Raw genomic sequence first — 103,424 nt, forward strand, 5'->3', positions numbered from 1 at the left:
TCAGCTGTAAAAAAAAATAAAGTAATATACATACCTCTTTATTCAAATAACTATTTTCTCGTTCTTTGTAAAAACCAAAAATCGACTGACGTTTTATTATAAACTCATATTTCGCATCACGTATTTTAACTTCCAGTGTATGATTTCGGATTTTATATATACACTATATACTTCAACTATCAAACTCTATTATACTACACTTTTTATCTGTCAATCTTGTATTCAAAAATAATGCTAAACATTTTATATTTAAATAACAGAAAATATACACATAAAAATGCTACAATATTAATATTATTTACTAAATATATAATAAGTATACAAATTATACGAATTATTATTTCTTATTATCATTTTTTTAAATTACTTTTAATATTATTATAATAGAAATAAAGTTGAAAATAAAGCTCAATAAATCCAGAAAATAAAAATCATATAATTTTCATTTTTACAAGTCATGCAAACAAGGGCCGATTGATAATAAAAAATTTATAATATTAATTATTTATTATTTAATGTTACTTTTTCAAATAATAATTTTATAAATTTTTTATAGTTTTTAATTAGTTAGTTAGGTATTTTTAATGAGGTTTAATTCATTTCACGAGAAATATCATTTAAAAAAAAAATACATATTAAAAGGTGCTTTAGTATTTCTTGGTAATTAAAATTCCACGAATACTGAAAATTGATAATTAAGAAATGGTAATGCGTAAACCACTTTACATCAATGAATCATTTATCAAATAATACTACTTGAGTCAAGCCTCTAATTATCAATCAATAAATCATAAAATATCTTGGAGTAATCATTGAAAATATTAAATATGCTCGCATTAATAATGAAATCTTTTTAAAAACACAGAAATCACAGTCGTTGAAAATTTAATTATACATTAAAATTCATGATGTGAAATTATATATGACAAGAATAAAATTCAATCAAAAGCCACCTGATATTCTTGGAATTGAATTCATATAAATAATGCAATATAACAAGAAAAATTTCCAATTATTATGTTTTTAGATAAAAAGAGGGCTTCAAAATATAATTAAATAAAAAAATATATCAATGATTTATTAATTTTATTTTTTTTTTTTTTTTGGTAAAGTTGATAACAACAAGTGCTATTGTATAACCTGTCAAGGGACAAAAATACATTACGATAGAATAAGTTTAATGATACTTTGTATACTCAAGTTTTCTCACTACATATTTATACATAAGAGGGTAGATATAATTTTCATGCCACTGGGACTACAAGTACTAAAGTTAAAAAATAAAATAAATATTAAAAGATGTTTTTCTCTATACAATTACATTATTGATAAACATAAAAAACCATATTATTACCACAATATAAAAATAGTAAATATTTAAAATAGTAATAAACTAATATATAATAATAATTTTTCTTTTTATAAATAAAGTCGATATTTTGATTTTGTTGTTATTTTTGGCATACATTAATTTAGGATATATTAATTTTAGAGATAAAATATATATATCAATTTAATATCAGAGTTAAAACCAATCGGTATAAAACAAAAGGTATATACGTGATGAAAGATTACTATTTCAATTTGATATGAATAATTAATATGTACTGTTCTATACATGTATGTATTTGATTAAATTATTCAAGTATTTCAATTTCCTCACTGTTATAGTATTATTTTTTTTTTTTTTATCTAATTTTCATTACAATCATAGTAAAAAATCTTTTTTTTTCATAGTATTTTTATTTTTTTCATTATAATTTATGATACAGGTTAAAAAACAAAAAAATAAAGCTTCTTTTATATTGGGAAATTTTTTTTTTTAAAACCATATAACAAAGATTGTACAATAATGTTTTTTAATTGCGTTGTTCAAGGCCGTGAATATATAAATTTTACCGCAAAGTCATAAGTCTGTACGTGTGTACAAAAATATATATTTTTATTGCAAGTTTTCATAATGTATTGTAATAAAAACCTACACAACTTAAAAATTTTAAATTTGTTGGCATTAAAGCTCAGCCTCGTAGCACGCGAGATATCAAAAGTGTTAAATAAAATATATATATTTTTTTTTGGTTATGGTTTTTATGTAACATTGATGTAACTTATTAAATCGATAACAATCAATTTATCGTTGAATAAATATTTAGGTTAGTATATATCAACAAATTCTTGTACTCTATACTCACAGGTATGAAACAAAAAAAAAATAATAATATTCAATCTTTTTTTATGTATGTCAAAATGATAATAACGTTTCAATAGTAAAAAGTGAATAATATCAAAAGTGTTTGTGTCATGATAATATTTATCATGTGTCAAAAATAAAAATATTTAAAAATGAATATACTTGAAACTGATAGCTGAAAAGAAGAGTGTTGAAACTATAAAAATAGTTTTAAAAAAAATAATAGAATAGTCTGGATGACGATGAGAAGGGTTGTATAACAAAAAATAATAGTAGTTGATGATGATAATGATGATGATGATGATGATGATGATGATGATGATGATGATGATGATGATGATGATGGTGGTGGTGGTAGAGTAGTCAGTATACAAAGGGGGTTGTATAGTAACGTTGTTGGTCGTGCGACCTAGCGGCACGTCAACTCTGCAGTAGGAGGGTCAGGTACAACTCAGCCAAACGAGCGAACGCCAGTCTAGCGTGGGCTGCGCGTCGCGACGCTACGACTTATGAAAATATCTATCCTTCCTTAAATACAATATAAAATTTTGAAATATAATAACGCGCACGCGCCAAATACATTTAAATAAAATATAAAATTAAATAAATTTGTGTTATTACACATTAGTTACAAAAAAATTTTAAAAAAACTTGAATCTTGATAGAAATTAACATATTGATATTTATAATTTTTTTTTTTTTAATATATTTGAAAATTTTGTGAATTTAAAATTACAACAACTGTGGTTATTCTAATATTGCATCAAAGTATATTAAAAGTTTTATAAACTTTGGATTTTGAAATTTTACTGTAAGCTTTTTTTATTTAATCTTTTTTTTTTTTTTCTACAAAGTTTTACTACTGAGCTTTATTTAGTTTATTTTTTTTCGGTTTGTTTGTAGATATATCATTAGTGCTAATTTAATTTGGATTTTTTTTTTTTCAAAATTTTATTTGACGTATGAAGAATATGTTTGTTCAGTGATGTGATTTTAAATGAGTTATTGATAATATGCACGTGAGGTGAATGAGAAAAAATACTACAGGATCTATCCAAGGTACAGCTTAATATTTTTTTTTATTATCAAATATATTTATTATATTTTTTTTGGATCGATAGAGTGGTGCGCTCGTTTCATATAAATTCAAAAAGAATATAAAGTTAAGAAAATTATTATCTTGTTTGCGCCCGATGATATTGACACTCAAAAATAGTATTCATTTGTTTTTTTTTTTTTTTAATTCTTTTATTCAATTCTTGTCAGATTGCTTGAGCTAGCGGTCTTTTGAAAATCTACTTGGCATGATATATATTTGAGCTTTAAAAGTAGCCCTCATGATCAGAATATCAAATAAGATTGAAAAGCCACTCTGGCACTTTTATTTTATTTTTTTTATTTTACAAATGTTTTTTACTTTTTTTTTTTATTTTTCATATATATTTTTGAGCAATGGAAAGCTCATTTTTCTTTCATTAAATTTACTGTTTTAAAAATTCATCATACAGTACAATCAAATAAAAATCTTATCTCCATGTTTGATTTTATTTCCGTTTGATAACATTGAAATATACGTACAAAACTTGAGTACAAAATTATATAAACACGATATCATAAAAATGATTTTCATATTAAAAATTTTAAATTATAATTTTACACGCAAATAACAAATAATATTATTAAAATACAATATCCGATATTTTGATAATAAAATATAATTCAATGATAATATTTTTTTTCATTTTTAAGTTAAACATAATCGGGGTCTGACTAAACGACGAGTTGTATCACTGATAAAAATCATTCATCACTAAAAAAATTGTGTAAAAGTATACTAAAAATTTTATTTAATTGTACTTGAAAAATCAATTTCAATTACATGTCATTGACTTACTTTCAATGCATGCATTAATTAATGCATTAATTCTAATTAAAATGAGAAAATAAAAAGATCAATAACAAATTAACAAATAAAAATTTCAGTAACAACGAATGTCTGTATTTTATGGAATAATTTAATTACATGCTTTTGATAATTTATGAGAAACTTGGACTATAGAATTTTCGTTATAAATTATACAAAATTTCATTTCTCATGATAGCTCAGTTGACATATGAAATACTCTCATAAATTTAAACCAAAAATTATACTAACAACTGGATTAATTGATGACGGTGACCATGTCTTATACTCATTTGTCATTATATTTTTTTAAATTTTTCATCCATTCAGTATATAAATTTGAATGCTTTTTAAACATTATCGATAATTAAAATTAAAATTTAAAATATTTTATTGCTAAAAGCTGTGTAATCTTTGTTTTTTTTTTTTAATTATTTTTTATTTCTTTTCATATAAGTATACTATATTTACGTATATACTTTATGAAAAAGCAAAGTATATATCAGATAAATTGTGACAAGAGTTTGCTTACATTCATGCTTTTATATTGACTCATTAATTAACTTTTTTATTATATATACGATACATATGTACTAATGCATATATAAATTTTTTTTATTTTTTAAAATACTGCATGAAAAAGCTTTTAAAAAAAAATATTAATAAATAAATTGAAGTATTATTTATTCCATGAGTGATATGACTTTTCAAAAATTCTCATTTAGAAACATATCAGTTACACTGGAGAATCATATTTTCATTTATTCTATTATTTTTCAATGCATAAATAAAAATAGAAAAATAATAAAAAAGTTTATCTATAATCTTGAAATTTTTATCATAGATGAAAAAACATTTTGACTATCATATCAATCATTTATACTGACTAAAATTTAAACATATGCATCACGTATCGACAACTTGAAAGCAATATTGGTTTCAAGTTTCTTCAGGATAATAACAATAATCTAAAATAGAAATATAGGTCAATCTAAAATTTTATTTTCATTAATAAAAAAACAAGAAGAAAAAAAAAAATTACTGAAGCGTTCATACTTTTTATTTTTTCCTTTTTTAGATTTCCATTTTTTTATTTCTTTTATTTCATTGATATAATAAACATAATAGTTATTGAAAAATCAATAATATTGAATGTGCCTCGATAAAATAAAATTTATATTAAAGGCACTATTTAATTGGCATATTGTTAATTGTGCTTGAAGAAAATAACTCGTCGTTAGCAATAATAATAATAAAAATAAAAATATACGTAATTGTAAAAGTGTCAGATCCTGAGAATTGTTAGTAAACGTGAATCGAGATAAATTTAAAAATATCTGAAATAAACGAGTGTAATTAAACTTTTCGTTTTTTTTTTTTTTTTGTTATTTTATTTTTGAAAATGAATTATTTAATTCTTGGAAAATGAAAAAAAAAAAAATTCAGCATTTGAAATATCATTGTTAATTAGTTAATTAGTATATTTATTTTATTTTGATAATTTATTTAATTATTTTTAATTAAATGGGTTGAATTTAAAATAAATTGAAAAACTTTCTAGTTAAAAAAAATTTCGTTGTCATGCTCATCTTCTGGTTCATATGATCTCACTGAAGTGTAAAAATTTCTTGCTGATAAAATTGGAACAAATCCGGAAATCAAATGTGCCCGGAGGATAGGTTGCTTGCCTTTTGGGGTCTACCAAAATGGTTATTTGAGAGCCGGTTTGAAATTGGTATCAATACAAACACAGACTGATTGAGCGACACATCACATCAACCTTTTTCATTTCATCATCATTTCATTGTATATATATACTCCAATTTATATTTCATTTTTTATTTATTTATATTTTTATTTATTTATTTATTATCATTCTTTTTTATTGTCGTTATTTTGATTCAATAAACTCGCAACACTATGTACATTATTATTTCACCATTCTTTCTTTAATTTAATATTTTCTTTTTACATTTTCTTTTTTTTTTTTTTAACAATAACTTCTATTATTTTTTTCTGTGATAAAAAAAAAAAAAAGAAAACAGTTTCATTTTTTATCGTGAAAATAATAAACAAAAATAAATAAATATTTATTTAATAACAACAAGATTGACATGGAAAAAAAATGCAGAAATAAAATATATTTAAAATATAAGAACATTCCAGAGAGAAAAATATCAAAATAGAGAAAATTTAATGTTAAAAAATCAGACTGAGGTAAAAAAATGAAAAAAAAACATTTTTTCATGTCTTCAGGTTTGTTGTTTGTTTCGTATGTATATATTGTATAATAAAATATAAAACTTGTAAGGTTTTTTTTAGAATTGAAAATTCAAGTTGGCAAAAAAAAATATCTGTATATGAAATTATTATTTTATATTTCATATATGCACTGACTTCAGTGTCAGACAGATATAACCAGTAAAAATATACTCCACTGAGAAAAATCTATTTAGGAAAGAGTATATACTAGCATCAATATAAATGTCTATCGTTATTGATGTTGAATTTATTATTAAAATATTTTTTCTACATTTATTTTTTTATATATAATTTGTAAATTGACATGGTATGTCATATATTTAACATTCATGTGACTGTTGTAAATTTTATATGAAAATCACAATTTAAAAACAATGTACACATAAAATGTCATTGGATTATTGAATAATGGGGTGATTCTTTGACGTGATAGATGACATTATTTCTGACAGGGTTGATGAGGGATTAGAGTAGAGAAAGGTGTATATGACGGGTGAACTCAGTCTCATGCATCAACTCTTTTTTTTTTTTTTTTATACCTAGTTTACTTTGTGTATACGTATGTCATACTTATACTCATATACACTGTACATTTAATAGTGTTGCAGGGCAATGTGACCAAGCTGCCTCATATATCTTTCATGCTACTTTTGCGACGGAAATATAACCTTCCTTCTTACTATTATTTTTATTTTTATATGACGATGGCAGTGTACATTAAATACATTTCATTTTTTTTGTCTTTTTTTTACTTAACAAAAAAATTAATAATATAAAGTTTAAAGAAAAATAAAAAGAATTATTGTCATTCAATATTTAAATGACTGAAAATTACATATTTATATTTTTGTAATAAATAGTTGAATATTTTTTTTTAAACTAAAATAAAAATTGTATATATTTAATTATAATAATAATATTTTAAATTAATATTTTTATTATGCAGGTTTATATGTGCTTTCATTTTTATTTAATACGAAAACATCATTAATAACAATCTACCATATACATCACTATATTACTCCAGTAAAACTCGAGGTAAATCTATTTACGTTCATCGTAAACAAGATAGATCAACTTTATGCTGGAAAACCATCTTTTCGTTGTTAAAACCTCACATATCTATAATTTCTTTTTTTTTTTTTTCATTTCTTTATGGTAAAAATTTATATGAATTTCGTTGGTAAATGATATATATATATACTTTTTTTTTTATTTACGTAAAAGAAATATGAAAATTTAATAAAAAAAATTCTTTTTTTTTTTTCTATATACTTTTCTTGAAACTCAATTGAATATCCCCATGAGAAACTCGTGTCAATTATTCAAAACAAAATTCTCTCAACTTTCCACATATATATATTCTCGTTTCTATATTACAAATTCTTCTTGAAGCATTTTTATCTGTGGGGAAAATGTATATAATTATATATAAAAATAAAAAAACAAGCAACAGTAGCAGCCAGTACAGCAAAAAAATAAAAAATGAAATTATAATAAAAAAAATGAAAAAAAAAAAGAAAAATCATGTACCAATTCAGTTAGACGTGATGAGATTATAAACAATTTATCTTCAACTTTTATCATTATTATAATTATTATACAACAGGCTTGTTTACGAAAATAAGTTTAAAATATATACGAGTCTAGTGAGTCACAAGTTAGGGGACATGAGAATACACGAGAATACCAACTGGGAATAACATGGCTATTCAGTGTCAAATATTCAAAGCAATCTAAAGTACGTTGCCTGAACAGTTTAATCTGAAACTAATCTAGCAAGTTGCGTGGTTTAGCTATGGAGTTTTGAAATGAAAAATAAATAAAATAATAAAAAAAAAAAATAGAGAAAAGAGAGAGAGAGAGAGGGTTGAATAGAAGTGGGTTTCGGATAATAAAGTAACAGGCCTAGAAACATGATATGAGTGGAGAGCTTTGCGCTTGCGTTATGATCACATATATAAAGTGGCATTCTAAAGTCCTTGTTTTCCATATGCATGTATAATTATATACACATATAGAGATGTGAAAGGAAAAGCTCTAAATATACATGTATATATTTTGGCATTAGAAGAGAGAAAGAGAGGGAGAGAAAGAAAATTAAGATGTATAATGATAATAAGTCTGGCAAACATCGAGATTGCTTCACTTTCTATATTAAATCACACTGGTTTGAGAAAGAGCTGGTTTTGATGGTGCTAGACAAGGGGAAAAACAAGGAAAAAATTATAATTCTAGATAGTTTCTGGATACGAAATTCTCAACGCTAACTTGGCATTACCGGTTTTGGGGAAACAGAGTGTGCTCGATTAACTTCAGACCCATGAGTTTGATGCATCTTCACACCCAATCCTTCATACCCTTATTTCCGGATAAAGCTGACGACCATCTCACACCATCCGTTTCTACAAATTTTACTTCGTTATGCTTCGTACTAACCACACTATACTTAACTATAAATTTTACTCATCACAAGTGTTTTCATTTTATTATATTATTTTATTTTTACAATCTTTTTTAGAATTTTTTTTTTTATTTTATAAATCAAATATTTTGAAAAACTATTTTAGAATTTAAAATAATTTATATGAATATTTTTGATCGTTTAAATTTATAGAATTTTAGAGAACAATGTTTTATAAAATTTTATATGAAAAATATATTTTTTTTGTGTTTAGAATTTTAATTTTTTTTTACATTCCTTTTCATTTATTTAAAATGTTTATAATGATTTCTTTAATTGGAGCGTGCTTTTGTGATTTCAAAAGAATTGAAAAAATAATATCATTAGAAAAAATAAATACTAAAAGTATTGTTGTTAGTTTTTTTTTGTTTATTATTTTATTATTTTTGTTTAAAATTCATAAAAAGGTTTCTATAATAGAAATCACAAATAAATATTCATTAATTAAGTATAAAATGAAAAATCGAATAATGTTATTAAAATTATTTTATTTTTCATGTGTTTTTTTTTTTCAATTATACAAATGGAAATGTATGAATATTTTTTTTCCACATCCATTTTTATCTATTTTTTAAAACTTTGTTTAATAAATAATAGATTTTTACATTTCTCTGAGTTATTTGCATTATAAAACGAATTTGTTTTTCAACAAAAAATTCAATTGGCAAAATATTTACTAAAAGTTCACAAAAAAAAAAAAAAAACTATATAGATAAGCAAATACTATTTTATTAATCAAATTCAAAAGAATTTGTTACGTTATTTATTAATAAAAACTTTGTTTACTTTATATTTTGTTGCCAAACGTAATTGGTATAGCACAATATACAGAAAAAAAAAAGGAAAGAAATAGCCAATGAATCTTCATTTAAGTAGGAGTCAAGTGGATAGAGAGGGAGAGAGAAAAGGCGAAAATAGAAACTTGATTGAACAAAGTGCACCAATTGTCGATATCGTGACACAAGTGGATAAATTGATAAATTTGATGAATTGATAAAAGAACAATGCCATTTGGCTTTTATAAAAATGAAGATAAAAAATACAAAACTCTTGAACCACACATGAAGATTGAAAATCAATTTAAAAAAAAACCTTTTTTAATTTTTTTTCATTACCTAAAAAATAGCTGACCTGAAAAACACAAAAAATGCAAATTAATTATACATTGCACGCTTTCAAAATACTTTTTAAATATAAAATTTTTTGTGTTTATTTTTGTTGAAATTTTACAATATTAGATTTAAATTAATTGATAAATTATATAGCTATTTTCCTTTTGAGCCTTATAAAAATAAAAATAACTTATATTTACATAATTTATTGAATTCTTGAGCGGTTATAAATTGTAAATTGACATCGGCTCGATAAATTATTTATAATCTCGTCTTCTATGAAGGTGTCAAGCTGTAGCATTGCAAAAATAAACCCCCTACTTTTAGTATCTCATTTTCTAGAAAATATCGACGATGCTATAAGTGTATGAACTCTCTCGTGAACCGAATAATCAACAGGCCATACTATATAAACCACTTCCCTCTAACGATGAGCTTTTGCATATTCATATTAAGGCGCAAAATAATTTCAGTTTATATATACTGATGCCGATGCTTTCAATGCCCCAGGATATCACCAAAACTTACTAAATAAATTTTAGCATCATCAAGTTAACTGACAATAACCCAAACAAAAAAATAATACAAAAAAAATTCATAAATAAACTCATAAATGTATTTATAAAGAAGAGCTTACGACAAAAAATCGTTTAGTGTCCTCATTTACCAAGCTTCATTTTTTATTATTATCATTTTTTTATAGCTAATGTATATATGTATAAATAAATTCAACCTGTCTGTCTTTAATTTTATTTATTAGCTTATAATATTAAAAAATTTGAATAAACTTTTATCGAATATACGCTATTTTAGCATCACAATAAAAAAAAAAAAAAAGTTGAATTTTCATTTATTTCGTTATATTGCTAAAAACCACTTTGATGATATGCGAATAAAGATTAAAATGAATGAGTGCAAAAATAAAAAAGTAAAATATATATATATAAAAAAAGGTAAAAGGAAAAAAAAAAAAAAAAAGGGTGTTGGAGGAGAAAAGTAAAATGGAAAACGACGAGTTGAGACAAAAGACGATAAAAGCTGGATTCCATAGCCATGGGGTTTGGTGTTCATCGACGTCACGATTACCATTTTATCGGTGCCTGATTTGCGAGAGCACTCTACTCTACCTCGTTTCGTGGTGGTGGTGGGTGCCAAGGGGGTGGAGGCAGGGGTGGATGATCTCTACATTTGTGTGAACATATAGCTATGTATTGATATCATATTTATATATAGTATTAGTTGGGCTTGCACTTCTAGTGTCATCGGTCGTTTATTTATTTTTTTTTTTTTCTATTTTTTTCTTTATTTATTTTTTGTTTTTTAAATGCAAACACCACATCTCCATCCATATCGAAGTTTACGCCCCTTCATAGCAATACATTATTGACATAGCATATAGTACGTATTTTTTAAATTGACTTTATACATACTGTTAAAAAAAATAAATCATAGAGAAAAAAAATATACACAGGTTAAATAAGTGAGGAAAAAAATACCAATATTCCCAGATAGTTGATAATATTGATGATTCAATATTTTTTTTATGAATAAAATTCGTTTAATCAGATATTCATTTAAATGTTTGTATAAAATAAATGAGTTTTTATACAATATATATATTAAATTATTTTCAAATAAATTGATAATAAACATCGATTAAAAAAACAAGGTATCAATTTAATTTTTATATTGGTAAAAATGTAAAAAATTTGTAAAAAAAAAAAGTAAAATATAAACATAGCCCGTATCAAGTTTTTATATTGCTTTTATATGCACACACATTTAGAGCAAATTTTTAATAATATTGTTTGTCATATATTTGCCGTGCACATGATGTGTTCACACAGTGTCACATGTATACTAATTTTAAGGTGGAATTGAATTTTAATCATAAACAATTACTATTGTACAAACAAACTATATCTGGCTGTTGGTTAATCCTGACTCGATAGCATTTTATCAGTATAAAAATTCAATTTATATTTTATTATTCCACAATGACAATATTATTGTTTGTAAAAATAATTTCATTAACAAAAAAAAACAAAATGTTAGCATTTTTTTTTGTCATTTTTAAATAACTCTTTTTTTTTTCTTTCATATTGCATGAATAAAATTTAATTATTTATATTTAAATATTTATATACATATTTATTATCATAATAATGTATAAAGACAGTTGTTGGTGATTATCATACAATAATAATATTAAGAAAATAATAAATAATAATGATCATAATAATAATAATAATAATAATAATAATAATAATAATAATAATATAAAATGATAAATGATTTCTTGTCATGAATAACCTGAATACTATAACTATACAAATGAGATTGTTCCAATTTGTTTACCGAATCACGTGAATGGAATACAAGTAAAATCAGAGATGGAAATAAACCACTGAGTGAATAATATACCCAGTTAACATCAATTACTTTGAATCAATTGACATACCTGATTGCAATTCATATATATGAAACAATTTAGAGAAGACCAAAATGTTATTTTGTTTAAAATTGAAAGACCCCCAATATTGTTTGCATTCAAGAATTATATGATTCTGTGCATGGTCATTATTTTATATAATTACATATATGTCAATACAACAGACATCATTTATTAGTGTTTAGTAATTTGAGCAATTATTTCAACTCTTAGCATGACAAAATAAATCAGATTATTAATTATATTTAAATACAATTTACTGTTCAATATTTTTGAATAATATAAATAACATATTTTCTCAATGCCAATGAAAATTTTAAGATAGTAAAATTTATTAAAAGTATTCGTGATGAATATTATTAAGTGATGATAATGTCTACTTGTGCGTTTTTTTTTTTTCTTATTTTAGCTTCCAATGAAGTTTTTTTTTTGTGAGATGAGACGAGCGACAAATTATGTCGATGAAAAAGTTTTTCATAAAATGTTCAACCCTCTTGTACAAAAAAAAAAAATGGAATGCAGAAAGCAATTTTTTCCATTTGAATTATCCCTTTCCCTTTCGTACTTTCACATTTTACTTGAAGAAAAAGAAAAAAAAACAGACGAAAAAGATGTTGAAAAAAAAAAACAATAGAAAAAATTAAATGAAATGTCTTGTGACGTTGAGTATAAAAAGTTAGTGGATAAATAGTAGCTAATACTTAATAGTATACGAAAAGTTTCAAAAGCATCTAACCATCAATTTCCGACCGCAAGAATTTGCTCTTTCTTGGACTGAAATAAAACAAAAGTATTCTTCTTTTTGAAGACAACCGATGACTTGAAAGAAAAAAGTAAAAAATTAAATTAAAAGAAATAATGAAATAAGCATCAACTTTTTCTTAATCTATTAGGATATAAATTAAAAAAGACAATGATATTAGTTAAATATAATTGTTCAATCGTATAATTATATAATCTACCTTTGTACAATTAAAATTCTTTAATCTGCTTATTATTCATGCTTGGATTTGTTTAATTATCCAGTACAAAAATAAATGATAAATTTTAATGTTTGACAGTGTTGTTAAACTATCACACGTTATAGCCATCATTTTGGCTCTCCTGAGACCTCTTTGCCATTCTTCTTTCGTACGTTGCAAAGCACCCGAGTGTACGATCGACGAAAATTTATATCTGACACGAATGCGCCAAACGCTCACCTGAATTTAGAGCGTGGACGCACGCGAGCTTGTATTTCGATCGAAAATATAAATTAAAAACAAAATAACAACAATATATAAAAATCATAATATTAAAAAAACATTATTATAAATAAATATGAAATATAAAAATTTGCCAAAAGAAAGTGTGAAAAAGAGTATCGTGTGAAATGAAATACTTGCAAAATGAAAAAATTAAAAGAAATAAAAATAATCAAAAAAAAAAACATGCATTTGAAACGTGAGATTTTAATATAAACGTAATAAAAAAATAAAAATAAATAGACATGAGTATCTAATGGTAAAGTAGTGTATTTATAAAGAATATTTTTTTATTTTCCTCACGAGTAGTAATTAAACAATGAAATATAAATACAGTTGAATTCATAATCGTTTTAATAATCATATAACGCTTATTCATATGAGCACCATTTTGATATGATTAAAAAAAAATTCAGTTTAATAAAGTAACTAAGCTTCATCAAGAATTATCTGAAAAATAAAAAAAAAGAAATTTTAAATTTTTAAACATGTAATTCGTTATCGACTTAATTCAACTCACATCATATTCATTTATATTTTTTTAATTAATTTTTATTAATTCACAAAAGTCTTTGTTGAATTACTAAATTTTTTATAAATCTAAAAACATTCATGCATAAAACTATATTTAAAAAATCGAAAAAAATATAAACCAATAATTATCGATTAATTTTTTAAATAAAGTAATTTAATTTTATATGAAAAATAATTCATTTGCTTCGTCAACTGAACGAAATAATTGATTCATTAAAATTTTAAAAACATTTCACTTGAATAAAGCAAACAATTTCATACTAAAGTATATTTTTAATTTAATAAATGGTGAATTAAATTTAAAAAAAAACAATAACTAATATTTCCGTATAAATTATTATTCGTTGGTATCATTTTTTTTTTTTCTTTCATCAGTTTTTCTTTTAATTAAACTCAATAACAATTTATCGGTTATTTGAATAATTATTAACAACATACATTTAACTGTATGTCGATGATCCAAAAATACAAGTGATGAATTTTTACAAGGGTCAAATACTATTTAGCATGGTTCATCCAATTTTATCCACGTGCAACATCGACGTATCGTCGATTTTCAATATATAAATTATTCGTTGTTAATTGGATTCAGTGGATGCATAAAATCTACAACTGGCCAATATCATATATTCGAAAAGGGCGGAGAATTGAAACAGTGGTGAACGGCTGGAAGGTTGGATGAAATTGAGAGGGGTAAATTAAAATTGAGGGGAATAAAGTTATAGGTGTGATGAGAGAAATGGAAATTGTATTTTCTCATTCGCACCAGTCGAGAATAGTGTAAATCGTTGCTTGCAGTTATATCAGAGAGAGAGAGAGAGAGATACAGAGTGCACAATTAGGTAGCACAATATTTACTATTTGCCAATATTGCGATAGCTTAACGATCCGTGCCATCTGGCACGTTCCAACTATGATTCGCGTCCAACGAGTCTTTAAAAAAAAATATATATATTATTATTTATTATCATATTTTTAAACAAAAGTTTTTGTTCGAATTATATATAAACATGAGAGAATTGTCAATCTTAACATCTGTTGTATAAATAAAAATAAAAAAAGAAATAAAAATTTGGTATTTGGTAGTCTCAATTACTAACGAATTTCGAATTTGCCAAGTTCGAAATGAAAGCAGAGAATCCTCGAGAATCTCAACAATTTTGCTTTGAAGTAGTTGAAGGGGTGATGAGAAAGAGCTTTGCAAAAAAAAAAAGGGTGACGTGATAGAGAAAAAAGAGGTGGATGGGGTGGATAACAAGTTGGTAAAAAAAAATAAAAAAAAAAGAAGAATCTTAAAAATAGAAAGAACGAGATGGTTTAGTGAAGAAGCAAAAGAGAAAGAGCAAGGTGAGGTCTCGTACAAACCTTGAAAGCAATTTCAAGAGTCACTGATTTTGTCCCGCAAGCACACTGCCAACGCTTCCTTTGACGCTGCTTTTGCTCTACTTGTTCGTCTCTGACCTCGCATTGCTGTTACTAGCTACTGCAAGTTTGTTTTCTTATGTACTTTCTATAGTAGCTTTCAACATTTCTTTCTCCTACTTTGATTTCTCGGGAGACGCCCAACTCTACAAACCATGAACTTGTTTATTTTTTACTGATTTTTCGCTTATCTTTTTTTCATTTTTTTTATATTTATATATAAGTGTTCTTCAAGTTTACCAAACTCAAAGAAAAGCAAATACAGTTGACCAAAAAAAAATTAAACTTGTTGACTTATACAATTATTTTTGTATACACACAAATATAAATTAACATTATAAGGGAGTGTAGCTCACAGTGGATAGTATTTTTTCTCATCTAAATTCATACAAAAAAAAAAGGTGTCTGTTTTATTTAGCAACTTATCTTGATGAATTTTTTTTTAAATTTATAATATTAATGTACAAATTATATAGTGCTTAATTTAATTGACTAATGTAATTATTCAATGCTCAGTAAATTTACAAAATATTTATAAATTTATGACATTTAATATTTTGTATTTATAGCGGCAGTAGATAGTGTGTAGTCGTGTTGGATTGTGTTAGATGAGAGTAAGAAAGATAAATTCCATGAAAAGAACAAGTAGGTTTAAAGTTAATTCGCCGACGAGGCAATAAACTTACACTTACGATAAGCACGTGTGTAGCCCAGCGGGTTAACCCTTCGAGCCAATGAAGAAATTTCCTTGACAATCGTTGAAATTTAACCGCGGATTTCTATAAATTATTACTACCGAATATAAACTTATATCTATAAATATATTAACCAATTTATCTACACAATTATATCAACGAAATTATGTCAATGAGTTTTTTGCTTTGTGGTTTATTAAAAAAAGATAAAGCAATACTTACAAATTAATGTCTGTTAATTAAGACGTTGAAAAGTTATCTTGAATTTTTATTACTTTAGATAGAAGCCATGCACTTGTTTTAACAAACGAGTTGTCAAGTATAGTTGAAAAAACAAATATAAAAAGTCAAATAAAACAATTGAGTGTACAACGGCGATTCAACGTGTCAGAAGACTTGAAGGAAAAAAAATAAATAAAAAGTGAATAAAAATAAAAAAAGATTCATGTACATAAAGCTATGTATATTGTAACATTATGTGTATATCTTAGTCTTCTTTACTCAGCCTATTTTGTCTCTTTACTTTCGTGTCTGCAAAGTACTATATATATATATTATACCAAGTGAGAACTACTGAAGTATGTGCACTCAGCGTGATTGGTGCGCGCTAAAGCGTAGTGCGGTACCTGCCATGAGAACGAGTGAATTTGTTTTCTTCTTATACTCATGTATATACATACAGAGTCATCTCTTTCCATATGTTCTGACTAGAATTTTATATATCTTTTTTGTTTTTTTTTTTTCTTCTTTTATACAGTTTTATCTACATTTGAGTCAATTGAATTTTTAATAGACATCGTGGAAATGTAATAAGTCTTTCTATTATAAATAACTTTGTGATAAATGTGAGGTCAAAAAGTCAAGTTATTGCGCTGATTAAAATATAAATAGTTTACTTGTGTAATTTGAAAAATAATCTAGTATCTAATGACATTGATTGACTCGCTAATAACTTGGAAAATAGTGGTTAAATAAAAAATTTTAAAAGCTGTCAATATTTACATACTTGTATCTTCAACAAGGTGTTACTGATAAATATCATAATCAGTTAATTTACACCTAAATATTATTGATTAAATATAGATAATCAAATTTTCAAGTGTTTAACATCATCTTAAGTAACTTGATATTTATAATCTACAACAACTTGTTAGCAGCTCTACAAACTTTTCATATCTCTATGTATACAATAGAAATTACTATTAAAAAAATATTGACTCATTAAAATCAAAGTGACTTTATTTAATTTATATTTTTTTTTCTTATTATAAATAAACTATGTAATGAATATTAATCTTTTATTTTGTTTTCATAATATTAATTTTTATTGATGTAGAAAATATTAAAATGATTTTTCTTTGAATGAAAGTCTAATTAATACATCAATGAGATGTTTACTGCAGTCATGTAAATATAACTAATTTCAACATGAAACACAAGTCATGACTTATGTGCTAATGAGTACAAAGTGTCGAGTTACAAGTTGTTTTCAGCCCTTGAAAGAAGCCTTTACTCTCGGCATTGGTTTTAATGCTTCGTTAATGGTGTTGGAAATTGACACAAATATCAACTTACCCTATAGAAATGAATGGAGCTTGTATAGTTGTATCAATGCAGATAAGAAATAAAAATACCCTAAATATACTAGATAATATACGTAAATAAGAAAAGGGTCTTTCTCAGCAGGGGTGTGTGTCATTACGAAAATTCAAGTGTTGGTCAGTGAGATCTAGGAAAACAAACTCCAAAAAAAAAAATAGAAAAAAACATTGAAGACCACACGAACCACTGAAAGGAAGAAAAAAAAAATTAATTCAAAGTCTAACCTATGTGAACAATTTATTTACCTCTTAGACGAAAGATGATTGCCATAGATTGAAATAAAAAAGCAAAAAAAAAAATTGATATCCATTCGATAAGTTAGGACTTGGTTAATTAAATTTTATAGAGTACAAGTTTGCCATGAAGATATTTTTCCAACTTGAAAAAATATCAACGATAAAAGAAATAAAAAAATATATTGCTGAAATAATATTCGAATGATTATTTTGTATCCTATGAATAAATATTGACGATGAAAAACATTTAAAATTCAATTCAAACTAATTTATGTATTTTAATTTACAAATTAACATTGTAGTTATATATATTTATATTTTCTATGTAACAATTTAGTTATTTCGTTTTAAACCAAGATAACTGAAGCTGCAGCTGGTAGTATAATACGATTGGTATTGACTGTTGCTCCAATTTGAATATTTGAACCAATACTAGAAACATAAACTTTCATTTGATCTGGTACATTCATCCAAGAGGCAGCATCAGCAAGTGTTGATACATCATTGAAATTGATAAGTAAAACAACAGGTGACTGTCCTGCTTGTCTTCGTACAACACCAAATACATTGTATCCAACGAGAATTATTTGTGTTGTTCCCTTACTGATGACTGGCAATTTTTTCAGTGTAACTAATTTCTTAAAAATCGAGTAATGTGATACTGATGCAAGTTTTTCAGCTGCAAGATTTAATGTTTTGTAGTTAGGATTAATTGGAAGCCAAGTTTTTGTGTTTGTTGAAAATCCGGCACTCGTTGTGCTATCCCATTGAAATGGTGTTCTTTGTGGGTCCCGAGATGTCGTATTGTATCTTGATGGACCAGCATTACAGCCAGCAGGATCAAGTGTTTCTTTATAAGACATTGGACGATTTACCATACCAATTTCATCTCCGTTATAAATTATTCCAACACCAGGTAAAACTGCTGCCATCATTGACAATTGATCTGCTCGTTTAAGTCCAAATCTTGAGGCAACTCGTCCTTGATCATGATTTCCCGTGACCCAATTAGCTGATTGACCTGCTGGTATAGCATCTAAATAACGGTCAATGGTGCGTTTGAATTGAACTGCTGATGAACGATTATTAAGCTCTCCCATGAACATAAAGTTGAATGGAATATTTGATCCATATTCGTAGTATCTCATCTGGTAGGCAAGAGTTGTGTAAGCCTCAGTGAGAAACATTTTTTTTGTTCCATTATAAGAATCAAGCACAGCACGCCAAGTTTTAAGAATATCGTAAGTCTCATTTTGATTGTATGTATATATGTGTTCAAGTGTACCAGAATCTGTATCAGGTAGTCCAGTATTTGGAATTTTAGGCTCATCCAAAAATCTTGAATCTTCTATCAGATTAGGAATAGTATCAATACGGAAACCATCAACTCCACGATTAAGCCAAAATCTTAAAGCATTTTTCATTTCTTCATTTAATTGTGAATTACGATAATTTAAATCTGGTTGTCCTGCTGCAAATGCATGATAGTAATACTGTTTACGTTGATCATTCCATTCCCATGCTGAACCTTGAAATGCACTTAGCCAATTGTTTGGTGGTTGTCTTGTACCATTAACTATTTTAGCATCTTTCCAAATATAATATTCATCGTATGGTTTTATTTTTTGTATACTTTTTGTAAACCATGAACATTTGTCAGAGCTATGATTTGGTACAAAATCAAGAAGTACTTTAAGACCCAGTGATTTTGCTTTGGTAACAAGTTTTGAAAAATCAGCAAGATTACCAAATACTGGATCAATATCCGTAAAATTTGTAATATCATAACCAAAATCCACCATTGGACTCACGTAAATTGGTGAAAGCCAGAGAGCACTAGCACCAATGTCAGCAATATGTTCCAATTTACTTGTGATGCCATTTAAATCACCTACACCATCACCATTACTGTCTTTAAAACTCAGTGGATATATTTGATAAATAAAAGAATCTCTCCACCACTCTTCTGATGGATTTGGTGCAGCGGAACACCAAATCACTGCAGTGAAAAGACACAACAATACTGATGTTCGCAACATTTTACTGTGCAATGATGTGATATGCATCATGTTTTCCGTTTTATAGCTTGACAGCTGAAAAAAAAAAAACAATAAAGAAATTGAAAAACAAATGAATAAATAAATTATCAGTCTGTCAATTGTTTTATCAGTCTTTCTGATTAAGTGATAATCAAATGTTTACTATGATCGATAACCTTCATCATAAATTTTTTTTTTTTAACATTTTTCTTTCAACACCATTACATGATAGCTACTGTAATAATGTAAATTTTCAATAAAAATATTATTCCACAATTGATACAAGCATTTACGTCAGAGTCGACGCTTAAGAAAAAAAAATAATAATAATAACGAGATAACAAAATAATGATCAGGCTTTATTTCAAGTTTATGTTGATCAATAAAATTTTCAGTTAATAATTTCACTGCAATCGCTTGTAAATCGAAACTTTTTTTTTCAATATTTTGACGGTAAATAAAATATTATAAAAATAAATAATAATATTTATATTTTAAAATGAAAACGATATTAATTTTAGAATTTTTTTTAATTACATATGAAGCTTATATTTCATTTACTTACAATTTTTTTTTATTTTTTTTTCTTGTCACTGCATTCCTCGGCTCCAAACACACAACTGCGGAAGTTGATATAGAATCGTAGCAAGTCTTTATTTAACTCAATGAAAATTGTCGGAAACTTAATGTAACACGTTTTTACGGACTGGTCTATTGTTTCAAGGTAAAAAAAATGGATAATTTTCTAGACAATATAAATTATTTTAAAATTATTAACTGGTGTTAGGTAATGTCAAAGTCTGTCGACAATTTATATTACAAGACAACTATACAAGCTGATGTAGACTTGTTGAAACTTGTACATAAAATGATCAATGTTTTTTGCTTCAATCTTATATGTCTAGAGCGTTTACAAAATGTAATCGTGATATGCATTAATGAATAAATAATTCTACTTTTGGTGATCAATGATTTTTTTTTTCCTTCTTTATTTATTGCAGAAGGGCGTGCACACAATTACTCCCAGAGTCAAGAGCTCGTTCAAGAGCAATGTCTCTTTCTCTGTCAATGCTAAAAAAAAAAAGGAAAAAAAAAAATCAATACATAAAATTAAATTGCCTAATTGCTTTGTTACAATGTAAATTATTTATTATTTTTACACTTGAGATTTTTATTTTATTTTACAATCAGTTTATCTGTGTATTTTAACATCTTTGTTTTACAAGATTTGATTCATTGATTTGATATAATAAAATTAATATCTTGATTAAGATATATAGAGTTCGAAGTAGGTTTATAATTTTATCAGTCATGTGATGGATTAAAACAATATTTATCTGCTGAGGTTTTGATGATAATAATATTTAACCCTCGATTAAGAGATGGGGTCATCATGTCCTCAATTCTACCTGTGTCACATATGCATTGTTTATATATTTATACAGCATTGTCATATCGTATTTTTTTTTTTTTTATATATACTTTGTGTGTCATCAGCCGGAAGTACGAAGGCCTATCGACCGCCTTTTTGTTTTATTCATTAAGGCCGTCGTTCGGTCTTAAGGTTATTTTGCAATCACCAAAATTAAAGGTGAGAAGACTGTAAATTTTATCGTAAAATTTGCGTAGCTTTTATTAATTTTTTATATTTGCAATTTATAGAATATAAAAAGAATACTAATACGATAAATTTAACTGTTATTTTTATTTTTTAAATTTATTAACGAAGTAATTTAAAATGAAAAAAAAAAAATTATAAATTCCGACCAATTAATTTAGAAATTACTGTTATTTTTTATTTTGTTAATTTTATTGTGTAAATAAATTAGCTAAATTTAGATTTTATAAATAATCATAACAATGAGAGATAAATTTTAAAAAAATCTTAATATAAATTTTTAAAATCTGATAAAATAAAACTCAATAAAGAACAGGAAATTATTCAACACTTTAATTAGGCAAACAAGTGACAATGATTTATTTAATAAGCTATCATTGTCACTACCAAGAGTGACGCATACTTTGTGTATTTTTTTTTCTTTGATATAATACGAAACCACGTGCCAAGTAATGTCCAAACGTTACCGGATAAATCATAATAATGTCAGTATAAAAGTTACGCTTTATTTTTACTATGCCATATAGGTATGTGTTACGAGATTATTTATCTCTATTAAATTCAACAGATGTAGTACACACGGACAATATAAAAATAAAAAATTTATTTAAATTAATTTCATTTCTGTAAAAAATTAATTTTTTTAAAAAGAAAATTTTTATAGATTAAAAAACAATTTTTGTTATATTCATTTTCAAAATATTGTTTCAAGTTAATTTGTAATTTTTTGATATCAGTAAAATTTTTTTAATTGTAATTTTTTTTTCTTATCATGAATATTTTGATACAGTCACTTATGATTAAAAAAATATTGTTTATCTGCTTGTTGATTACATAGAGATTTATAAAATTATTTATCGGTTAAATTTGTTTGTGTCGAAAGCGTTTGTCATCGAATGAATTTACAAGAAAACAAAACAAGGAAAGAAAAAAAACAAAGATTGGCAATATTATTATGATACATCATCTGACGTTGTATCAGCGGAAAAAAATTACTGAAAAAAAAAACTCAATTAGGCAATTTTAACCAATTCAAGTCTGAAAATAATTATATTATCTTAGATAATTTATTTTATAAATAAAAAAATAAATAAATTGATTAGACTTGTCAAATTCCGATTGATAATAAAAGAAAAAAAAAAAAAACTTTAAATTATTTTTAAAAAAGCACTGTGTTATTTTATTTGAATTGATTTTTTTTTTTAAATCTGATTAAATTCTTTTTGTTTTTACTAAACTTTTTTTTACTAAAATAATCACAACACAGCTATTTGTTTTTTCCGTTATGCTGCGGGACTTTGAGTGAACAAGTTTTTTTTTTAATTTTTTAAGTTGATAATAGGAATTTGCAGTTGCATTGTTGGCTTGCCAAATATAGAGTTTTGTATAGTTTGCGAGAATAGGAAGCCATGTTTTGCTTCTGACGGATAATCCAGTACAGATAGTACAGTACTATTTTATTTTTATTTTTTTTTTTATAGAAAGTTCTGGCTCAAGATTTTATTTTTCTTTCTGATCCACCATTAAATTGCAATTGCAGTGTATCTTTTTACGTCATTTTATCATCTGTTAAACCAATCTCATTACTTCTTTTAACCACAGAAATACAAAATAGAACAGAGACCATTATCAACGTTTGATTAACTTTTTTTTTTTTTACTTTTTTATCTACTCTTCCTACATTTTATAACAAATTTTTATATGTGTAATAGTTATCTCATGTACTTCCAATGCTGTGATTGTATTTCTTTTATTTTTAAATATCCACACTGAGTATTTTTTGTAAATTAATAATTAATTTTTTTTCTCTAAATAATAGTTAAAAATATACAAAAAAATAAATCTATTATACTAATGGTTCTTAGGACGAGTTAAACGGATCATTGTCAAAGTTACGAAATAGTTTGTATGTTAAGATTGACGGAACTCAAAGTATACACTTACATTTAGTTTTACGTAAGCTACCAATTTATTTGTAATCTCAATTAAGTTGCCCACACCAGACGTCTTAAGTATCTAAAGCTACCAAACTTCTGAGTACCGTGAAAAGTAAAGTTGATTTAATATGAATCGTTACTAGAAGCCTTTTTCTTTTGATAACTTGTAATTTTATTCAGACTTTACTCTAGAAAATTTTATCTGAATGTGCTTTTAAAAAATCAATCTATACTTATAATGCTTATAAGTTATAAAAAATAATTTCAATTAATTATTAAGGTAATAATATGTACTTTATTTCAACGTGATAATCTGATCTATAATGCATATATATATGTCTAATTTTAAGTTAGTATAACTGAAGCAGCTGGAGGTAGATTAATTTCGTTTGTATTAATCGATTCACCAACTTGGATATTTGAATGTACACTTGCAGTATATACGTTCATTTTATCGGGAATGTTCATCCAAGAAGCCGCATCAACAACAGTCATTGAATCATTGAAATTAATAAGTAAAACAACATGTGATTTTCCTGGTAAACGTCGAACAATTCCCAATACATTATAACCAACTACAATAATTTCAGTTGAACCATCTTTAACTGCAGGATATTTTTTTAATGCAGATAATTTTTTTAACACTTTATAATGTGAGGCTGGAGCTAATTTTTGAGCAGCAAGATTGAGGGTTTTATAATTTGGATGAATTGGTAACCAAGTTTTGGTGTTTGTTGAAAATCCAGCACTAACAGTATCATCCCATTGAAATGGTGTTCTCGCTGGATCTCTTGAAGTTGTATTGTAACGTTCAGGTCCAGCATTACAACCAGCTGGATCAACTGTTTCCTCCCAAGAGATAATATTATTTTCCATGCCAATTTCATCGCCATTATAAATTATAGCAACACCGGGTAAAATTGTTGCAATCATTGTCAATTGATCAGCTCTTTTTGGTCCAAATCTTGTTGCAACACGAAATTTATCATGATTTCCAACAACCCAATTAGCTGATTGTCCATTTGGTATTCTATTTAAATAACGATCAATTTTGTATTTAAATTCAAGTGCAGTTGAATTTGCTCGGAGATCTTCCATAAACATAAAATTCATTGGAAGATTTGATCCATATTTATAATATTCCATCAAATAATCAATGCTCGTGTAAGCTTCGGTAAGAAATACTTTTTTTGGTCCAGGACTAGCGTCAAGCACATCCCGCCAAGTTTTAACAATATCATATGTTGTTTTTTGATTACATGTATATATGTGTTCAAGTGTACCAGCATCAGTGTCTGGTAATCCAGTATTTGCAATTTTAGGCTCATCCAAAAATCTTGAATCTTCAATGAGATAATGAATAGCATCAACCCGAAATCCATCAACTCCACGATTTAACCAAAATCTCAAAACATTTTTCATTTCTTCATTTAATTGTGGATTACGATAATTTAAATCTGGCTGTCCTACTGCAAATGCATGATAGTAATACTGTTGACGTTGTTCATTCCATTCCCATGCTGAACCTTGAAATGCACCAAGCCAATTGTTTGGTGGTTGTCTTGTACCATTAACTATTTTAGCATCTTTCCAAATATAATATTCATCGTATGGTTTTATTTTTTGTATACTTTTTGTAAACCATGAACATTTGTCAGAGCTATGATTTGGTACAAAATCAAGAAGTACTTTAAGACCCAGTGATTTTGCTTTGGTAACAAGTTTTGAAAAATCATCAAGATTACCAAATACTGGATCAATATCCGTAAAATTTGTAATATCATAACCAAAATCAACCATTGGACTTACGTAAATTGGTGAAATCCAGAGAGCACTAGCACCAATGTCAGCAATATGTTCCAATTTACTTGTGATGCCATTTAAATCACCTACTCCATCACCAGTACTGTCCTTAAAACTCAGTGGATATATTTGATATATAAAATTGTTACGCCACCATTCTGTTGATGTTTTTTCTTCAGCTGAGCACAGAATAATCCCACCAATGAGAAACAAAAATGTTTGTGCATGCAACATCTTGTAATTGAATGAGGTCAATTTTTTTTCTCACCGTTATTTTATATTGTCTGGGATTCGTAAAAAATTTCCGATAAAAACAAATTTGATTCAAAGATATACATTTATCTGGCTTTGCTTGTCTGATTTTATTGATAAAGAATCAATAATTTATTTATCATAACCATTTCAAACATACCAAGATTTTTTTTTTTCTTTTTCTAAATGTTTACCGATCTATTAAATTTTGTTTATTTATAAAATAACTTTAAAAATATTGATTTTTATCACATTTATTTAATCAATTCGTATTTAGAAAAAAAAAAATAAACATTTAATTATACTGCTGGCAAGTTCAAAGCATTGACTCGAATCTTTGATAAAATATTCTCATCAACAATTGATACTTTTATTCCTCACTTCAGCTGAATACTTATTAAAACTTTGACATTAATTACTGTGTATCGACTTTGTTACGAAAATAAATAAGTAGTATTACTTGTGACTCTGAAAGTAATCTATATATAATTCCTAAAATTTTACATATGAAAATAATTGACATTAATACGATTTTCGACAATTAATTATTTTTTCTTAATTTAAAAAGCTCTTTAAATACTTTAAATCGTGGAATATTATATTTTATAACTTGTAATTTTATTCAGACTTTACTCTAGAGAATTTTATCTGAATGTGCTTTTAAAGAATCAATCTATATTTATAATGCTTATAAGTTATAAAAAAATAATTTCAATTAATTATTTAGGTTAATAATATGTACTTTATTTCAACGTGATGAATTAATTTTGAGTCTAATTTTGAGTTAGTATAACTGAAGCAGCTGGAGGTAGATTAATTTCATTTGTATTAATCGATTCACCAACTTGGATATTTGAATGTACACTTGCAGTATATACATTCATTTTATCGGGAATGTTCATCCAAGAAGCCGCATCAACAACAGTCATTGAATCATTGAAATTAATAAGTAAAACAACATGTGATTTTCCTGGTAAACGTCGAACAATTCCCAATACATTATAACCAACTACAATAATTTCGTTTGAACCATCTTTAACTGCAGGATATTTTTTTAATGCAGATAATTTTTTTAACACTTTATAATGTGAGGCTGGAGCTAATTTTTGAGCAGCAAGATTGAGGGTTTTATAATTTGGATGAATTGGTAACCAAGTTTTGGTGTTTGTTGAAAATCCAGCACTAACAGTATCATCCCATTGAAATGGTGTTCTCGCTGGATCTCTTGAAGTTGTATTGTAACGTTCAGGTCCAGCATTACAACCAGCTGGATCAACTGTTTCCTCCCAAGAGATAATATTATTTTCCATGCCAATTTCATCGCCATTATAAATTATAGCAACACCGGGTAAAATTGTTGCAATCATTGTCAATTGATCAGCTCTTTTTGGTCCAAATCTTGTTGCAACACGAAATTTATCATGATTTCCAACAACCCAATTAGCTGATTGTCCATTTGGTATTCTATTTAAATAACGATCAATTTTGTATTTAAATTCAAGTGCAGTTGAATTTGCTCGGAGATCTTCCATAAACATAAAATTCATTGGAAGATTTGATCCATATTTATAATATTCCATCAAATAATCATTTTGAAAAATCATCAAGATTACCAAATACTGGATCAATATCCGTAAAATTTGTAATATCATAACCAAAATCAACCATTGGACTTACGTAAATTGGTGAAATCCAGAGAGCACTAGCACCAATGTCAGCAATATGTTCCAATTTACTTGTGATGCCATTTAAATCACCTACTCCATCACCAGTACTGTCCTTAAAACTCAGTGGATATATTTGATATATAAAATTATTACGCCACCATTCTGTTGATACTTTTTCTTCAGCCGAGCACAAAATGATCCCACCAATGAGAAACAAAAATGTTTGTGCATGCAACATCTTGTAATTGAATGAGGTCAATTTTTTTTCTCACCGTTATTTTATATTGTCTGGGATTCATAAAAATTTCCGATAAAAACAAATTCGATTGAAAGATATACATTAATCTGGCTTTGCTTGCCTGATTTTATTGATAAACAATCAATAATTTATTTATCGTAACCATTTCAAGCATACCAGGACTTTTTTTTTTTTTTCAAGTGCATTGACGACCTATCAAATTTTGTTTATTTATAAAATAATTTAAAACAAATATATTTTATCTTAAAAATTACAAAAATAATTACCTGATTTATTTTTGTTCCATTTATTTAATCAATTCGTATTTAGAAAAAACAAACATTTAATTATACTGCTGGCAAGTTCAAAGCATTGACTCGTATCTCTGATAAAATATTCCCACCAACACTTGATACTTCCACTCCTCATTTCGGCTGAATACTTATTCAAACTTTGACATTAATTACTGTGTATCGACTTTGTTACGAAAATAAATAAGTAGTATTACTTGTGACTCTCAAATTAATCAATATATAATTCTTAAGATGTTACTGATAAAAATAATTATCTCATAAATACCATTTTCGACAATTAATTATTTTTTAATTTAACAATTCCCTTAAATATTTTTAATCGTGGAATATTATATTTTTATATATCTACCAGTATTAGGTATCGAAGTTTTATAATTTCTCGAAAAATACCTGCACTATTGTATGTATTATAGCATCAAGATGATAATCCTCCCGGATATTTTTTATTTTTTTTTTAAATTATCTTTTACAAAGGTTAACTCATTAATCATTATAAAATAATTTCAATAGTTTTCAATACTTATTACTTGATAATTTCCATAACAATTTTTTTCATAAATATGTATGAGATTATTGTTATTCAAATAATGTGATTAACAAGTAATTAGTAAAATATATGAATTTACTCGCATATTATAATGAGATAAATTAAAAAATCATCATCACCTAAATTTTAATCAAAATAAATACATATATATTTTTTTTTATTGATGAAGTAACTAATTAAAAACTGGTCGACTCTCAGCAAATTAGTAACGATCGTATTGGTCTATTTAATCATTTCATTCCTACACTGATTAACCAAACAAACTTAACTAGTTATTGGATGAATATTTTGTTTCATTAAAAAACTTTGCATCTCTCGAAACGACAAGTCTACAGATCGTACGGTTTATTTTTTACTATGTTTTTACGAACCAAACATGTTTATCTGAACTGTAGTTTAATACAAAATCAAGCAGAACTTTTAAATAAATTAATTTTGTATTTTTTTTTTGATCCTTGTAAAATCATCATACCAGATACTCGGTTCACTAATCAATGATCAGTAAATAAAGTCGAAATAAATTGATGATATCTACAAAAAACCTATAACCACATGAAAGTAATAAAACTGTTATTTCTTAAAGCATCATCAATATCACCATCATCATCATCATTGCTATCTTTAAAATTTTTTTAATTAATTTGATGTGTAAATAAATCTCGAAACAGTGTAGTAAATTTCTCAACGTTGCAAGACTGAAACATATATGTAGAAAAGTCAAGTGACGTTGACATGTTTTGATCAATATAATTTAAATTTGTTTTTCTCTTTTACATATTATCTACGTTATCATTATATGTACATGTATAATCAATAATAATATAAACACGGAAGCAAAGTATAGAATAATATAAACATATTAATTATCAAATAATGATAACTTAGAAATATTGATTATTTTCAAAACAAAAATAAAAAAAAAATAAATTAAACTGATATGAATAATGTGAAATACATATAAATGATGGTCTCTTTCTTAATATTTGTAAAATCGTAAACAATTTATGTTTTTGCATATGGTAGTAATAAACTGCAGAGGCGATATACCTATATAATTTCATGATAAAATCGGCTTTAAACAAATGCTGAATTTTCACAAAGCTCCTGAAAATTAATATTAAATTTTTTTTTTTTTTACGTTATTATTATTAGTAATAAATTTTAACATAATTAATAAATAATAATAAATAAATAGCTTATTTATTTTTGTTTCTACTTTAATTTATTCACTCAATTTGTGAATTATTATTATTGTTTTTATTTAAAAGAAAGTAAATAAAGTAGTCTTTAAAGGTCACTGAAAAAAAGAAAAAAATTATTTAAATCGTCAACAAAATATAAAAATGTTAACAGTGGTATAAAATTAATTATAACAGTAATATAAAATTAATTATTCATCGAAATATAGGAGAATATATTTATACTGAAGAAAGGATATAATTTAACTTTTTTTTCATTCTATTTATTTTTTTTGATTATATTTTTTTTTCTTTCCAAGTATTACATAAACACACATAGTAAAATTACTGTCAAAAATTTATTTCTAAATGTTATTTAATTAATAATAAAAAATAATTAAAAACCTAGTCTATTTTGGCTTGGATTTTCCATTTGTTTATTTAGAAATCCTTTTTTTTTTTTTTTTTGTTTTTGTTGTATTTTTTTTTTTTTATAATACTTGTATGAGATTGTTTTGTCTTGAAGCATTGTTAAATAAAAAATAATAATAACCCATTATGATAAATAAAAACTAAGTTATAAATTTCAAATACCGTTGTATAAAAAAAAAAAAAAAAAACAAAATATAAAAAAAACATCGCTTCCTGCAGATATAAAGTAGTGTTAAAAAAAAAAAAAATTTTAATGCGACTGAGGTTTGTTTTGATCAAAAATATGATATCAATTTTTTGGTGGGAATACTTCTCCACTTTTTTATTCCAAACTGACCCATCGCAGAGAAAAGGGTGAAAAAAATTTGAATATTTTCTCCGTCAAGTCTGTACTTTATAGCATTGTGGTTTTTTTTTTTTGTTTTTTATTTTGATAAAATTTTTTTTTTCATTAAATCTAAAACAATATTATTTTAATCAGCGACTTTTCAATTTGAGTATTACTGAGGCTGCTCCAGGAAGTTCAATTCGATTTGTATCAAATGTTGCGCCAACTTTGATGTGTGATCCAACACTTGCCGCGTATACTGACATTTTATCTGGTATATTTAATGAAAATGCTGCATCAAAATGAGTAGAGCCATCACTGAAGTTGATGAGTAAAACAATTGGTGATTTACCTGGTAATCGTCTAATGACCCCCAATATAATGTCATTAATAACAACAAGTTTTGTTGTACCTTTACTAATAACTGGATTTTTTTTAAGTGCAGCCAATCTTCTAAAAACATTATAATGTGATGCTGCTGTTAATTTTTGTGCAGCAAGATTAATTGTTTTATAATTTGGATGTACAGGTAGCCAAGTTTTATTATTTATTGAAAATCCAGCACTAGTTGAATTATCCCATTGAAATGGTGTACGCATTGGATCTCTTGATGTTGTTTTATATCTCAATGGACCAGCATTACAACCAGGTGGATCAACTGTCTCTTCCCATGTCATAACACGATTTTCCATACCAAGCTCATCACCATTATAAATAACTCCAACACCAGGTAATACTGCTGCAAGCATTGTCAATTGATCAGCTCTTTTTGGTCCAAATCTTGTTGCAACACGGAATCGATCATGATTACCAACAACCCAATTTGCTGATTGTCCATCTGGTATTGCATTTAAATAGGGATCAATTTTACGCTTAAAATCATATGCAGTTGAACGATTATTAAGTTCACCCAAAAACATAAAATTCATTGGTATATTTGATCCATAATCATAATATTTCATAACATCAGCTAAACTTGAATATGCTTCAGTGAGAAATATTTTTTTTGGTCCTGGACTATCATCAAGTACTTCACGCCATGATTTAAGTACATCATAAGTTTCATCTTGATCATATGTATATATATGTCTAAGTGTATCTGAATCAGTGTCTGGTAAACCAGTATTTGGTAATCTTGGTTCATCTAATAATCTTGTATCTTCAATGAGACTTGGAATAGTATCAATACGAAAACCATCAACTCCAGTATTAAGCCAAAATCTTAATACATCTTTCATTTCTTCATTCAATGATTCATCACGAAAATTAAAATCAGGTTGTGCTGCTGCAAATTGATGTAAATAATATTGTTTACGTTCGTCATTCCATGTCCATGCTGTACCTTGAAATAAACTAAGCCAATTATTTGGTGGTTGTCTTGTACCATTTATTATTTTAGCATCTGCCCAAACATAATAATTATCATATGGTTTTATTCTTTTAATACTTTTTTGAAACCAATGATGTTGATCTGAACTATGATTTGGTACAAAATCAAGCATTACTTTTAATCCCAATGATTTTGCTTTTGATGTTAATTTTTTAAAATCATCTAATGTACCAAATATTGGATCAACACCAGTAAAATTTGTAATATCATATCCAAAATCAATCATTGGACTTTTATAAAATGGACCAATCCATACAGCACTAACTTTGATATCAACTAAATATTCCAATTTACTTGTAATACCATTTAAATCACCAATACCATCACCATCGCTATCTTTGAAACTACGTGGATAAAGATGATATATAAATGAATCTCTCCACCACTCTTCAGATATTTCAACTGCTGTTATTGTACCAAATATACCAATTCCAATAAATAAAAATGTCAAAAAACGTAACATTAACATTATTAATTATTTCTATTTTTTTCTTTTTTTTTTTTTTAAATCACAATAACTCGGCCACGCTCCAGTCTGTCAAGGTCACGCAGTAAATTTTTTAAGATGCAGGGTTTTAAAAGTTAAGATGAGACAGCAAAGTGAAAGGGACAATGTCTGGGCTAACACTTGCAAAATTTATATTTAAAAGTTGTGCAAATAAAAAAAAAAAAAAAATTTACTAAAAAAAAAAAAAACAACAAAACTATTAATATGTTTTAAAAAAAATGATATTCTAATATAATTTATTTTTTTTTTTTTACTTTATCTCAATAATAATTTAACAAATAAAATAAAATTAAATAATTATTCAGCAAAGCATTTGGCCAGAGTATATAATGAGAGCTCTGATGCCAAGATGCGATGTTGTCAGGGACGAACACGAATGTTAACTGATTTTGGTGGAGGACTCAAGTTAAGGCAACTTCTCGAGGACCATGAGGCGGGGAAAATTGCAATAGTGTAGGCAGTTGCTAGGCTATAAAAAACTTGTAGAAGGAGTATATTAGTGGACCTTAATATTATTACCCTTCTTGGGCCTGATTCCGAGACATTATCCCTGATTCATATGCAAACTAATGCGCTAATCAATTCTACAAATCTGATACAGAGTGGTACCTCCCCGTTTATCGAGAAAGGTCAATAACTGTCTTATTCTTATTTTAATTCATTTTTGTTATTTTATTTTTCTTTTTGTTTTATCTTATTTTTAAAAGGTACTGTCAAAAATTTAAACTTCAAAATGTGCATATTAACGATGGAACATTCTATGAATTCTACAAGGTCAAATTTAGATGAGGGTATATAAGGATTTTTATCGAGTATTGCTAAATAGCCAATGGCCTCAGTCATTAAGTCACATATTGCAAAAAAAAAGGTCGAAGGCCTTGTATCTGTGTTTCTTGTATGTAGGTATACATCTGGACATAGATTTAAACGCGAAAGATGTCAAGGAAGATGCTCGTATTGGAGAGGGAACTCTGGCAAGATATACTGCAGGTCCATATAATGACCACACAATGCGAATGCCACACCTACTTCCACTTTTTTTTTTGCATGCAAATATATAGACAGTAATTCATCACATAAAATATCAATAAAAATAAACCAATGAATAAATAAAAATTAATCTACAATTTTTCATTTTAAATTTTAATATTTTTTTTTTTGCCAAATTAATATATATGCACACACATATGTGGGCTTGAAAAAGCAATTTTTTTTTTTGTCTGCAACAAATTAATATAAAATATATATTCGCAATATTGGCCTTCGAACAGTCGTTTCGAAATGTAAATTTGAATTTCGTGTTTTATATTATAATTAAACATAGTTATATTATCAATTTTGATGATATATGACAATCCAAAACGACGGGGAACGTTGTTCAGTTAATAACGAGAAAGGTACCAGTTTTTTTTATTTTTTCATTGGCAATGTTATGGAAATTTAAAAGATATATTTGCATACAAGAAAAAAAAAATAATTTTTGCGTTAAATAAAAAACCTGTTTGCAAATTTAAGTCATTGATTGTCTGTTATTTAAATGTAAAATTTCATTATGAAAAAAAAAAACTTGACAATCGCATAATAAAATTTAAGAAAAAAATATTATATAATCCATCTGTGGAGAAAATAATTACATATACATGAAGTACAATTGAAACATTAACTCGTTAAAAAAATATTTCATCATATATTTAATATAAATAAAATATACACTCACCTTCACGTTAACCAGCAATTCAAAAAAAATTGTATTTATTTTTTTATTTATTTCTGGCAGCATCGTGGGATTAAAATCAACAAAAAAAAAAAAATAAAATAAAACCGGCTCGAAAAGATATTGGGAACACGAAGTTCATATAATAATAATTATATGAGTCCATACAGAGTAAAGCCAAGCCTTGACGAAAATGGTTCCTCTGATTTTCTCCAATTTTTCTTCGTTTTACTCCGTTTATCTCTGAACTTGCCAGTCGAAAAAAACGTAGCTGTAAATATTAATTAAAACAAATAAAAGAAAATTTAAAAAAAAAAATAGTAATAATTTACAATAAAACAAATATTTGTGCTAAATATTATTTTTATTAATATAATGTATGACATAATATCATACTTGTGCAAAATGAATAAGAGAAAATAAATATGTAATATATAGTCAGTATACAATAAGATAAATGATTAATTTAAAATCAGTGATGCAGCACCAGGTAATTGCAATGCAGTTGTGTCTAGACGAGAACCAAATGTTATATTTGATCCAACGCTTGCTACATATACATTCATCGAGTCAGGTATATTTAACCATGCACTCGCATCAACCGTGATAGACTTGTCAGAAAAATTAATAAGTAAAACTACTGGTGTTTTATTTGGCTGACGTCGTACAACACTAAGAATATCTTTACCAGCTAAAATAACTTCTGATGTACCAGTTTTAATAATTGGTAAAGATTTTAATAAAACAAGTTTTTTGAAAATAGAATAATGTGAAGTCAATGATTTTTTTTGTTCAGCTAAATTATCATTTTTATAATTTGGATTAACGGGAAGCCATGTTTTAATGTTTGATGAAAAACCTGCACTTGTTGTATTGTCCCATTGAAAAGGTGTACGCTCTGGATCTCTTGAGAATTGCATATATCGATCAGGTCCAGCACTTAAACCTTGTGTATCAACTGTTTGATTCCATGATACAGGACCATTTTCCATTCCAATTTCATCTCCATTATAAATAATTCCAACACCAGGAAGTATTGCACAAAGCATTGATATTTGATCTGAACGTTGTACACCAAATCTTGCTGATGTTCTTGGATTATCATGATTATCAACAACCCAATTTGAAACAAAATTACCCTTGGGAATATTGCTTGTCCATTGGTCAATTGAACGTTTAAAATCAAGAGCACTTGAATGATTATTTAATCCAGTTACAAACATAAAATTAAATGGTATATTTGCTCCATAATTAAAATATTTAACAGTCAATGGTAGTGTTGCATATGCTTCAACTAATATTATTTTTTTTTCTCCACCACGAGAATCAAGAACATTTCTCCATGTTTTAAGTAAATCATACGTTGCCTGTTGATCTTTTGTATAGATATGATCAAGTGTTGCAGGATCATCTGGCTGCAATCCATTATTAGGAATAACTGGTTCATCACGAAATTCAGAATCTTCATACATGTATGGCATTGAATCAATACGAAAACCATCAACACCTCTGTCAGCCCAAAATAATATTGCATTTTCCATTTCCTTACGTAATTCTGGTGAATTAAAATTTAAATCTGGTTGTTTAATTGCAAATTGATGAAGATAATATTGTTGACGCTCTTCATTCCATTCCCATGCTGATCCAAAAAATATACTGAGCCAATTATTTGGTGGTTGTCTTGTTCCATTAATAATTTTAGCATCTTTCCATACGTAATAATTATCATATGGTTTAATTTTTTTAATACTTTTGGCAAACCATGGATGTTCATTTGAGCTATGATTTGGCACAAAATCAAGTATTATTTTTAAACCACGTGAATGTGCTGCTGATGTTAATTTTGTAAAATCTTCAATAGTGCCAAATGTTTTATCAATATCAGTAAAATTTGATATGTCATAGCCAAAATCAACCATTGGACTTGTGAATATTGGTGAAAGCCATAAGCCACTAATATTCATATCAACAAGATGATCAAGTTTTTCAGTAACACCATTTAAATCACCTACCCCATCACCATCACTGTCTTTAAAACTTCTTGGATAAACCTGATAAATAAATGTATCCCTCCACCATTCATCATTGGACAATGAATGTGGCGAAGGAGGAGGAGGAGGAGGAATTGTCAATACTCCACCAAGATAAAATATAACAAGTAACTCTCGTAACATTTCGTAAATATTCTAAAGTTTAATACTCAACTGCAACATTTATATACTAGTCTCATGTAATTATTTGAACAATAATCTTTTGTCAATTGCATCTTTTGTCAATACATCTATTTTCCAGAAGTTGGCATTCATAATAAAACATTTGCAATTATAACTCATTAAAAAATATGCTTTTATTCATAACAAAAATAAGGAAAATTTAAAAATACATTTAATTTTTATTTTCACAGGAAATGAAATGTATAAATAAAAGAAAAAAAAATTATTAAGTTATCATAAAAATAAGATGACAAAAAGAGAAAAATAAAGTCAATATTTATTGAATATTTTTTCAGATAATTTTTAACGTAAACAAATATGCAAATATATACAACAATACTATGTTTAATGATGCATATGAATGAATTATGCCAAGTGATTCTAAGAAATTAATAAAAAGTACAGCTGTTGATGATGATTATACTTTTGTATAACCCAACAATAGCTCAAATTTTATTCTGTGTATTCTTAAGAGTAATTAAATTGTTCTTAAACTAAGAAAAAATTCCTAAGAAAAAACTTGAAATGACAGTTTTTTTTTTCAACTTTTTGATCAGTTAAAATACGAGTTAACTCGTAAAATTTTATAGTTTAAATTGACTTTTAACTAAGTTAAATTACTTGTTGAAAATTTTAAGGTTGTTGAAATTGTCCCATTGGTATATAATGTTCTTGTTGGATCACTTGAAGTTTGTTTGAAAACCGTCAAGACCAGTTCGATATCAAACTGATTCAATTGTTTAATTCTACTGCATTTATGTCAACCTCATCTCTTTGCTATTTGTCTAACACATTTAATATCAAATATCAATACAATTGAATGATTATTACACAACTGTTGTGTAATCTTCTTTTGGAATTGAGACATTATTTTATAATGTTCTTAAAATCTTTGATAATCAATAAGACATTGAGTCCAGTTATAAAAATAAACTTAAAGAAAATATTCAATATCAAACTTATAATATTTCAAAACTAATAGTACGACCTCAAAGCTCGTATAAATTTCAGTAAGTATATAAAACTTTTTTTTTTTTTGCTTTCTTTTATTTATTTTACTCAAACAAAAATCAAAAAGTCTTCACTAACTTTTTTGAAATTCATAAGTTTTATTTTGATTTATTAAATATACATTTCAAGTTAAGGTTGATTCTGGAAATCTGAAATCGCAACAGATTTTTTTTTTTTTTATCTTATGTTTAAATGAAATAATTATCTACATTGTCAATTTTTTTCAATTTTTTTTTGTGTGGTTTTTTTGAGATATTTACTGTCAAAGTTCACAACTTTAACACGCAAGGTATAGGCGGTACATCATATTTTTATTAATAACTTTTTCAAAACGCAACAGAAAACGTTAAATTTCTATCAGTTTGTAGTGCTAGAAAAGACAAATTTTTGATATAAATTTTTAGTATTTCGTCTGTTGCGTTTTAAAAATAAATAACTTTAAAATTCAAAAATTTCGCGAGAAGCGCAGCACACAGACATGAACACAAGCATGGTTTCAGTGTACGATGTAATCTTCGCTTGCTAGTGTGTAGCCACGCACACACATACTACTAAAGAACTTAGTTTTTTCATCAGTGGCGCCACAAAAAATTTTAGGACACGGGAATAAAAAATAGCGTTATTGATATACGGGCCCTTCGTGGCATAAATATTGGTTCGGTGATGCGACTGGGAATCAACCTTAAGTAATTTACTATTTAAATAATTTTTAAAAAATCTTAATTCATTTATTATGTAGTACAGTATTAATTTTAAAACCATCAAAATTGGATCTATCAAAAATGTCAAGATGTCTTTCATCTGTTGATTAAACTCTTGACAATGATAATTAAAATATGGGCAGTTGTAAATTTCTACATGTCCATGTGGAACCCTACATGACAGTTAACCAATCGTTTGATAGTTGTCATGTATCATTTACCATGAATTCATCTCTTCATACGTGACAATCATCAAAACGTTTAATTGTTTTTTAAATACTACATTTAATATCACCAAGTGTTCTACAATCTGGATGATCAAATTCACTTGTAATAGTTGTTATGTCACTATCACTATCTTTAAATCCACTTAGATAAGGCTGATGAGTTAATAAAATTTCTCAGTATTATTGTTATGAAAAATCCTATGAAAAAAATATATATAAAAGAACAAATAAACACTTTATTGAGCTCTAATGTTTGATAAATTTTTTATATTATCAAATAACTCAAGTGTTTTTATAAAATATAATTATGAAGAAAAAAAATTTATATTTATTTTAAAAATACTTGATAAGACAAAGTTATCTTGACATCCAAGATTATTATAAAAAGACAAATACAAAATAATTCAAGTAGCAAAAATCTCATCAAAGCATAATTCAATAGAATTAAGTTTACTATTGAATTACTATCACTGGAAAATACCAACAGAACAATATTAAATTATACTTCTTAATGAGAAATTCAAATTGCGTTGAAACTTTTAGTCCAATTAATGGATACATCAATTTATATGACATAATTTTATTTCACGTATATCATCAAATTTAAATGTAATTAAATGTAAAATTTACAACAAACATTTTCAAATGTAAATGATGTAAGTATATATGATGTTTAAAAACTTTTTAGGTATTCAATAATATTGATTTTAATTATTTTAGTTTAAATTTCAAGTCAATGTTCTTAAATAAGATTGAAATTAAATAAATTTAATTTGTTTAAAAATATTTTATTGAATATCTTTCAATTTTTAATTAATAATAAAAATCAAAAAATTAATAAATTCTATTTAAATATTGTATTTAATAGAATCAATATAAAATTTAATTTATATTTTATTAAATGTTTTTTGACCTATATATTATCATTAATATTCAATTTTTAATTAAAAATAGTAATATTATATTTATTAATTTTTTTAATTGATAAAAAAATTATTTATTTAATCATGATAAAAAAACTGCAGCAGCACCAGGTAACTTTACAAAAGTTAAACTTTTACTGAAAGGCATCACAGAGTAAATGCTGTATACAGTTGCCAGTAATGTTTAAAGAGTTTTTTTTTTTTTTTATTAATTTATTATAACCGACAAACTGCTGCTTAAATTAATTAATGATATTACACATAATATTTTTATCAACTTTTTTAACAACAACAACAACTGCTATTATTTTGTATAAAAAATAACTTTTGTTGATCAATAATTAATAATTTCATGATATTTTAATTATAAAAATTTTATAATATATTTTTTTATTTTTATATTCAGTAAAATTGCAAGTTTTATAATTTGAATGAAACAAATAATCTATTGAAAAATTATTTATTGAAAAAAAGCATTTGTTCTCACAGGATCACATGAGTTTTATAATGATAACGATCAAATCCAGTATTGAAACCAGCTGGATCAACAGTTTAACTGAATGATAAAAAATGGAAAAAGAAAAAAAAAAAAAAATTTCATTCCAATTTCATCACTATTGTAAACAATGACAATACCGAGTAAAATTGTTGCAGGCATTGTTAACTGATCGCCTCTTGTTGAACCAAATTTTATTCCAGCACAGTGATTATCATGATTTAGTTGATAACGTTTTATTGTAGCTTTAAACCAGTGGTTGATACTTTGTTTAAAATCAATCAGACGTGATTGATTATTTAAATTACCTGTAAAAATAAAATGATAAATTTTTAAACAGCATCGTAATTTTTTATTAGTATATGCTTTCAAAATATATATTAGTAAAATCAGTATAGTATCATATTCAAAGTCAATTATTAAACCAACATAAATTTTTGATATACAAAATGAGCTTATATTTAAAGTTCAGTTAAGTATTCAAGTTGTAATACCATTCTCCAGTATCATCACCATCATCATCTTTAAAACTTTAGAGATAAATATATCTATCAGTTATATTATCATCAACAACTAGAGTAATCACGTTTATTTCTATACTTACATATCCATTATTTTAAATTAATTATTAAGCAGACAAGAATTCTTTTCACAAATTAAATATTTTTAGAATAATTATTTGAATTTTTCATGTGAAATTATTCATATGAAAATAGATTGATAATTAATGTCTGCAAATACCAAAAAGCATTAAAAATAATTTTGATTTTATAGATATAAAAATAATAATAATAATTTATTATTTTTAGAAAAAATTAAATAATCATATATTTATTTTAGTTGTTTAAAAATTAAGCATTTTAGATGAACTTTTGTCTGGATGATGTTGAGTATATTTAATCCAACAGTATAAAGTTGGTAAAAGTGATATTGAGAAATCACTATTGTAACTTTTATCGTTATAATAAATAATTCAATTGGTTGAGAGGCAGAGAACATAGTGAACTCATCGGTTCGACGCCTGCCATATCCAGTAGCAACTTTATATATGTATATTCATCACAATTACCAACTATACTCAGTTTGGCAAATCGCCTTTGGCTACGTTATTCATTCAAGCATCGATATTACGTTTGGTATTCATTGTTTGTTGATTGATTGCTAAGCGATGTCATGAACGTTAAATTCATTTATATATATTTGTATCATAAGCATCAAAGTATCATCATTGTTTGTATTTGCCATATTTATTTATGCCTCAGTTACCAAAATTGAATTATAAAATGTTTATTTTTGTTCAAATTTCAATTAAAAATTATTTTTTTTTAAAATATAAAATTATTGATTATATAAATGTCATTTTTTCAACTTCATAATTCATATAAATTCACTAAAAAAAAATTATGTCTATCAATCTATTTAAATTAATTTAAAACATTTGACCTCGTTATTACATGCAAATATAATTTTTTTCACGTAATAATGTATTGAATTTAATAAATCAATTTTTATATTTGAATTTTTTTTAAGTCTTCATAAAAAAAATTATTAAAATATTGTCTTTAATTTTGAAAGACAATTTTATTATTTTAAATATTAATAGTAATTTTAATTTATAAAATTTATATATAGCTATTATATTTTATTATGAAAATTATAATAATGTCAGTGAACTTTAAAATTTCATAGCCAAAGTCAGACATTGGACTTACGTAAAATACAGAAATCCATATTGCACTCACGTAGGGATCGACTAAGTGTGAGAGCTAACTGGCAATGTTATTTAAGTCACTCACACCATCATCTTTTATAAAACTACCTTGATACATTTTGTGTTATTCTTGTTTTGATTTATTTATTTATTTTGTACATTTGCTGACAACAGCAATACAACTTACATAAAAGTAAATTTAAAAATAAAAATAACCAACAATAATGACAATTGACTTTACTCAATTTTATTATTTCGATTTTTAAAATAAACTTGCAAAAATTTAGTTAGAAAAAAAATAATAATAATCTTGTTATCTATAAATATTATACAAAAATATTTTGTACATGCGAAAAAAATTTTTTTTTTTGTTTTTCATCAAAATTATTTATGAAAAATATATTTTATCGTTTGAAATAGAAAAAAAAAATTTCTTTATATTAAGTATACACATAAAAACTCAATTCAAGATATTGGATTTTACTTTTATACTTGTATATTTATATCTTTTCTTTTATCTTATGTCACACGCTCAACAAAACAAACATTGCTTCGATTTCCGATTTGAAAATGTCTGCTTCTTGAAGAATAACGCATTTCATTGGATATTGAAAACTGTAAAATCCTTTGAATTCATGTTTTTTTTTTTTTTGCTAACCCTCGGTTCAAATCATTTTTTTTTTTTTTCTCCTTCTCTATTTTTTTTTACTTTACGATTTTTGTTTTTTATCACTTGTTTTTTATTTTTTTTCTCACTTTAAACTCTCAGACCTTTGTCAAAGAAAAAATGAAATTTAAAAGGAATAAAATCACAGTTACAAATATATTTTTTAGTTGATGGTGTTGCTGAATAGTCGAACTGTACATGTAAGCTGACATATGATTTTTGTTATGTCCCTGACAGAAGCTGATGGCAAGCCGGTGTGTATCAGTTTTTATTTCAAGGATAAATTATTTTAAAAGGCAATTCTTACTCATGATGTTGAAATTGATTATTAATTTTATATTATTATCATTATGTCTGTCTTTATGTTTGTTTATAAATTTTAAAATAAAAACATAAATAATGAATCGCGTGTTGAGAAAAGTAATGCGTGCCAGTTTAGTGATATCGTATTTTGTCTAATTATGGATCACAGCTATAGGTCACATTTTTTTTCACCACTTATATTAAGTAATTTCTTACATGGAATTTTTTACGCTCAACAGAGTTAAAGAGAAAAGAATGAATTTTAAAAAATAACAAACTAAAAGGCAACGAAAAAAAATATATAAAGATTTTTTAAAAAAGTTTTAAGAAAGATTGAAATTACGAAACCTTGCAAGTCAATAAAGTTGGCAGGAGTGTTTTTTTTTTTTTTTTGTTTAGCCTATAGAAACGACCTAATTATTTTTCAAAAGATAAACAATTTTTTTATTTTAATTAATAAACGAGATTGATACTAATGAGAAGATTATAGACTTAAAACATCAAAACTTTTTTGAATTAAAAAAAGTATAATGGTTACCAATATTAATCAAGTTGTAAATGTACTTTGGAGTTTAAGGTCAAACTAATATAATTTTCTAAAATTATTAAAGATTGATGAAAGTTTTGGGGGATATGCTTGTGAATCTTTACAAGTCCAATTCATATTATCTTGAGTCTTTAAGCCTTCTCATAAGAATGAAGGCAGTTAAAACTATATACCTCTCTACAATTTACGAGTGTAATTAACTTTTCCTTGTTATTAAACCTGGTTACTGTTTGAAATCGCCTGTTTCCTCTCTCATATCTCGGTATATGTTTTTTCATTTAACATTTCATTTGTTCATTTATATTTTTTAACTACCTCATTTTAGTAACTTTTTTTTTTTTCTTTATTTTATGTCAAAACTTGTACAACACAAAAATCACAACTAAGAATAATTCATTATCTTTTTATAATATTTATAAGAGCTATGAAAAATATATAAATATATAATTTAAAATATAATTTATAAAAAAAACTTGAAATAACTTTTTAATCAATTTTTTTTTTTATTTTTTTATATTAATTAAATAGCAAGTATGACATTTTAATAGAAAAAAAAATGCCCATTGAAAGTTGTGTTTGAAGTAAATCTAATGAAGATAAAAAATAAAAATAAAGACTATTTTTTATGAACGATTTTGTGGCGATGATGAAACTCATTAAAAGTACGTGTTTAGTAGTGGCATTTGCTTTTTTGCCAAAAGGATCCTTAACTATATTTACAAGGAAACGTTGAAAAGACGGATATTACACCAGATACTTGTCGACGTTGAAAGTCATCAAGATGATACATTGAAATTATACATGTATTTTATCAGTCAGGAACCTGATATTTTCTTTTGATAAAATTAATAAGCACCTTACACATAAAAAAAAAAACAAAAAATAACTCTAAACAATGTTATATATTTTAATAAAAAAGAAAAAAAAATAAATAAAGAAGATTTCCATTTGGTAGAGTTGCTCGTTATAATTCACTTTGTTGATAAAACTTGGCTGCAATTTAAATCCTAAAGCTGTAAAACAAAAATAAATATATATTAATTGAAAAAAAAAATAATAAAAATATAAAGGTATGAAAATAAAAAAAATAAACAGCCTCGTTGAGTGGCCAAAATATTAATTTCTTTGATGAATATATAAAATATATATACATTATGTTTAAAAAAAAATAAAAAGTATAATAAATAGTACTGGCTCGCCCTTAATATCGTTAAAATAATTAGAAAGCACAATTTTGTATTCAATGGCGTGCGACGCTTTAAGCAGAAAGAGTGTGTATATATTTAAAAAAATATATTAGAATGAGGAAGAGAAAAACTTGAGTAGGAGTGTATATACAGCTCTTGTATACAGCTCTTGTAGAAACATACATATTTTTGTTTGTGTTGAAGAGGGTAGTGTATAAGGGTTAAAAATAAAGAGTGAGAGAAGCTTGTAGTTAGTCGACGGATGGTTATAATTAAAATGGGCTCGCTAGGTTGGCTGTGAAACGTGGTAAACCACTATGAAACGCGTAGTCTACGCACGCATTTCTACCACTACACTTGGTGTGGTTACTCGTCATCCATATTTTATTTTACTGGCAGTCTAACGACTTGGATTTTAAGTAATTCCTGGAGTTAGCCATTTAACTCTTACCCAACATTTTTTTTTTTTTATATCTTTTTTCTTTCGTGACACTCTTTTTGCCATCTCGTATATATTTTTTTATTTTATTTTTTCATCATTTTGAAGGGGGATAAGATTTTCCAGCTCATGTTGGTTCAACGGAAAAATTCCATTTGACATAAAAAAAAGAAAAAAAAAAATGGAGAAAAAAAATTTATATATATATTTTTTTTTTTATATGTAGGAAAATTTTTATCTGACCTCGTTGGATTCGGAGAGTAAGTACTTGAGGCTTTTACGTGTTCTGAACTTAAAAAATATGTTTAATAAAAAAAAAGGAAAAAAAAAAAAATCTTATCGATACTTCTTGGAGTAAATATTATGTTGGGTAATAAAGATATCACTTGTCAATATACTCATACTCGTTTTATCATGTATATCTTTAAAATATTTTATTTATCTTTTCTTGTATTTATTTTATATATATTTTTTTTAATTTAACATTTGTTATTAACTCAGTATATAAGAATTAAGTATATATGTATACATAGAAATCCGTATGGCATTACTCCTGGCTTTTAAGATAATTCCATAAATTATTCTTGAAGATGGAAGGTAAGACACCTATTCACATTGGTTAGTTTCATTAAAATGCAAACTGAAGGTAAAGAGATGAAGACAGGAAAAGTGAGAAAGCAAAGTATGTTTAATTTCTATCCTTTTATTCCCTTTTTTTCTCTCTCATCTCATTTTGTCATAATAAATTCTAACAAAACTTCTGATTAACGATATACCACATTTATTTTTTTTTAATTTTAAATTATCATTTTATTAATTCAAATCTGCGATCCTTCTTTGCGTCTTATCTCTTCAATAATACAAAAATTAAGAAGCTGAAATATTACAAGATTGTCTGATGTATATGCAGAGAGTAATTTCATTATTCTTAAAAACAATTATGCATATATTGTAGACATTTGATGTTAAATACTTGCTAAATAGTTTTCTAAGTAGTTACAATTTTACATGTAGAAATGATCCTGACAATAAAAAAAAAAGTAGATAACTTTAGAGGATATACTGGAATTAACTGAAGTAAAAAATTAAAAAGACAAAAATATCAACGAGATAAAATTATTTATTTATTTATTTATTTATAAGAATTATTTATTTCTATTTTCTTAATTTATAAATAAAATTAAAAAATGATAATCAAAAATTGTCTTAATTAATTTTTATAAAAATAAAAATACAATGATTCTTGAAGAATTGTTAAAAATTAATTAAAATAATATAATAAAATTTCTGAAACTTTATTGATCATAAAATTAAAAAAAAAAGAAAAAAAAACAAATAATGTATTTAAAATAATTATTTAAAATGGTTTTTTCAAGTATTTTTTTTATTTTTAATAAATATTAACGATTTTTTAAGTGTCTCATTAAAGTGCATGTCATCATTCGGCCAAAATAAAATTTTATGCATGCTGTATATTTTTTTTATTACTTAGCATTGGAACAAATTATATTTAAATTACACAAAATGAACATTTATACGCACAAGTTATATTATATAATTGAAAAATAATTTAAAAAAAACCATTGACTGTATGGAAAGTTTTACACAAAATAAAAAGGATACAATCTCTATTGTATGAAAAAAACTTTACCTCAATTTAATTTATGGCTGATGTATATGTATTTTGCTCAAGTTGATAGGAAATTTCTTCGACTTTCCAACTATGCAAACGAATTAAAGATCTGTCAACTCCTTTCTCAAATGCAAGCGTTCAAAGTTTAATCGAAAAATCCGGAAACCGATGTCTCTCGTCAATATCTTTAGAAATGTTTTTTTTTTTCCAAAAAAGAAAAAAATAATAATAGAAAAAAAAAAATAAATTCATAGCTTTATAAAAAATTCATATATATCAGTAAAGTGATAAAAAATAAAATTGAGATTTTTCAATTTTGATAAAGATTAAAATTACACACAAAAATTCATGATATTCATTTATGAGAATTTAAAATTATAATAAAATAAATAAAACAGCTTATAGTGAATATTAAAAATAATAAAATTAAAAAATTTTTTAAATTGTATAATGAATGAAAAAATAAAGTTGATATATTCGAGAAAAAAATCAAATTGGAAGTTTGTTGAGTGATGAAATCCAAAAGGTTGTAAAACATACATATACAGTAAATTTATTTCATGAAGCCTCATTGTTTTACAACCATAGTGAAGTTGTGGAGAAATACGAATATAAAATGAGCTATAAATTATTTTCACGTAGGTAGTTTAAGTATCTTTCAAAAGTCAATTTACACACTACAAAATTTTAAAACTGTCTTACCATTTTGATGATCAAATTTTCATTCAGTATCTTCAATAAAATATATATAAAATTTCAAAGATTATTTATTTTATAAACACACATATATATATCGAGAAAATAGAAAACTATAGACAAATAATTTAAGTTTGACTTAAAGTTTGGTTTTTATAAAGTCTCGAAAAGCATTTACAGCTTTTGAAAAGCTCTCAGAGGTCTCAGAAAATACTTACGGGTTTGAAAATCACTTACAGGTCTCATACAAATATAAAATATATACACTGTTAAAAATGTTGGTGACATTGCATGATAGAATTTAATATTTTTTATTTCGATACTGAATTTAAACTCTATTAAATTTATAAACAAATTAAATGTAACTTTTTGCATTTTAGATTACATTTTATCATAATCAATAAAATATAAATATTATGCATGACTTTTATAATAATATACTTTCAATATTTATTGAAGTGTATATTAATTTAATAAAGTTAAAAACAATTTTTTTTACTTCAACTATTTTCAAGTATTTTATTTTATTTTCTTAATTTCCTTCATTGCACACTGATAACAAATAAAAGACGACCAATAAATATTTCTGAATGTTGTTTTCTCAATCTTCTTCTTCAAAATTTTCTACGAATACCATTCATTTTAAAGTACTCTTCATCCGCCAACACTATATTTTTTTTATTATTTGAAAAAAGTCTTAGCAGAGTGTCGCTCTCAACGCCCCAAAGGTAAATACAAATAGTTGCAAACTCTATACACATCTATGGTATTTTAAAAAATTTTTTTTTTATATACAACTTGTTTCTTTTTATACAATTTTATTTTATTTGTTTATTTTTTATTCTTATTTTTATTGCTCCATGACGCAATGACCTTTCATCTCTCTTTGAATGCTCCACGACGTCCAATACTGGAAAATTCAATCACTTCTCATTTCAATTTAACTTGGATTTCTATGGTCTGATCAATCAATTCTGTAAATTGCGTTCCCTCAAGCTTACGACCATTGCCACTCAGCATTGGATAAAAAGAAAATATATATATAGACACTTTCCTGTCAGGGATTTAATGTGTGTTTGTACTGGAAGAGCATTTGAGTGGATAAATTTGTAGATGTATTTTTTTTTTTTACAATTTTATTTTATCATTTACTTCGTACTTTTAAAGATGCAGTGAATTTTTATTATTTTTCTAAAACGCTAAAAAATACAACGAGAATAAATAATTAAAAAATACATGTATATAAAAAAATATGTGGAGGAATAAAAGAATTAAAAAAAACAAATTAAAAACATGTTGTCTTAAATGCCAAAGATCAATCAATAAATTATTTCCTACACTATTAGTCGTTCTCACTTATATTTTTATTATTTTTTTTTTTTTAATATCAACGTGTAGAAATTTCTCCAGGGTCGTTATGCTCTGACAACATATTTTTTAATACTCATTTTTATATTTTATATTATTATTATTATTATTTTTCACATTCCCATTTACTACTTGGCATATAAATCATACTCACAGATAGCTTATAAATCATGCTCGTGTTGCTCTTGTCTGAGTCAGAAAAAAAGGATGAGGTAGTTCGTTTGTTTCGATAGTAATAATGTCATGTACAAAGTCAACGCATGGTTACACTCAAGATCAGCTGCTATTATCAAACACTTTACAATATTCCTTTCAACAAGCTTCTTCATAAATTTTTTTTTTCTTTTCTTTTTTATTCATCATTCAACTTACTGTAACTTTATATTATTTTCACTTTAGCTTCAACAAAATGCTTCTTACTTTTCAACAAGTATATAAAATGTCATAACGAAGAAATTCTTAATTATATTTAGACATTGTTGCTGCTCATATTGTGCAGTTTATATAATAAAATATTCAATTTTAAAATTAATTTTCAATTTATTTCACGACTCACTTCTTGGTAGTTGAATATACCTTTTTTTTTTATTCCAGAAAATGAAGTGTTATTATAGAAATGTTTATTAAATGAGTTATTAAAAATAATTGATAATTTATTTTAATTATTTTTATATAATTAGTTGAAAGTTAAAACAAAAAAAAAATTATAAGAAAAAATAAAAAGAAACAACAGTAGATCAATTGTATTTCTTTGTTTTTTTTTAGAGAAAAAAAAAACATATTTTCAAATATTTCAATCGATTGTATAATCGTTTATGATAAAAGGATTTTTTTCAGTAACGAGTACAAGTTGAATACAAAATGATTGTAAAATTTTCAAGCTCAGTGAACTCTAATCTTAATGCAATGTCAGTCTTTTTCTCATTGAAAATGTTTTGAACAGTAAAGATTTTTATGAAAAGCTTCTTCTACTCTGTCACTTATTTCGGGTAAATTGGAAGAAAATAAAAAAAAAAGAAAATTCATAAAACAAGGAGAAAAGAATAAAAAATAAAAAAAAAAAAAAACACGAAGACATTCAACAAAGTTGTTGAGCAAAGTATAAAGAAAGAGCTAACAATTTAAATTCAAAGGGATTAAAATAAAAAAATAATTTAATGACAGAAGCAAAAAAAAAATTAAAAAAAAACTAAATTAGCTTGTCGAAAGATTTTTTTTTTTTTTTTTTTTTTGATTTAAATAAAATGTCCATTTCAACCATGATTGCTACACAATTTTATTTTACTTTTTACCTTGATATAAATTCTCTGTAGTTTTCTTGGTCGAATTCATGTTTTTTTTATTTTCTTACTTTCTTTTTCTTTGAACGAGACGAGAGATGAGATTATTTATCACTGCTCCTACAGACCGAGAGAAACCACAGGGGAATGTGTGCAAGGAAGATGTGATATCAAGATTCATCGCCTGCAGGGGTGGTGTTGAAAACATTCTAAGGGGTAACTGAAAATGTAGAACGCCCTGCCAAATCGACTTGAAGATTGCTTATTTTTCCATAATTCTTTCACCGTTGGTACACGATAAACTTGAAAATGTTATGCGCCATGTTTACCCGGGGCCAAAAAAAAAAATAAAAAATAATAATAAAAAATCAAATAAATACTAACTGACGATCAGAAAAACGACTTTTCAATCTAGATAACTTTCAACTTCCCTCTGCAGCAATGATTTTTCTTCTCTTAAATTAAAGCACATATATTGCATTAAAATACAGCCTATTTCAATCGATACCAAGACCAAAATAATTTAATATAATTATTAAAATATATTTTAAATAAAATAATAATAATAATAATAATAATAATACTGTGTGGACTATATATTACCCATAATTTTGGCTAAAATTTATTTCTACAGTGATTTAAAATTCCGATAACCACTGAAAGCACCCTACTATACTTTTTGCAGGCTACTTTTATGGTAAAAGTACAATCAACCTCGACGACACAACCAAGAGCTTATATGCACCATTTCGAGGCCAACCAACGAGCTATCAGACTCACCACTTATTCATTTTAATATTTTTTGTTTTTTTATTTTTCTCTTACCTTACTTTTATATATATATATACATATATTTTTACTATCTCACACTTTTCTTTCACCCTTTATTTTATTTTTTACTTTTTTTTTTTCATCTTCATTATTCTTATTGGTCTATTTCTTTTTTTTTTTTTTTCAAGTCAACTTCTTCAAGATGATATCGTTATCAGTATCGCAATCTTCTTACCTCCATGCCTATTCATTTTCAAACGCAACGACAAAATTTACAATTCTATATACTTTGTCTCTGGAAAATTTTTATGTTTAAATATACATAAGACAAAAAAAGCAAGAATAAAATGAAAACTTGTCGTGAGATAGAGTAGCAAAATTTTGGTTGAGAAAATTTATGAAAGATAGAGACGATTGTATATGATATTATATAAGAAAATAAGTACACTGAAGAAAAATGAAGAAGAAAATAAAGTGTAAGCGAAACGGGCTAGAAAGATTAGAAACTTTCTCAAGTGTCTATATACATTTTCAAGAAACTTGTACACAAAGAAACTTATATATATATATAGTCTATAAAGTACAAACAGCCGGAGATTATTGGATTTACTGTACTATGTAAAATACGATTGAAGAATAAAAATAATTTCAGGATGATGAATAAAAAAAACAAAAAAAGAATAAAAAAATTTTTTTTAAAAAAAAAAAAAAAAGTTTGGCAATTGGTGTGATTGTATGTGAGATAAAAAAAATAAAAAAATGTTCTGCATCGAATGGTGCTAGTGTCGCGTAATGTACTTTCAGGTTAAATGGGGTACAGTAGCTTTTTAGAAAATGAGTTTGGATGTTGGTGGTGGTGATGGTGGTAGTGGTTGGTTTTTCAAAAAAAAAAAAAAAAAAATGTGTAAGCCGACAGGGACTGTTCTATCTATCCTCGTTTCAAACTATTTCACTCGCTCTCGAGAGAAATATCACCGTTGGTTTTGCCTAAAATTTATTACACAGATATAGTCCACAAATGCTGTTAACATCGACATGAACGAGAAACCAAGCGAGAGAAAATAAAAGATAGAAAATTTTTGTCAGTGAATTAGTATATGTATATAGAATGTAGAGAAATCCTGCATTTGCACGAAAGGCACTTCCGGTTACTCGCTCTTTGTACATCCGCCTCGATTTCGTCATGTCAATGTAACTCATTCTCTACATGTCATTCACATGTTCGTCAGGCTGATACCTTTTACTGTTTATTCCCTAATTAATTAACCACCACACTCTACAACATTAAAAATATTTATAATAAAATATTTTTAATGTAATTGACAATTTACTTGCAGGCAACGTAATAAAACCAAATCACTTTTATATATATTTTTTTTTAATCTAAACTTTATTCATTTCTTTCTATTTTTTTTATTCTATATATATTATTTTTCATTGTTTTTTTTTTTCTATTTTAAAAAGAAAAATAGCATATGAAATCTTGTGTTTAACCCATAAATATATATGTACAATAATATTATTCAAATCGACAAGCGCAAAAAAAAAAAGTAATAATAACAATAATAAAACTCGGTGACATAAAATTTGTGTTTTTGTGAATATAGTTTTGAGGCTCGCGTGTTGAATTGCTTTGCGTGTTAGTAAGCATACACATGACGAAAACAAAAAAAAAATTGAATAATAATAATAATAATAACAAACCATTTGAATCGTAAAAATTTGAATTTTTCTACAGACTTCTGACTGTGTCAATACACTCGAGTGCAGGCTAAAAAAAAATAACAAAATAAATACAATAAAAGTCTGTATAGACACATGCGCACATATACGACTGTAGAATATGCTCAAAGGCTTGAATATTTATGATATATGTATATACAGTTTGAAAGTTTAGCAACTGCATAGCCATTTAAGTTTACGAAGGCAACAAAAAATAGTAAAAAATGAAAAAACTTGAAAAAGTAGAACGAAAGGAAATTAAAAATATATATATATTAGAATATAAAAAAAAAGGGTCAAATTAAGAATAATAAAAATAAAATAAAGAGTAAGAGAGACGAAAAGCTTGGGCTGTTGGTGAGAGGCTTGCAATTCACCGCAGGCTTCAGTGTCGCAGTATGAGGGTAAAGTGAACCAATGCCCGAATACAACTTTTGTTCTATATCCATATATAGAACTCACGTACAAAGCTCAGGTTGGCGTGTACCATTTGCATTCTCATTACCATCCTTCGACCTTATTTAAGCAGACGAGGAAAGCAGCAGGATGGCAACTGAGAAACTATACATATAATGTAAAACCTCATGATGTTGATAGTAAAACTCTATTGCTTAGTCATTGCCATATAAGAGAAGAAAAAAAATATATATATATCCCGTCCTCTTTGAGGGTTTTTTGTAGGAAAATTCAGGACATTATGTAGAGTGCCTCCGTGTCTCTTATAAACATTTTTTTTTATTTTATTTTTTTTTTGTAAATTTGCCACAAGTAGTACACTTCATTAGCGGTTACAGAGGATACACAACACCACGAAAGACCACAACAATTTAATCCTCGTTCACTGTACTATAAAATGACAGAAATTGAGGAAATTGAATGTCGATTTGTGTGGCTGTGTATATATGCATTAGGTTAAAACAACTTGCTGATATTGTAGAAATTTTGTACACTCTATAGTAAAAATAGTTTCTTCGATTTCTTTTGAATTTAAACAGAGTAGAACAATTTTTTCCAAGCCACAAAAAAAGCCTTTAATTTTATCTTTAATCAATGTGAGCATATAAAATATTTATTAAAAAATTTTAAATACTATAAATCCATTAAAAAGAATAAAGAATAATCGAAAATCTCATAAAAGTTATAACATTTTTTGAAATAAAAAAAAAATATATATACACTCACATACACACACGCAAATCAAAAAAGTAAATCCATAAAAAAAGTTCAAAAAAAAAAAATTCAAGCTTTGTTCCATTAACAGATAAGTCACGATTTCAGTTGGATTTTCAGGTTTTGCAATGGCACTCAGTTGAAAACAACTGCAAAAGAATGTCTATTGAGATTAAAGCCCTTGGTAGTTAATACGTATATGGATGTTAATCTCCAACTCGGTATAGACTAATAGTACAAACTGAGGATTTTGAGTATATTCAACAACTGATGTGCAAATACTGTTTCTATAGGCCTCTTTGGGTATTTACAACTGAACCATATACATAGTGAATTTTCATGTGAAACCACAATATGTGTGTGAAAATAATTGTCTTTGTATGTGCAGCCCAAATTTATATCAAGGATTTACCTTTATAATAATAATAATTTAATGTAATGTTTTAAAATTTTAAATGTTACAGATTATTTGGATAAATATACATAATGGTAAGGATGCCACATATGTGGAGACTTAAAGTACGATGATTCGGACAACTTGGCCACGAACCAAAAGAAAGTGGCACGATTCTAATTTGACATGGAATCGTCCAAAACAACGTACAAATGGTTTTTGCATAATATATTCAGTTTTTATTGCTGCATGGATGACAAGTCAAAAAGCTCAATGTACCATGTGTCCACCACCTGAAACAATATCTGGTTGTCCATGTTATAATTTTGCTGATGGTTTATTTTTGGAATGTGCTGGTGCAACTGAGGATTCACTTAAAATTGCACTAACTGGTGTTTTGAATGTTGCTGGTGGAGAAGGTCAGTTTAAAAATAAAATAAAAAAATATTATATTGATTTTTTTTCTATTAATATTATTGATGAGTCATTATGATGAAAGATTATTGTACAAAAATTAATTTATACATATTGTCTGAATAAAAAATATTATTAAATGAAAAAAAAAATAAATTGGTTTGATTGATATTTCAGATGCCATTGTTCAGTCATTAAGTATATATGAATTGGATCGTCGTGTTGAAGAGCTACGCTCAAATGTATTTCCAATTGGTACACAAATAAGACATTTACAAATATCACATTCTGGTATACGTGAAATAAATGAAGATGCATTAGATAAATTAAGTGATAGTATTGAATCACTGGGTTTAGTATCTGGTCGTTTACAACATATACCACAAAAATCATTATCAACATTAAGACGTTTAAATACACTTGATCTTGAATCAAATCATATTTATGAATTATCAAGTCATAGTTTTTATGGTTTATCATCATTGATAAAGCTTAATTTAAAAAGTAATCAAATAAATAAAATATCAGAATATACATTTGCTGGATTAGAAGATAAATTAAAAGACATTGATTTAAGTGAAAATAAAATACGTATGTTTCCAATGACAGCATTACGTAGGCTAAATCATTTAACAACACTACGATTAGCATGGAATGAAATATCACAATTACCAGAAGATGGATATTCACGTCTTGATACATTAAATTTACTTGATTTAAGTAGTAATAATTTTGATAAAATACCATTAAATTGTTTTCGTTGTTGTCATGGTTTACATACATTATCATTATATTATAATACTGTTGAATATGTTGATAAAGATGCATTTATATCATTAATTGATCTTGAAATAATTGATTTAAGTCATAATAAAATTGTATTTTTAGATATATCAACATTTCGTGCCAATCAAAAATTAATATCAATTGATTTAAGTCATAATCATATACATTATATTAAAGGTGTATTTACTAAATTACCAGATTTAAAAGAATTAATATTAACTGATAATAATATACTTGAAATACCAACTGATGCATTTATTGGCTGTACAAGTTTATCAATAATATATTTACAACAAAATGCAATAAGACATATTGATTCACGTGGTTTATATAGTCTTGGAAAATTATTACAATTACATTTAAGTGAAAATTATATTGATAAAATACCACGTGATTTTTTAGAACATTGTGAAAATTTATCAACATTATCACTGGATGGTAATAATATACGTGAACTTGAAGTTGGTACATTTGTTAAAGCTAAACAATTACGTGAATTAAAATTAGAAGATAATCAAATAACTGAAGTTAGACGTGGTGTATTTCAGCCATTACCATCATTACTTGAATTACATTTACAAAATAATGCAATAACTGATATGGAAACTGGTGCATTAAGATCATTACATAATTTACAGCATATAAATTTACAGGGTAATTTATTGGCAGTACTTGGTGATGTTTTTCAAGTATCAAATAGTGAATTAAATGGTGATAATATTAATAATAATAATAACAATAATAATGGTTTAGCAAATAATGCTGCTTTAAGTGAAGTTGGTAGTATTGGTAGTATTGGTAGTATTGGCAGTATTTCTGGTGGTGGTGGTGGTGGTAGTTCACTTGTATCAATACAACTTGATAATAATGGTCTTGGTGTATTACATAATGATTCATTACGTGGACAAACATCAGTTAAAATAATGTGGCTTGGACATAATAGATTAACACGTTTACAAGCACCATTATTTCGTGATTTATTACTTGTTGAACGTCTTTATTTAACAAATAATTCAATATCACGTATTGAAGATAGTGCATTTCATCCAATGCAATCACTTAAATATCTTGAATTAAGTATAAATCATTTAAGTCATGTTACTATTAAAACATTTTCTGAATTACATGAACTTGAAGAACTTTATTTACAAGATAATGGCTTAAGACATATTGATCCATATGCATTAACAGCATTAAAAAAATTACGTATACTTGATTTAGCAAATAATCATTTAAATATACTTCATAATACAATATTTCAAGAAGGTTTACCAATAAGAACATTAAATTTACGTAATTGTACAGTTAGTATTATTGAACCAGGTGCATTTAGAGGTTTAAATAATCTTTATGAATTAAATTTAGAATATAATTATTTAACAGCAGTATCACTTGATCGTATTGATATACCTGGTTTAAGAATATTAAAAATATCATATAATAATTTTAGTCAAATAAATAGTGAATCACTTGATGGTTTACCATCATTACAACAATTATCAATTGAATCATCAAATATACATGATATACCATATGATTTATTTAATAAAAATAAAAATCTTGCTAAATTATATTTAAATAATAATAATATTAAATTATTACCAAGTACATTGCTAATTGGTCTTGATATAATACGTGATATTAAACTTGATGGTAATAAATTTAAAGACATACCATATGATATATTTACAAATACAACGACAATTGAATATTTATCAATAGCAAATAATATTATTGAACATTTTGATGCATCAAGATTAAATGGTTTAATTAATTTACGTGAATTTGATTTACATAATAATTATATAAAATCATTGACTGGTTTTGAATCATCAAATTTTTCAAAGCTCATATCAATTGATCTTAGTCATAATCATTTAACAATATTACCATATAATTTTTTTATACACTCTGGACAATTACGTAAAGTTGAATTAGCTGGTAATAAGCTACATCAAATACCAGGTATTGCAATAACATCACAAAATATACCAAATCTTGGATGGTTAAATATGACACTAAATCCATTACAAAGAATAAGTGAATATAGTATTGATGGTAATTATCAATCACTACAAGAAATTCATATATGTTTTACAAATTTAACAATAATAACAAATCAAGATTTTGAACCATTTCCATCATTGTTACATTTATTTTTAAGTAATAATCATATATCAAGAATATTAATAAATGCATTTCGTAAATTACCAAATTTATTAACTCTAGATATGAGTTTTAATAATATTGATGTTATATCAAGTAATATATTAAAAGGTCTTGTCCATTTAAAATTATTAAATATGACTAATAATCGTATTAAAATACTTGAAGATTTTCCAATGGATTTAAAAAATTTACAAATACTTGATTTTTCACATAATAATATTGGTACATTAAGTAAAGGTACATTTCAACATCTTGGTAATTTAGTTGAGCTTCATTTATATGATAATTGGATATCCTCAATATCACAAGATGCATTCAGACTACTAAAGAAATTGCGAATATTAGACATCAGTAGAAATTATCTTCAAAATTTACCATTGAATGCATTTCGTCCTCTTGAGACACAGATACGAAGTCTACGTACTGAAGGTAAGTTTTCTCTCCCAAGTTAATTTTCAAATATGTGTGTATGTATATATATAAATTGTGGTTGTAGTAAAGGATTAGAGAGAGAGAGAGAGAGAAATTGAGTTGGTTTTGAAGATAATGTCATTGCACATGGTGGAGTTGTTTGGACGACAAATAATGTTCCTCTATATATATATATATATTAAGAATACCTCTCTTGTTTTCTCTAGTCTATCTTAATATAACAACAAGTAATTTTGAATGATCCTGTTAACAGAGAATCCACTTCACTGTGGTTGCGAGTCTCAAGAGCTGTGGGAATGGCTACGGGACCACCAAAAACTCGTAAGAGGTGGTGGTGGTATTGGACGTAATCGTGGAACTGGTAGTAATGGTATGGGTGTTAATGATGCTGAGGACGGACTTCTTAGATGTCAACAACCTCCAGAATTACGTGGACTTGTATTTCTTGATCTTGATCCACATGCATTTTGTTCAGCTCCACTTGTACTCAAAATTATTATACAAGATATTCAACCATTTTCATTACTTGTATCATGGCAAAGTCGTAATCATACTGGTCTTCATGGTTATCAAGTTGCTTATCATCCACTTGACAATGTTGATGAGGTAATAATTTTTCATAAAAATAAATATTAATTAAATAAATAAATATTATTATTTATGTTTTTATTTTTTTTGTAATTATATAGATACGTGGAAGAATTGTTGATCCAAAAATACATTCAGTTAAACTAACAAAATTATCATCAAATACATATTATATAATATGTATATTAGGTCTTGGTAATTGGTTAAATACAATAAGTGATAAAAATATAATAAAAAAATTTAATATAACAACAAATGATGATTTTATTGATATTAAAAAAATACCAGATATGATTGATTCACAAACAAGTCGTTGTGTTAAAATAAAAACATCTGAATTACCAGCAGCAATTGTTATAAATAGTGATGGTTCATCAATGAGTGATGTCAGTGGTACAACAAATAGTAGTATATTAACACGTAGATTTGGTCTTATTGTTGGTTGTTGTATGGGTTTTATTGTCTTTATAATATTAATCTCCGTTCTTGGCTATTTAAAAGTTAAAAAACAGAGAGAGACTGTAAAACGTGATCAACAACCAATACCACCAGAATACATATCATATAGACATTTTAGTATACAATCTGGTGGTGATGGTGGTGGTGGTGGTAATGCAACACGTGCCAATAACAATCAAGATACACCACATCAACAAGGTTTTGTTAATAATATTGGTAATACACCATTAAATGTATAGCGACAGAGTAATGGTTCTGCAGGTGACACAGCAAGTGCTATTGCTAATGTCTAACAATTCTGACAGAACCAACGACAAATCAACGTCATACTATGAAAATCACTTTGCCCTCCAAAACATCATACATATATATATGTAATTGCAAACGTATGTAATGTATATATATGTATAGATATTTAAAAATAAAATATGTTGCATATATATAGGTGCTGGTCTCCAAGAGTCCTCAATGGGACCAAAAAAACATTGAAATAATAAAAAATAAAATTTAAACAATACAATTTGTTTGTGAAAAATTGCACAAGACGAAAAAAATATAAAAATTATTATTATTATTATTAAAAAAGACTGTGAAAAAATAGGAAAAAATTATTATCAACATATTGTATTTAAAAGTGAGTGAAATTTATTGATTTATACATTTGTGTATATTTGTGGAAAATAAAAAAATAGATGTAATAATTTAATGATATAAAATTAGTTGAATGAAAAATACTTGACATTGGATTTGAATATTTTTTTTTATTTACGTATGTGAGGCTTATTTTAACAGTGAAATTTTTATATTATAATAAAATATAAACTCAATAATTGACAATGATAAATTATGAATGAATTATTATTATTATAGAATTTTAAATGTATATTGTGAGTAAAAATAATAATTAAAAAATTGTAAATTAACAAAAAAAATAAAATAACAAAGTTGGTGGTTTAATTTAAACTAACCACGATTGTATTCGTAATGTAATTTCGAGTATTATTCTCGGTAATTACAACTAAACACTGTGCCATATCGCATATATTTAACAGCGTAACATTTGCGACCAGTTTTCTGCAATTGTGTGTTTCTAAAATGGACCACAAATTTTTGTATCATAAATAAATGAAATGACAAAATTTTGATAGTTGAAAAGAAAATTTTAACAAATGTTTAAATTAAATTAATAAATAGAAGCAAAAATAAAAAAATTTAAAAAAATCAATTGATTCTCTTTAAACATAATAAGAGAAAAAATTTAAAAAAAAAAAAAAAAGACAAATAAATAATAAATAAAATTTAAAAAATTAAAATTAAAAAATCCAATGTAGAAAGTTGACCTTTTTTTTTTTTTTCTTTATTGGTGATATAATGAACACTAGGTTAAATTAAGCAATTCTATTAAGTAAAAAAAATGTATCATCGAAAAAGACACACAATGTAATATATCAACACAAAACATCACTGTAATAATAAATGCAAGAAAAAAAAAAATAAAAAGTTTTTTTTCTTTTCTTTTCTTTTAAAATTAATTATATGAGTGTTATATTTTTTTTTCATTGAAACCTTTAATAATTATTAATATCAAGTTTAATTTACATTGAAAAAAATAATAAAATTGATAATAATAAAAAAAAAAATCAATAAATTCTAGAGATGCTGCGATAATCGATAATATCGCGACAAGACGATACGATAATGACGACAACGATACGATAATGCTGGGACATCTTATCGTCGTCGTGACCTGAATCTACGATATTTGACTGACGATAACTATATAAAATTATCGTATTATCGCTATAATATCGGAAAAAATATACTATTTGATTAAATTTAAATTTTCGTATTTATTTTAAATTTTACAAAATTTTAAATTAAATTAAAATAGATTACTGCAACAAATAAAATTCAAATATTAATCTAAAAAAATATTAAATAATAATAAATTATAATAATATGAATTTTGATATAATAATTTATATAAATTATATAAAACGTTATTTGCATCAACTATAATATGATTTTTAATTGTTTTCAAGTTTTTCAATCAATATCATTTGCCAATGAGCTTTTAAACCATGAATTTACATAATAGGCTTTTGGCATGATAATTTTTACTCAGATCATTCATGTCATTTACTTATTGTCCTTAAGATGATTCTTCCTGTTTTTATAATGTTTTTGTATGTCAAAAATATTTGAAAATTTCACTGTAACTTATACTCGAAAAAATCATCGTCGATAAATGTAAATATAACGCACGATACGATACGACAACGCCTATGACGATACGATAATAAGACGACACGATAATCTGATTTTTTGTCGAATTTTTAGACGACACGATACGATAACGACAATTATCTTTCGCGACACGATACGATAATCCGCCAATTATCGTATCGTATCGTATCGCGGCATCTCTAATAAATTCTGGAAGGTTCGACAAGTGACGTGTAATTAAAATATCGACATGGATATTCTCGAGGGTGTGCCCAATGTTGATAAAATGCTGACGATAACAATGGGATGATTCCACAAATACTTCAGTCGCCATCGTGAATGCTCAATTCTTTTTAAATTGATATTTAAAAATTTAACTATATTATAACTATTTTTATCAACTCTATATTTTTTTCATCAAGACTATTTGATTAAATTTACATTTTTTTATTTATTTTTTTTATGAATTTTTTAATAAATTAAATTACATATAAAGTACTCGACAAATTTAAAAAACTCTCAAATATTAAAACTAAAATCAAAACTTAAAAATTTAATAATAAAAATAACCAGTAATTTTTATTTTTTTTTTTTTTGAAATTTTTAATTAATAATAATGATAATTAAATAGCAATATGGCATCAACATGACAATCATGATTGCCATAGTGTCCAATCAATTCAAAGGAACATGATTTCACAATATGTACACACGTACCTTAAATTTACATAATTGATAGTGAATTACTGGCCTACTCGTTAACTCACCCAACCCTTCCACTCCTAACAATTCAAAATACACCTCAATATTTGCCTCAATAAAAACAAGCAAACAAACAAACAAAAAAATCAAAAGTTTTTACATACTTGACATATCATCTATCAGCACCTAAAAAGCTTTTAGTTAAATTCACTATATATAATATTCCAAAATTAATGGGCTCGTTAATAAAATTGATTACATATATTCTCGCAGTATCGATCATTTAACATTGCTTTCCATATACGATACAATTATTAATTAATTATGTGATAAAATACTAACGAGCATTGTTTATTTTTAAATAATAGACTAATAATTATAATAATATATTTTTTCATTCAATTATGTGTAATAATAATAATAAATGAATATTAATTAATTATTAAATAGACTGATGATGTATCAGATAATTATCATCATTATCATCATCATCATCATTATTTATTTATGAATATATTTAAAAAAAAAAAAAACTATAGCTCGGATTAGCTCATTAAATATGATGAATATTGAAATATAGAGGTTAATAATTTACGAGTAAAAACAACGGTATGAGGGATATATTATAACGAAATTGTTAAAAGTGCTTGAGGCTAGAGAGAAAACATACATTGGTATATAATAAAATGAGTGAGGTAAAGTTTGTGGGAAGGAAACTTGAGGAAGTAAAATCACGTGGATACGGAAGAACAACGAGGTGCTTGTGTATATGTAGTTTTAGAAATAGTAGTAGTTGTTGGATGGATAAAGGTAAAAAAAAAAAAATGTCGGGTAAAATAGGTAGAAATTGTATAACAAAATAGAGAGAAGCTAGAGAGTGCGACAAGAGAATGTTACGCATTTGAAACAGGAACACGAGAAGGAACAATAGAAATGACTGTGTTATGAAATATGCATCATAGTATTGCAACAATTGCTTGTGTTATATGTATATTGAGGATGAAAAGTAGATGAGAAAAAATAAAATAAAAAGGGTTTATATTCTCTCCTTTTTCAAAAATTTTACCTCCTACCATTGCATCACCCTCAAACTCACACTGTTGGATGTCATGATAATAGAGAATGGCATGGGCAATAATAAGGGAACACTTGCTATGAACAGCAAAAGCGCTCACAGAATATAATGCAAAAATCAGAGCGTATACAAGCTAAAATTTAGGTCTTACAATTTATAGTCACACGTTCTCGGTAACCACGAATACTCGGGTTTTTTTTTTATAAAACGTATTTATATATATTTCGTACTCATTCATCATTTCAAGATTTTTTATTTATTCTTATACTTTTTTTTTCTATTTCTATGAACATTTTTCACTATTACGGCGATGTATATTAAAGTTGAAAATAGTAAAATGAATTATTTATCTTTTATAAACGGATAAAAAAGATATATACATATATAGAAAAAATAAAAAAAAGAAAAACCTTCTTACTTAGCCCTTTAAAAATATTTCGTTGAATATATATTTTTGTAACACCAATTGTTATGTGAATAATATGCAAAAATATGCAAAACACTGATCCTCAGTTATATTCTGAATATATACTGAGGGAAAAAGATTTCTTTTTTCTTTTTTTTCTTTTAAACTTTTTTACTTTGAGGAATGAGAATTTATTTGATAAAAAAAAAAAAAAGGTAAATGATGAGGAAATAGACGTATTTTTGTGGTCAAGAAATCTCAAGAGGATAAACATTTATAAGTCGAGCATAATAATTCGTGACTAAGATTAACGACCCAAGTATTCGAACTTTAATGAAAAATAAATTTTATAAAATATGAACAATTAATAGTTCAACTACCAGACAAGTTTTTAATGATAAATATAAAATAATTAATTATAAAAATTTAAAAATAAATAAATAAAAATATATATTTATTCATAGTATTGATTTATTTATTCATAAATAATTCAATGAAAATATATAAACCATTGATGATAAATAAATTAAGATTAAACATGCAAACAAGTATTTAATTTTTAAAAAAACATTATCAAATATCAAATCATTGTTTCTTTTTTTATTTTCTATTTTAATTTTTTTTATCCTTCAAGCAAGATCAAAATAAGGTAAGGTGAAAAAGTATCAATCAATAATTTTACAACTCGAATAATAATAACAATTTAAATAAAAAATAATAATGAATAATGTTCAATTTGCAAGATTGTCTTTTGATAATATATAAATATGTAAATAAAAAATCGTAGGTGGTAGAATAAAAAAATATAAATAAATAAGTTAAAAATTTTATGATGCAACATAAATAATAAATAAAAAAAATGCAACGCACGAAGGTTGATGGCTTGGCAAGATTCTATTCTGTCTCGTTTTTAGCATATACAATGTCACCCAAGAATATATATACATATGCCATGTACAGGGCCAAAGTGGGCGGTTCTGGTTTCCATAATCAGGTGAATTACGATGCCCATACACAGTCTCTCACCTGGTTAGCTTCAATCTCATTTTTTTCCTCCCTTATTATTTTTATTTTTACTTTTTTTATCAGTATGTGATTTCACATAAGATATATATTTTTTTATTTTATTAAAAAAAAAAAAAACCCTCAGGCACACTTCAACCGTGGAAAAGGCTAATAAATTTTGTTGAAAAAAAAAAAATAATATAAAAATAATGATAATAATAAAGTGGCAAAATAAATAAATGAAAAAAAAAAAAATACAAGAAATAAGAAGAATAGTAGATTGAAAAAATGAAATAGATAAAGGATACAAGACCTGCTGTGATATAAGGTCGACAAAGAATGGCAAAAATCTTAAAGGTTTATAGACGAATGTATACAATGAAAAAAAAAAAAAATAAAAATGGTATATATTGTTGCAGAAGCGTGACGTATGTCTATCTACAACGATCTGTATCATCTTCAATGATCCGTAACGAGAAATAAAATATAAAAATAAAAGTTAAATATATATACATTTTTTTGGTTAAAAAAAAATGATATTGAAAATTCTTTGTGCAACTATATGATAGATAAGAGTAGCCCATGTGTCTCATAAATCCATTTTATATCGACACGACTGGGAATGAAAAAAATAGAAAAAAAAAAATAATATGAGGACAGTGAAAAAAAATTTGGTGAGTCAGTTTGGTTTTTATCCATCCAGGAATTTACTAGACATTATTGTAAGGGTTTACATGTATATTATAAAATAAAACACATAAATTTATTTTAATTTTCATACTGAATATATATATTTTTCAAAAAAAAACGTTCGACAAAAAGAAATTAACTATTATATTTTTTTTTATTTGACTTCAATATGAGAGTATACATTTTTTAAATATAAATATATGTTTAAATTTTTTATAATATGTATTTTTTATTTCTATGAAACAACTGTATTAATTATTTCGTTAATTAATACTGTGACACAAAAAATAAATTGTAGTTTGTGGAAAAATAAAATTATAATTACTTGAAAAAAAAAAAAACTTTGTTTTATTAATTAATTAATTGACAATAAACCAACACGTATACATAATAATAATTATTATTATTCTTGTGATAAAAAAATCATAAAATTAATTAACGATCGTGTTTAAAATATTATTAAGTGATTGAAAAGCTATATATACTATGTATAGTTAAATTACTTTTTTTTTAAGAAATTTTTTAACTTGTTGGCTCGACTTGAGCATGAAATATAAATGAAGAAGTGAAAAGAAGTAGAAGAAGTTGAAAGAAGATGATGGAAAAAAGAAAAATATAAAAAAAGGGGATGGTGGAAAAGAAAGTGCAGCTAAAACTCTAAGGTATACGAAAGAACTATATATGAACTTAAAGTTTGTAAGTCGTCACGAATAGCAGAGACTCGAGGAGTTCAGTGGAGTTGTGAAATCGATAACCAGGGACTCAGGGTCCAACTCGTTGAGAGTTGTCCTTCTTCTTCTTCTTCGTTAGGAAAAATACTGGAGATTGGTAGCATTGAAGAAATGGAAAGCGTCAACTTTGTTTTTTATTTTTTTTATATTTTATTTTTTACTTTGCTTTTCTATCATTTTTTTTTTATTTTTTTTTATTATTTATTTTTCCTCTTTCTTTTTTTCTTTCTTTCTTTTTCTCTCTCTTATATTCGTCAGAAATTTTTTTTCTGTCTGCCTAAACTTCATCTTGAATCACTCGTTTCATGATTTATTTTTTATTTTTTTTATTTCAATTAGTCTTAACTCGAACGAAAAGATAAATAGAAAAAAATTTACGTGACCTGGATCTCTTGTCATCACCTATTTCGTTTCCGTTTATTTATTTTACTATCTTTATTTTTATTTGTTTTTACTTGCTGGAGGCAGCTTTACGCGTTTGCAAAGGTACCGCAGCGTAATATTATGTATACTGCTCATTGTTATGTCTTTTTTTTTTTCTTTTTTATTTTTCACTGCAATTTCACCACTTGTACATGGCAAAAAAAAAATATATAAAATAATAAAATAACATCCTGACAAGTGAAAATTAATACAAATAAAATGTACAAAAAAAAACAAAATAATTTCAATAAATTCTATGCATGAAAAAACATAGTAGATTCATTTATCGAAAATACATAAATGTTACATGTTATCCGTATATTAATGAATGAAAAAAAATATATAAAAAAAATAAAATAACTAAATATATATATTTATAAAAACAAAAATAAAAAAATAAATACGTGAAAATCGGAAATTCGAGTTGAGGTGAAATGAATTGAATACAATCGGAGTGGACAATCCTATTGAAAGGTGATGGTAAATTTTCAACTGGAAAAAAAGTGTTACCATGGAGCAACCGGATATACCCTAGGTGTGAATGTAACAATTTTCCGGTCAATGAAAAAAGTAAACGAATAGAAATAATAATAATATAAATACAAAAAAAAAAAAAAAAAAAACATACACACAAAATTGGCGAGCCAATTATCAAATACACGAAATAACCTAGGGAATACGATGTCATCATCACCCTACTCAGCGTACAATTGTTCACGTTTTTTTTTTTTATTAATTCAATTTTTTTTTCTCTTCAACTCATCGAGTTATCCATAACACAGAAAAAAATAATAATAACAATAACAATAAATAATAATAATAATAAAACATGAAACAATAATAAATAATAATAATAAAAACAACAAAAATGATTAATAATAAAATAAAATAAATATAAAATAAAGGGTGAGGAAGTGAATATGTATGGTCCCTGAATCTCAACTGTTAAATGAAACTGGGTTTCATAACAATACCAAGTTTTACGGTACAGTTGAAATTCACCGACACACAACAGGAACTGATATTTTGCAGAAAATGAATCACCCTTATACACAAACTGTAACCCGTCGACAGTGGTAACAGTATACAATGGTCAAACAATAGCAACCGGCGTTGTTCTGGTTGCACCCGTAATATTCTCTCTTTATCTAACGTGATTTGTTTTCCTTTTTTCAAACAATATATATATATATATAATTTAACTTTGAAAAATTTTAAACCCACACACTTGTGATACTCAACACATACAAATTTTCATTCATTCACCACACACAAAACACGATGTGTGTGTTAGGTCGTGTGAAAAATTTACAATTCGTGAGTCATGGTGTTGTCGTGTGTTGGTTACAACAAAAAGTCAAAATTACTGAGAGAAAAAAAGAGAAAGATAAATAAATATATAGATACAAATAAATAGAAAGAGAAATGTAATGAACAATTGAGATAAATATTCACAAAATAATAAAAGTATGAGATAGAAATATATATATCGTAACGAGTGAGTGGATATATCTAGTATTAGTGAAAAGCATTGTCCACACTTGAACAACAACAACAACAACAATATATTGTTAAAGTTGATATGTGAATATAAAGTAAAAATAATTAAAACTGTCTAGTTTATATTGAATAATAATAATTGGTAAAAGAATAAAAAAATTGTCAAAGAGAGATATAATTGAAAATAATATAGATATAAAAAGGATGGGCAATATTCTCTCATATTGAATTTGTCCAACTAAAATACATCGGTATACAGATTGGAAATGTTCATTAATTAAATTGACGGCATCTATTATATCGTTGCTTCAATCAGTATCCAACGGATCATTATGGAAATTGTCGATTGGGGCGTATGCTACAACTCTACCAACACAGGTGATCACCCAACTTGTGATCAACATTCAACTCTCTTCATTTTATCCCCTGCTCAACCAATCTAATGTCAAAAGCCGGACATTCATGAATAATTATAGTTTTCATCTGTGGATGACACAAACTCAAAAGAATTTTTTTTTTTGTTTTTTTTTTTGCTCTTTTTCTTTTTATCAATTATTTTTTTTCCTTTTGCCTGCTTTTCTGATGGCTTTAAAAGAATTTAATATTTGTTTGATTTTTTTTTTTCTTTTTTTTTTAGTAAATAATAGATCGGTAGAGTATATCATGTAAATCAGTACGAAAAAAATGATCGATTGGAGCACCATGACCGGGTCTACCCCAAAGCTTATTCCATGTATCAAAATGTCTTCGACAGCTTTCCTGCTCAACGCGTTGTTCCCTCTATAAAAAAATAAAAATAAATTATATATTTAAAAAATAAAACACACACATTGAATTTGATAAAAAAAAATGAAATATATGCTTGCAACATATCTATGAAAATAAATAAAAGTAACAATAAAAAACATGCAAGGGAATTGATATATAAAATTTGAACATAAAAAAAAGTTAATAAATAAACGATGTTGGTTTCTTTTATGTGGAACAACGAGGTTCTTATCTTGTTATTTACTCACCAGTGCACTTTCACGTTTCCGTTGAATCTGTTTGGTAAGCTCATTGATGTGTTCCCGGTTCCCAATGTTCAACGACCGCAGGCTTAAAATAAATAAAAATAATATTTAAAAAAAAAGTACATATAAAACAATTCTAAAAAAAAAATTAAATTGTATCATAATAGTTGAAAATTAAATTATTTCACTTGATTTCTTTCGATCCCATAAATATTTTTCTACGATAAAAAATAAATAAATACTAAATTTTAAAAATTTCAAAAGTTGATTTCATTTTTTTCATTTAAATTTAATTATTTTAAAAAACAAAAAATATTACTATTATATTATCATATTAAACTGTCACGTAAAATTTTTAAATTTTTTCACCAACCATAAATATTTTATCATTTTTTTTTTTTTTAAATTTTTGTAAACAGTATAACAATATGTGTACATATATGTATTGTTCATCAGGATCACACTTTACAGATGATTAATTACACTATTCTAGTGCAAGCGACGCTTCACTCGGATAGTGTCCAACCAGTATCATAAACAACAAGAGATGCCTACAGTGTGTGGATACTATATACTGTATATAAAGCTTCATAGAGTATTCCATTAAATCCAATCAAAGTGTCTCATTATACGTCAACCACGCATTCTACAATATAATGATCGCTTATGTACACAATTCTATATCAGTCTATAAACTAGAGGATTTAAAGTAACCCCCTTGTTCTCCTAAACGTAAAATTGTTCAAGTTTTTTTATTTTCTCATCAACTCATCATATTCATAACCCAAAAATAATAATAAATAATAATCATAATAAAACATACTCTAAAATTAAGATCAAATAATTATATTTAAATTTACTTGAGTATTTTTTTTTTTTAAATAATTAATATACTAATTTTTAGAGTGAATATTTATTTTTTTTTCATGTACATATATAGTTTAAAATATTCAACTGATGTGGCTATTGATCAAATTGATTCAAATAAAAATAACTTGAATTAAAATAAATAATTAATAGAATAAAAAACAAGAAATAAAATTTAAAAATTATATCATAATATTAATAATTAAATTATACATTAAATAATAATAATTGTATAAATAAGTTTAAAAAGCTAAAATGTCCCAGACGAGTTATGTCATGGTCGAATTCATTTGGATCAATGTGTTGATTAGCGGTATAATACATCTTTTCATCCCCCAGAGTCCAATATATATAGTCCGAATAATTTGTCAAACTTGGCTTATATATATGCTTGATTGCACAATCGAATATTTTAAATATATCTCTCTAATTTTTATTGTTATCATTTATCTCTTAATAAATGATAAAATATTAAAACACTTTTTTATATAAATATATTAATGTGACCTAAATTCAACAGTCACATTGTTTTCGGTCAATTAATTTTCCAACAAAATTTTCGCAAATTCATCATACAATTATTATATATTTTATGTGTTTATAATATACAAAATTTCAGGCTTTAGTTATGAAAATTGATAAGCATATAACTAACCAATCATTGATAATTCATTAATTAATAATAACTGATAATGTTAATGAATATTAAATTTACTTGTCTATCGTGTAACCAGGACGAGTTGCATCATATAAATATTTACTGTATTCTGTATTTGAATTCAATTTTTTTTTTGTTAATAATGGCACAAGTTCAATGCCTCCAGTTAATTTATAAATTTGTGATTCTTCATTTATTTTATTTTTCATTTCATCAAATTTATTATTTACTTGACTTGTAACTGAAAAAAGTAATTATATTTGTAATCAAGTATTTTTATTTCATGTTAAAAATATATTTTCTATTTTACTTTTGATGGAAAATGTGTTTTTTTTTTTTTTTTATAAATAAAGATGAAAGAGATTGACTTACTTGGTCGTGATGGTTCATTAAAAAATTCATTGGGGTCATGTAATCCAAGTTTATTGAGTTTTTGTCTTTGTAATCGAGATATTAAAGATCCAGTTGTCCAACCCTGAATAAATTTTAAATATATAAATATATTTGGAATATCATTTAAAGTTATCTTCATATAAATGTTTATATAAGTAATTGAAAATTAAATACATTCTATTGTATCAAAATTATACCAACTTGAATAAAAAATTAAAATATTTTATACTCGAGAAAATTACAATGGCTTTTCTTCCTTTATTCTAAAAACAAAAGCTCAACTTATCAAATAATCTCATTGATTGTCTTTTTTTTTTTTTTGCTTTTACAATATTATAAACACTGTATCATTTAAATATATTAACATTTTAAAAAATAATAAATTCATTTATATTTCATCTTACTCGAATTGCTATCAATAAAATCTACGTCTCAAAAAATATTTAATCACACTGTCGAAAACACACATGCCGAACAAATGCTTCCATTAAAAATTGCATTATTCATCAACAATAAATCATTCAATATTTTAAATATTTAATAATATTTTTTCGTCTTATCCACCCAAATTATTATTATCATTTGACAACACAAATAAAAAAAAAAATATTAATTTCATACCATCGATTCAAGAAAACGTACTCCAAGTAGTCGTGGATCCCTCCATGGAGCACCACCAGGACCAGGTCGACCCCACGGAGAGTACACAGCCTTTTGTGTATAATTTTTATATTCAAAAAAATAAAAAATTATTACTACGTGCTTTGTAATTATTTTACACATAATAACAACAATACTTTTTAATGAAAAAATAAAAAAAAACAAATCTAATTTACCAAAAAACAAAAAAAAAACAGTGTAAAAAAAAATCTACCAAAGCAAATTACAAAATAAATTTAATGAATAAATAAAATAAAAAAAGCATATAATAAAATGTCATGATTTGTATTTTCTTGTACAGCTGGTGAATTGTGTATAAATGAGAAAATAAAATTATATATATATACAGTGACCACAAAATCTCGCGTCAAGTTGTCTCTGACTTTGTCATAATATTTGAATAAACCGGAATATCATATAGTTACAGGATGGCTTATTACAGTCACGAAATATACGAAGAGTCTGCTTGTTAAATTCACTGTAATTTTACATGCATATACACACTGTTGTCTTATACCTATATAAAATTAAAACAAAAGCAATGTCTACTTGTACAATAAATAAAAGAAAGATATACATGTTATACATGAAAAAAAAATTAATAATCATCATCATGATAATGTTGATAAAAACAAGAAAATTATTATGATTATAAAATTATGTAATAAGATAGAATCATGACTTGTTATATTTATGATATGTGTGTTTGACTTTATCGAGTACTTCCTTTAGAAAAATAATGTTGCCAATATGTATTCAAAGAACAGGAAGGATCTTCAACATTATGAATTTTGCATGATATTACAAATCATCAAACAGTATATATATATATGTATATCATGTTATTATTGTATTTTTTATTTATTTATTTATTATTATTATTATGTCCTCGATCATGTAGACTCCAAGCAATCGAATAAATAAATTCAACTTGTATAATATAGAATTTATAAAATCAATAATTTACAATACAAATATTTATATACATAAAAGGGTAGGAGAATTATTCAAGTCAAGTGTATGTACATCATGAGATTTGTATAAGAATATTTTGGTGACTGTTGGTGTGTGTGTCTATGTATAGTACTTGGGAGAGACATGTAATCATGCATAATATCAAATAAATTATATCTCATCCTTCTCAAAATTCAACCAAAATACAACATACATCAAAATCATATCTTAAAATACATTGTGTGCATCAAATATCATACAAAGGTGTGTGTCAAAGTTTGCATGTGACCTTCGAATTGATCGTCATGTATACATACAAGGCCAATTCAAATTAGGATCATGTTAAGATCCATAAAATTTGATAAGACAAATTTATACATGATTAATTTAGGTCATTATATATGTATATTTTTTTCTATCAAAATATAATTTATATGAATATTTTACCTGTGTTGTACAATGTGATGTTTTTGGTATTGTCAATGGCTCAAGATGTACATTTTTTTTTCTCAATGAACCTTCATATTTAGCACCACCACCTGGTTTACCCCATGGCGAATAAGCAACTTGCATTTGTCGTAACTATATATAAACATATATAAATTAATACATAATCGATATGGTAATAAACATTATCATGGATTAACAATGGATATTATAATTTATATATACGATATATATTCTAATACTGTCGTATGACCGAAATGGCTTAGGGTAAAAGTTCTTGATAGAGGCAAAGAGAAAAGGAGAGAAGGAGAGAAGTATAAAGATAAATTTTAAATGAAAATGATTGGATATTTTCTTAAAATTTCAAGTACAAAGATTATGTAAATTTTCTCGCTTGTGTAATGTGGACATCGTGCAAAAAGGGAGAGAGAGAAAGTGAGGTCAAACTACCCTCAGGTATTATTTGCACTTGCGCACTCATATAAAATGACCTCGTCCATTTTATAATACGATTCATTATATATATACATTTATTGCATGCATTATATTATATATAGATATATTGAGAATCGAGTTAGGAAAACCTTCCAACAATTTAACCTCGTCTATAACACACAAAGTGTACAAAATAATTGCAGTAATTTTATACACTTGTTAGCATTGTTTTTAAATATTAAAATATATATCTATATGAAAATAATAAATTATGTTTTTATATTAAAAAAGAAATAGTGATTGGAAAAAATATAAAAAGTAGTTGCCCAGAGGTACTTGGGAAATACTCATGGGAAAAGTAAGTGTTACTATGTGGTGAAAAATGTAACTTTTTAAAATGACTCTAGCCCTGAGGATAAAAACGTATATATTACAAATAAAGAGGGTCAAAATAGCCAATTCCAATACTAAAAATTGGTAGTTTTTATTATTATTATTATTTTTATATTTTTTTTAATTTTCAACAAACATACTTCATGCTGTTCACGATGTTTTTGACGCTTCAACTCCTCCTTTCGTCTTTTCCACATTACAGTACCCTCATGAACAATACGACGTTCTTCCTCCTTTCTTGTACACTCTTCTACTTCTGGATTATATGTTGTTTCCATACTTGAAACAATATCATTTCTTATCTTTATATTTATATTTTTTTTTTTTTTTTTTTATTCGAGTGACAAAATTACTCCACTATAAAGATAAGAACAAAGAAAATTTTTATTTATTTTTGCAACATATAAAAATGAACAAAAACAAGAAAAAAAAAATATATTTATGATTCATTTCAAGTGATATGTAAGTATGTTGAAAGACATAAAAAGTAGTAGTTACCTTCTTTTGTTATTTTCACACCAGAGACAATTTTTTTTTATATTTTTTTATTTGATTGTCAATATAGTTTCCTTGAAGTAAAAACTTGCTTTTTTTTTTTCTTTTAAATATATTTTATTTGTTTGAATAGAACGATAAAGACCAAGTGAATGTGTTGAATATAACCACAAGTTAACAATGTAAAGAAAATATAATATATAAGATGAGTTGAAAAAAATAAAAAAAAAAAAATCAAAGATGAAATTGAAAAAGTTTTGTGAAGCGATGAAAGTACATTTCTATGGTTGAATTCTCTTGAATAGGTTGCTCACCTGAGGATGAGAACACGCGACTGCCAATTCCCTCGTGGATATAATGCTCTTCAACTTACCCAAGTCGACCATAGTCTATAGACAATCATGTATGTACATACATTTTTTTTTTTTTTTTTTTACATGTATACATTGACTTATTGAGCTTTTAGTGGGGGAGGGTTTTGATCTTGGTAGTCATTCGCGACATCGCGTTGATATTTTTTAGACATCAAAAATATAATAAAATAAGTTGTAAAGTCACATTACCATTCGAAAGATAACTATGTCTATTGTCTATTATGACCTTGACATTTTTATTTATTTTTTTTTTTTTCATTTATTACGTAAAGCTTTATAATCAATTTATTTTACTCCAATCAATATGAAAATTAAATTTTTTTAATAATAAAATATTTTTAAATAGAATATTATGTTGAAAGGTCAATCAAAGTTTGGAAATAAATATCGAATTAGCAGATTGCTGCTCAACTTTTTCCAAATTGTCATGACGTCGTGAAATTTTATTTTCATCAACATGTAGAAGACTAAAAATACTTTTGAAAATCCTCATTTCCAAAGTCCTATATTTGCAGTCTTCTTGAAATATATCTGATGTTTTAGTCTTCCATCAGCCTACATGTTAAAATAAATAAAAAAATTTTTCAGCCTTTTTATTCAACAAAAAAAAACAAAAATAAAGTAAAGAAAATTCAAAGAACCATTTCCATCAAAGACATCAGCTGATTTCATTTTGAAAAATAGCACTTTATGTTGTGTAATATTTCGATTGGATATTTATAAATGTCAACAAAAAAAAAAAGCACATTGATGGCACGGGTTAGGCTGGGTTAAATGTCAGACATGTTGGTTCTCTCACTGGACTTTAAATGTTTGTATGTGTGTATAAACAATATCATTGCGCATGATTATTAAAATTGACTACAGTTTGTTATTTAAAAAACACAGTCATAACCATATTTGATGTTGTCCTAAATGACGTGTACATGTTGACATATTAACCGGTGAATAAAAGATCCAAAAAAAACAAAATTAATTATTATTATTTAAAAATGTTGTACTCATCAATTTTTATAATTATTGGCTTGACATTTATTAATTGTGCATCGTCTTTAGAATCGTTGGAGATTGTTAGTGATGATACTCTTTTGAAGGACCTCAAAACAGAACAATATGTGGTTGTTTTATTCAGTAAGTTAATTAACTTTTCGTTCTATTATAATTACTGTGTTTAAATATTATTTACATAATTGTAATTATTTTTTTAGCAACTACTAAAGATTGTCCAGAATGTGAAAGCTATGAAAATGAAATATTAAAAATACGTGATGATCTTGTTGATATATTATCAGCCTGGGTATTGAAATCAGTTGACAGTCCATTTAAAAAACTGTACAATCCAAGTAAAGGACCAACATTGGTTTTCTTTAGAAATGGCATTCCCCTATTATACGATGGTACGTTATAAATTTATTAAAAATAAAAAAAAAAATTAATTGTTTAAATGAAAATAATCTTACAGGTCCATTGAATGATGAGGAAATACTTCAGTATATTTTAGACAATAAAGAACCAATTGTTAAAGAGCTAACTGATGATACTTTTGAACATTTAACACAAGCCAGTACTGGTGCAACAACTGGTGACTGGTTTGTCATGTTGTAAGTTTCGAAAAAATGTTATTTTTCTTCTGATATTTTGTTCAAATGAATATTATATTTATTATTATTTCAACAGCTATACCAATGATTGTGTTGAATGTCAACGATTAGGAGCAAGATGGGAAGCAGTTGGTGCTAAATTAAAACAACGACTAAATGTTGCTCGTGTTAATAAATACACAACTGGTGCAGCAACTGCAAGAAGATTTAATGTCTATGATGTACCAGAATTTATACTGTAATATTTACATAATTTAATTATATATATTTTAATCATTTGTCATGTCAAGTTAATAATTATAATTTTTTTTAAATTCAGGTTTCGACAGGGTAAAATGTACAGATATCAAATTAAAAAACATGATGTTAATGCATTTGTATTATTTGCAAAAGAATGGTACAGAAATGTCAATGGTGAAAAAGTTCAAGTACCACCAAGTCCATTGTAAGTTATCAGCTCAATGTCATCTAGACTTGTGTGTGAAAAAAATTAAATTAATCCTTTGTTTTGTTTTTTTTTTTAGTGATGATTTGACACTGATGATTGCAAACTTTTTACGAGAAAATCCATGGGTCTTCAAACTTGGCAGCATTGTTTTGGCTGTGATAATAATAATTACAGTTATATCAAAACTTAGAAAGAAACCAGATACAACTGAAAAAAAAGACAAAGCCAAATAAATAAAATTGTCTTATAATTTTGTACATATATACAAAGTTTAATCTCGTTAAAACAATAATAATGAAGTGAAAAAAAAAGAAAAGATAAATAATTATATTAATCATATTATGAATTTTGATACTACAACTTTTTGTTTTTTTAGATTTATTAGTATTGATAATTTTTTTTATGTTAATAAAATAAATCTTGCCTTGAAAAAAATTGTTAAAGTACTTTATTTTATTTTTTTTAAATCACACAATTTTATTGATAAATAAAAACAGACTGGAATGTGTTAACTGTTTTATAAATATTGATAATACATTGTTGATAAAAATTACAATTAAAAAATTAAAAAGAAAATATTTAAATTATTGATTGTGCAGTTTAAATTATTGCTGATATTTTTTTACTATTTGTTAATTTTTTAAATTGAAATTAAATATTATCAACTGATAAATTAATTCGAAAAACTGTTGTTGGATCAGCCAATGCAATTCTAATGGTTGATTCAAATTTTTCTTGAATTGATGAAAATTCCATCATGTTATTTGGCTTTGATTCAATCCAAAATTCATCAAATTCATAAAATAAATAACTATAAAATTGATGAAAGGCACGTATTGTTGGTAATGTTTTAGATGTATTAAATATATGTGTTTTAGCTGTACCATCACGTAATAATCTAAGTGCCATACTTGTTATATTAATACCAACAATAGCATATGCATAACCATATTTTGGATGTACTGAATGTAACAATGCATGTGATGCTGCTGTTGGATATTCTTCAGCAAAGAAAACTAAATTTTCAAGTCCCAATAATCCCATACCACGAAAATCAGTTTTTGGATCATCACCTTGAAATCCAATATCTTGCCATTGTTTTGTAACACGTGATTCTAAAGGTTCATTTGGTTTTAATAAATTCCACAACTTTAATAATAACAATTCATGACCTGAATTATCTGAATCATAATATATTTTTCTTCGCTCTTCACATTCAGCAACAAGCTGATGATAGCCCCATATTAATTCAACACATTTACCAAATGATTTTGCAAAATCAGGATGTGCTAATGGATTAATTTTTTTACATAATAATACAGTATGTATTGCTTCTTCTAATATACCACGTTCTGTTTTAATTGTTATAATACGTTGACGTGATAAATTATCAAGATTATTAACAAGTTGTTTTATATTATTATTACGTGATTGTCGTAATGAACGTTCAACACCAAGTGCTCTTGGTGCACCAGATGGTTCACCATAACATATCCTTTGTAATTCACACATTTGTGTTGTTTGATGTAAAAACCATTTTATCAAAGGTCTAAAGTACCATGATATTATTGACCACACATTACCAATCATTTTATTATTATTGATTTTTTATTTTTATTAATCAATTCAATCAACATGTCCAATAAACTTTATAATTATTTATTTTAATGAGCTATATTTTTTATTATTTACAGCTCAATTTATTATTTATTTATTTTGTATATTTTATTATTTTTCTTGCTGGTTACCTTGGTTGCTGCTGTCACTTTAATATTCATCAATAAAATAAAACAAACAATTGCACTTTATGATATTACTTTTCTTTTGTTTTTTTATTTTAATTTATAGGCACACTGAAAAGTACCATTATGCAGTGTTAAACACCTGGTGAATTATTGATATATTGATTATTTAATTTTTTTTATTTTAATTATTTCCAAGTGTTTCGTTGACCGGCAACGAACAACAACACTGCGCAAACGATTTTGATTTTTGCAAAATTGCAACACGCGTGGCTGTCAAAATTAAAATCAATATATAAATTTATAAAAATTATTACAATCAATTGAATTTGTTTATTAAAAATTTAACAATAAATATATAAACATCATTATGAATTATTTATAAAATTTTTTTTTCTCTATGAATAAAAATAAATACCAATTGTTGGTAAGTTAGAAATTTTTAATAAATGATACTTTGCCCGCGGACAAAATATAATTTTTAAAAATGTTCGTTCGTTTATTGTTACATAATAATTTATCGGCAACTTGTTGATGTTTTATATTTTATTTCTTGATACATTGATTAATTATGAATAAAATTCAAGGTGTACGCATGTCAGGTAAATGAAAAGAAATAAAAAAAAAAACACTTCGCCATGTTGCAATTGAACATTGAAACTGCCAGCTGCTCGTCCACTATAAATCTCATCTAGAAATATACATTAAATAATAAATATAGTGTATTTAATAAAATATATTTAACAAGTGTTATTATTAAATATTTCAAATAAATACATTATAAAATGTGATTTTATTAATTTAAATTTAAATTATTACTAACAATCTACTTTACCATTTTTACAATAAAACTTGATATTATTTTTATGACTATTTTGTAAAAGTATAAATTTTTTCTACCCGCGTTTCATAGACACCACCATTTGAAACCAGTGAAATACGTTAGGCAACAGGTGTTTAAACAACTAAATTTACAATAATTAAAAAAGCTAAAAAATTTATTTAGACTATAAACAATTACTTTTTAAAAAATGGATTACGATTATCTTATTAAATTTTTGGCAATCGGTGATTCTGGTACTGGCAAAACAAGTTTTCTTTATCAATATACAGATGGTTTATTCAATTCACGTTTTATATCAACAGTGGGAATTGATTTTCGTGAAAAACGTGTGGTAAAAAATTATAGATTAATTATAATTATCTCTGTATTAAAAAATAATGTTAATAAAAATTTTATATTGGAAATTAGATATACCAAACAATTAATGGGAGGAGCCAGAGAATAAATCTACAGCTGTGGGATACTGCTGGACAGGAAAGGTGATTATATTTATTTATTATTATTATTTTTATCCAATATCAATACGTCAACAACAAGTATATGAAAATAAAAAATAATAATAGCAAAATTATTTTTATAGATTTCGTAGTTTGACGACAGCATTTTATCGTGACTCGATGGGTTTTTTGTTATTATTTGATCTTACAAATGAACAATCATTTATTGAAATTAGAAATTGGCTGGAACAATTAAAGGTTGATAATAATATTTAATTAATTTACAATATGATGTTGTTGTTAAATAATACTAATGATATATTGCAAATACATATTTGTTAATGTCAATTCCCCAGCATGTGGTACAAAAAACATTTGTTCATTATCCTAGTGACCTCATTCGCTTATCACATATTCCGGTTGCCCACATGACATTAAACAATACAATCAAATGCAAATGTATGTAATATATTGTTTTTTTTCTTCTTCTTTTTATGTATATATATTTTTTTATTTTCATTTTAAAATAGACTCATGCATATTGTGAGGATCCAGACATCATTCTTTGTGGTAATAAATGTGATCTTGAGGATCGTCGTGTTATTAGTGAACAAAAAGCTCGAGAATTAGCTGAAAGATACAAGTAGGAATATTGTCTTGATTATTTATTATTATATAAATAAATATTTGTTTGGCTTATTATATTTTTATTTTTATTTTCAAGCGTAATTTATTAGATTATTGTTTGTTGATTATTTGTTTTTGTTTTTTTTTAGCATGGTTTATTTGGAAACTAGTGCAGCAACTGGACAAAATATTGCACGTGCAGTAGATATACTACTTGATAGAGTTATGCGTAGAATGGAAGCAACAGTTGATTCATCATTATTACCACATCAACGTGCATTACGTTGTCATGATCGTGATACACCATCACCAAAAGCATCATCATCTTGTTATTGCTGACAGTGTCAATATGCGTAGAGTTTTAAATTTTCTTGTTTGAAATAATTATACTCTGACGCATTTAATTAATTTTTAATTTTGTTAAGCATGATAAGTCGTTTAAAATTATTTTAAAATGTATGGAATCAGTATAAAAGATTGTTTTCATTTTATTTTTTTTTTTGCATTATTTTAGAATATGTATTTAAATAATGATCCGTTGGTTTTACAAATTATTCATGTGATTATACACTTATTAATTAATATACAACTTCATAATATATTATAGAACCAAATTAAGATTAAAAAACAAAAAAATATATATCACTGTTGAAGTCAATTTTAAATCGATATTTTAACTATACAAATATTCAAGTGTCTTAACATATATATTTTTTTTTTTTAATTAATATTTATTGATTCATTTTTAAATAAATTATAACACTTGTTAAATAAATATAAAAATATTTTCTCGATTCAAAAAATGATTGTTTTTTTTTTCTTTGAATATTTAAAAAAAAATAAAGATAACAAAAAATAATAAAAATGAATATTATTATATATAAATGTTGATTATAAATAAATACATTTATTGAAATTTAAATTTTACAATGTGATGATGTTTACAATATTAAAATCAGAAATAAAATATTATAAATTAAAGTTAATGTTATTAATATACAAAATTATTAATTATACATAAATAATATTTATCCCAATTTTTTTTTTGTCTACTTTAATTATTTAATTAACATAATTGTCAATAAAAAAATTTAAAACTGTTAATAAAATTTTCTTCAATAAAAAAAAATAAAAACTACGATATTTAAAAAAATTAATATCCAACAATTCCAAATGGCTTTAGATTATTGTTGTTGTTTAATTTATAAATTTTATTTTATTTTATACACACTTTATTATTACTATACAATTATGTTTTATATTTGAGCTAAAATTTGGTTCGTCCACGTTAAAATTATTGTTAAGGACTGAAATATATTTATTTTTAATTTACAGTATTTACATAAAAATGATACAGTGTGTATATTAAATGAAAAAATTATCACGTTGTTTTTATTAATAATGTTTCAAGATCGAATATTCGGCACAGTGGATCACGATAAATTTCATTTTGTTTATTATTCACCGAAGATACAGATTTTTCAATAGATATTTTGTGATTATCTCGATAAAATTTATCACTGTCTCTTGTATCTTTATATTCTGGTACAAAATAATTATTTGTAAAATTAATACCACCAGTAAAATTTTGATTAGTCCATTGATTACTACTTGACAGTCAAGTATTACCAGCAATTCTTGAATCATAATTATTTTCAATTGATTCATCAATTTTTTTTCTTGGCGATGCAATGTATTTCATTATTTCTAATATTCGTTTTTTAAATTTTGATATATTTGTTAATGTATTTATATTTTTTGATGTATATTCATTAATTTCACTCGATGAATCATCACTTATAAATTGAATTTTATTATTAATATTTGAATTGGAATGTTTACTCAATAAACTCATCATGATGACCTGAAATTAAAAGAAAATTGATAAGGTAAACATGTAATATCATTTTTTAATCAGTGTTTGGTAAATTTGATTCAACAGAATTTTATTTGTTACCATGGCACATGATACAATGAGTATTCCCATCGCAACAATATACCACCGGTCGGTTATCCACTGATAAAAACGGGCCAAACTAACATCCGATAATAAAAGTCTACGTAGTGTTGCCAATGGTCCAGTTGGATCCACCTAAATTAATTTAAAAAATAAATATAATCTCAGTAAAGTAAAAAAAATTAATTAAATATTAAATTAATTAATTTATATTAACCTCTCGACATTTTTGAAAAATATCACAATAACCATTGTAATCATTGCATGGAGTACCAGGCTTTGACATCATACTTGGAATTTCATATGGTGAAGAATTCCATTCAAACGATGATCTAAAATTCATAATAATAAATTATATTATAATGAAAAATAAAAAATAAAAAATAATTTCAATAGATAAATTAAACTCACATGCATGATTGATCTTCACCAGGTAATTTACAGCACAATTCACAGCTTTTAGTTGGCGAATCGTTTGGTCCAGCAGTGCACTGACATGACTCGAGTCCATAAGCTAGACAAATGCTGCCTGTGCATTCCTGGAAATTCACCAAGATTTATTTCGACGTTTTTCATTTCACAAGAGTGACTCTCACTATCACTAAATTTATACTAAAAAAAATAAAAAAAATAAAATAGGGGTTGTGAGATATAAATGGAAGTGAAAACTCTGCCAGGACATACAACAGCCAAGTTAATATTCGTGTGTGTGTGTGTCTATGTATAAATGTTTTTCATGTGTTAAAAAATAAAATTTGTTTGAAAACAGTAAGCGAAAAACACAATGGGTAAAGTGTGTATTCATCACATGAATCTCGAGATAAATAAATTTAAATTAACGGATGTTTTTATTCTATTTTTTATTTTGAATCATTCCCCTTACGACACTTGTCGTTCTCGCCAGGATTGTCAGCAACTCTCACATTTACATTGTATCAACTCTTGGTGTATACACAACTGGTTTGTCAATTTGCAAGTTAAATTTTGAGCTTACTTTCAATTTGTATCTCACTTCCACCTGTGTCCACAAATTCACATTTCTCACTCTTATTTTATCCCTTAAATCTCAATGTAGACGAATAACCAAATATATATAACCACATAAGTTTTTAATCCATTGTATGTGAACTACTTTTTTTTTTAGGACAATAGACGTTATTTTGAAAATATTATAATTATTTAAAACTTTCCAAACATTGAAAATACATTTATCATGCATGAAATTTAAATGAAAAAAAAAAAAAAATATAATTATATTATTATATAAATACTCACTCCCATATAGCAAACAAATTCATCGTTGCATATTGTTTTGTTGGGTTTGTTAATTGAAGGTGGACACTGGGGACTACGACCATCACAGTAACTTGTATTTCTACATCCATTGTCATCTCTACATTTGTCTCCATTTCGCAATGAACAATCTGGCATACAGCATGGTCCCTGAAATTTCATTTTTATTTATTTTTAAATTAAAATTTATATATAATAAAAAATTGTAATAACGTTAACGAGATAACAGTGGTTTTTTATATCTATTTCATTTTATTCTCTCGCTCTCTCTCTTGTTTTTTTTTTTTAAATATTTATTTTTAAATGTGATTGTCTCTGCGTGACCATTGATAAAGAAATGTTGAACGTAAATCACGTGTTGTCAATTTTTTAAACTGGAGTTTCATCCAATTGTTGAAAAAAAATATAAAAAATAAAATTGAAAATCACTGGACAAAATGATAAATTGTTTTATCAGTTTACAGATAAAGATAGAAAATAGAGATAAAATATATACACAGTGAAATTACTGAATTACTAAATGCTTGATTGTAAATGCACTCATGGTGAGAAAATTAATTTGATTAATTGTAATAATTTAGCGGCAAATCACACTGAGTGCATTTAAGTATTTTATCTTTTCATGTGAATAAAGTTTTATAGAGAAAATCAATGTAATGATATTAAATAGATGTATGATATAATAGTGAGTATATATATGTAACTAGATGAACATGTTGATGGTATATTAATTCAAGAGGGTTTTATTCAAATGCAAAATCTTGATGATATATATATAGTTTTATACTATACTTTAACAAATTGACCTTTTGAATAGTATAGAAAATTCAGTTATAAACTAAAAAATTTTAGCTGCAGTACGAGTATGTAAATTAAAAGGATAGTATATATAATGTATTAAAAAGTATCGTTAGTATTACTATATAGCAGCGTGGCTAACCAACTGTCATGAAATATCTGATGTATAGTTTTTAATAACATAAATTCTATAGATGACTAAAATATTATAGTATTAAATTTACATAATTTGTATTCTGTTAAAATTTTTTTGCTAGTATAATTTTAATTAATAAATTATAGTAATTTAATGTACATATATTATATACTTTTGCAATTTACTATAGATAAAGTTTTGTCATATAGTAACTATAACTGTATTGGACCTATATATAACAGAATGTTGAACAAAGTGTAATATAAATCCTTGCTAACTAAAAATTCAGTTATATATCATCTGTGATATATTTTTTTTTATGAAAAATTTAATTTTCAATTGAAAAGAACAAGAGAGAAATATAAAATATGGCTAAGTGTTAAAAGTCAAGATATTATTACTTGACTTGGACTGCAAACAGCATCTTCAGTTAGTCGACATGGTATTTCAAATGGTGCATGATGTAATCGTTGTGGATGGCAGCAAGGATCGTTACAATCCTCTTCCCAGCCACAGTCACACTCTTCACCCTCTTCAACAACTCCATTTCCACAAATAGCTGTTTGATACTCTGGAATTTTAATCATTGATTGAATTACTATATATAACAATTAAGAAAAAAAATATATATATTTAAAAAATAATTAATTAATAATAAAACCAATATTCAATAAAGTAAATAATTAAAAATTTAATTTATTCGTAAAGTGTTTATTTTAATCTTGAAAAATAAAAATCCAATAACTTTTTTTTTTTTTTTTTTATATTTAATACCCTGGTTTAATTTAAAAATTAATTTATTTTAAAAGTCAGATAATGGAGAAATCAATAGATCAGAAGATAATAAATATAATTATATTCTTGATAAAAGAAAAAAAAATTTTAAATATAATATTGATTTTAAAATTATTTATTTTAATATAAAAATAATTACTTTGTAATTAATTTTATTGAATAATATATTTGTAAATGTATTTTACAATAAAAAACAAGTTTAATAAAACTGATTTTGTGGTCACAATTTAGCGGTATATATATATAGAATGATTGCGATCCAATGAACTATTGGAATTACAATTGCTATCGAAAATACCTGTACCAGTTCGATACGGAAACTGAAATTGCTTCTTGATGATGAACATTTGGAACCAGGCATCCTATGCATACTCATCCAATGTACTATTATCTACATCTGTACTCCATACATACATGTATATGTATATCAGTAATTTTCAAACTTTGAAAACCTTTACCCTTTACACTCTTGCCTTCGTATATATTCATTGTCTACCAACATGTATATACGTTCATTGGAAAACCACAGACTATTTTCAAATATTTCAAACTATTTTCAAATATTTACTATCAACTTTTTTTAAAAATATACTAAAAATTCATTCGTTATATCTATAATCAAATTAATTATAAATAAATTTAATTATCAAAGAAATAAAGATTTAAAAAATATTATTAATTTTTTTTTTTTATTCGTATAAATATAATTCAAGGATATTAAATTTTCTTATTGCAACTTGAAATACAAGAGGGTTGAAATCAATAGACTATTTAATACGATTATACTTGGACACTAATTGAATGAGTTCAGTTGGATTGTCTGATTTGATTATCGATGTCTTATCTGTTCCACTCGATAGGATCCAATCTCTTTTTCTGATGTTTTTAGCAGAAAAAAAAAATCAAATAATAATAGAATTTACTATATTTTTTTTTATTATTATCGTTGTATACTATCTTTGTTTTATTTTTTTATTGTTATTTCTTTTTTCATTGAAACCACTTTGAGATTATTGGAGTATTGAAATTTATAGACTAAATTATCGATAAGCAATATCCAGAATTAGATGCAAACAAAGCACAGTGTGATAATGATAATGATATAATAAAATATATATTATAATATTATACCTGCAAAACAACCTTTGGTAGATCTTGCTTTGGCATTTAATACTGGATTGATTGAGACAATACTGCAGGGACTAAAACGATTGTTATTTTGTTTATCACCACTAGTTGCACGTGCAAACATTATAAAATTACCATCTTCACCTCCAGGTGAACATTCATCTGAATCATGCTATAACATATTCAATTTAATTTATTTTACAAATGCAAATTTTATCATTTATTATTGTAGCAATTTTAAATTAAATATTACGTTAATTTTTAAGATAAAATGCTTCATATTACATTGTAAATTAAATACATATAAAACTGATAATAAAATATTGAAAAGTTTTAAAATAATTTATAAAAAAACAAATGTATTTTTACTATTTAAATTTGAAATTAATTTTGAATATGAAAAATATAGAATTTTAAATGACGTAAAATTCATGGTAATATTAAAAAATATAAATATTAAATTATCATCAGAATTGTACAACTGTTAAATAAAATATTAAAATTGATTAAATTTTTTTTTAGATATATATGTAATAATTTAAATGTAACATTGATAATTTAAAGTTATGAGTTTTGAAAGTTGCAGGTGTTGGAAATGTTAGAAATGTTGAAAATGCTGCATTAGCCTTCATGATAAGAGTAGTTTTGAGAATGGGCAATACCCTCTGAATGAGCTTTAAGTTAACCACAATGTTTCTTGTTACATACGTATGATGGTATGTGTTATATGACCACAAAATTTATCTACTAAAATATAGTAATATACACTTTGTGCTGCATTATTCTATATATGGAAAATTAATGTATTATATAAGTTGAAAATTATTATTTTTATAATGACTCACAGGTGATCCAAAGTTGTGACCAATTTCATGCGCCAAAGTGACATGAGAAACTGCTGGTGGTACGTGTTTTCCATAATTAAGTAAAGTTATTATACCAGTATTTAGTGATTTCATACTTCCACGATAGTGCTGTAATTAAATATTATATATTTTAAATTAATATTATTATTATTATTTATAAATGAAAAATAAATATATTCTCATGGATTTATCATTTTATTTTTAGTGTTATTATTTCTAACAAATTTGATTTTATGATGTATAAAAAAAAAAATTTGTAATAAAGATAAAACTTAGAAGTTTGTATGTTGAAAAAATAAAATTTAAAAAAGGGACAATTCATTTTATTATTACCCATAATCGTCTTTAAAAACTTACCCCATTTTTTTCACAAACTCCACCAGCATTTTTAAGATCACCAGTCCATGCCAAACCAAGTGTTCCCTTTTCAAAGTTACGGTAAGTGAACATGTACGACAAGCAAAATGCATCATAATTTTCCTCTGTAAATGAACATCAAAAATTTAATTTATATATAATATTCATTTTGATGTTACAAATAATTAAATTATAATAATATTCTTTATACATTTTATATTTTTATAATAATATATTTTAAAGTTTAATTATCCGCATTGTGTTTATTAATTAAAAATATTATACGAAAGATAATGATGAATTTCTTCAAAGCAATTATTGACAAAAATTTTGCAAATTAAGGTGAATTGATATAGAGATAAGAAGCAAAAAAAAATAAAAAAATAAAAAAAAAGAAACAAGCTCATCGAGATCATTATCCCGACAATCAGGCTACTCTCTTTTTTTTTTTTCTGTTTTTTTCATTTATTTTTTTTTATTTTTTTTTTTTTTGCACCTTGCTTTTATTATTATCCATGAACGTGCTTCAGAAATTGAATTGTGGAATACGCCACGATGGCTCATTTATCAGTAGATTTTTTTTTTTTTATATTAAAATATAAAATAACTAAAAAAAAAATATTAAACAAAATTCATATAAAAAAATTAATTGACAATTTATCATTCTGAAAAATTTCTAATTATAAAAATAGTTGTTTATTTTTTTCTAATTGGAAAAATAATTCTAAAAATATGACGAAGAAATTTCTAGGAAACAGCATATATGAAAAAGAAGATATCCAATATTGCCTCGTATTTTTTTTTCAGTAGAAAAAATATTTAGATATGTATTTTATAAATTTTTCAAATGAATATTATCTGCATAGTCCAATAAAATAACAATTCTGTTTAATTTTTTGTTATTTTATGTTACATTATATTGAAAAATAAAATTTCTAGTTCATTGTAACTTATAGAAGATATTATAAATTTATATTTCACAATATTTATTCAATTGGATAATGAATTTATTATTTTTACTGACCTGAAAAAAGCTCAAGATATTCTTCAACTCCATATTTTCCCATAAATTTATATGATGGATCTTTAATAGCATCAGTTCCATGGATTTTGACTCTTTTAATCATAAAACTAATATTATCTGGTTCACCATCTTGATTAAAATCTGTAAATTAAAATGTAAAGTAATTATAAAAATAAAAAATCATTGTCATGATAAATTAACATCATATCGGTTCAAATATTTAAAAGAAAAATCGATATCAAGCGATAAGCTTGATTATTAATATTTACTGTTAGTTTATAAATATATAATTATACTGTGGACACATATGAACAATGTTGTCAGAGGATAATCAATTTCATTGAACCTCATTGTGACTGAAAAGTAGATTTTGTGTTAATTAACCTTACGTGCTTAATGAACACGAGGAAAATCCACAATGTATATTCATTCGTGAGATAAGACACGTTTAATTACACTTTGATCATGCAGTCATATGCTATGAATAAATATATTTTAAAATAAAAATTTCAAAGTAAAAAATTATATACATAAATGAATAAATAAATAAATATTATTTATATAATTTATTTTTCTTCAATTACATAAAATTGAAATATAAATAAAAAAGAAAAAAATAGTTATTTCAAGTTAATAAATAATTCAATATTCAAAAAAGTTAATAAATAATGTTGATGGTATTTATAAAAGCTCACCAGTATATTGATAAATAGAATTGACCCGTTGTACGTGACGGGTCATGACCTCAATACAAGCTTCCTCTGACTTGTAGTGATCGAAAAATGTATGATCAGCTTGAAGATATAACATGCATGTTGTTTTTTTTGGATCTATCAATGTACGTTTACGCAGTATTCTTGTATATTTTTCACTAAATAAACTGATAAAATAATATAGATAAATAAAAAACAAATTTTTAATAATATTTTTAAAACTTACTTATCAAATAATTCTTGATTATAAAATTTATCATATTGATTTATAATTTTTGAATTTTTTAAATAAAATTCTAGGCTTGGTGTTTCATCTTCATTTGACTGTTGGTATTGATGATATAATTTTATTGTATCTAGCCATTCTTTTTTTGTATCATTTGATCTAGAAAGGAACGAAAAAAAAATTATTGTATTATAATTATTAATTATGAACTGTCTAATTCGTGTTGATATTTTATGGATAATGTAGTTAATGAAAATTTTGATATTAATTAAATAATTTCATAATAAATTTTCATGTATTATTGATATACATTTATTGTCAACATGAACAATCAGTGAAATAAATTTACATTCAAAACAATCGATTGCAAAACTACTTTTAATTACCGAAGCTACACCATCTCTAATTAATTAACGTTAAATTTTGTCAGTTTGAATATTCAAATTTTATTGTTTTGCATGCTACACATATATAGATTACAAATTCTACAAATAAATTTTCAATACGTGAATGAATTTTTAATAACTTTTATCATACAATATCAAGTATTATTTGATATTTATTAAATTTATATTATTAATCAATTACAAAGAGAGAATTATTGAATAAAAAAAAAAAAAAAAGTTAACAAATGAATAAAAAAATACCACGAATAAAAAAAAATTACAAGCGTAAAATATATTTTAACTATTTTTAATTTTTAAATAACATCAAACAAAAAACCATTGAAATATTTTAAAATGTTAAATAAACCTTATTAGATGTTGAAAAAAAAAAAAAACCCACATGAATTTTATTTTATAAAACAAACACATAGGTAAAATAAAAAAAAATTATTATTATTCTCGTCAAAATGAAAATGTTGAATTGAAAAATAAATTCAAAAGTAAAAAAATATATAAAAAAATTAAATGCACGACTGATTTTGAAACTTACACATGAGTTAAGTTGTAAGCTTCGTTATCAAAAAGCTGATCATTCGTGCATTGATGTTGTAAATAAAGCGATGGTGGTATTTCAACATCACAAGCTCGATATGCAATCGTATGATGAGTAAGATTTGATTTATTATTTTTTTGATCATTATCATGATCTAGAAGCCTTGAGTATCGAGTTGCTGGTTCTATATAAATTTCCTCAGTTGGAGTTATTACAGTACCATCAAATAAACCATCTGATGTTACAATTCCATGTACAATTGTATTTTCTTCATCTGTTAAAAATGAATATTTATTTGTTTTTAATAAATCTCTACAATTATATACATCTAAAAAATTTAATTAAATATTTGAAAAAATTTTAAAAAGCTTTAAATTCCATTTATTACATATAATTTTATATTTAAAATTAAAATTAATATTTTCATGGAAATAAAATTAAAAAATTCATGATAATAATGAAGATGAATTTTAATAGTAAAAAATAAATAAAAGTTTTTTTATTTTGTAAATTAAAAAATAGAGAGATATTGAATAAATAAAAATTCAAAAGAAAAAAATATTTAGTAAGAAAAAAATTAATATAGAAAAAAAAAAAAAAAAATTATAATATAGAAGGAATTTAATGTCGTGCATACATTTTGTGTCCAACTCAACTTGTTCTTTTTGCAAACGACAACGTCTTTTTTTTTTTTACGTTTTTTTTTTTTTTTTAAGGATTTGGAGAATGAGAATTTTCGTTTTTACCCATGTCAGAGATGGCACTCTCACGGGATTACCCAACTGCGTACAAAAAAATTTTAAATTGCCGTAAAATGTTTATCTCCATGTCTATTAAATTGGAAGAATAAAAAAATATATTTATTTATTTTTAGAATAATCTTTCTAATGGTTATTTAATTTTTAAATTTACTTTTTTTTTTTTTAGTTTGATATAATATAAAATTTAAAAAAATTCATACATTAATATTAATCATCAATAACTTATACAATGAATTTCTTTTTTTTTTTGTGTGTGATTTAATTATTAAAACAATAATCCCTCGGATTTTGTGATGTTAAATATTTCCAATAAACCAAATTAATTTTCAAATAATTATTTACAACCAAATGAATACGTCAAAATTTTTTGTAATTATTCAGGCATGTACTTGTTAATACAGTAATTGGAAAAATAAAATTTACAAAAGAGAACAATCATTATGTATATTATGATTTATGAATAAATAAAATGAAAGTACCTCAGTCGAAGTAAATAACGCTGGCAATATTAAAAAATAAAATTATAATCATTTTTATGAAATACTTAATGTAATTCAGAGAATAATTTTATTTGAACGTAATTCAATTATTGGAACAATAATTCTATAGAATTTAATGACGCATTTTATAATCCAGTTCGTTTGACAAAATTAAAAAATCATATTTCGAAAATAAATTATAAATTTTTTCAACTCTCAATTGTGATATATAAATAAGTTAAAAATTAATTTAAATCAATCAACAATTGTCAATAAATGAAGCACAAAAAAAAAAAAAAAACTACACTCTTGTATTTATATTTATCAAAAATGAAAATGTAAAACTTTAATACTTGATTGTTAAATAAAATTTTAAGACGACACAATTTGTGTTAATGATCAATTCACTTTGATGAGTATTCTCATTAGATAAGATGTGATGTTGACTTTGCTTTTCCTTTTGCCAACTTGAAGTACGTCTATTTGAATTAACAAATGAGTTTGCACAATTCAACATTCGCGATAAAGTCAAAAGCATATGTTAAGCCTCATTAACAAGAAGCTTTGAAATATATTTTACACCATAAGATATATTAATCTTAATCTTCTACCTTATTCTATTTTTAATTATGTATGTTTATACATTTTATAAAAGCATATATATATTATATAATTTATCAAGTAATTAATTAAATTTAATAATCCTAATATTTTATGTAAAGATAAAATGAAAATTACGATGTTTTATTTGTTGCTATAAAATGAGACAATTTAACATGTGTACATATGTAGTTACGTACACAAGTCTGATGATAAAAGATAAATAATTCAATAAACAGAGAATATAATAGTTGAAGAAAAATAATGACAACATAAAGGACGCCTTTGGACTTTTGTAATTAGATGATGACGATGTGCTATAGAATATTCTGAATGGCTGGAAAACCAGTACTTGCACCAAAGGATTTTCAACGACCGAGAATTTAATTGCACGTTAGTCAATATGAGTACAAATACTCGTCTCATTCTCTATCTATTTTCTCTATTAAATCAAACAACAATATTTAAATTAAAAAAAAAACAAAATGAATTTATTTATATTTAACAACAAAATAATTTAATTCATGTTTTTAAAATAATTTTTTATGTTTAAACGAGGCTGAAAACGTGACAGTTGTTGAAATTGTCCTTTAGATAATTGTAGTGGTGTTAAATAATCAAATTTAGCATTAAATTTACGACAAGTCTCTTGAAATTCTGGCAAGCTAAATGACAAAATATAATAGCTATTATTTCTAAATATCAAATACAATAATATCCAAAACATTTCAATACAAAAAAATAAATTCAATACAATTTAACAAGTCCTAATTTTATTTTTAATTAGTTGTCATAAAACTTAAAAAAAAACTTTTTTAAAATTTATTTTATTATTAAATGTAATATGATAAAAATAAGGAATCATGCTATTTCCGTTTTTCATTATTAAAATATAATACTACTATAAAAAAAAAAAAAATGAAATTCAAAAAAAGATGAGTTACAAACAAGTTCCTTTGCACAATCTTTTTCATTAACCATTTCTCAGAAATACGACTTCCGGAAAACGTATAACCACTTTTCTCCAGTTTCATTTTCTCGCTTTTTCATATATATGTGTGTATAATATCAAACATTGTATTTTCTACACAGGGAAAAATATACCTCCTGCAATGTTTCTCTCAATGTTCATGTCGTTTTTAAACGAGCCATTCACGGTCATTCTATATTTTATTCTGCAGATACTTTAACACATTGAGCAAAACATGTAGCAATTGTTGTACATGTATACATTGTTAACTAAAATATACATCAACAAAAAATAACAACAACAATACCAACAACAACAACAACAACAGTTAAAAGTAATGAAACGAAAATAATGGTAAAGACATCCTAATGACTCCATCAAGCTTTGAACCTGAAAGCTTTCTAGATTGAGTATACAATATTATTGTTAAAATGACGATAATAAAATCTTTTTTAAATAAATAATTATACCAAAGCCAATAAATATTTATATATGTTTATCTAATTTATTTATATACCTTTTTTTTTTTGTAAAAAATAAAATACAAAGTATATGATTAAATTAAATTTTAAACAACTTTAATCCATATAAATCTCATAGTTCAAAAATAATCTCTTGAAGTTTGAAGTATGGAGTTTATTACGGTTGAAAGCAACATTGCCCTGTCTCATATCATAAGTTTGACAATAAATTAAGCACCAGTTCGAGAGGAACTGAGAGTCAAGAAAAATAAAATAAAAAATAACAAAAAAAATAAAATGCGATGGTGAGTAAAAAATTGCCAATTGTCCAACTATTTTTTTTCAACTTTTCAGCTGGGTCATTATTTATTTTCTTGTTACAACCAGTCAAACTAATTTGCTCGTGTTACTTTTCAGTTGATTTTTAATTATGCAATAAAACAACAAATTAATTACATGTCATTTTTTGAATGACATAAAAATTTTTTATTTTCAACAATATTTTATCAAGTAAAGATATTCAAGTATTATTATAATAACCCTCGTTTATTTTGTATTGAAAATAATCCAATTTTAAATCTGACATTGCTTGTCTAAAATATTAAATATATCTAATGATATCATCTTTAAATTTTTTCCAATTAAAATGATTTTGAATATCCTTGGCTTGGTAAAATACTTGAATCATTATTTTTATTATTTTTCATCATTAAAAATGTTTGAAATCATGCAATTATAAAATAAAAAAAAAATGTAAAATCATATGTTGTAATAATTCAATCTTTCACTACAATAATTCGAATTTAAAAATATTATTATTATTATTATATATTTATTATTATTGATATTTATATTTTTCTTATTTTTCATTTCCGTTCTTTTCAATTTTTTTAGCTTCTTTTTTTTTCATTTGTAATATTTTTTAACGAACAGTATAGCAATATGTGCGATATGATCAGGTACCGCCTCAACGATGTATATTTTTCACATGCAATGTTGCAGCTAGTTTTGCTATATAGTCTCAATGGGAAGTCCTACTGGGAGACGAGATACATAAAAAAATAAAAAAATAAAAACTAAATAAAAAAAAAAGGTTTTTACTAGAGCGAAAGAAAGAAAAAAGGAATCCAAGTGCAAAACGAATTCTCTGTGGATATGAACTAGATATAGCTGGCACTTGGGGCATCGTGGTTCTCGCTGAAGTAGATGACGAAAAGGATAAAGCCACCCATTATTTCCTGGCAATTAAAAACTTTCTGTTAGTATACATTTGCAATTGTACAAGCTCATTTTTCCTTTTTTTTTTTTTTTTTTTTGGCTTTTTTAAAAATTTATTTTAATATATATATTAGATTTTTTCTCTTTTTTTTTTATTTAACTGAGTTTTTTGTAACAAAAGTAGCACACAATTGTAATTTATTATCCTTGTTTTAAATTATGAAAATAATATTATTGTTTTATTTTTATTTTGTTTGTGTATTTATTTATTTTTTAGAGGAGAAAAATATTTTAGCGGTTGTTGGACGCCTGCGGTTGGGTTAATCTACTCTCTCAGCACGATTCTCACTCGGAAAATATGGACGTCGCGTTTTAATCCAACATGGACAGAAGCCAAAAGAATTTTTCATTCTCAAAATAAAAATATAATAAATATAATATTCAAAAAAATAAATAATAATAATAACAATATGTAATATGTAAAATTTAAAAAAAAAAAAAAAAGAATTTCAAATATAAAAATTCTGAAGTTTCATGTACTTGTAAAATTTAATGTCTGCCGCATTGAAGTAAAGATAATTTTTTTTTTTTTTTTTTTATAAAATTATATACAATTATTATTACTATTATTATTATTATCATTAACTATGTATAATATTTTAATAAAGATAAAATATCAAACTTGATGAATAAAAATAAAAAAAAAAAATTTTTTTCGACGAGTATTTATGTATTATGTAAATACAGTTGACAAAAATAAAAATAACAAAATACACAAAGTTTTGATGTATGATATTAAATCGGTGGTGAATTCATCAAGGTGACAAACATCTGGCAATTTAAATGAAATATCACAAAGTACTTCAACCATCAGATCATACATATGGAGTAAAAATATTTTTTTTTTTCTTTTACATCAAAGCACATAAACAAAAAAAAACATACATGTATTATTTTTCATAAATATTTATCTTTCAAACAGCAGAACATTACAAATATTTACAAGTATATTTTTTTCATATAAACAAATACATATAAAAAATGTATTTTACCTTTCTGCAAAATCATTTTTTTTTTTTTTTTTTAGATAAATTTAAAACCCTTTGATTATCATCATTATGATTTGAAATAAAATTCATGTTATAAATAATTTCTTTATTGATTTGTTATTAACAAAATAAAAAATGTATGGTTATGTATATAAAAATGAAAAAAAAAATAAAATGAATATATGCTTTTTTTATATATATTTTTATATTTTCATAGCTCGGTTAATCTTTTATCAGACTTTGGACAGTTATAAAGAGAATTTATCGACATCCATTGTATCAGTGGGTTGTATTTTATGTAAAATCCACAACAAATGAGAGGGGTTGAAGTACGATATAGGTGGTGATTAAGGGTGTGAGAAAGAGGAAGAGGTAAAAAAAAGGGGGGAATATATGTGGGGGGCAACGATTTTGGTCGTGATACTCTTTATGACTTTGCACACAAACCACGTTTAGTTTAGTTGTAGGTGGGAGAAATATAGAGGATGAAATAAGAGTTAAAATGAGGGGGTTGAGTTTGCCGGAAAGGCGCAAGAGATAAAGATGGGGCGGAAACTGTAAATTCGACGAAGCGTATATTGTGGGCAATCCACGCGTGACCTAACCCCATCCACTATCAAAAACTATATACCCCCATGAATTTTATCATCCACCTGGAAAACTCATTGGTAACTTGCCAAGCTTTTGTTGTTTTGAATTTTCATTTAAACTCTTGGATTTTTCCGGCTTATCACCAAAAGTATAAAAAAAAAAATAAAAAACAAAAAAAAAATAAGAATGAATAAATAAAAATATCCAGTAGGCTTTCACTCGAGAAATTTTCTTCTTTTTTTTTTTTATATATTATTTTTAAAGCTGTTATAAAAAATATATATAAAATTTTTTTTATAAATATTCATCTTGTTGTATAATATAAAAAAAAATAAAATATAAAATTTTCAAGTATATGAATATGAAATTTATAAAAAAATTACATTAAAGAAGAAAATTTTTTTAAGCAAGTTTGTGTAGCTGAGCAACAGTTAATATTTATTTATTTTTCTTGGTTTTTCTCAAGTTTATTATTTGTATATTGAGTAAACTTGAGTATTGTCATAGTAACATATGTATTCCATTATCAGAATGGTTTTGGAAATAACTGGTTAACCCCAGTGAATGGCATGATATTCAGTTCAGTTGTCTTGGAAAGCGGCTTTCCAATTTTCCCAACTGGCACACGCGAACAAACCACTAAACTAACCAACCAATGAACGAATGAAAGTACCAAAAAGGACCAAGAATACTATCAGTAGCTATATGTATATACATTTTTTTTCCCTTGTGAATACCGACCATTTTATCCGGTCAATGACATTGTACAAATGGAAATTGCTTTTCTTTTACAGAAGCATCAATACCAAATTGTGAACGATTTTTCTTTTTTAAATCAAATATGCCATTTTATTTTTTTATTGGTTCAGTAACTTTGACTGGTCGTCGTCTTATCAAAGCTGCATTTAATTAGTAGCTCTATCATTTAATGATTAAATAATTTTTAAAATAGCCATCAATAGATTGCATTAATTGTTGAGAATTTTTTTAAGGGCTATTACGTTGGCAATAGTGAATCGAGACAAAAAAAAAAGGCAAAATGCCAAGTTGAATGGTTAAAGAATTGAAAAATTACTTCAAAGTGGATAGATAAAATAACTTCGTACACAAAATTCACATAAAAATCTTGTACAAAATAAAACTTGGAATTCTAAAAAAGTTAAAACAAAAAAAAATTGCTATTTTTAAAGTTTCACTTACTTCAAATCAGGATAGAAAGTTAAAAATATAATAATAATAAATTACAGTGTCTAGTAAAAAAAAAATAGAGTGTTTTTATTGATAATAAATACTTTTATTTGAAAAAAAAAAAAATAGAAGAAGAAAAGTGTCTTCAAGAGAATTGAAACATAAAAAATATAAAAAAAAAAAATTGTAATTCGAGTCGTATTTTACAAAAGTAAATACTTAAAATTGCTTCAACATTTTTTTTTTTTATATGTATAATATTATTTTTTTTGAATGAATAGAAATTTTTAACAAAACATGTCCGAAGCAGAAATTGAAGTTTTTTTTTTTTTCTATAAAATACAAATTTATACGATAACTTTTGAAATTTTGAGTTATACATTTTGTTACTATATATATAGTAATAACAAAAATAAAAAATTACAGTAAATATATACTCTAATAAAAATCGAGTTATCTTTTTCATTTCATTTTTAAAATTTTTTTCTGCTTTTATTTATTTTTCATTTAGTTTTTCGTTTTTTCCATCATCTTTTCCTTTTATTCAAATGAAATGAAAGAATAAATAAAAATAAAATACAGAATACGTGTCACTTGACTCTTTCAATTTTTCGATAAACTGATTTGTTATTCATGTATTAAGCCATTCGAAGCAATTCTAATTATATCTCTTGGAATAAAAAATAACATCATTTTTCTTTATTCAAACGTGAAATAAAAGCTTGTTATAAATTTAAGGATTTAACTTGATAAACAAAAAATCCAATAATAAATTTTATACATAAAAACAAAAAAATAAAAAAATATACATAAATTTTTCATGAAAATCCACTTACCAGAATATAAAAAGAAAATCAAATATAAAAATTAAATGTAAATAAAAGAATTTTTTAAAAAACAATGATAATATTTTTAAAAATTCATAAAATATAAAAATTTAAAAATTAAGTTTCAAGTATTGGCTTACCCTCGATGCTTCCAGTGTAAACATTGCTCGGATCAAAGTCAATGACTTGACCATTTGAACCCTCAAAAGATGTATTTGCATGAAACAGTCCAGTATCACGAATCAATCGAATTTTATAAACTCTGTAACACAAACCAGTACGTAATTTAAATTTACTAACTAAAAAACTTATCTTCTTTTAAAAATTTAATACATTATGTTTCAATGGTCTTTGAAAATTGATCAAAGTATACAAAGCTCAATTCACTAAACCTTTATCCATTTTATACCTTTATCAAAAATAAATAAAAAAAAAAATAAAAATACTATCAAAGTTTTGTGGATTAAATCATACGAGATATGCTCATCCATTATTAAACTCAAAACCCTTGTCATCAACAGTGATGTGAGCAATGATTGAACCAAGTACATAGTTCACAAACTAGCTATATTTGCATAGTTACTGTACAAATTTACCAGGTACTCATAGAACATGTGGTGATTCTCATCATCATCGCCATTAATCAGCGAAAACCCAGTGAGGTCATCAACATCAAATGAGACAATTCAATTTTATCATTTTGAACATTTATATTTTACATTAATTAATATATATTTATATTTTACATTAATAATCAATTTTTCATTTTTTATATTTAATTACATAAAATCTTAATTTATTATAATTTAAATTAAAATTAATTATTATTATTTTTATTGATTAAATTGAATATTTTAATTTTCTTTTTCATTTATAAATTGTATTTTAAATTTGTAATTAAAATTTCATAAAAAATATATAATTTAATCATTTTAAAAATATACGATTGTATTTTATTGATTTTAAATTGTTGAATATATGCATTACTATAAATATAATAAATATTAATATTAAAAATAAAATATATTATATAAATATAAAACATTATAAAATAATAAATAATATTTAATAATAAATAATATTGATAAATTATATATTGATAAAGTAAATATTAAAATATATGTTCAATAAATTATAAATATAAATATTGAAAAAATTTGATTAAATTGTCATTTACAAGTCCAATTATCAAATGCATTAAAATGCACGATTGACTAAGAGATTGAAAGTTGCTTCTGTTCCTCGTCTAGAAACAGTATCACGACGTGTTCTGGTGTGATGCCTTCTTAGTGTTTCAGTGTCGTAAAATGCTGTTGTATAGTGCCGGATATAAGATCCTTTCTTGATGCCTGGTTGTTAAATTTAATAATAAAAAAATTGTAAATAATAAAATAACAAAAAAAAATCAATATTATATAATATTCAGGGAATTGTCTTGTTATTATTTTTTGATGATATATTGATGAAAATTTATGAAAATTTTTGTATATCATTGATCTTTTTGAATAATAAATTTATCAAGTTGGTGAATTGACGTTGAGTGAGTTTCCGGATTGTTGTTAAAATGTAAATATACAATTGTAGATTGCAATACAATATACATCAAGTTGTACACATTGAGGTTCAAGTGATTGAAACTTTTGTCCATCCAAAAATATATATCAATATTTATTTATACAAATACATGTAGATCAATCATTTTATCAGAGTCAAGCTCTAAATATACAAGCGTGAAAATACAGCATTTAAAATTGCTGAATTCACATGAAATGTATTTTTGTTTTTGCAATTTTCCGTTTGCTTTTTTTGTTTATTTTTCAACTATTATTTTATTCTACTTTTTCTTTTCAAACATCAACACATGTATACTTTTTGATTTTATTTTTTTTTGTCACGTGAATTGGAGACGATTTTCCGTCAACTGATAAATTCATTTCTTTGTTTTTTTTTTTTTCCAGCCAGACAAATAATTTGAAAAAAAAAAACCGAGGTCATTTTTATTATTGATTTTATTCCATGACAATTCATTGTTTAACTTTCAATGGTTCAACAAATAATAAAAAATAATAATGATAAATATTTTTTGGTATTTGACATTTGAAATTTATTGTCAAAAAAATTTTCATCAGTATTCACACACTGCTGCTAAAAATAAAAAACAAATTCAAAACGAGGTAGAAAAAAAAAACATTCTATTTACTTGGTTTGTTCAATCAAGCAGGGTGTTGAATTTTTTTTTTTTTTTTTATTTATTTTAAAATGTTCTTTTAGTTTGTGACATGAAAAATAATAAAAAAAAAATATTTATATGAAAATAATGAATACTTTTGGTTTTATTTTTTTTTTATTTTTTAATAGGCAACGGATGGTACTTGACCATTGTATATACACTGTATACAAAAGGGAAAAATAAAATTGTATAAAGTATTATAAAAAATATTGACAGTTGTTACGATGATGTGTATATCTTTTTCTTCTTTTTAAACAAGAGGTTGTCAACGTTAGAAATATATAAAAATTGAAAAGTTTAAATAAATAAAATATTGATTTTCTCTGTGCCAAAAAGTAGATCAATGATAGTCAGCATCAAATACATCAATGAAAGAAAATTGGTGGGACAACTGATATAAAAAAAAATTAATAAAAATAAAATATTATAAAGAAGCATCTAATTTTTTTTTATTTTAGATATTTCTTTTTTTTAAAACTACAGTTCTATCATAATAAAATATAGAAAAGAAAATTCATCAAAATAGAAGCATCTAATATTTTTTTTTCTTTAGATATTTCTTTTCATTTTAGAATTACAGTTTTATCATAAAAAAATAGAAAACATAGATCATTCAATTATTGAATATATTTTAAACATAAGAATGAATGAATAATAATAAAAATTTGATTAAAATAAGTGACTGAATATTTCGTGATATCATGATTGATATTTACATACCTTTATTTGGTTGATGTATTTTCGGATGCAATGGCAAACTATCGACAAGCCAAAGGCACACAAATATATAGCCAAGTGTCTTGATTCCCATTCCTAATGTTTTACGTGAATTGAAACTTGAATTTGAGTTAAATCTTCACTCACAACTTTCAATTAAATAAGAAACTTTGAACTTTATTTATCGGTAAGTCCGTTAATAATGATAAATTTAAAAATTAATTTTATCATAATTTTTTGTGTCTCAATATAACTTTTTACTTATTATAATGATGAAAATAATTCAATCACAACTTTGATATTATTCTTCACTCAATTATCTTCATTTTACAATGTCATATACTTTTTTTTAAGCCGATTTATATATTTTTAAGTTTGAAAATCAAGTCAAAAGTATAGTCGTTTTACTTTATATTGTTATAACGTTTAAAGTTGGCAAAACTTTTCACGCTTAAATCTACAAAGCAACTTGCTCAAAGCAGATATTTTTTTGACTCAAATATAATATTATATTAACCCTGTGGTTATATGACTGTTATTATTTTTAATTTTTTAATTTTTCATATATTATAAATAACAAACATTATATATAAAAAAAAAAAAAATAGTAATTATAAACAATAGAGAATAAAGAAAATAAAAATATTTATATTAAAAAAAATAATTTATATCAAAGAAAAATTCACACTGAGTTTTTGAAAAGCTCCACACAAATAGAGCCCACGTTATTTCAATGCTCAAGGCACTTTTCGTCGTTGTGGTATTATGGCAAAGGATATCTCAGTGAAAAAAAAGTTGCGGTACTTGTCGAGAAACCAGTAATATCCACGAGTTCTTTGCTACACCCATGAGACTTTTCTTTAACAACTTTTTTTACAACCTTTTTCACAAACCGTCAGCCTCTTCACCTTAAAAAACAAAAATTATAAAAATAAATACGAAAATTTTCATTAAAAACAAAATTCATATATACACAAATTATAATACCGAAACTTTTTGTTTTTTTAATATTTTTTTACATTTATAATTTGAATAAATTAAATTACATTATAATTATATAAAATTTGTCATTAACGAGCATAATAGTTTGTCATTATCATTCGTCATGATTTCAAAAATTGATGTTCTATTAAATTATTGATAAAATCGACACGTGTCAATTAAATTCACAGCTCATTTCCACAAAATTAAAAATTAACTAACAAAATTTTCTCATCAATTTTCAATTATATAATTTGTATTATTGAATAATTTAATAATTAAAATATACAAATATAATTTTAAAACATTATCAACAAACCTTTTTAACTTGGTGTTTACAAAAATCTTCATGATGATTTTTATGTTTTTTTTGTTTTCACGAATATTTATTTTAAAAAACTATAATTATTTAATAAATAATTATAAAATAATTAAATATTTTCTAACAAACACAATTTTATATTTTTTAATAATTATGAAAAATAATTTAAATGTAGCCGAGCACACATCCTACCGGTTGGAGAGCGCTCGGCTCACTATTCGTTGATATTACTACTTGGTTCGAGTAAAATTCCAAATGCCAAACGGTTTCCTCCCGCTGCCGGGATAACGCGCCTGTGTGAGTTGATGATCGCACCAGAAGGTAGCATAGCAGGTGGATATAAAAGAGGAGATGAGGGTGGTTATGGGTGGTGCGAAGAAGGGGGTAAATATAGGGAAGCTTACTCGTCGTGGTGGAAAGAAGGGTGAGACGGTGGTGTACACTGTCAACAGAAAATAGGGAAAAAAATAGTTTTTTTATTTTTTTTTTTTCAAATAAAAAAAAAAAGGATAAAATAAAAAAATGTCTAGTTTAAGAGCCATACGGAGTCGAATAGATGGAAAACACGCCGGTGGCGCTACTGTACCGGATACGATGCAAAAATGGATTGTGTCGATGCTGAGGAAACACACCAAGTGACATAATAGGTTGAAGAATTTCATCCTTTATTCAATGTGTGTCATAAAAATTTTCAATAAATATAATAAATACATTTATTATTATTATAAATTTTTTAATATTCTTGAAAAAAGAATATTTTTCTTTGTTTTCATCTTCTTCTTTTATAAAATTAATATTTAAGATATTTTATATCATCAAAAATATCAATAAAAAAAAGAGGGTATATATTATTTTAAATTAAATTTAATATTGAAAATGGAAAATTAATAAAAATCAAGAAACTATGCATATTTAATGTAATAAAAAACTTCAAGTCTTTTAATGAGAAAAAGTTTTTTAATATTTAAAATAATAATAATTTAATTTAATTATATTATAAAAATATATATAATATTAAAAATATAAAAATTAAGTATATATTTTTTAGAGTTTAATGTTTTTTATGAGATTAAAATTTTATTTATGTAAAATTCATATAAATTTTAAATTTAAATTAAAAAAACTACGGTAGTTTTTGTTTGGGTGATTGAAATATATTTGAGTTTATAAATTTGAATATAAATTTGAATATTTAAGAAATATATATTTATATTTAATTGAAAATATTGACACATCCATTAGTTGATGGTATAAATAAATTTA

General features: G+C 25.0%; 10 protein-coding genes and 1 pseudogene across 10 annotated transcripts; 3 read left to right on the plus strand and 8 right to left on the minus strand.

The window, feature by feature from the left end:
- Window positions 1-2,664: 2,664 nt before the first annotated feature.
- Window positions 2,665-59,921, plus strand: LOC122858929 (chaoptin-like). Its single transcript, XM_044162168.1, has 5 exons — window positions 2,665-3,250; window positions 53,612-53,960; window positions 54,133-57,339; window positions 57,596-57,948; window positions 58,032-59,921. Exons 2-5 carry the CDS (start codon window positions 53,672-53,674, stop codon window positions 58,626-58,628), a joined length of 4,446 nt encoding a protein of 1,481 aa, XP_044018103.1. The 5' UTR covers window positions 2,665-3,250; window positions 53,612-53,671; the 3' UTR covers window positions 58,629-59,921.
- LOC122858930 (alpha-glucosidase-like) lies at window positions 18,364-21,179 on the minus strand. Its single transcript, XM_044162169.1, has 2 exons — window positions 20,722-21,179; window positions 18,364-20,210 (listed from the first exon to the last, which is right to left on the minus strand). The coding sequence occupies exon 2, from the start codon at window positions 20,184-20,186 to the stop codon at window positions 18,465-18,467; it is 1,722 nt and encodes a 573-aa protein (XP_044018104.1). The 5' UTR covers window positions 20,187-20,210; window positions 20,722-21,179; the 3' UTR covers window positions 18,364-18,464.
- Window positions 22,995-25,775, minus strand: LOC122858933 (alpha-glucosidase-like). Its single transcript, XM_044162171.1, has one exon. It carries the CDS (start codon window positions 25,746-25,748, stop codon window positions 24,057-24,059), a length of 1,692 nt encoding a protein of 563 aa, XP_044018106.1. The 5' UTR covers window positions 25,749-25,775; the 3' UTR covers window positions 22,995-24,056.
- LOC122858934 lies at window positions 26,510-27,872 on the minus strand (annotated as a pseudogene).
- LOC122858932 (alpha-glucosidase-like) lies at window positions 30,062-32,571 on the minus strand. The gene has a single exon (XM_044162170.1). The coding sequence runs from the start codon at window positions 32,327-32,329 to the stop codon at window positions 30,620-30,622; it is 1,710 nt and encodes a 569-aa protein (XP_044018105.1). The 5' UTR covers window positions 32,330-32,571; the 3' UTR covers window positions 30,062-30,619.
- LOC122859690 (alpha-glucosidase-like) lies at window positions 34,544-36,256 on the minus strand. Its single transcript, XM_044163375.1, has one exon. It carries the CDS (start codon window positions 36,254-36,256, stop codon window positions 34,544-34,546), a length of 1,713 nt encoding a protein of 570 aa, XP_044019310.1.
- Window positions 59,922-67,760: 7,839 nt separating the features above from the next.
- Window positions 67,761-73,324, minus strand: LOC122858935. Its single transcript, XM_044162173.1, has 7 exons — window positions 73,108-73,324; window positions 72,140-72,274; window positions 70,700-70,789; window positions 70,058-70,160; window positions 69,743-69,926; window positions 68,164-68,245; window positions 67,761-67,927 (listed from the first exon to the last, which is right to left on the minus strand). The coding sequence occupies exons 1-7, from the start codon at window positions 73,243-73,245 to the stop codon at window positions 67,781-67,783; spliced, it is 879 nt and encodes a 292-aa protein (XP_044018108.1). The 5' UTR covers window positions 73,246-73,324; the 3' UTR covers window positions 67,761-67,780.
- A 1,380-nt stretch (window positions 73,325-74,704) lies between these two features.
- Window positions 74,705-76,205, plus strand: LOC122858936 (thioredoxin domain-containing protein). Its single transcript, XM_044162174.1, has 6 exons — window positions 74,705-74,967; window positions 75,045-75,233; window positions 75,299-75,437; window positions 75,514-75,675; window positions 75,757-75,882; window positions 75,962-76,205. Exons 1-6 carry the CDS (start codon window positions 74,829-74,831, stop codon window positions 76,116-76,118), a joined length of 912 nt encoding a protein of 303 aa, XP_044018109.1. The 5' UTR covers window positions 74,705-74,828; the 3' UTR covers window positions 76,119-76,205.
- A 277-nt stretch (window positions 76,206-76,482) lies between these two features.
- On the minus strand, window positions 76,483-77,955 carry LOC122858937 (ELMO domain-containing protein 2). The gene has a single exon (XM_044162175.1). The coding sequence runs from the start codon at window positions 77,473-77,475 to the stop codon at window positions 76,537-76,539; it is 939 nt and encodes a 312-aa protein (XP_044018110.1). The 5' UTR covers window positions 77,476-77,955; the 3' UTR covers window positions 76,483-76,536.
- Window positions 77,956-78,246: 291 nt separating this feature from the next.
- On the plus strand, window positions 78,247-80,702 carry LOC122858938 (ras-related protein Rab-27A). The gene is made up of 5 exons (XM_044162176.1): window positions 78,247-78,802; window positions 78,880-78,950; window positions 79,052-79,166; window positions 79,439-79,551; window positions 79,685-80,702. Exons 1-5 carry the CDS (start codon window positions 78,659-78,661, stop codon window positions 79,872-79,874), a joined length of 633 nt encoding a protein of 210 aa, XP_044018111.1. The 5' UTR covers window positions 78,247-78,658; the 3' UTR covers window positions 79,875-80,702.
- Window positions 80,703-80,730: 28 nt separating this feature from the next.
- On the minus strand, window positions 80,731-102,400 carry LOC122858939 (disintegrin and metalloproteinase domain-containing protein 10-like). The gene is made up of 17 exons (XM_044162177.1): window positions 102,159-102,400; window positions 100,862-101,766; window positions 99,120-99,260; window positions 98,052-98,210; window positions 89,765-90,041; window positions 88,829-88,987; window positions 88,585-88,769; window positions 87,890-88,030; window positions 86,866-86,990; window positions 86,488-86,616; window positions 85,646-85,814; window positions 84,121-84,290; window positions 82,768-82,935; window positions 81,904-82,031; window positions 81,710-81,824; window positions 81,493-81,627; window positions 80,731-81,399 (listed from the first exon to the last, which is right to left on the minus strand). Exons 2-17 carry the CDS (start codon window positions 100,950-100,952, stop codon window positions 81,154-81,156), a joined length of 2,538 nt encoding a protein of 845 aa, XP_044018112.1. The 5' UTR covers window positions 100,953-101,766; window positions 102,159-102,400; the 3' UTR covers window positions 80,731-81,153.
- Window positions 102,401-103,424: the final 1,024 nt, after the last annotated feature.

The sequence above is a fragment of the Aphidius gifuensis genome, linkage group LG6, assembly GCF_014905175.1.
Source record: "Aphidius gifuensis isolate YNYX2018 linkage group LG6, ASM1490517v1, whole genome shotgun sequence".
Taxonomy (NCBI): domain Eukaryota; kingdom Metazoa; phylum Arthropoda; class Insecta; order Hymenoptera; family Braconidae; genus Aphidius; species Aphidius gifuensis.

Excerpts from the sequence above, each read along its gene's own strand:
- LOC122859690 (XM_044163375.1), bottom strand. The coding sequence starts at position 36,256 with ATGTTACGAGAGTTACTTGTTATATTTTATCTTGGTGGAGTATTGACA.
- LOC122858929 (XM_044162168.1), top strand. The coding sequence starts at position 53,672 with ATGATTCGGACAACTTGGCCACGAACCAAAAGAAAGTGGCACGATTCT. Across the intron at positions 53,961-54,132 it reads GAATGTTGCTGGTGGAGAAG|ATGCCATTGTTCAGTCATTA; the intron begins GTCAGTTTAAAA and ends TTGATATTTCAG. Across the intron at positions 57,949-58,031 it reads CACTTGACAATGTTGATGAG|ATACGTGGAAGAATTGTTGA; the intron begins GTAATAATTTTT and ends GTAATTATATAG.
- LOC122858936 (XM_044162174.1), top strand. The coding sequence starts at position 74,829 with ATGTTGTACTCATCAATTTTTATAATTATTGGCTTGACATTTATTAAT. Across the intron at positions 75,234-75,298 it reads CATTCCCCTATTATACGATG|GTCCATTGAATGATGAGGAA; the intron begins GTACGTTATAAA and ends ATAATCTTACAG. Across the intron at positions 75,676-75,756 it reads GATGTACCAGAATTTATACT|GTTTCGACAGGGTAAAATGT; the intron begins GTAATATTTACA and ends TTTTAAATTCAG.
- LOC122858937 (XM_044162175.1), bottom strand. The coding sequence starts at position 77,475 with ATGATTGGTAATGTGTGGTCAATAATATCATGGTACTTTAGACCTTTG.
- LOC122858933 (XM_044162171.1), bottom strand. The coding sequence starts at position 25,748 with ATGTTGCATGCACAAACATTTTTGTTTCTCATTGGTGGGATTATTCTG.
- LOC122858935 (XM_044162173.1), bottom strand. The coding sequence starts at position 73,245 with ATGGAAACAACATATAATCCAGAAGTAGAAGAGTGTACAAGAAAGGAG. Across the intron at positions 72,275-73,107 it reads AACATCGTGAACAGCATGAA|TTACGACAAATGCAAGTTGC; the intron begins GTATGTTTGTTG and ends GTTTATATATAG. Across the intron at positions 70,161-70,699 it reads TACGTTTTCTTGAATCGATG|GGTTGGACAACTGGATCTTT; the intron begins GTATGAAATTAA and ends AAATTTATTCAG.
- LOC122858930 (XM_044162169.1), bottom strand. The coding sequence starts at position 20,186 with ATGATGCATATCACATCATTGCACAGTAAAATGTTGCGAACATCAGTA.
- LOC122858938 (XM_044162176.1), top strand. The coding sequence starts at position 78,659 with ATGGATTACGATTATCTTATTAAATTTTTGGCAATCGGTGATTCTGGT. Across the intron at positions 78,803-78,879 it reads ATTTTCGTGAAAAACGTGTG|ATATACCAAACAATTAATGG; the intron begins GTAAAAAATTAT and ends ATTGGAAATTAG. Across the intron at positions 79,552-79,684 it reads GAATTAGCTGAAAGATACAA|CATGGTTTATTTGGAAACTA; the intron begins GTAGGAATATTG and ends GTTTTTTTTTAG.
- LOC122858932 (XM_044162170.1), bottom strand. The coding sequence starts at position 32,329 with ATGTTAATGTTACGTTTTTTGACATTTTTATTTATTGGAATTGGTATA.
- LOC122858939 (XM_044162177.1), bottom strand. The coding sequence starts at position 100,952 with ATGGGAATCAAGACACTTGGCTATATATTTGTGTGCCTTTGGCTTGTC. Across the intron at positions 99,261-100,861 it reads AATACATCAACCAAATAAAG|GCATCAAGAAAGGATCTTAT; the intron begins GTATGTAAATAT and ends TTTAACAACCAG. Across the intron at positions 88,031-88,584 it reads TTCTATTTATCAATATACTG|ATTTTAATCAAGATGGTGAA; the intron begins GTGAGCTTTTAT and ends TTTAATTTACAG.